Source organism: Ornithodoros turicata, chromosome 1, assembly GCF_037126465.1.
Source record: "Ornithodoros turicata isolate Travis chromosome 1, ASM3712646v1, whole genome shotgun sequence".
Classification (NCBI taxonomy): Eukaryota; Metazoa; Arthropoda; class Arachnida; order Ixodida; family Argasidae; genus Ornithodoros; species Ornithodoros turicata.
The window spans coordinates 178,207,732-178,351,169 of NC_088201.1; the positions used below are offsets into that span (position 1 = coordinate 178,207,732).

The 143,438-nt window shown below is 47.2% G+C and overlaps 7 protein-coding genes and 1 long non-coding RNA gene across 10 annotated transcripts; 5 read left to right on the forward strand and 3 right to left on the reverse strand.

Moving 5' to 3' along the window:
• Positions 1–1,593: 1,593 nt before the first annotated feature.
• On the forward strand, positions 1,594–3,084 carry LOC135390989 (zinc finger protein 883-like). Its single transcript, XM_064621033.1, has one exon. The coding sequence runs from the start codon at positions 1,594–1,596 to the stop codon at positions 3,082–3,084; it is 1,491 nt and encodes a 496-aa protein (XP_064477103.1).
• A 6,157-nt stretch (positions 3,085–9,241) lies between these two features.
• Positions 9,242–23,525, reverse strand: LOC135378820 (zinc finger protein 883-like). The gene is made up of 3 exons (XM_064611925.1): positions 21,512–23,525; positions 16,037–16,189; positions 9,242–13,476 (listed from the first exon to the last, which is right to left on the reverse strand). Exons 1-3 carry the CDS (start codon positions 21,636–21,638, stop codon positions 11,930–11,932), a joined length of 1,827 nt encoding a protein of 608 aa, XP_064467995.1. The 5' UTR covers positions 21,639–23,525; the 3' UTR covers positions 9,242–11,929.
• A 336-nt stretch (positions 23,526–23,861) lies between these two features.
• Positions 23,862–36,616, forward strand: LOC135378821 (zinc finger protein 436-like). The gene is made up of 5 exons (XM_064611926.1): positions 23,862–24,027; positions 25,902–26,122; positions 27,082–27,135; positions 29,815–29,967; positions 34,393–36,616. Exons 1-5 carry the CDS (start codon positions 24,008–24,010, stop codon positions 35,967–35,969), a joined length of 2,025 nt encoding a protein of 674 aa, XP_064467996.1. The 5' UTR covers positions 23,862–24,007; the 3' UTR covers positions 35,970–36,616.
• A 9,089-nt stretch (positions 36,617–45,705) lies between these two features.
• On the forward strand, positions 45,706–54,102 carry LOC135378822 (zinc finger protein ZFP2-like). 2 transcript variants are annotated; one of them, XM_064611927.1, is made up of 3 exons: positions 45,706–45,913; positions 48,410–48,562; positions 51,921–54,102. In XM_064611927.1, the coding sequence occupies exons 2-3, from the start codon at positions 48,415–48,417 to the stop codon at positions 53,591–53,593; spliced, it is 1,821 nt and encodes a 606-aa protein (XP_064467997.1). In that variant the 5' UTR covers positions 45,706–45,913; positions 48,410–48,414; the 3' UTR covers positions 53,594–54,102. The 2 variants fall into 2 exon arrangements, with proteins under 2 accessions (XP_064467997.1, XP_064467998.1); XM_064611928.1 differs by having other exon boundaries at positions 45,706–45,825.
• Positions 54,103–56,379: 2,277 nt separating this feature from the next.
• Positions 56,380–59,354, reverse strand: LOC135378823 (uncharacterized). Its single transcript, XR_010418584.1, has 2 exons — positions 57,479–59,354; positions 56,380–57,206 (listed from the first exon to the last, which is right to left on the reverse strand). It is a non-coding gene; the product is annotated as an uncharacterized LOC135378823 (long non-coding RNA).
• Positions 59,355–61,618: 2,264 nt separating this feature from the next.
• On the reverse strand, positions 61,619–73,588 carry LOC135378824 (zinc finger protein 271-like). Of its 2 annotated transcripts, none has more exons than XM_064611929.1 (4): positions 73,226–73,588; positions 71,995–72,226; positions 70,013–70,165; positions 61,619–64,216 (listed from the first exon to the last, which is right to left on the reverse strand). In XM_064611929.1, the coding sequence occupies exons 2-4, from the start codon at positions 72,176–72,178 to the stop codon at positions 61,713–61,715; spliced, it is 2,841 nt and encodes a 946-aa protein (XP_064467999.1). In that variant the 5' UTR covers positions 72,179–72,226; positions 73,226–73,588; the 3' UTR covers positions 61,619–61,712. The 2 variants fall into 2 exon arrangements, with proteins under 2 accessions (XP_064467999.1, XP_064468000.1); XM_064611930.1 differs by having other exon boundaries at positions 71,995–72,219; positions 73,225–73,588.
• Positions 73,589–73,993: 405 nt separating this feature from the next.
• On the forward strand, positions 73,994–91,082 carry LOC135378826 (DNA excision repair protein ERCC-6-like). The gene is made up of 4 exons (XM_064611931.1): positions 73,994–74,171; positions 79,731–82,564; positions 83,815–83,959; positions 90,376–91,082. Exons 1-4 carry the CDS (start codon positions 74,010–74,012, stop codon positions 90,706–90,708), a joined length of 3,474 nt encoding a protein of 1,157 aa, XP_064468001.1. The 5' UTR covers positions 73,994–74,009; the 3' UTR covers positions 90,709–91,082.
• Positions 91,083–103,645: 12,563 nt separating this feature from the next.
• On the forward strand, positions 103,646–105,446 carry LOC135390994 (uncharacterized). Its single transcript, XM_064621043.1, has 2 exons — positions 103,646–103,865; positions 104,557–105,446. Exons 1-2 carry the CDS (start codon positions 103,646–103,648, stop codon positions 105,444–105,446), a joined length of 1,110 nt encoding a protein of 369 aa, XP_064477113.1.
• Positions 105,447–143,438: the final 37,992 nt, after the last annotated feature.

Consider the following 143,438-nt stretch of genomic DNA (forward strand, 5'->3'; position numbering starts at 1 on the left):
ACTAGCTTGGAACTAGTCGCTTTTTCCAACTCAGCTAATGAGAATTCTGCATCCGCTGTAGGTGCAACATTTGCAAGGTTGCTGTAAAAAAGTATAAAAGAAAACATACGCAAGTGCGGTGCTCACGAAGAAAAGCTAAAAGAATTGTAATAACGCTCACATGCCTGCTTCTGCATATAGTCTTATGCCTTATAGTCTTATGACCGCTGAGGACCGAAAGTAGTCGTTTGGAGTTCAAAGCGATTGAAATCCACAAAGTTACACAACCGATACACACAATTTCGATGTTCATGATGCCCGCCACATACACTTTTAACTGGTTCCGATATCGGACGACTCACACAAAAAGTTCGCTTTCCCACCGCTACGTGGCCGCGCAAAGCGCCACCTTTAGTCTGTGCACGAGGCGTATAGTACTCGCGATATAAAGCGGTCTCCACAGTTTTAGTCAAGCTGTAATCCTATAACACCCACCCGCCGACCGCTGGCGCTCATTGTACTGTCGCACTGTCGTAACTTGAAGACAAATCCTTTAGATTATAAAACCAACGCCTATGTCACACATCACGCTAAGAACATAACGGGCGAAAATTGCTGTATACAAGCACGCTGCTAAAAGCAAGCGTCCGTTGCACATTAAACGCATCATTCATCGCGGGAGCAGGAACGCACAAAATACAAATATAAGAGTTCCAAAATAACTTTCGTTAACAGGAACTTTATCAAAAATTGAAATATGATTATTTCTATTAATAAAGTTACTTTCTGATCGTTTTTATAACTTCGTCTTGCAATCTTCATATTAACCTGTCCTGGCACTGAAACCGAAACTTCCCCCCAAATATGTAAACTGGTCCAGTTCGAACTGGCACCACCTCACGTCCAGTTGCTACCAGTCCAGCTTGAACTGGTACCAGTTCACTTTTCAGTTGCCCCCAGCCCAGCTTGAACTGGTTGCACACAGTGCCCACTTGCCACCATACCAGCTTGAACTGGTACCAGTTCACTTTCCAGTTACTGCCAGCCCAGCTTGAACTGGTACCTGTTCCCTTCCCAGTTGCTACCAGTTCAGCTTGAACTGGTACCACAAAGTGCCCAGTTGCCACCAGCCCAGCTTGAACTGGTACCAGTTTACTTTCCAGTTGCCACCAGTTTGGTACCAGTTGGTTTCAGTTGACCACCAGTTGGTGCAAACTGGGAACGAGCTGGTACCAGTTGACTTCCCAGCTCAAATTTTCGCCTGGGATAGATGGTGACTACTTTACTGCCATCACTCACCGCCTCCAGTCAGCGGATTGGAGAAATTGTGTAGCAAGCAACGAAATTCAAAAAAGCATCAGTAAAAGTCAAGTGAACTGGTGAACTATATCTTTTGACCGTCGATGAACGAGTTCATTCAGTTCATTTGAGTGACTCATTCAGTCTGAACAGCACATCACTCAATGCAGTGCAGCTGACTGCATGGCACCAGTGAGTAAACACCTCAGTACCAGATATGTCAGAACAAAATTTCATATGATATTGAGTTTTAAACTTCAGAAAATAATGCACTGCATTTTCGTGTAAGAGTGCGTGTTAATTATGGGAGCAAATATGGCACTTTTGTTAATGTACTACGAACCTGTCTGTACTCTCACTGTTCCATGTTTTACCATAGCAGAAGCAGCAGCAAGTACTGGTCTACATATTAAGGATGAGCCCAAAGACATTTATGATACAGCATCATCAGGTTGCAACTCTTCAAATGCAGAGTTCAACGTCAACAGAGCAACTGTTGAGCCTCCACTTGACAACATGGTCCCAGTCACTGTGGATGTTCGATCCACAGATACCAAGCCCGGAGACTATGCTCCAGACGAGAGAGGGGCTCAAGAGCCAGGTGAACCATCAGTCTCTGACCAGGAGGAGGACAGGACATACAAGTGCAGTGTTTGTTTGGCTACATGCATTGACGTAGACCACATGGAAGTTCACTGCAGAGCTGACAAAGTGAGCACATTCACCTGTGACACATGCCAACACAAACGGGCACACACAGGCATGAAGCCGTACAGGTGTGATATGTGTTCTGTAGAGTTCAGCTACAGTGCGAACCTGCGACGTCACAGGAAGACACACACGGGAACGAAGCCGTACAAGTGTGACCTCTGTCCTGAAGAGTTCAGCTGCAGCACAGACCTGCGGCGACACGAGCTCACACATACGGGCGAGAAGTCATACAAGTGCGATCACTGCCCTGCAGAGTTCAGCCGTAGCATGGACCTTCAGCGTCACATGCACACTGGCAAAAGGTCATACAGATGTGATGTCTGTTCTGCAGAGTTCAGACACAGCTCAAACATGCGACGTCACATGCTCATACACACGGGTGGGAAGCCACACAAGTGCAATCTCTGTCCTGCAGAGTTCAGTCGCAGCACAAACCTGCAGAGCCACAAGCAGACACACACGGGTGAGAAGCCACACGAGTGTGACACCTGTCATGCAAAATTTAGCCGCAGCACGAACCTGCGCCGCCACATGCTGACACACACAGGCGAGAAGCGACACAAGTGCAATCTCTGTCCTGCAGAGTTCAGCTATAGCACAAACCTGCAGAGCCACAAGCAGACACACGCGGGTGAGAAGCCACAGTGTGACACCTGTCATGCAAAATTTAGCCGCAGCACGGACCTGCGCCGCCACATGCTGACACACACAGGCGAGAAGCCACACAAGTGCAATCTCTGTCCTGCAGAGTTCACCTATAGCACAAACCTGCAGAGCCACAAGCAGACACGCACGGGTGAGAAGCCACACGAGTGTGACACCTGTCATGCAAAATTTAGCCGCAGCACGGACCTGCGCCGCCACATGCTGACACACACAGGCGAGAAGCCACACAAGTGCAATCTCTGTCCTGCAGTGTTCAGCTATGGCACAAACCTGCGGTGCCACAAGCAGACACATACAGGTGAGAAGCCATTCAAGTGCAGTCTCTGTTCTTCAGAGTTCAGCAAGAGGGTGCACCTGCAGCACCACAATCTGATGCACACTGGTGAGAAGCCATGCAAGTGCAATCTCTGTCCTTTAGAGTTCAGCTAAAGCATATACCTGTGGCATCACAGGCTAACACATGGACAAGCAGTCATACAAGTGTGGTCTCCGTTCTTCAGAGTTCAGCAGGTGGTTGCAGCTGCGACTCCACAGTCTCCTGCACGTGGGAAGCCATCAAGTGCAATCTCTGTCCTTTGGAGTTCAGCTAGAGCATACACCTGTAACGTCACAGACTGACACATAGGCAAGAAGCCATACAAGTGCAGTTTCTATTCTTCAGAGTTCAGCAGGTGGTGGCAGCTGCGACTCCACAGTCTCCTGCACGTGAGAAGCCATCAAGTGCAATTTCTGTCCTTTGGAGTTCAGCTAGAGCATACACCTGTAACGTCACAGACTGACACATAGGCAAGAAGCCATACAAGTGCAGTTTCTATTCTTCAGAGTTCAGCAAGAGGGTGTACCTGCGGCGTCACAATCTGGTGCACAGAGGTGAGAGACAGTCTCTGTCCTTTGGAGGTCAGCCAACATTGTGACGTCGATACAGGATATCGCGCTCCGGATATTTGGGTATCCCATAGGAGCAGCTTGCAGATCCCAGTGATATTCACGGGGTTCCGTGAAACCAGGACTTGTACAGTGATTGAACGTCACCGGCAAGGGACATACGGGTAAATGTGGGATGTTTATGAAATCCTGTTTCGACTGCCGCATTAATATAGACATTGGGGAACAAGCAAAAGCACAGGGTACTGTTCGCATGCTCGTTGTCTGTACAAAGTGTTTACGAACACGCTTCAAGCAACAGCAGTCTGTCTGGTTTCCACCTCCAGTTGGCAGGTACAGTAGAATCTCGATGATACGAATTTCACGGGGTCGCGGAAAAAATCGTATAATCAGAAATTCGTATCAAACGAATTAAACGAATTAAAAATAGACAGTGACTGTTCATTTTCCGTTACTGTCAATGAAGGAGATCTGTGGTGGTGGTGGTGGTGAAAGGGCTTGCCGTTGTCGGCCTCACGTATATGGGCAACGTCACGACTGACGCCCTGGGGAAATGCGCGTCCTGGGCCGACTTCTAGGGGAACTGTGCCGACATATGTCTGAAAGCGTCTGAGGAAAACCCAGGAAAAACCCCAGACAGCACAGCCGGCATCGGGATTCGAACCCGGGTACCTCCCAGTCTCGACGTGACATATGGCCAGCACGCTAACCACTGAGCCACGGGAGCTGGTGAAGGAGGTCGGTCGTAACGCGTTTGTGTCTCCGTTTTTGGCCAATGCTGCCCAAATACGCGAGATGATTCAAAAGACGTAGCACGTGCTTTTCACCCGCGAGTCGCGCGACAGTGGTCTAAAGCGAGCTGCTCCTAAAGCACGCAGGCGTTAGGTGAAGCCGACTTGCGGAATGGTGACGCGGAATGTTGCCACAAGTTGTCCCGATATGTTCCTTCCACGTGTTCTGGTCGCTGTTTTCCGTCACAGCGATGTCACACAGCTTCGCGGTTTATTGTTGCGAGGGGGGGGGGGGGTAAAAATCTCAAAACAGAGATAAGGTGATAAGGTTCTGGGCCGTGCAATCCCTTTGATCTTTATCTCCTCCACCACCACCAAAAGGAAAGTCATTGCTTGCATTGCGCTACATGATGTAAGGGAGTTTGTGGTGACGATCGCCCTCCCTTTTCGAAAGAAGGAGCAGCATGACTCGCGTCACGGGGGAACGACCTCTGTCGCATCCTCGGCTCATTCGTATCACCCGTAAAGGCAAGATAACGCGTTCGTATCATTCGAATTCGAATACATGGGAAGAAAGGCATTCCGGCCGGGACCGGAAAAGAATTCGTATCATCCCGAAATTCGTATCATCCGTGATCGTATCATCGAGATTCTACTGTATTCACACATAAGAGACAATAGCCTGGATTAAAAACAAAGTATTTCACAAGAAGGGATGTCAGGGATGTTGAGTATACTTTGACAGAATGGCGTAAATGCAGGCTAGCTGGTGGATAAATTCCATGATAAGGCAAGCCTGAGCGATGGGCAAGACACGTAAACAAACACGAAGGCTCAAACCAGCAAAACGTTTAATCGATAAACACGAACTTCATGAACATGTAGACGGTGCGAGGGAAGAGAGGGGGGAATAGGGAAATGAGGACAAAATGAGTTGAGGGAAGTCAAAGGAGGCGCTTGAAGGCCGGGTGGATACATACAGACGGCACACTAATACAATTGCCCACACTCTGTATGGCCAACGCTTCTCTTAAGACGTTTTCGCCTGTCTGGTTCCCACGCCAGCACCGCCGTCTGGGACCATAGAGGTTGACAATTATTACAGATTCTTAGGTGATCCGACAAATTTGAATCAGGATTGTTTTTATGCTGGCCCAACCTTTGGTTTACGCATTCAGAAGTTTGACCTATGCAAAGCCACAAGCTAACGGGATTCTATATACAACATTTCTTTTCCACAAGGAACAAACTTAATGGTTCTGTGTTCAACATTACATGCAGACTCTGGTTTTGAAAAAGGCATTAGACGATCTAACCTGAAGTTGTTCCTAAAGAGGAGACGGACACCCATCTCATTCGACATAGCCTTCAAATTGTGTGAAATCGCCCATCGCTCATATGGCTTGCGCTCATGGCTTGCCCATCGCTCAGGCTTGCCTTATCATGGAATTGAGTATACTTCGAGTCGTTGCAGACACAGGGGTTTTTGGGGCGAGAGCACCTTGGTGGTCCGTGTCCTGGATACGGCCGAATGGTCGCGGGGTAGTATTGGCTGCCACAAGCCAGACTCCTATCCAAGAGACCAAGACCCTCGCCAACGTTTAGTTCCTCCTCGTCCGTCATCCGCCTGTCCCTTGTGTTCTTCTCCGGACCATCCACACTCATCGTGTCCGGTTTCCAGGTTGCCTGCCGACAAGAAGGTCTGCGCCGGGAGATGTTTCCGTTGCGGCAATCCTGGACATTTTTCAAGGCTCTGTCGATCAGCTGCACATTTATCTTGTGCTTACTGTCACGGGCATCACCTTTCAGTCCTTTGCGACATTCAGCGACGAGACTTCAAACCCAGTTTGTCTTCATCTTCGTCTCTGGGTCAGGCATCGCCAGTCTACCTCTCCTGGAGGGACGGGTACCGCAGCAACGCTCGCATCCAGCCTCTTATAGGCACGGAAACTAGGCCCTGGCTTCAGACCGCGGAAGATTTGGCCTCAGGCCTGGCGGGGAGGAGACAGTTTGCATACTATCAGATACTGGGAGCCAGCAGACGTTCATCTGGCAGGACCTCTTACAAGAGCTACAGTGGGACACCAAAGGCCACGAAGCCCTCTCAGTATTCTCCTTCGCATCAACGCACCCCACACGGTTTCATTGCCAGCGTGCCATGTTCATCTTGAAGATCTTCTCTAGTGTGTCGTTGATGTGGAAGCGTTGGGATTACCCAATCTTTGTCTTGCTGTCACCCCTCCGCTGATCACCACAATGCTTGATCTTTTGGAACACGGGTTTAGCATCAGCGGATTCCTGACGGACTGCGGAGGTTGGGCTCTTGATCGGCGCTGACTACTATTGGAAGATAGTTACCGGACAAGTCAAACACCTTCCCGGCGAAGTCATCGCAGTTGTCAGTTGAAAATATTTTCGGATGGGTCATCCAGAACTCGACCCTCGCCTTCACGAAACGCTGTCTGCGGCTGTCTCTTTTCTTTCTCTCTTCAGAAGAACAGGACCAATGTGGCGTTTGGATGCATTGAGCATACTCGAGAAAGTCCCCGACGAGGCAGAGAGCTTAGCCGCCACTCTGTTTTCTACTCAAGTTCGAAAATTTCGAATCGAAAAAGTTCGAAAAAACAGCTGCTATGTCGTGCCACTCATGGTGAAAAAGCTGGGTCTTCCCCCAGTAGCCAACAATCAAGCAACAGCTCAATGGTGGCTCTTGCAGCAGCTGGTCGTCTCCATAATTGCTACATGACTACGACACCCTTATTAGAGAATATTTCAGTGAGGGGCATGCAGAGAGGGTGGTGGACCAAGTCGTTGAACATGAGAATGTCTACTATATGCAGAGTTCGAGGTAACTCGTTACTGTAACTAAGTTCCTTTTTTTTGGTAACTTGTAACGTAACTCGGTACTTTTGCGCCGTGGTAACTTTCAGAGGAACTCGTTCCTTTTTTTGGTAACTTTGTCAAAGTAACTTAAGTTCCAAGTTACTTTTAACTCGCTTTTCACTCACGTCCACACATTTTCTTGCTTTCTCTCCGGTTCCTTCATGGCATATTTTGCCATAAAACGTGATATTCAATGAGTGACAGTATTTTATTCAGGAAATAAGAACTGCTGCCATTGAAATAAAGCTGAACCATTGTGCGCCCACAGGGGGCAAGATGCAAAGCGTTCGAATACACCTCTACCAGAGAAACGTCATCATGACATATTGGTAGACAGACTGAAACCGAAACAAAGCGGAAGGACGGCTGGGTTCCACGAACTGGCACTTGTTCGCTGTCTCCCATTGAAAGAAAAGTACGACCGAGGGTCTCGTCCATTCAAGGGGTCATGTCGTAATCCCCTCAAGACTGTGGCTTTCGGGCGCGACCTTGTTCACCTCTAGCTTCGAGCGTAGTTCAATTCTACCAAATTTTGGCGCTGCCAAACACTATGACGTCATTTATTTACAAACAGGGAGAGGTCTATTGTTGGGCATAAAGGAAAACGATCTAAGCGTGTTGCACTCTTCCGCAGGCAACTCAAGGTCTAACTCAACTGCTCGCGCGCTGCACCTGCGTAATGCTATTTTGTGTCCGGAGTAACTTGGAAGTAACTAGTTCTTTTTTTAAGTAACTCAGTAACTACGAGTTAGATTTCATGCTGAAGAACTTAGTTATTAACTTACCCACATTTAGCACGCGGTACCTTAACTTGTAACGAGTTCTTTTTGACGGGTAACTTCTCAATCTATGACTATATGCCCCTCCACGCTGTTATTCATAAAGAAGCCGTTACAACCAAGCTCCGCGAGGTTTTCGACGTGTCGTCCCATCTCCTGGAGCAGCCGTCTCTGAATTCCTGCCCAATGAAAGGGCCAAAGTTAAACGCCAATCTTCTGCATCTGCTGCTGTTACTTCGTTGTAGCACCTTTGTTGTCACGGCTGACATCCGAAAGGCCTACCTGCAAGTGGCTATCCGCCATGAAGACAGAAACCTTCTCTGCTTTCTTTGGGTCCGGGATATTGCAACATCTGAAAACCCACTTTTAGTGGAGTGACGAATGACTGGAGTCCCTTTTGGCACCACGTCCAGTCTTTTCCTCTTGGCTGCAACGTTGCAGCATCATTTTGACTCCGTTACTCCCAGATACGCGAATACGGTGACAGTGATTTTCCCAGGATTTTCTTCTAGGGGGGTGTGTGACATAATACCCGACGGTCTCGCATGACGTCACAGCCACGTGACCATATCCTGTGACTTCACGTATGATGTGAACAAGGTGGCTTTTCCCAGGATTTGCGATTTCAGGGAATCGGGATTTGAAGGAGTGAAATGGGGGGTACAAATGCGCGTTAGAAGACTTGCCCATTAACTGTGTTTCTGGCTAAATGTAGCGACATTCAATTTTCAAACAGTAACGCTTTATTGCGGTGAACATTGTTTTGCTGCTCTCAAAATACCACCTAGGTAGCTCGGGGTTTTGAGCATCTTCATTTCTGGTAAAAACGTTGTGTGACATTAAAAACAGGAAACGAAGACAAATAACGAGAAACGCAAAAAAAAAAAAAGCACGCACACATGACGCAGAGCAGTTCTCTTCATGTGAAGCGGCAAGTTTCCCCTTCATAGCCTCCTGGGTTTCCGGACCCATTTTTCAGAAGCTTTATCAATTAACTCGTGGTACTTGTCGGTGCTGCCATCAGGCGTCACCTGCTGTCGCGGAATCTGTGGTTCTTCGATGGATATCTTCATCAGAGCGTCAACATGCGCAGGAAGCAATCGCGAACGTTCTGAGCAGAGTATTCGATTCATAGAACCATTCTACCCATCTACATTCATGAAACCAATATTTTAGTGAGAGAGCACAACACTCTGTCTTGTTCCTGTATATCTCGTTCACAAGTACACTTACCACACCTTTAGCAACATGATCCACCGAGTGCACCGTACTCTCGCACGATGATCTGGTGTAACCACGTTAAACCACTGCGTTACTCACAGCGTTCAAAACCAGTAGGCATCGTAAATATCAAGGTTTGATTTGAATAATCGACAGGACCAGATGACACTCCCCTGGGGGGGGTGTCATGAGCAATTCCTGGGTGGGTGTTAGGGGGTGTGGAATACGGCCAAACGGTCGCGGGACGGTATTGCTCGCAGTACTGCTCCACAGAAATATTTTCCTTATCCCCCTTCATATCCGCGTATGCGGAGGAGGGGCAAAAGGGGAGCCTGATGTTCTTGGGGCAGCGCTAGAATACGTCCGAACGGTCGCAGGGCAGTATTGCTCGCAGCACTGCTCCACGGAAATATTTTGCTTATCCCCCTTCATATCCGCGTATGCGGTCGAGGGGCAAAAGGGGAGCCTGATGTTCTTGGGGTGACAGCGCTGGAATACGTCCGAACGGTCGCGGGGCAGTATTGCTCGCAGTACTGCTCCACGGAAATATTTTCCTTATCCCCCTTCATATCCGCGTATGCGGTGGAGGGGCAAAAGGGGAGCCTGATGTTCTTGGGGTGACAGCGCTGGAATACGTCCGAACGGTCGCGGGGCAGTATTGCTCGCAGTACTGCTCCACGGAAATATTTTTCCTAATCTCCCTTCATATCCGCGTATGCGGTGGAGGGGCAAAAGGGGAGCCTGATGTTCTTGGGGTGACAGCGCTAGAATACGTCAGAACGGTCGCAGGGCAGTATTGCTCGCAGTACTGCTCCACGGAAATATTTTCCTTATCCCCCTTCATATCTGCGTATGCGGTGGAGGGGCAAAAGGGGAGCCTGACATTCTTGGGGTGACAGCGCTGGAATACGTCCGAACGGTCGCGGGGCAGTATTGCTCGCAGTACTGCTCCACGGAAATATTTTCCTTATCCCCCTTCATATCCGCGTATGCGGTGGAGGGGCAAAAGGGGAGCCTGATGTTCTTGGGGTGACAGCGCTGGAATACGTCCGAACGGTCGCGGGGCAGTATTGCTCGCAGTACTGCTCCACGGAAATATTTTCCTTATCCCCCTTCATATCCGCGTATGCGGTGGAGGGGCAAAAGGGGAGCCTGATGTTCTTGGGGTGACAGCGCTGGAATACGTCCGAACGGTCGCGGGGCAGTATTGCTCGCAGTACTGCTCCACGGAAATATTTTTCCTAATCTCCCTTCATATCCGCGTATGCGGTGGAGGGGCAAAAGGGGAGCCTGATGTTCTTGGGGTGACAGCGCTGGAATACGTCAGAACGGTCACGGGGCAGTATTGCTCGCAGTACTGCTCCACGGAAATATTTTCCTTATCCCCCTTCATATCTGCGTATGCGGTGGAGGGGCAAAAGGGGAGCCTGACATTCTTGGGGTGACAGCGCTGGAATACGTCCGAACGGTCGCGGGGCAGTATTGCTCGCAGTACTGCTCCACGGAAATATTTTCCTTATCCCCCTTCATATCCGCGTATGCGGTGGAGGGGCAAAAGGGGAGCCTGATGTTCTTGGGGTGACAGCGCTGGAATACGTCCGAACGGTCGCGGGGCAGTATTGCTCGCAGTACTGCTCCACGGAAATATTTTCCTTATCCCCCTTCATATCTGCGTATGCGGTGGAGGGGCAAAAGGGGAGCCTGATGTTCTTGGGGTGACAGCGCTGGAATACGTCCGAACGGTCGCGGGGCAGTATTGCTCGCAGTACTGCTCCACGGAAATATTTTCCTTATCCCCCTTCATATCCGCGTATGCGGTGGAGGGGCAAAAGGGGAGCCTGATGTTCTTGGGGTGACAGCGCTGGAATACGTCCGAACGGTCACGGGGCAGTATTGCTCGCAGTACTGCTCCACGGAAATATTTTCCTTATCCCCCTTCATATCTGCGTAGGCGGTGGAGGGGCAAAAGGGGAGCCTGATGTTCTTGGGGTGACAGCGCTGGAATACGTCCGAACGGTCGCGGGGCAGTATTGCTCGCAGTACTGCTCCACGGAAATATTTTACTTATCCCCCTTCATATCCGCGGATGCGGTGGAGGGGCAAAAGGGGAGCCTGATGTTCTTGGGGTGACAGCGCTGGAATACGTCCGAACGGTCGCGGGGCAGTATTGCTCGCAGTACTGCTCCACGGAAATATTTTCCTTATCCCCCTTCATATCCGCGTATGCGGTGGAGGGGCAAAAGGGGAGCCTGATGTTCTTGGGGTGACAGCGCTGGAATACGTCCGAACGGTCGCGGGGCAGTATTGCTCGCAGTACTGCTCCACGGAAATATTTTTCCTAATCTCCCTTCTTAACCGCGTATGTGGTAGAGGGGGCAAAAGGGTAGCATGCTGTTCTTCTTTGGGTGAGAGCACTGGAACAAGGCTGAACGGTCGCGAGGCAGTATTGCTCCATGGAGGGATTTTCCCTAATCTCCCTTCAAACCCGGGATGCGGTAGAGGGAGTAAAAGCGGAGCCTGCTCTTCTTCTTGGGTTGAGATCCTTGGAATACGTCCAAACGGTCGCGGGGCGGTATTGTTCGCAGTACTGCTCCGCGGCTGCTCCACACTGTGGTGTGTGTCTGCCTCTGATACTGCAGGTGTGTACTGCAGTTAAACTCCACAGGACAGATATCACACTGGTATGGCATCTCTCCCATGAGAGTCAACTTGTGACTCCGCTAGCTCACTCCTTGACTGAACTTCGTGAGACAAAGATCACACTTGTACGGCTTTTCATCTGTGTCCGTGTATATGTCTCCGAAGGTCTGTGCTGCGGCTAAACTGTGCAGGACAGAGATTGCACTTGTGCGGCTTCTCCCCCGGGTGTGTCAGCATGTGATTGTGCAGGTCTGTGCTGCGGCTGAACTTTGCAAGACAGAGATTGCACTTGTGCGGCTTCTCACCCGTGTGTGTCAGCATGTGACGCCGCAGGTCCGAGTTGCGGCTGAATTTTGCACAACAGGTGTCACACTTGTGTGGCTTCTCTCCCGTGTGGGACTGATTGTGATACCGCAGGTCTGTGCTGCAGCTGAACTTCGCAGGGCAGAGATTGCACTTGTGCTGCTTTTCACCTGTGTGTGTAGCTGTATGCCTGCGAAGGTCTGTGCTGCGGCTGAACTCTGCAGGACAGAGATTGCACTTGTGCAGCTTCTCCCCTGTATGTGTCAGCTTATGGCGTCGCAGATCCGCGCTGCGGCTGAACTGTGTACTACAGGTGTCGCACTTGTATGGCTTCTCGCCCGTGTGTGTCACCATGTGGCGTTGCAGGTCTGTGATGCAGCTGAACTTTGCAGGACAGAGATTGCACTTGTGTGGCTTCTCGCCCGTGTGTGTCATCATGTGACGCCGCAGGCCCGTGCTGAGGCTGAATTTTGCACTACAGGTGTCACACTTGTATGGCTTCTCTCCCGTGTGGGTCTGCCTGTGATACTGCAGGTTTGCACTGCGGCTAAACTCTGCAGGACAGATATCGCACTTGTACGGCTTCTCTCCCGTATGTGTCTGCTTGTGTCGCTGAAGGTCTGTGCAGCGACTGAACTTTGCAGGACAGAGATCACACTTGTATGGCTTTTCGCCTGTGTGTATATGTGTGTGTCGCTGAAGAACTGTGCTGTCACTGAATGCTGCAGGACAGAGATGGCACTTGTGCGGCTTCTCGCCCGTGTGTATCCGCATGTGACGCCGCAGTGTCGTGCTGCGGATGAATTTTGCACTACACGTGTCACACTTGTATGGCTTCTCTCCCGTGTGTGTCTTCCTGTGACACTGCATGTTTGCTTTGCGACTAAAAACTGCAGGACAGATATCACACTTGTACGGCTTCTCTCCCGTGTGCATCTGCTTGTAATGCCCCATGTTGACGCTGCAGCTGGACACTGCAGAACAGAGATTGCACTCGTATGGCTTCACACCTGTGTGGGTCTGTTTGAGTTGACATGTGTTGCAGGTGAATGTGCTCGCGTTGCTCGCCAACTGGTTTGTGTCAATGCACGCATCCGAACAAACATTGCACTTGTACATCCTGTCCTTCTCGAGGTCAGAGATTGACGATTCACCAGGCTTTGAAGTCTGGCTCAGGTCTGAAGCGTAGCCTCCAGCCTTTGAATCCGTGGGTCGAACATCCACAGTGACCGAGATAGTGTTGTCGAATGGAGGCTGAAGTGTTGTTGTTTTAAAGTTGAACTCTGTGTTTGAAGAGTCGCAACCTGAAGATACTGAATCACAAATGTCTTTGGGCTCATCCTTGATATGAAGTAGTATACCAGTGGTTGCTGCTTCTTCTGAAATTGTAAAAAGCAGGACAGTAAGAGCACACACGAGTTGGTAGTACAGGTACCAACAGAAGTTTACGGAACATCGGGGTGGTGTATATCGTCATCGGAGCGATCCCGTTGCAGCAAATGGGAGCAGATGAACTTACGGACAGGTGATTGGGTAATTCAACGCACCTCTCAGTAAGTGTGCCCACTCCTGTTGCTACAACATCACTCTGATCAAGAAATGCGCAGCACTGGTGTTGAGTAAACTTTTGCCGATATTGGTACATTAACAGAAGCGTCATATTTGTGTATAATAATCGAACAGTCCGAAAAAACGAATTTTGCTTTAAAATAAACTTAATGAAGTACTAGCAGGCTGGAAAAATTTGTTAGGAATGCCGTCCTGATTGGGCAAACAGAGCTGATTCGCTGATTGGGCAAACAGAGTCCGAAATATTGAGCAACGGGTATGCATGACACCTGAAATTCTGGACTTTCTCATACATCAACCCTATGGGACCCGCGGTCGGTCCGAGGACGAGTCCAAATAATCAGGCATGTCCGAAAAATTGGTCGGCGACTCAGTTTCTTTAAGTCATTTCAGAAGGCCAGAATCGTAGAGAAGGAACGTGAAGAGGGCAAGGAGACTGAACTCCTCTATGCACCAAATATATCAGATCGGACTTTGATATCTTTCATAAATACTTTATCAGCCAAAGATTTAAGAAAAATTACTCCCTCTCGATGCACAAGTTTCCGATTACTGTGGACAGTAACCGGATGTACCGTTTCCAATCTGTGTGCATTACTAGCACCGGTATTTTCACCACCACCCCTGGCAGACGTTATGCACTGATACGCATTATACAGTAAAACCTCCCTACCTCGGACAACTCCCCATGTCGGACAAGCTTTCATTGCACTGGCAGGCTCCCATTGAATCTACATGGAGACGAAATTCTCTATGTCGGACACCTCCCTATCCCAGAAGTAGGACAGGGTTTTCCCTGCTAAGTCGGACAAAACCCTGGCCAAATTACCTCAACCTCGGCTCATCTTTGCACCAAAAAGACCCAGAATGCGCCAGTGCCCTTGACTTTCGCCCTTTTTTCCCTCTATACTGGTCTCAGCATTTTGTTGCTTTAGTTTTTTGAGTCCGAAAACGGGTGTTGTCAGTCTACGTTGTAACTATTCTTTGTGTGAGCACTTGTCTTCGATTTGTCTAGAGCCATTGAACGCGAGCTGCACCAAGGCAATGAAAAGTGGGCTTCAGAGACAAGTCCTTGAGCTTAATTCCAAGTGGGTTTAAATTATCAGGCAAGCAGTACGCTGCTCAAAAAGCTCCAAAGGTAATGCCATTGAGTGGAATCTGCATGGAACTGAATCTACCTAAATCAGTAATAATTATCAGTGAAGAGTGGGTAGAGGGGTTCCAGATACCACAAATGACAATGAATTGAAGAAGGGGGACATTTCTCGCAACGCGGCTGTGATCTTTTCCATTTTTTGTTTCCCTCGTATTCTGTAACTCAGACACCTCCCTAAGAAGGACACACTTCGGCTGCACCGCGGGTGTCCAAGATAGGGATGTTTCGCTGTACATGAGATATTTTCTACACTTCAATTCCAAATGTCCCTATTTGATATTCGAAGGACAATTTTGCAGACATTTGGAATTGAAGTGTAGAAAATATCTCATGTATAATGCGTATCAATGCAAGGAGAATCAAGGACAATTATGCAGACATTTGTATTTGGAAATTTCAGCGTTTACACACTCGTAATGTATATTCGTTTACTTTCTTAACTGCTCTGCAGAAAGTATTCCTTGTGCATAACACACACACGAGCAGTTTTATCACTATTCAATGTCATGCATTGCACCTTTTCTCGACTCTATCCGAACCACATTGTGAGGAGATAGTCATGCTCTGAATAATTTATTGGATAGATTATACATAGGGCCTTGTGTTTTTCAATGCTATGACTTTGTTTTGCTTTTAAGTTGAGGGGTAAAAATTGCAGTGTTACTATAAAAGCAGGGGAAAAGCTGACTTTTGGCCGGAAAATAAAAAAAGAGCCCCCCCCCCCCCCCAAACTTAGATGGACACGAGATGTGGAACGGCCATATTGAATGTACAGTGTATGGCGTTCCAGTGCTAAGGGCTGAACTGGGACTCTGCAAAGTTAGCTATCGGGACTTTTTGCGAGCCTTTCCCAAACTGACCACGATACAAATCAGATGGTAAAAAATGGGTCTCACCGGGTTTACCCATCATGACATACATTACCTGCTTTGCCTATTTTGAGATTAATAAGAAAAATTAAGCACGTAGAGTGCTGGACAAAAGCTTACAGAACACAGTCCAGCGCATTCCTCCCTCAGAACAACAAGCAAGCACAGATCTGGAATGTTCGGGCTTACGCACATGTGCCTAGATAACCCAGTCACCTGTTTGTAAGGGTACTATTCGCCGCCGTAAACTTTTGTCTGCCACTGTACATGCCTATTAAAAAACTAAAGCAATTCCCGTTACATAGTTTTCTTTCTTCGTGAAATAAATAATGTCTTTTGTATCACCTTCTGACGATGGGTCATGGCTGTGTTCAACATGGTCCCACCCTTCCGAAACTGTAGCATGGTATGGCTCCGTCTTTACTACTACAAGCAGATGTTCACTTGAAGAGCATTCTTGGGGTTCTTCTTTAATGTGGCCCATTGCAGCCATCACACCTGAAGCAAAATAAAATGGCACAAGTAAGCCATACTGCAAAAGCATCAAGTGGAGTGAAAGTCAGCTCTATCCCCTTTCCAACACTTATCTCTTATCTCTACACATGTCATCATGTCAGATCAGCTCATCTCTACATATTGCATACGAAAGCTCCACGAAACTTTGCTTGGTGTCTCGCATTGTTACACGATACGCAGTCTGACCACACAGTTCACTGAAATCTTGCCAGACCTTTCTATAGGCTGTTCACCATCTCACTATGTAATTTACAAAGTTCTTACTATGACAAGTTCCTCAGGATTATTCCACAAAGCATCACCCATCTGACCACAGTCAACCCCCATTTATCAGGAAGCTGCTGTTCCTGAGGAAAATGTCCACATAGCTGGGGGATCCAGACAGATGTATCTCCAGAGGAGATCAGCAATTCAACAGAAGGATCATCAGAAGGATACCATTCTGTATCATGACCAGTTTTGACTTGTGAGTCTGTCATGCTGTGAATTTCAGTTTTTACAGAGTCTGCATGGAAGTAACGGCAAGCACAATCTGACAGCCCAGTGTGAGATGAACTCCTGTGTTGGTGGATAGGGTCGAGCTGAAAGGAAAGAGCAATTTCTACCAGTGTGTGCTGTTTTGCTTAATGTTCGATGGCAAATTTTTTTTTTTTATTCCGTGTTAGCACCGCGAAGCAACTGTGGCTGTGAGCGGTGTACAGCATTGGTCGGCGAATTCATTCATGATGGCCTTCACCGACTTCACTCACCATCACCTCATAGAGAATGATGTGATGTTGAATGAAGGGCATGATGTGAAGTTGAAGTTGAATGAAGGGCTATGATGTGACGTGAAGTTGAATTTGAATGAAGGGCTGTGATGGGATTTGAAGTTGAAGTCCGCGTGATGGGATTTGAAGTTGAAGTTCACGTGATGGGATTTGAAGTTGAAGTGCGCGTGATGGGATTTGAAGTTGAAGTCCGCGTGATGGGATTTGAAGTTGAAGTCCGCGTGATGGGATTTGAAGTTGAAGTCCGCGTGATGGGATTTGAAGTTGAAGTCCGCGTGATGGGATTTGAAGTTGAAGTCTGCGTGATGGGATTTGAAGTTGAAGTCCGCGTGATGGGTTTTGAAGTTGAAGTCAGCGTGATTGGTTTTGAAGTTTGAAGTCAGCGTGTGTGGGTTTGGAAGTCGAAGTCCGTGTGTTGGGTTTTGAAGTCAGCGCAATGTTTTTTAAGGGGAAGTCAGCGAGATGGGTTTTGAAGATGACGGATGGGTTTCGAAGTCCTCATAATAGGTTTTGAAGCCGACAATGTTTAGTCGATGTCTGACGTTCACGTGTCGTGACTGTTACTTGTGCGAACGCGTGCGGAGTGAAGGGCAAATGTGTATTGGAGTGCACCGAGCGAACATAAACGCTTCGCGTTTCGTGCATGGTGTGGGCGTAGGGGCCTGACACTGCAGATGCCTGGCGGACTTCCTCCCCCCCCCCTTGTTGTGTATCGGCGGTCGCAGGGAGGGAAAGTGTTTGGAACGCGTTACTCTCTCGCGTACTGGGGCGCGGAGGGCAATGTCATGTAGCCTGAGGCAACTGTATGTTGCGAATGTGAGCGGTAGATTAGATCGAGATGCGATTTGGCGTTCTGCGGTCGCGCGGTCTGCACGTTGCGGTTGTTCTGTTTGACTCATTTGTTCGCCTACAGCTATGATGTGCGTATATATGTATATTGGATGGGTTTGGATTTGATTCTCCGCCTTCGGTCGCATACGCGCGTTTTACTAGACGACAGTAGATTGCTGTCGTGCTGACAAAGTGTGTTTTATTATGCTTATTTTGTGTCTTCTTAGATTGCTTATTTTTTCCTTTGTGAGATTGGGATCCAAATAGGACAAGATCGGGTTGGCATTGTTTTTGTGGACGTCTTTTATTTTAAATGTAATACACAGAGGTCACTATAGGTCTCTTATTTATCTGAGGTGCATAGGTCATGTTTTGGGGAATTAGGTATGTTTTCCGCATGAGTGTAGCATCCATCAGACACGAGTGTTCCATCAGAGCACGCAGCTGCTATTTCTTAGATATTCATCCCCAATAAAGTACATTTCAGCAGAGGTAGGAAAGTTAATTACCACCCAAAAATTGCTAGTTACGAGTTACGTCATTAAGCTAAATATGTAATGAAGTTACAACCCTCAAGTTCTCAAAATGAAATTAAGTGAGAAATGACAGTTCTTGCTACCATGCCGAAATTAAGTTGGGAGCGGAGTTCCGAATATACCTTGTCAATTGGGCACAAAGTGAGAATTGGAATTCCAAGTTCTGCGAGTTCCCATTTTCCGCGCACATTTCATAGAACCTTGCCAGTGGCCTTATCACCTTCCCCGTTAAAAAATGCACTCCACGCACTCCAAACGAATGCTCTTCTGCGACCTAACTCAGAAGCACGTCGGAATTGCGTTTGCGTACATCCACTACATCGCGCTGCAACAAGGCGGAGCAGACAGGCTGCTGGCGCCGCACACGTGCAAGAGGCGGGGTCACTGTCGTCGGATTTTTCAGCAGCAAAATAAAAAGAAAGGAGCCTGCGTTTGTGCGTTCTGCCTACTTGGACGTGAAGCGAAATAGAAATTTTTAACTTTGCACATGATACTTTTGCGAAGTTACCTCAAAAAGTGACTAACACTACAGTCAGGTGATTATGATGAGAGGTTGTTTCAAACATCAAATAAAAGCAGGTAAGAGTGGGAATTGTTATAAACTGTGTCGACACATATTTATTTAGAGATTGTGAGAGAGGAAAAGAAACTGTTTCACGGACTGTAAGTTGGTGGTCTTCCGGGCTCCTTGCAGTCTTCACTTCAATTTGCGCCTCACATTCTGTATGTACTACATGTGTCCAAATGCCTCGGTCGTTAAGAATTCACTTAGTGTTCGTCCGTATATACCCTCCTCGGAGGAAAACGAATACAATGGGTTACACTTTTCCGAGGACAGATTCTCAGTTTTTGATGTCAGTGATTTATCCAGACCATGATACATCCCTATGACACCCTCCACCCCAAAGAAAAAAGTTTGGCGACACCCCCTGCAAAAAAGGCGGCTTGCCGTTTCAGCTGTAATGACATGTCGGTAATTATACGTGTAAAGCTGTTATCACGTAGCTGTAATAATGACCACGCCCCCTGCTTGGGATTCCGGATAAACCACTGCAGTGGTGTATTGCATGAAAGAATTAGAGTAAAAACATATGTCCAGCGAAGGTGATTACAGGTCGCTGAATTCGTTCATGACGGCTATTTCCAGTGTCAGTAAGCATCATGTCACAAGAACTCATGTAATACTGAGGGGCAGGCCACGATGTATTCCGATGCCGAAGCTAATACCCCTGCGTCACGAGTGAAAAATGGCACGGCGGAAAAGCCAGATGTACGAAGCCACATGGTCGTGCAAGGATGTCGTACGCAGCCACATGAACCTGCAATGTGCTATGCGCTTAGCTGTCAACAACGGGCGCAACATTGTTCAACAACCCTACTGCGTAAGCAACATACCTCCCGCCGCTGTTCACATGCGACAGCGGAGGTCAAACGTTGCATCCCTCCCTTTCCTCCTTTCTTAGTGCACCCTGCTTCAAGCCCAACCCAGAGCAAGGCGACTGCACCCTCCAAACAGCATACCCCTCCTCCGCTTACGCTTTCGCCGCCACTACCAGGAAATCCACGCTAACAGGGGCGAGGAAGATGCCAACGTCGTAATCCTCCACCAGCGAGCAGCCGGGCACACCAACGTTGGCCTTCGTTGGTATTCAACTTCAAAGCCCCATCAGCGGTCACTCGAAGCAACATGAACGCGCAATGTGCTATGCGCTCACTTATCTGTCAACAACGGGCGCCATATTGTGCAACAACCCTACCGCGCAAGCAACACACCTTCCGCCGGTCACATGCGACAGCGGAGGTGAAACGTGGCATCCCTCCCTTTCCTCCTTCATTGGTAAACCCTGCTTCCAAGTCGAACCGAGTGCAGGCTGACCGCACCCTCCAAACAGCATACCCCTCCTTCGCTTACGCTTTTGCTGCCACTACCAGGAAACCCACGCAAACACAGGCGAGCAGGACGCTAGCGTCGTAACCCTGCAGCCGGGGACACCCCACGTAGGCCTTTGTTGGAGTTCAACTTCAAAAACCCCATCACCGACTTCAGCACCCATCATAGGAATTCAACTTCAAAACCCCATCACAAACTTCAACTTCAAAATCCATCACCGACTTCAGAACCCATCATAGGAATTCAACTTCAAAGCCCCATCACAAACATCAAATTCAAAATCCATCACCGACTTCAGAACCCATCATAGGAATTCAACTTCAAAACCCCATCAAAAACTTCAAAATCCATCACTGACTTCAGAACCCATCATAGGAATTCAACTTCAAAGCCCCATCACACACTTCAAAATCCATCACCGACTTCAGAACCCATCATAGGAATTCAACTTCAAAACTGCGATGGGATCTGAAGTTGAATTCTGATGATGGGTTCTGAAGTTGAATGATGGGTTATGATGTGATGAATTCTGAAGTTGAAGTTGAGTTATGGGCTCGTGATGTGATGGTTTATGACGGTGATGTGATGTGATGGGCTTTGCAGAAAACTGACCATGATGTGATGTTGAATGAATTCTCAGGAAAATGCCGACCTATGGCGTACAGATGTGGACAGATGGAGAGAGGACAGCAGGAAGGAGTGAGGGACAGGGGGATTAGTATGCATCCTGGGCCGACTTCAGTGGGAACTGTGCCGACATTCGTCTAGAAAGTCTTCGAAAAACCCAGGGAAAACCTCAGACAGCACAGACGGCGGTAGGACTCGAACCCACCACCTCCCAGTCTACAGCACGACCTTGGTTACCACCAACGAGCGGATGCCTTAGCCCACTCGGCCATGCCGCTGGTCGATGGCAAATTGGTCAGCTATTTAAGCTAAGGCCAAAGCTAAGCTAAAGGTCAAATGACTGTGAAAGACGCGAGAAAAAGTTGATCTCTGGCTATTTTTAGGGATGAAAACTGGGGAAAATGTCTCAGTTAATGAGTGGGGGTCGCAAAAAGTCAGTTTAGCGGGTGCAGGTGGTGCATGTTTACCTGCACTGCAGGACACATTGCAGGCACACCAGCATTTTACCAGCAACCCGCAGTGACACTGCATTCCTACCCACAAACCATCACAAAACCTGCGGGGTAACTGTTGGTATGTCTGCACCTGTGCTCACCTTTATCCATTCACCATCAGAGTACCTAGTTTTAAAAAGTTTTACCGCACATACCTCCTCCTGATGCAGACATGCTACAGTCCTGTTGCTGCATCTGGCCCAGTCTCGGAAGACATGCAGCATCACAAGGTGTCAGTTCTATTGTTGTGAGCTGACCATTCGACATCTGGGGCAGCTGCATTCCTTTGGGCTGTGAATCCAATGGGCTGGGGCTTTGCAGAAGAATCTCTTGCCTCTACACTAATGCCTTGTCCCTAAAATGGCAAAGATGAGACAAGCAGGCAGTGACACACAAGCGCTATTACATAAACAATTATCATTTGCCCACCAAACGTGAAAATGTTGCCCACAGTATTGACTATTTATTGACTCGTCTTTATTTATTTATTTAAACTGGATAAAATTTCTGGATTAATTTTTTTAGATTAAATTTTGATTAGATTTAGAAGTTGTTTAGATTTATCTAGATCTTTAATCTTTATTTATTGACTAACGCGCATTGACTATCACTGTATTGACTAAAATGCCAACTCAGTGTTGCTGGAAGTGCATTCAGTCTTTATTTCCTCCGTGTTCCCATTGGCCCCCAGTAGGAGAGAAGTGTTGAGGAGAGGATCATGACAGCATCACTTGTAGTCATTGCTTCTGTTGTAGCCAGAAGAAATATACTTTATGAGGGATGTGATTCCATCACTGTGTGCTATGTTTGTGTGTAGTGGTGTAACAGTCAGTGTGTCGATTATGGTGTCTATGCTGAGCGCGTGTAGATTTGCAACTTCCTGGTTAAAAATGCCACGTACGACCTCAGCTATGTTATTTTCTGTAGTCCCCTTAATGCTACTGAGGTGTCTTAACTCATCTGACTCGTTTGGCACTCACAGGATGTACGGCAGCATGTGTTTGCATTTGTCTCTCGCAAATTTATTAGTTTTGAGGAAAGCAACAATGTGCGCTAGTAACATCACGATCTACTAGATTATAACGACCGTGTCATAATCGGCAACCCCTATGAGAAGCCCGTCCGCATGATCTGCTAGGGGTGCTACTCGTTGGCACGTGAGATCTACGTCATGATTGGACAATGGAAATTCGAATTTTGAACGAGTAGAAGACTACCGTAGCAGACGACAGCAACAGCTCCCATGAAAACGCGGAGAAGGATGATAATAATCAACTTTGGAAAGAAGCATCTCTCGTGGGACATCCACCGCTTGTACAAAAATACTGTGGTTAGCTGAAGTACCAAGTATTGCAGAAACTGAGGAAGCAATAACCGGGCCGGTGAGCAACGCCACCGCTCGCTTCCAAATCCGGCGCTGGGAAGGGGTGCCTATGACATGGTCGTTATAATCTAGTAGGTCGCGAGTAACATACAATCAATACTGGTGTCGCCCATCGACAAAGCGAGACACGATATAGCAGTTCAAAAAAAAACAAAACGACAAAGACAGATGGAGAGAGGACAGAAGGAAGCAGTGGGGGACAAGGGGGGGGGGGGTTAGTGTGGGCCTTGGGCCGACTTCGAGGGAACTGGGCCGACATACGTCTGGAAAGCCTCCTGGGAAACGCAGGGAAACCTCAAAACAGCACAGCCGGTAGTAAGATTCGAATCCACCACCTCCCAGTCTCTTTAGACCCAACCAACCAGCCGATGCTTTCTCACACTCGGAACATGCCGCTGATCAGTTGAAACATGGCAGTCATCGAAAAAGACAGACAGCGGTGGGATTTGAACCACTCATCTCTCGATTACAATGTGCAAACAAGAAAAAAGAAAAAAAAGGTGAGCACTTGTGATGTATGTTACAGCATGTAATCACACCGAAGGCGAAATCTCCGTAGCCGATGTTTAGTGTCCAGTCAACTATCAAAATAGTGGATCCCAACATAGTTGTACAATGTCTCCATTGGTGGAGCACACCTTTGAAAATGCTTCAAAGTGAATAGCAAAGACGCTGTACTTTTGTAAGAGTACTTTTAAGTAAAGCAGTAAGCATTACTGAAGGTCTGAAAGCTTCATGGTTTTCCCAAGTGATTGTGAATGTGAAGTTCGTGCCGAACTTTGCGAACTTTGTTTACTTACCAAAATGGGGCCACAAGCCAAGCGAAGCCAAATGGGGGGGCGATGTCTTGATGTCTTGGATAGTGTGACGATCGTGACGATCATATGACGATATGTCTAAAAGTCATAAAATTGCCATTTATGACACGCATTTATCCACTATCAAAATAGTGGATTCCAACATACTTGCACACTTGTACAGTGTCTCCATTGGCGGAGCACACATTTTCTAACGCTTTAAATGTAATAATAAAGGCTGCGACAGTAAGCAAGGCAACGAGACATCGCCACCAACCGGCTGGGCTTGGCTTGTGGCCCAATTTTGGTATGTAAACGAAAAGTTCGCAAAGTTTGGCACGAACTTCACGATCACTTGGGAGAAGCATGAAGCTTCTAGTAACGCTTACGGCTTTGCTTAGAAATACTTTTCCCAAACTACAGCGTCTTTACTATTCACTTTCAAGCATTTCAAAAGGGGTGCTCCGCCCATGGAGACGTTGTACACGAAGTATGTCGGGATCTACTATTTTGATAGTTGACTGAACACTAAGCTTCGGCTGCAGAAATAAGTTCTGTCTATGACGCAGTGTTACAGAATTCGCCTTGAGTGTGATTCCATGCTGCCATCTATCCAGTGAGCGCCAAACGCGACAGCCAAGTTACTCCTGAGGCGCTTGATATAAGCGCCTAGCCTGTCTTAAAAGGGTTTAGGTACTGGAACTAACTGACTAACGAGTCAGAAGAGGTACAAACCCCAGTATAGCATAGGGGGTTACAGATACAGAAAATACTCGTGACAAGCAGAGGTCATACCTAGCATTTTTAACCAGGGAGCTGCCAATGTACGCATACATTCAGCATAGTCGCCATAATCGACACACTGGCTGTTGCACCACTACACACTCACATAGCACACTGTGATGGAATTGCATTCTTCATAAGTATACCCTGTGCAGCTGAAGAACCTAAAAACAGTATCTTGTTGTCATTTAAAGCTTTATTAACGATGAAACATTTTCTGTAGCACACCCTGGTGTAATCTAGAAAGTATTAAAATAGAAGTATATTTCTTCTGGGTACAACAGAAACAATTACTACAAGTGATTCTGTCACAATCCTTTCCCCAACACATCTCTTCTCTCTTGCTGGGAACCAATGTGAACGCAGAGGAACTAAACATGGATGGCACTTCCAAGAACAATCAGTTGGCGCTTTATTCGATACAGTGTGCAGTGTTTTCATGTTCTATGGGCAAATGATAATTGTTTACATAATAACCAAGGGCGGATTTAAGGGTCTGTCATGCGGAGGGGAGGTCTTTCGGAAGGAAATTTCGTGCTTTGCGGCGCAGCATCGTCCAGGAGATAGGGTTTTTACATAGGGAACACAACCGTATAGTGTGTGTGTGTGTGGGGGGGGGGTCGCCCCCCTTAAATTTGCCCCTGGTAATAACTAGGGTTTGTGGTTTTCGGCATTTACATTGAAGCTAATTTGGGGGGTGTTTATCGGCACATATGTGTGGTACAGTGAAAATCTGGTTCTTTCGGCAGCTATATTCTGCCCCGAAAACAAGTGCCTGAATGTGGGCATCTATCCAATTCCGCATGGAGGAATGCCTATTCTGTCAGCAAGGTAAACAGCAAATTGCTGCATGATTTCATGAACAATGTCATTTATTGTCTGTACAAAACCAGCAGGGCAAAGAAGCTTGCAAAGAAGCTTTTGCTAAAATATATGGAAGCGTACATCATCATCGTCCTCACATATGACATAGCGGCTCACTCCTTTCGGTTAACAACACGCAGCTTAGTGAATCCGCGCTCAACATTAGCGCTAGAGACAGGAATTGCCGGAATGCTTAAAGCACACTGCAATAACAAAGACCACGTTCTTGAATGGGTTGTCCAGAACTGAACGACAGATACATCCGTCTGAGGGGCAGGATATGCAGCATATTTGAAAAACTCCTTTCTTACATCATTCATACAAGGGTTATCTGATAGAACTAACAAAAATCAGTCCTCATACAAGACAAAGCGTGTGGACATCTCTGATTTGAGATGTGAGTCCAACAACTGCACGCAGATCCAGTATGCCACAAGTGGGGCATTCCAAGGGAGATTTCCTTTTCCCATTCAAAGGATGTCAGCTGACATTGTACTGAATATTCAGAATTTGAAAAAAATCATTCGGAAGGTTTTCTTTTTTTTTTTTTTAATATTTCGGCAGATGCCGAAAACTACAAGCCCTAGTAATCACCCACTCATTTGTCGCTACCTACTCGTTTCTTCTTTGTCATTTTCCCTCTTCCTCCCACCGAGTGATTAGTGAAATAGTAAATATTTTTTTATTTTCTTTCTTTTTTTTCTTTCGCCATTTCAGGGGAACTGCAGCCAATGGTTCTCTCCGCATCAATGTAGAGACAAGAGAAGATGCTTGTGCAAAGTACCAGCCTTTGGATTCACAGCCCAGAGAAATGCAGCCGCACCAAGAGCCCATTGATCAGCTCACAAGAGTAGAACCAGCATCTTGTGATTCTGCATGCCTTCCAGAACTGGGCCAGATACAGCAACAGCACTGTAGCCAGTCTGCATCAGGAGGAGGTACGTGCGGTAAAACTTGTTTAAAGTGCCAGTCCGGACTCGGAAGATGGCAGCTACCTTATTTAGTCCAGGAAAATAAGGTACCTGACACGGATTCTATATGTGAAATTTCAATCCTGTTTTGCGAACGCTGTGCATTTCTATCAAATTTTGAAGATCTGCTGACCTCCACGAGTTCGATGATGCCAGGGGCAGGTGACGTCATGTCTTGCCCACAAATTGCAGTAATGTCATGTTCTGGAGAGTGAGAGCGCAACAATGTTGCCAGGTGAGAGCCGGATGCACCATCGGAGCATGACATGACGTCACAGTTCTCGGAAATGAAACTTAATTTTGTCCAACTTTCGCCTCGCATAGAGACAAAATATTTTGTAGGAATGTAAAGTGAGACAAGAAGGCTTCGGTGAACGTAGCTTTGGTAGGGTTCTGAAGACACGAGATTTAGTTCATAGCAGCGCTTTAAACTAGGCACTCAGATGGCGGTGGTTTTATGGATAAACGTGAGCGCAGGTGCGGATACACCCGCAGGTACCCTGCAGGTTTTGTGATGGTTTGTGGGTAGGAATGCGGTGTCGCTGCGGGTTGCTGGTAAAATGCTGGTGTGCCCGCAATGCGTCCCGCGGTGCAGGTAAACCTACATTACCTGCACCCACTAATCTGACTTTTTGAGACTCTTACTCCTTAACTTTGGCATCTTCCCCAGTTTTCATACCAAAAAATAAATGAGAAAACGTTTTCTTACATGTTCCACCATGTCATTTGACCTCTCACAGGAGCACCTCTGGTTTTAGCTTAAATAGCCGACAAATTCGACATAAAACGTTAAGCAAAACAGCATGCTCTCATAGAAATTGCTCTCTTTCCTTTCAGCTCAACCATATCTAGCAACACCAGAACTGGTCATCTCTGTTAGATTGTGCTAGCCATTAACATGCCATTTTCTTTTTTTTTTCATGCAGGCTCTATAAAAACAGAAATTCACAGCCTGACAGACTCACAAGTCAAGAGTAACAGTAAGTCAGAATGATATCCTTCCGATTTGCTTCACAGTGTGATGTTATTGCATCGGGTGATCGATCGAAATGACCAGTACAGGGTACAGTGCCAGACAGAAGTTTACGGAACACACTCCCATACATTTTTTCCCCAGAGTAACAAGCTTGCAGGAAATGGTACAGTACGAACTTACAAACGGGTGACTGAGTTACCTAGGCACATGTCTGTACGTCCGTAATGTCTCATTCACTGCTAGGGTGTCACTCTGAGGAAGGAATACGTCAGAATGTGCTTCGTAAACTTTTGTCCAGCACCGTACTAGGGTGACACAATCAAGAACTGCGACGCAGAAACAATCAAAAATCTGTTTTATTACCAGTGAGTGGTGAAAGAGTTTAATGGAGATGAACCTGGGCCGAGTGGACTTCAAACAGTGGGGCTCAGCGGTTGAAACAATGCCTGAAACGCATGTTGAAGCAGTCAGGAAAGGTCCGCACAGCGTGATGTTCAGGATGTCCGTCGTTAGCAGCCTGTCCGGTCCGAGATCGCTCTCGTTTGACCCACTATCTCTCTTTGCAAGGATCGATTCACGTATCAATGCCGCTGACCCACGTACCCTCACCGTCTCTTAGCACTCACAGCGTGACACACAGTCTCTATATTATCGAGCAGAAATATGGTAACGCTGCAGGTAAAAGTGCATGTGTTCCCACACTGCACCTGCGGGTAGTGCAGCCTGCTGGTGCAGACGGCACATCTGTGGGTGCACTGTGGGTGTGGGTACATACTTACCTGCACTCGCCTCTATTTATGGAATCTTCCAGGGTCAACATGTTTGTCATAAAATTTCAGTACGGTACATACTCCGATATTGAATGCTTTGTGGAATATTCTCAGGAACTGCGAGAATCTAATGTGATGTCCCTGTGGAAAGTGTCATGGTAACACCTCACTAAACTATGTACTAAAACAATGAACATTCTATGGAATGTTCAGGCGGAGCCTCTCATTATAAGATCTCGGGAAACTACGTACAGACGGGCTCAATTTGAGAAGTTGTGGGGAGCCAGGATCAAGCAATTATTGGCGGAACCTTAAATTCGCGGTGGATTAACCCTGCATGAGGCTTCTCAGGGTGGATTCGCATGAGGAACGCGTCCCCGGGATAAGTCCGCGGGTAGTGTAAGCGTCACAGCCTATGTCATCAAAATGTGCATCTTCTCCGGTCCGTGGACCCACCGCGGACCATTCGTCTTCGACCCACAAACGGTCCCTGTGTTGGCGGGGGACTTGTGGACGGAGCAGCGTCTTTTGACTGTTTTTGCTTCTTTCGACAGGCTGTTTTACAGCCCTGACCGCTGAAGCAGAGGAGATTCGAAGAACCGCGTAATAAAAAAGAGAAATTGTGTACGGGTCTTCACGAAGCAAGAAAAAAAATGGGGAAAACGAGGGTTTTGCTACGAGCAAGCGTATTTCCAAATACGACACCCACTATAGCACGGCGTGGAAATGTGACCTTACTGCACGTACAACAACAACAACAGATAAATTATGATTATGACAGATTTTGCATATGGATATATCGCTTTGTACAGTAAATAGCTTTTACTACGTGTACAGACTCACGAGCTGACAGTTGTCTGTTTCCTTTGCTGAAAACTTTTTTTTTTTTTCTTTTCGACGAAGTGGAGATTTTAAGATTCCATGGTATGGCAACACAGCTCTTACGCAAAGGCGTCGACCGCTAAATATGTGTTGTCATCGACGATAGCAGTTTCTTTTTTATTTCGCTAGTGCAGTGGTTTCCTGCATTGTGGAACGCTGGAGATCCAGTGTGCCCCAACGTACAAAATTTCATTTTTTTCTGTTCAACCACAGTGCAGAAAAGTGCAAAAACTCGTTCACGCAAACTGATAAGTGTTGTTGGAGACGGGCTTCTCCGCGCCCGTCCCTCGTCCCGTGTGAATGCTCGGCAGGTACGGGGGCTCCTCCGTCCATGTGACGTCGCCGACCGCCGTGGACTTATCCTGGGGATGCGTCCCTTGCGTGAACCCACCTTTAGGGGTTGACCTTAAAGGAGAAAGTTAACAAAGGGTATCACAACTGGGTTAATAACATGTTGCATTTGTCTTCCTTTTGAGCCCGTCTGACTTAGAGGACTGTCTCCACTTGCAGCGGAGAAGAACTGAACATATTGTGAGGCAATGCACTCTAATAGCTTAAGGAACCGTTACATTAAGTTGCCTCAGCATCCTAAGTCAAATTTTTGACATGTTTCGTTTGCATTTTTTTTTCTTTTTTTTTTAGCGCTGGTCAATTTTGGGAAAATTAGGTCCTCGTGAAAATTGCTACCTATCCAGTAATCCTGAGGAACGTGTCAAGAACTCTGTAAACTACGTACGGAGATTATGAGCATCGTACGGAATGTTTCGGCAAGGTTTCAGTAAACTGTGTGGTCAGACCGTGAACTTTTCCACGCAACACGTCGTACATCTGACTTTCATGTTGTGTAACAACGCGAGGCACCAAGCAAAGTCTTGTGGAGCTTTTCTATGCAATATGTAGAGATGTGTTGATGTAGTATGATAAGATTTGTAGAGATAAAAGATAAGACTCATAAACAGGTAGAGCTGTACTTTCACTCAACTTGGAGCTTTGCAGTATGGCTTACTGGTCCCATTTTTACTTTACTTCAGTGGTGATGGCAGCAATGGGCCATATTAAACAAGAACCCCAGGACTGCCCTTCAAGTGAACGTCTTCATGTAGTAGTGAAGACAGAGCCATACGATGCTACAGTTTCAGCAGAGTGGGACCAAGTTGAACACAGCCATGACTCGTCCTCAAAAGGTGATACACGATTGATTTCATGAAAAAAGAAAACCACGCAAGAGATACTATACTTTTTGGCTTTCTGATAGGCACGTAGAGCGTCGGACAAAAGGAATACGTTCCGGTGCATTTCTTCCTGAGAGTGACACGCTGGCGGTGAATTATCCCGTACGGACTTACAAACAGGTGACCGGGTTACCTAGGCACATGTTTGTACGTTTGTATGGTCCCATTCTGTGCTAGCTTGTCATTCTGAGGAAGGAATGCACCAGGGCGTGCTCCATAAACTTTTGTCCAGCACTGTACATGCCCAATTCTTCTTAAAGGGGCACTAAAATGCAAAAACAAGTTCACTTCAAGTTACGTTACGTGTCATGTTAATTTCGTACTTGTTATCATAATTGAATCTCGGTGAAACAGGGGAAGTCAAGTCCGATAACAAATATAGCACAATACAAAAAGCAACACTGAAGCCTCCTTAGTTTAATATATACAAGCTTTCGCGTGGGGGACCACACTTCATCAGGTACAAGGTGTGAAGTTCGCGTATACAAGTATATATATATATATATAAATAATGCAGGAAAAAAAGCCATTAAAGAAACAAATAAACGGTACTAGGCGTGTTTTCCTGTATTTACGCCTATATTTCCTAATCCACCACGTGTCGCTTACAGACGTACACGTAACTTACACGATAGCTTGGTCCGCTCTAAAGTAGGCGAACCCACTAGCCCTCCGGCGGGCTGTCATCCATGTAATGGCAGGAGATGCCAGATTTGCAAGTTAATGCAGACCGCACAAACGGTCAGAAGTACAAATTCCAACTTTACCGTCAAGATCAACGCAGACGTAGACTGTAACTCATGCAACGTTATCTATGTAATCCAATGCAACACATGCCGGGCCCAATACGTGGGTCAGACAAAAACTTCTTTCCGAATTAGATTCAACAATCGCCGATCGGATGTTACCAAGAAACCTAATCTTCCAGTCTCACGCCATTTCAAACAACCAGAACATTCAATCAACGAAGCCTCAGCTTTTATTCTCCAGTCAAACTTTATCTCCGACTGCTCCCGGGAACAACGGGAATCTTACCTAATTTACAAATTCCGATCGGCCATTAACGAGGACCCTAGCATGCTGTCAACAATAAGAAGTTTAACAACCTAGATAAGACCCTGTTGCCTTTTCTCGTTTCAGCCAGATCAAAATCCCCACTGACCCACAGGGACGATGACCCCACTCCTGGACCTGACACAAAAGCGCTCTGGAATTTCCCCAATTGACAACCGCCAGGTGGCGGGAATTTCCCCCAATTGACAACCGCCAGGTGGCGGGAATTTCCCCCAACCGACCACGTCATTCTCAAGCCCCTTATCAGCCTCATGGCCACATTTAGCTCTTTTGTCCCGAAGAAGGCGGAGCTTCCGCCGTAACGTAGACATCCTCCCTAACTTTTATAATTTTAAAGTTTTAATAAACCCCTTTTTTGTTACTTCCCCTACTTTCGTCTTCTGTCTCCCATTTATTTCAACTATAATTACGTAGCCGATCCAACTCCAACTTTTCAAGATATATATGTATATATATATATACCGGGTGTCTCAGTTAAATCCCCGGGCTAAATAATTCACGAACCAGTGCACCAATCGAAGAACTTTCTTTTTTACAAGTATGTGTCCGATACTGCCTACAACCTGCGCACCGTGTGAATGAGTTGGAGCCGCTTATTATTTAAATAAAAATTCAAATGCGTTTTGTGAAAAAACATAACTTCTAAAGCAGGGCGCCGTCGGCATTAAAATTGGTACTACCCCTTTTGGGACCTTCAGTGGACACCTTTTAGAGAAAAATCTGCCACCGAAGCCGGTCATTTGTTGCAGTAATTAATTGGTTTCGGTTTACATATTTTTGTCTCGGCTGGTCGCGGTGAAGTGCTAAAGGACGTAATTCATTGGTGTATGGACGTAATTCACTGGTGGACATGGGAGTGGAAGAGCGTACTTTTGCGCTTCACCGTGACCAGCCGTGACAAAAATATGTAAACCGAAACCAATTAATTACTGCAACAAGTGACCTGCTTTGGTGGCATATAATAATATATACTTGTATACGCGAACTTCACACCTTGTACCTGATGAAGCGTGGTCCCCCACGCGAAAGCTTGTATATATTAAACTAAGGAAGTTTCAGTGTTGTTTTTTCTATTGTTATCATAATTCAAAACTTCAATTCAGTTACGGAGCTACAATCGAAATTATACCTCTTTCTTGCTTCGGTGCTGAGCAATGAAAGTCTTTTCAGCTCGTGCATCGGTGTTTTTCGTTCATGCTGCACGTGCCACGCTATGGAGCAGTCCTGGTGAAAAACAGGTCTGGCATCCCTGTCCGCAGGACGTGAAGATAAATGTTGTCAGTGGAACATTCGTGAGAACTGTTGTGGGCTACAATTCAGTGAATCGGTATTGAAAAATGCATCATGCCGCGCATATACGGAACACTATCCGGATATATAATGGATCGTATCCGTTCCAAATCCACATGCCCTCCCGCTTCTCCTGCTGTCTCATTGGATGCCGCCAATCTTTGCCTCCTGGGGATACCATTCGTTGCCGCCAAAGATGGCTGTGTTTTCATTGCGTTTTCTTCTAAACGGTAGTGCTGTGTGAAGTAATTTCGCTTGCATTATACTAATTGAAACAAGGACTTTCATTTGAGGGCAAGTTGTTTTTTTGCCTTATAGTGCCCCTTTAAGAATGTCAAAACAGGCAAAGTCAACAATGGCAAACTGGGTCAAACCCATTTTTGCCGTCTGATTCGTATCGTGGTTAATTTCGGGTAAAGCCTACAAAGTCCTGAAAACTAACTTGGCATAGTCCCAATTCAGCCATGAGCACTGGAGAAAACGCTATACACCGTACATGCAGCGTGTTCGTTCCACATGTCGTGTTCATCTAAAATGTGGGGGGGGGTGCCCGTTTTTATTTTCCGGTCAAAAATCAACTTTCCCCAGCTTTTACGGCCTCTGAAGTAACCTCTCAGTATTCAAAAGAACATAAAATCCAAAAGCACAAGGTCCTACGCATAATCTGTCCGGTCACTTATTCAGGGCATGAACATCTCACAAAGTGGTTTGGATAAAGTCGAGGAAAACTGAGACACGTGACATTGAACAGCGATACAACTTCACGCATGTCTATTATACTTATAAGGAATACCTTCTGCAGGGCAGTTAAGAAGGTAAACGAATATGCATCTCAAGTGTGCTTGAACACTGAAATTTCCAAACACGGATGTCCGGAAAATTGTCCTTCGAATCCTGAAGGCTCGGATCCTGAACAATGTGTTCAACCTGTCATCCCAGCAATTATCCGACACACACGCAAATCTCTTTTCAAAGGATTTGGGCTTCGTGCTCGCCCCATGCCCAAAAGAGAGATCATTGAGGTTGAAGTCAAACTCCACCACGTTAAGGACACACAACGCATTTAGTGTTGATGCCTTTTGATGCGACTCCCAAATCTGAACACTCCTTGGCAGGCCATCTTTGTGGTCTGAAAAAGAAACAACACCTAGATGACGCAACATATTGTCGCCTGTTCTCTTCTCGCGTGGCACGCCATGGAGCAGTTCCGACGAATAACATAGCGCGACTACAAAGCGAACTGGTCTCACTGTTCGAAGGACATGAATTTAATATTGTTGTCACTAGAACATTTGATTACTGTTGTGGGCTACAATTCAATAAATTTTGTGCATATATATGACCAAAACATGATATATATAACCAAAAATGGCATAACGAAAATGATATAACAAAGAGAAATCAGGGGAGCCATAAACGGTAAGCAAGGTGGATGTGGTGGTGGATTATTTGTGGCCGACTACGGCAAGCTGTTCCACCACCACTGCCGTCGCCACTACCAGAGTCTGCCTCTTCCTTTCTTCTTCACCAAAGCTACGTTCTGCCAGAAAGTCATCTTTTCCACTGGACGAGCAAAATTCTGTTTCTTCAGAACCGCTAGAACTCACTTGAGCCGCAGCCGCGCTGGACGACGCCATTTTTAAATGTATGCTGCACAACCGAAATGCTTGGAGCAAATGCAGACAGGTGCTGCCATCAATCCTGAAAGAGCAGAAGCATTCGGATGAGCTATACCTCGTTTGTGGAAGTATAGAAAATCACAAAAACTTGTGGGGATGGAGAGAGAAATAGTCGTCCACAGCGGTTTTCACCAGGAACCTGCCGACGAGCTGAGTTCGTTTATGACACTTGAGGGGTTTATTCTTCATTAATTAGTTAATTCTTCATTATTTGTCATATTTCCCTAACATGGCACTTAAATTAACAATTTTCCTCTTTGTCACATGTGAACTATCCCACATGTTCCCGTTATTCCGAGAATTGTTCTTACTGTTCCGTTTTTTACAATTTCAGAAGCGGCAGCAACCGCTGGTATACCTCATATCAAAGATGAGCCAAAAGACACTTGTGATTCAGTGTCTTCAGGTTGCAACTCTTCAAGAGCAGAGTTCAACTTTAAAACGACAACACTTCAGCCTTTATTCGACAACACTGTCCCAGTCACTGTGGATGTTCGACCCACGGATTCAAAGGCTGGAGGCTACGCTTCAGACCTGAGCCAGACTCAAGAGTCCAGTGAATCATCAATCTCTGACCTCAAGAAGGACAGGACGTACAAGTGCAATATTTGTTTGGTTCCATGCATTGACACAGACCACTTAGCTGGCAAAGTGAACACATTCACCTGCGACACATGTCAACACAAACAGACACACACAGGTGTGAAGCCATACAAGTGCAGTCTCTGTTCTGCAGAGTTCACCAGCAGTGCTAACCTGCGGCACCACAAGCAGACACACACGGGAGAGAAGCCGTATAAGTGTGATATCTGCCCTGCAGTGCTTAGCCGCAGTGCAAACCTGCGGTACCACCGGCAGACCCACACAGGAGAGAAGCCATACATGTGTGACACCTGTAGTGCAAAATTCAGCCGCAGCACGGACCTGCGGCGTCACATGCTGATACACACAGGCGAGAAGCTGCATAAGTGCAATCTCTGTCCTGCAGAGTTCAGCCGCAGCACAGACCTTCAGCGACACATGCGCACACACGCAGGTGAAAGGCCGTACAAGTGTGATCTATGTCCTGCAGTGTTTAGCCGCAGTGCAAACCTGCAGCATCACAGGCAGACACACATGGGAGGGAAGACATACAAATGTGATACCTGTAGTGCAAAACTGAGCTGCAGGACGGCCCTGCGGCGTCACATGCTGACACACACAGGCGAGAAGCCGCACAAGTGCGATCTCTGTCCTGCAGCGTTCAGCCGCAGCACAGACCTTCAGCGACACACTCTCACACACACAGGAGAAAAGCCTTACAAGTGCGATCTCTGTCCCGCAAAGTTCAGTCAAGGCATAAACTTGCGGCGCCACAAGCAGACACACACGAGAGAGAGGCCATACAAGTGTGATCTGTGTCCTGCAGAGTTTAGCTGCCGCACAGACCTTCAGCGACACACGCACACACACACCACAGGAGAGAAGCCATACAAGTGCAACCTCTGTCCTGCAGATTTCACACGCAGCACAAACCTTCGGCGGCACATGCGCACGCACACACACGAAAGGCCATACAAGTGCAATCTCTGTCCTGCAAAGTTCAGTGAAGGCATGAACCTGCAGCGTCACAAGCAGACTCACACGGGAGAAAAGCCATACAAGTGCGATCTCTGTTCTTCAGAGTTCAGCCAGAGGGCGCACCTGTCGCGTCACAAGTCGACACACACGGTCAAGAAGCCATACAAGTGCGACCTCTGTACTGGTGACGTTTGTGGCTGTGAGGGCAGAGGACGTTGCCGCACTGTGGTTTCGCCAGCTGAAAGGGCCGGGTCGGCCGCTGCTACGGTGCAGGGGTCTATCAAGCTCTCATCCTGTGGGGACAGCCCCACTCTATTCGTGACAGAAGGGATCGAGTGCTCGACGGGATGACTCCACATTGTAAGGATTACAGTGGTTGTCATCCAATCCCGTTGCAGGTAGGCGCTCAGTCGAGGGTCCCCCAGCTGACCAGGCACAGCATGGTTCTAGTGGAGGCCAGGGTGAATACAGGAGTACCACCAGGAGGTCGCCTTGTACGCGCCTCCTGGGTCCCAAGGGATGGGACCCAAAAATAGGGCAAGAAGCGTGGTTGACGTTGTCGGATAGCCCGTGCCAAGCGCTGCTTTGCTGAAGTGGCAGGATCAGCTCTGTGTCGGATTGTTGCAACGCCCGAACAAATTCCAATAAGCTCTCGCTAGGATGTTCAGTTTGCTTATGCGATTCTTCCACGGTACGGTTCTCATCATCCGAAAGGAGGAATTTGCTTGTGAACTGTTTATTTATTTACTCCTCAAGGCCCGAAGGCATTACAGAGGGGAGTGGGTTATTACACACAAACACAATATACAAAGGTAATAAATACAGGTCAGAATAAGTGCAACAGTACAGAAAATACAAAAGCAATTAAATAAATAACACTAAAATAAGTCACATAAGTCACAATGAACCACATAAATAACAAAAAGCAACATTGTTAAGCAGTACATCATAAATATCACAATCAATTAGAAAACTCCAGTAAAGTAATTAGTGCAGCATTGAACTTTGAATGGTCATATATGTGAGTGATGTTACCTGGAAGGCGGTTCCACTATTCCGATGTACCTGTTGCTGGAAGTCCGGAGGGGACGTAAACTCTGGTTGCAGCCAAAGACTGCAAGCAGCGTCTCCAAGTAAAGCAACATGCAAGATGCGTTGGGCTAATGTGCTACCGAGATTGCTACAGAAGTTATTGCGCTGCTCTTGTTTGATTTGCGCACACTTTCGGGTGATGGTCCACTCGAGCAATGAACGATACTGTCACTCGAACTACAAGACGCGTAAAAAAATGCTGGGCAAGCACGCAATGACAAACCTCACAGCACAACGCGATGAAGTTGGCGAACACAGCACCATACAAGTGTTTATTTTATTTAGTCCATGAAAAGAAGGTGCCTCAAGGATTCTATATGCGAAATTTCAATCCCGTTTATGAACGCTGTGTATTTCTCCGAATTTTTGGAGATCTGTTGAGCCTCCACAAGTTTCGGTGATGCAACGAGCGAGTGATGTAATCATAGGCACAAAAATCGTGATGACGTCATGTTCTGGAGAGGGCATCCGTTGAGTGTCACATGATGCTGATTGAAGGAAGGGAAAATGGGAGAGATGTCTTCGCCCTCCTTTGTGTTTTCTACAAGGTTGGATGATATGTCACGTGGGTCTCTGCTAACGGAGTGCAAAGAGTAGAGCCCTCCCCCAGAATTCATGATGATCATGATGATGCAGGCTCTGCCCTTTGTATCGGGCGGACAGCGAGTTCTCGGACGACTCTTAGAGGACTGTAGTGCTTTCGCTCGTAGTATTCCGATTGCTTTTGTGGCTTTCTTCCGTAATTGAGCTTCGTGTTCCCCTAGGTATTGAATTGATGATCTGTCGTAATAGTAGTTACTCCCAGGTACTTTGTTTTGTCCGTGAGTTCAACAGGTTTCCCTTTTACCTTCATATTGACGGTTTCCTGGTTCTCATTTATTTCTCTGTTTTTCCAGTGCATAATTTTGCTCTTCCTTACAGTGAAATTCAGACCCATCCCTTGTCCATGTTCCTCACATATATTTACGAGCTCTTGAAGCTGTTGCCTGTCATTAGTCATTAGGAGCACATTGTCAGCATACAAGGTTCCTGGGATCACTTGTTTCACTAGTTCTCCTGCACTTATGAATGAAACGTCAAACCCCAGCTGTGATTCTTCCAGTGCTCTCTCAATCTGTACGATGTATAACATGAACAGGATTGGTGACAGGGGGCATCCCTGCCTCAGCCCTTTGGTGACTTTAATCTCTTTTGTTCTTATGCCTTCCGAGCACCCTATTATTTCATTTGATAAGTAAATTCTCTTTAGGAGGTCAACTCTGTTGATTTGCAGATAATAGAGTTGTTTCCAGAGTTTGCTGCGTATAACATTATCGTATTCTTTCTCGATGTCCAGGAACCGCGTCCATAGGTCTCTTTTCTCCATCCTGGCCTGTTCGATATAATGGGTTAGGACAAACAGATTATCCTCAATTCGTCTACCATTACGGGAGCGAAACTGCAGATTCCAGATTATGTCCTTTTCCTCCATTATCCTTTCAAATCGTTCCTTGATCATTCGCATAAAGATTCTGTATATGACAGATGTCGCAGTAATGGGCCTGCTTCCATTGTAAGGGGTCTGTTCTCTGTTGGGTGCTGTACCTATCGTTTACCTGTGACTTGTTTTTGAGTGTTCTTGATATACTTCCAGAATTTCTTGGGTCCATCTCTGCCACTGGATCGGACTTGTTGTAATAGCCATCTGTGTGTTGACAGCCTTTTGCCTTTTCCGTATCAACTCGTTTGCTCTTTGTTTCTTATCTTTATAGTGTGTCCATGCTTCCATGATCTTTTCTTTAGAGTCTGCCTGTTTGATGCTCTTACAGTGTTCCCTTCAGGCTACCTTCTTTCCGTTATGGCCTCCTTGGCCTCATTGTCCCACCAAGCTCTGTGGTGTGGTTGTCGTGGATCCCTGGAGCTTTTTCTTACCGCACTTAGCTGGGCAGCTTTATCTGTCCAGGAAACATAATCTTGTAGTGGTGTACCATCCTCTTCCCAGGCCTGCATTAGCTGCATCATTTCTGTGTCTGTCAAGTATTTTCTTTGTTGGTTTGGTGTGGCCTTATCCTTTTGTTGTTGATGTCCAAAGCTGAATACTATTGTTCTGTAGTTGCTTCCAAGGCTGATTTCCCCTTCTTCGTCGATGTCCATTGTTCCCCTATTGGAGCATCTTCTGGATAAAAGGCAGTGATCAATATTTGACTCTTTCTCTCCTTGGCGCCATGTGTATGTTTCTGTGCTGGGTAGGAATAGGTTTGCTATCGTAAGGCCTTGCTTTTCAGCGATTTGTAGGAGTCTTCACCAGTTGTTGTCCGTTCTCCCACCTAACTCTTTGATATGGGCGTTGAAGTCTCCAAATATAGCAATGTCATGTGTCACCTTCAGGTCTTCAATGTCTTTCTCAAGGCACGTTGCCATTTTTATGTTTTTTTCCTCCTGATTTCCTATCCACCAGTAAACTCCACCGACTGCTAGTTTTCTTCCATTTAGAGTTGTTTCCACCCATATGTGCTCTTCACATTCACGTTTGAGTCTTCTCAAGATTCTTGTATTTTCTCCAAGGAAGCCTACACCGCCTCCTCTTCTTTCCCCCTCCCCTCTGTTGAGTCCTTCCCAGAGGAAGTCTGCGGGGCTTTCTACACCCCGCAGATGGGTCTCTGTCACCAAAAAATGCTGTGAACTTTTCATCACGAATTACCTCATTTAGCTCTTGCCACTTTCTTTCGTGTCGGCCTCCTTGCATGTTTAGAAAACCAATCTTCATGTGATCATATTTTCTATTTTTTGGTCTGCCTCTCTCTCTGTCCTCCGTTTTTTCTGTTGGTATCATCTCCTCCGGTCGCGTTGTTCCTGCCAAAAAAAAAAAAATTCCGGGCCCTTCTACCATGTCCTGTGGTGTTGCCTTCTGCTGTCCTGTCTCTGGAGATCTGTTAGCACCTGACTTATCACATACAGGATATCTCCATGATTGCTGCGATATCCCTCCCGCTTTCTGTTGTTCGTGGGAAAGTGCCGCGGTGTCCCTAAAAAAATGCCGTCTTTGCATGCCACCCAGTTCCCCAGCACGTTGCTACCTTGTTTTGTAAGGCGGATACCGTCGAAACCTCCATTCCAGCAATCTCTCATGTGCCATCCAGGGTCCACGTAGCTGACTCCATTCCCTAACCCCTCATCATGGGTATTGCTCCTCTATTTTGTTCCGTTTCCACCATAGGCACTGCACATGTCTCACATACTAGGTTGGGGTACTTTGCCACCCAGCTTTCCAGTGTATTTGTCATTGTCTCGATTACCAGAACCTTGTGTGCCTCTGGCATGATCCTCCATTCTATCTCCTGTAGCAGGTCCATGGTGGGTATTCCTGGGATCCCAACCACCTCTACTCTGTTGTCGTATTCCACTGCTGTAAGGATCGGGTCCTTTACCCTGCATATGCTTGAGTCCCCAGCCAATATGAACTGTCTTACTTCTCTTTGTCGTGGTGACATGGGTTGATTCTGATTCTAATTAGGATTTGTAGATTGTGCTGTTCCCTCTGCGTTCTCTGTGCTTGTTCTTTTCTTTTTCCATTGTACCGGTGTCCATGTTCCAGACTCAGTGTTTCCATCTCCAAGGTACTCTCCATAGTCTGGTTCTGCTGGGTGCTCCTGAGTGAGTTCCTCCCTGGTTTCTCCCCCAATGCCGTGGGTGCTGGCCAGGTTATTGTCGAAGACGCTGTCAGCAACAGTGCCCCCTGGGGTGGTTGTTTTGTCTCTTTACGGCTATCTCCTCATTTATCCGATTCGGACTCCTCATGTCCATATTGGCTGTCGGTTAGCTTGTGATGGCCCGGATTTTCGCTGCTCTTACCTCCGTTTACTCACAGGTTGTTCATTTCTTTCTCTAGGTCGACGCGTTTCTATTTTTCTGCGGTCAAAGTGAGCACCCATTTCTCTTCTACCTGGTTGAGCTGTTCCACCATTATGCATCCCCGTTCGTATTTGCTTAGTTGCTGTTTCACTTCTCTTATTTCCGATTCCAAACGCTGTCGCTGTTCTCGTTCGTCTTGGATGATTCGCCTGAACTCCTCTGTCATTGTTTCTCTCAAATCACGTCTCCTCCTTTGTTTCCTTGTTCCATCATCCTTGATGGGAATCTCCTCTGTGTAGGTCCACCTTTTGCGTGTGTCGCACTCCACTTTATGGAGTTCTTTAGCCATATTTGTTCCAGGTGTGTCCCGGTGTCACTTTCTGCAGAATCACTTTCAGAACCCAAATCGGTCAGACGTGTCCTCGTCCGGCCCGGCACAAAAGGGTCTAAGGGCAACAATGTTGCAAGATGGGAGCCAGGCGCTCCGTCGGAGCCTGACATGACGTCACAGCTCTGAAAAATAAAAATTAATTTCCTCTAGCTTTCGCGTCACGTAGAGCCAAAATATTTTGCAGGAATGTAAGGCGAGACAAGAAGATTTCAGTAACATGACTTTGGTAGGATTCTGAAGACACGAGGTGTTGTCCGTAGTGGCGTAGTAGTACGGAAGTCATTTTTAACACCCTGTTTTCTTCCTATAAAACTGTTAAGTAGTCCAGTAAGATGCACCATGCGAAGTAATTCACACAACAGAGCCATAATTGTCACAAAAATTGAATTTAAAGTACGCCAAAAAAAAGCGACCATGCACAACGGTGGTGGAGAGCAGTTACCAGCCTGTGATCTGCCTGGAACCTCGCGCTGACGCTACAAGGAGAACACTCACTGATCGGTCCATACAAATGTCGTCTGCTACTCGGCTGTTCGGGGTTCTGAAAAACGCCTTGCTCCTGGCTCGTTCATGATTTGGCCGCTCCTTCTATCCCCAATTCTAAGGGAGAACTGGCAAAACAGGTTTACGGCGGCAAAGGGACAAGGCGCTTACTCCCACTGAACGGCAAAAAAGAACGAGTTCTCCGTGTAACGTCACCGGTGACGTGGCATCATACCTTCCCCTCCTCGTTATGCTCGGAGTGGCGAGTTAAGGGTGGACGCGAGGAGCCATGTTTATGTGAGTTTTTTTTCTGGGAAACGAATTGCACACATCAAAACCTTTCACGGTATTCGGTAAAATGACACACACGCTTTCATCAGACGTCTTAATGTGAACATTTTTTGGATGGCCCTCTGTACTCTTTTAAGTGCAACTAGTTTTTGTTTGGATTGAAACATCCTAGTTGGAGTGGACAGCAAGAGGCAGCGATTGATGGTATGATTACAGACCAGAGTACTAGACCAAAAGACTCTAACAGTTTCCGGTTCAGACATAATGGTACGTATCGGTTCAAACCAGTTCGCGATAAGTTTTTTCTAAAAGTTTTCTAAAATAACGAAAAACGTGAAGTACGGACAGGACAACTCGAACCACGAACCAAAAGTAGAAAAAGGCACCTCTACAGGAGTTCACCAGACACTGTCATGTTTCACCTCTCCAGACAATTTGGGGAGACAGGGTCATTGAACTCGTAAATTTATGTAGCAGCTCCTGGACTCTGATGTGATTTTTTTTGTTTGTTTCTTTAGTGTCAGGTAAACGCTATTCAGAGTGACTCAGTCTTTGTGTCTGTCGAGAGCTCCGCTGTACGGTGGAGTAATCTGGTGCAATCCAGAATGTTACACGTGAGGTATCGAAAGATACGCCGCATCATTTTCTGGTGCCGCAACCTGGGAATGCACCTGTGGAGTTCTGACCCCATAGATCGACTCAAGGCTTAGCTATCTGTTTGACAGACGAAGACTACCAAACTAATCAACTAAGTGCATTCCTTGCCTCATGTGTCCGATATCTTCATCACCCCCACCCTCAACAATGTGCGCGTCACCATTCCATCGCAAACATTGATGAACTCAAGCAACTTGACACCCAAATCAAACTCCTCCGCACGCACAACGAGCTAGTGGTCGTGTACTCTGCCAGAGAGGTCAGCACTTGCGACCCCTGCTCACTCGTCATGCTCGCTCATCTCAAGCTCAGCTCCTTGTTTGCTCACTGATATGCTCGCTCACTCACTTCACGGCTCTCCCTTTGTTTGGTCATGCTCACCAACTCAGCTCAGCATGTGCTCACTCCTGCTCAACTCGGTGGTCACATTGAGCATGAGGGTGAGCATGCTCATGTATGTGAATTTTGTCAAGTATATCACGTTCCTCTGTGTAGCAGAGGTGAGCATGTAATTATAATATGTTGTAATAGTTTATGCTGTAATACATTGGTATTATATATTATAATACACATCTTCAAAAGCTGTTTGTATTGTTATCATAGTACACCACATTACTGTATTTCTTGTTGAGACAGTAATATATACTTTCCCACCTTCCCGGGTGGGCACCGGTGACAACGGCCCATGCTCTAGAAAAATGGGCTCATGTCCAGTGCACCTTTGTACTGTACCATTTCGCCTTCAGTCTTTTCGCAAATTGCCTCATAGTTGGCAAGCAAGTATCCCGTTAGGAGTCGTGCACGTATCATTTGTGAGCGTCTCAAACGAAACAATGGCCAAGGATCAAGTAAGCCGGTGAAGTAGTTGCCATGCTTCCTTGCCTCGAACTTGCCATGGGTGACCTGCTTATGGAGTAGTACCTCATTTTTGCTGTCATGTCCACCATGAGATCACCAGCTCCTGTGGCATAGTTAGGATGATAGCTTTCCACACTGAGTCCTGGAGGTGGCACGGATTCGAATCCTACCAATGGCTGTAGTGTCTGAGGTTTTCCCTGGGTTTTCCGAAGACTTTCCAGACGAGTGTCAGGGCGACCACCCAGCTCATGCCAAGACAACTCATACCACACTCTTTTTCTTTTTTGCGGGAGGGGGGTTGTTTTTGGGTTAGCTTTCCAAACTCAAAACTCATGCCAAAAATGCACGTCAGGAAAATAGAAAAGAACAAGAGAGAAACTGATGTTCTGAGGCTGGAACAACATAGAAGGGACAGATACAAACAAAGCCTCAAAATGCCTATGAAATCAACGATGAAGTCACAGAACTTCACTTATACTGAAGGAAATAAGAATTCCACGAATGACATTTACTGAAGCACACTGAAGGATAGTTAAACCGCACTACAATGGTTATTGAAGATCGTGAATTTTGAAATGAATTTGAATCAAAATTGTGCCACATTTTCGTCGTCATATGTGTTTTTTTTTGTGTGTGTTTTTTTTTGTCAGAGAACATCTGGCTGGTTGCAAGAAAAAGGGAGCCAACCAGCTAATCGGTGATGTTAATAAATTTTCTCATGATAGGAGGCTTATCCCTCGATGACCTTAATTGTGGCCAGGCCGAGAAGTCGTTCCTGGAGAATGAGACCAATTTACTCGATGTGGAGGCTGTTGTTTAGTTCCTCCCACTGTTCTAGTAAAGTCCTACATATCTGCCTATCCATCACGAAGAATGGGTTGGCAGTCCCTGGCTGGCACCTGCTGCCCCAACGCCTGGAAAAACGTGTCAATGGACACCTCGAGTATTGCATTGTAATGGGCTGCAATACGGATTAAGCCAATTGACCATGTTTTCAAAGGATTAGTGTTCTGTGCGACAATGGAAATGGAATGGATTAGTGTTCTGGGCCCATTTCTCATTACAATTTCAGTGTACTCTTATCTATTTTTCTGCATTGACAACTGTCATCTGTAGGACTGGTACATTTCCTTCAGTATAAGTCACATTCTGTGACTTTTTTTCCTGATAGGGCCTTTCCCTGCGCAACTTGAATTTGGATGGTACAAAAAAGCTTCTCCCATAATCAACACCCCTTCCTGCAGGACAAAAGAATAAAAATAAAACATTCCCCCCCCCCCCCAAAAAAAAAAGAAAAGTGTGTGGTTAGAGTTGTCCTGGTACGAGTTGTTCTCCCTGGTATGACTCGAGTGTGATGACTTGTCTCGGTATATGTGCTGGGGTAAAGCCAATGTCGGCCCATACCCCCCCGTGCCCTCACTCTCTCCTGCTGTCCTCTCTCCATCTGTTCACATCTGTATACGCCGCCAATAGCAACATTTGTTTCACGACGCTACATTTAAAAAAAATGAAATATGTTGGTTTTGGCGAGCATGTGTTTTTCATTATGACGACTACTTTTTGCTTCCGCTTGGAACAAATACACTGATGATGATGATGATGATGATGAATGGGGAAATTGGAACTATATAGCTCAGTCAGCATGTAAAGCAGCCACGGTGCGCGCCTTTTCTTGTGCGACGTCTCTGTGGCCACCTTTTCTTTTTTTTTCTTTTCCATTTGCCGCCGAGGGTTGCGATCTCCAAATTTGGAGTATCGAAATATGACAGTCACCGATATTGTATTATATTGTATATTATATATGGCAACACGGCCTAGCACTCGGAGGTTGCTATATCGGCGGCCGCGCTGGATCACGTGACCAGAGGGGGATCCAGGATTTTTCTGAGGGGGGTTCACATACGTGCCTCGCGTGCGACACTGACGAGGAGGAGGAACTGCTGCACGTCCTACTATCATACCCAGCACGCCACTCTATTTTACCAGCAAAACCAATTAATAGCTTCCATCCTTGGATTCAGCTAGTGCGACAATTAGGAATGAGGCCATGATGGAAACGAAGCAAGCGTGGGAAAATCCGACAACGAAGTAAGGACAACAGCCAAGAAACGTAACCACCACCAGTACATCCGCCCCGCGCCCCGCAACAAGAACGAAAAAGAAAAGGAAACCGAAACCAGAATTACCGGAGAAAATGACAGATTACAATAGCGGCTACTGGTGGCTATGATAGTGACTAAGTCAACAGTTGAGCCAAGTCACGAAGTGAGCAGACGAGCCAGACGACGTAAACCGGACACTTCTTCTCTTGAAAATTCAGACAGGTTTAGTATTAAATTGACTTGAAGTCTTTAAAATGCGTGTCATAACTGGCCATTTTATTCGGTTTAGACATATCGTCAAATTTTAGCGCGACCTAAGGGTAAGGCATCGCCATCATCCGTCTCGGCTTGGCTTGTGGCCCCATTTTGGCATGTAAACTAAACAATGCCCGCCTTATGTAAACAACATGGTGAACAAAGTCATACAAAGTGAAGTGGTAAAATTCGGCACGAACTTCACGTTCACTTGGGAGAACGATGAAGATTTGCAGCGAACCATGAAGTAATCTCACTGCATTGCTTACAAGCGCATTCTTTATTATTCCCCTTGAATCATTAGAAAAGGGGAGGTCCGCCAGTGGACTGTACAAGTACGTCGAGATCCACTTTTTCGATAGTTGGCTCTACACAAAGCTTCTGTTGATGATGAAATGTGCTTCTTTCTACGGCGTAGTCCAGAGAATTCACCTTGGGTGTGATTACATACATCTGTAACATACATCAGTATATGTTGGTGGTGCTGTTGATGCTGCAACATACATCAAAGGAGGCGGGCTCAGCTTTCTCTCTTTCCTTTTTGGTTTGTTTGCAACATCGTAGTCGATATGCGTGGTTTAAAAACACACAGTGATGGAATTGCATCCTGTCACCATCCTCTCCTCAACACCTCTTCTCTCTTACTGGGGACCAATGTGAATACAGAGGAACTAAAGACTGAATGCATTTCCAAGAACACTGAGTTGGCATTTTAGTCAATACAGTGATAATCAGTACATATCAGTCAATAAATACAGATTAAAGATCAAACTATCTAATTAAATCTAAACTAAATCTAGATTTAACCTAAAAATCTGGAAAATCAAAGCAAAGTCATAAAGGGAATTGTCACATTAACGTACAACACGTGTTGCACAGTGCCCTTTACATCAGCTCTGAAAAGTGGAAAATTATGTAAGCTGGTTACAGGAAGGAATGATGAGGCGTTTGAAAAAGATGTATAACACTGTATTGTTTAAAAAAAAAAAGTCTGATAGATATGATGAAAGAAGAAAGTCACTGGAAAAGGTTAGCCAGCTGTAGGGCATCTCCCCCCCCCCCCCCCCCCCAACACAGCACCAGAACATTTTCAACACAGCACCAGTCATTTTACCTAATAGCGTGAAAGGTTTTGATGTTTGCAATTAGTTTCCCAGAAAAAGCTCACATAAACGTGGCTCCGCACGCACACCCTTAACTCGCCACTCCGGGTATAACGAGGATGAGGAGGTATGATGCCACGTCACCGATGACGTTATAAGGAGAAAGCGTTCTGGTTCGCCGGTCAGTGGGGGTCAGGACCTCATCCCTTTGCTGCTGTAAACCAGTTTTGACAATTCTCCCGGAGAATTGGGGATAGAATGAGCGGCCAAATCGTTACTGAGCCAGAAGAAAGGCTTTTTCAGAACCCCGCACAGCCGAGTAGCAGACGACATTTCTCTAGACCAATCAGCGAGCGTTCTTCTTATAGCGTCAGCGCGAGGTTCCAGGCAAATCACAGGCTGGTACTGCCACCCTTGCGCACGGTCGCTTTTTGCAGAGTACTTTAAATTCAACTTCTGCGATAATTATGACTCTGTGGTGTGAATTACTTCGCGTGGTGCATCTTACTGGCCTACTTAACAGTTTTATAGGAAGAAAACAGGGCGTTAAAAATGACTTCTGTGTTACTTTAAGCTAACACTTTAACCTAACACACTTCCACAGTGACTTCGAAGGGTGCGTCACTTGAAGGGACAGTCCAACCACTCTCTCACTCAACCAGCCCTGGACCGGTAAACCAGACGTGGGTTCGAGTCCTATAGCTGGCTAACCTTTTCAGTGACTTCCTTCTTTCATCATTAAAATTTCTTAGGCACTTGAGGCGTTGTATGTATTTGTCCTTTCTATATGTGTTCCAGCCTCAGAACATCAATCGCCTTCTTGGCTTCTGATAACTATATTTGCTTAGTGCAATTCTCAGTCTGACATATATCTGCTTCCCCATTCTGGGAGTCAGGCTCTGTTCGTTTGTGCTTCTCAGACATGGTTGATGAATGCCGTATGACTGCAGCAGGTCACTGTAACCATATGACCGAGGGCACTATGCGAGTTTGAGCACATCGGACAGGGGTATCGTGTGTCACACCCCCAAAAGCAGGCAAACCTCTTGGCCATTATAGGTCAGGAGGACAGCCGGTTCAGTAGCCTGACGTCATAGTAACGAGGGTAAAGTACACATGTTCGCTCCTGGTTGTACTGAAAATCCCCGTCGTTGTTGTATAAACAAAATGTCACACGTACTAACAAAAGAGAGTTACAAGCAGAGGCCAGTAGGAGGCAACGGTTCCAGAGAAGAATGGTCATAAAGCGAAGGCGTCGTATTAACGAGCGTCATATTAACGAGGTTTTGACTGTATCTGTCTGGATTCCCCAGCTACAGCATATGGACATTTTCCTTGCTCATAAACAGGGGTCGACAGTGGCCAGATGGTTCATGTTTTGTGGAGTAATCCTGAGGAACACGGTATAGTAGGAACTCGGTAAACTATGTACCAAGATGGTGAACATTCTATAGAACGTTCCGACAAGGTTTCAGTACACTGTGTACTCAGGCAGTGAATGTTCTACAGAATCCGTCGTACATCCGACTATTTCGTGTCGTGTAACAATGCGAGACATCAAGCAAGGTTTTGTGGAGCTCTTGTATGCAATATGTAGAGATGAGTTGATGTAGTAGGATAAGATATGTATAGATCAGATATAATACTTGGAAAGGGGATAGAGCTGTACTTTCTCTCAACTTGAAGCTTTGCAGTACGGCTTACTTGTCTCATTTTATTTTGCTGCAGGGCTGATGGCTGCAATGGGCCGCATTAAAGAAGAACCCCGAGACTTCTCTTCAAGTGAACATCTGCTCGTAGTAGTGAAGACGGAGCCATACGATGCTACAATTTCAGCAGGGCTTGACCATATTGGATACAGCCATGACATGTCCTCAGAAGGTGATACAATATACACGATTGATTTCACACACACACACAAAAAAAACGCAACAGAAATGTTTAGAGCTGTGCGAATACCAATATTTCCATTTTAAATAGTTTACCAGATTTCACTTGCACTGCGAGTCGAACCCGAATAATTTCTTCAGGCACCGAATCCAATTCAAATAATCAGAAAAGGCCAAATTCGAATAATTCTGAATACCTCATGGTGAAATATTTTGTGGTGTTGTGCTCATTCGATGATGTTCTGCTCCAAACTTGTGAGCCTTTTCACCCAGCATAACATATCGTCAGTGCCGTGTATGCCAAAGGGAGTCTGGCCATTAGGAGGAGCCTAAAAAAGAGGCTCGACCTGTCAATCAAACTTAGGCGCATTTCATTGGTTACCGTTTTCCATGGGAGCTGCCATGACACCAAATTTTCTCCAAGATGGAGGATGGTGCTTGGAACGGTGAAGCAGAGATTTCGTGACAAAAAATTTTCACGGACTACTTTAATTTCATACTGTGAGTATATATCCTCATGTACGCATCTGCAAAATCAGCTTCAACTTTCGCTCCGCCATCATTATTTACGTGAAAATGGGATGTTTCGTCGCTAACGTTAGGCCTAGTTAAGATCGTGATACCAGGAAAATAGCAAGCAGGACGACCTTTGTACGTAGGATTTTGCATTATATAATTGCATTTTATTTATACATACATCTTTGCTCCTTTTTGATTCAATGTACTTAAATTACGTGATATAAAACTTCATACCGGCTGTCGTCTGCTACGAAGAAGCGGTTGTACCGCCATCTTGGCCAATCACTTCTGCCAGCAACCATTTCTGCATTGCTGAGCCTTCCCAACATGCCTCTCTCCGTGCAGATGGCGTTGATAAAAGTGGGCGCAAAATCCGTCGTTTTGGTCTGTCACCAGTGATATCCGTTTCAATCCAAATCCATCAATTTTCTCCAAAATGGTAGCGGCCAGTAAATAAGGGTGAGGTATAAGTACTGGATGGATGTAACAATAGACAACTGTATTTCGACCTGTGATTGGCTAGATACTTCAAAAAGTGGGTGGAGCCTCAGGTATAGGCAGGTCCCATTAATGGCCAGACTCCCTTTGGCATACACGGCACTGCATATATCGTGAGAGAAGGGTCCCTCTGTGTTGTGTATGGTAGACTGCATTAGTGGGGTGAACTGCAATACAACATGTTCCATGCAGCCTGCTTTGTGTGCATCTCATGTTTACATTGTGAATTTCCTGTACTTTTTTTAGAAACTGCACATATTTCCGTATGTTACTATGCAAGTTGGGAGTGAATTTACTGGAACGTGCAGTGCCCAGAGTACAGTGTTGCCAATGAGCTCACAGAAGTTGCAGGCTTTAGCGTCAGAATATTGTAAACAGTGTAAAGCGGGCTTCACCTGACACTTGTAACACCTAACACCCTAATGAGTAGAAGCCCACTTGCAGAATGGCGATAGCAATACCTCGCTTTAGTACTGTTAGAAAAATATTCGAAAAGTTCAAATATGAAAGGTTGCAAATAGCATTCGAATAGCATCACATATTCGTTTTATATTCCAACTTCCGAATATTCGCTTTTCGTTGGGTGATGTATGATGCTGGACAAAAGTTTACGGAACACACTCCAGCACATTCCTTCCTCAGAGTGACACCCAAGCAGCAAATGGTACTGTACAGATTTGCAAACAGGTGACTGGGTTACCTAGGTACATGTCTGTAACTCCGTATGGTCACATTCTGTACTAGCTTGTCCTCCTGAGGAAGGAATGCACCAGAGCGTGTTCCGTAACCTTCTGTCTAACGCTGTACCAGCTCTCCAGTACATGCTGAGTACTTATTAAGGATCTCAAAATAGGCAAGATCGACATGGTTAAACCCTGTCAAACCCATCTTCACTATCTGATTTATGTTATGGTCGCTTTGGGTAAGGCCCACAAAGTCCTGAAAACTAACTTTGCAAAGTGCCAGTTCAGCCATGAGCACTGGAGATTGCTATACACTGTACATGCAGTGTGTTTGTTCCACATCTCGTGTTCACCTACAATGCGGGGGGCCCTCTTTGTTTATTTATTATCCATCCAAAAAATTTGCTTTTCCCCCGCTTTTACGGCACCTGACATAGCACTGGAATTTTTACCCCTCAACATAAAAAAAAAGAGAAGAAAACACAAGGCCCTATGTATAATATATCCGGCCACTTATTCAGAGCGTGAATATCTCACGAAGTGGTTCGGATAAGGTCCGGAAAAGGTGCAATGCGTGACATTGAATTGCGATAAAACTGCACACACGTCTGTTATGCACAAGGAATCTTTCTGCAGGGCAGTTAATAATTAAGTTAATAATTAATTAAATAAAATAAAATAATTTAATTATTATTATAATTATATTATTATATATATTATTATATATTAATTATATTATTATTATAATTTAATTATTAATAAATTAAATAATTAATAATAATTAATAAGTTAAGTTAAGTTAATTAATAAACGAATATACATCACAAGTGTGCAAACACTGAAATTTCCAAATACAAATGTCTGCAAAATTGTCCTTCGAATATCAGATCGGGAGGTTTGGAATCAAAATTTAGAAACGTCTCGTGTATAATGCGCATCGATGCATAACGTCCGCCAGGGGGGGTGAAAATACTGGCGCTAGTTGCACACACAGATTGTAAACCGTAGATCCCCAGTAGTGTCCACAGTAATCGAAACCTGTGGGTCGAGTGTAAGTAACTTTTATTAGATCTATTGCGGGTACAATATTTATCAAACGTATTAGAGTCCGATCCAGTAGATTTGGTGCGTAGAAGAATTCAGTATCCTTGCTCCTCTCACATTCTGGCCTTCTGAAATGACTTGAAGGGACTATCGCAAGGGACTACGGTAGTGTTAATGACTCCTTCAGAGTCCCTAAGGAGTTCTAAAGACTCACACTCCCTGCACAGCTAAGGAAGCCCCAGCAAGAGTGACATCATGATGATGTCAGCCAGGCACACGAATGGGAGCGCAAGTGATTGTCTCCAAGGCTGTCTGCTTCTCATTCACACAGTAATATACCAAGTGAAAAGACCTTGGTAAAAACACCAACTTTTGCTTAACAGTGGGAGTTCTAACAGGACCATGCCCAGTCGCATTTGTCTGATTCTAGCCGCTTGTGACATCAAATACCTGGTGTTTCAGAGGAAAATGTCAGATGTGTTGAGTTTCAAACTTCAGTAATTAGTGCAGAGCACCTTTATGTAAAAAGGTGTGCAATTATGGTACGTTTGTAAATGTACTACTAACCCACCTGTGCTCTCACTGTTCGATTCTTTACAATTTCAGAAGCTGCACAAAGTTCTGGTATACATGATATCAAGGATGAGCCCAAAGACATTTGTGATTCAGTGTCTTCAGGTTGCAACCCTTCAGATGCACAGCTCAACTTCAAAACACCAACAATTCAGCCTCCATTCGACAACACTGTCTCAGTCACTGTGGATGTTTGGCCCACGGATTCAAAGCCACCTGGAGGCTGTGCTCCAAACCAGAGCCAGACTCAAGAGCCCGGTGAATCTTCAATCTCCGATTTCGAGAAGGACAAGACGTACAAGAGCAATGTTTGTTCGGCTGCGTGCATTGACATAAATCACTTGGAAGTTCACTGCACAGCTGACAAAGTGAGCACATTCATCTGTGACACATGTCAACACAAACACACACACACAGATGTAAAGCCATACAACTGCAATCTCTGTTCTGCAGAGTTCACCAACAGTGCGAACCTGCGGCACCACAAGCAGACACACACGGAAGAGAAGCCATATAAGTGTGACACCTGTAGTGCAAAATTCAGCCGCAGCACAGACCTTCAGCGACACACACTCATACACACAGGCGAAAAGCCATACAAGTGTGATCTCTGTCCTGCAACGTTCAATCAAGGCATCAACATGCGGCGTCACAAGCAGACACACACGAGGGATAAGCTGTACAAGTGTGATCTCTGCCCTGCAGTGTTTAGCCGCAGTGCAAACCTGCGGTACCACAGGCAAACCCACACGGGAGAGAAGCCGTACAAGTGTGACACCTGTAGCGCAAAATTCAGCCGCAGCACGGACTTGCGGCGTCACATGCTGACGCACACGGGTGAGAAGCCACACAAGTGCAATCTCTGTCCTGCAGAGTTCAGCCGCAGCGCAGACCTTCTGCGACACATGCACACACACACGGGTGAAAAGCCGTACAAGTGTGATCTCTGTCTCGCAAAGTTCAGTCGAAGTATGTACCTGCAAAGTCATCAGCTGACTCACACGGGAGAGAAGCCATACAAGTGTGATCTCTGTCCTGCAGAGTTTACCCGCGGCCCGAACCTGCAGCGCCACAGGCAGACACACACCACAGGAGAGAAGCCATACAAGTGCAACCTCTGTCCTGCAGATTTCAGACGCAGCACACACCTTCGGCGGCACATGCTCACACACACGCGCGAGAGGCCATACAAGTGTGATCTCTGTCTTGCCAGGTTCAATCAGAAGATGCACCTGCAGCATCACCAGCGGGCGCATACGGGCGAGAAACCATACAAGTGTGACCTCTGTCCTGCAGAGTTTAGCCGCAGCACAAGCCTGCGGTACCACAAGCAGACACATACTGGAGAGAAGCCATACAAGTGTGACACCTGCCATGCAGAATTCAGTCGCAACAAGGACCTGCGGCGTCACATGCTGACACACACGGGTGAGAAGCCGCACAAGTGCAGTCTCTGCCCTGCACAGTTCAGCCGCAGGACAGACCTTCAGCGACACATGCGCACACACACAGGTGAAAAGCCATACAAGTGCGATCTCTGTCCTGCAAAATTCAGCCAAGGCGTAAACCTGCGGCATCACAAGCAGACTCACACGGGAGAAAAGCCATACAAGTGTAACCTCTGTACTGGTGACGTTTGCGGCTGTGGGGGCAGAGGATGTTCCCGCACTGAAGTGCCCGGGTCACCTGCTGAAGTCCCGGGTTGACTGCTACTACGTTCCCATCCTGTGGGGACAGCCCCACATCTGGTCATGACAGAAGGGATCGAGTGGTCAACAGGATGACCTGCATTGTAAGGATTACGGTGGTTGTCATTCAGTCCCATTGCAGGCCTCTGGCTTCTAGCTTGTTTTCAATATTTGGGTGAGAAGCTACACTAGTGCGATATCTGTCCTGCAACGTGACGCATAGGTGAGAGAGGCAGGCCGTACGAGTGTCGACCCTGTTCTGTCGCACGTCCCCGGTCTGGAAACTGGAAGGAGCTCATGATTATGCATGGAGAGAAGGCTTCACAGATCCCAGAGCTGAGGAATCATGCTGTGGCAAAACACCAGTCTCAAGAACGTTTCATTAGAATGTGAACAAAACAATAGTTGGATCGCCTACTGTGTGTGCAGCCTTCCAAAGTGGTTGTTGAAGTATTGGAGGGAAGCAGGAATGCCTCAAAGTATCTTTTGTAAAGGTTCAGAAAATATATGAAAGAAAGACTCACTCATTCCTGTTTATTGTTGTATATCGACCACTGGCATCAAATATTTCTGCTTGTTTTAATTTACAAATGATTATGTGAATATATATGGGCGATTCCACGCGAAATGACCCAGCGGACCTGCTCGGCCCCCACAAAACGATCCCAAATTTTTACGAAGATATTTTTAGCAGTCCCTAATAGTGCAAAACGACACATGTTGACACACACGGGTGAGAAGCCGCACAAGTGCAGTCTCTGCCCTGCACAGTTCAGCCGCAGGACAGACCTTCAGCGATACATGCGCACACACACAGATGAAAAGCCGTACAAGTGCAATCTCTGTCCTGCAAAATTCAGTCAAGGCGTGAACCTGCGGCATCACAAGCAGACTCACACGGGAGAAAAGCCATACAAGTGCGATCTCTGCTCTTCTGAGTTTAGCAAGAGGGCACACCTGTCGTGTCACAAGTTGACACACACAGTCGAGAAGCCAAACAAGTGTAACCTCTGTAATGGTGACGTTTGCGGCTGTGGGGGCAGAGGACGTTCCCGCACTGAAGTGCCCGGGTCACCTGCTGAAGTCCCGGGTTGACTGCTACTACGGTGCAGGGTACATCTATCAAGTTCCCATTCTGTGGGGACAGCCCTCTGGTCATGACAGAAGGGATCGAGTGGTCAACAGGATGATCCGCAATGTAAGAATTACGGTGGTTGTCATTCAGTCCCATTGCAGGCAGGCGCTGAATGGAGTTTCTCCCCGCACACCAGACGCAGTGTGGTTCCAATGCCAATGGAGGCCGGGGCGAATATTGGAGTACCACCAGGAGGTCGTCCTGCGTAGTACGAGCTTCCTGCGCCAACGCCTCAGGGCTATTAAAGGGATTAACCTGAAGATAGGGCTGGAAGCGGGGGTGGCATTGTGAGGTAGCCAGCGCCATGCGCTGCTTTTCTGGAGTGGTGGGATCTGCTCTGCTGTAGAATTCATGTAATGCACGTACGAATTCCGATAAGCTCTCGTTAGGATTGGTGAGTTCGCTTATGCAATTCTTCCAAGATACGGTATTTGTAATCCGGAAGAAGGAATTCATTTGCGAACTGTTGCTGAAAGTCCTGAAGGGACCCAAAATTCCGGTTGCAGCCGAAGCCAGCAAGCGGCGTCTCCAACCAAAGTGACTTGCAAAATGCGTTGGACTAAGACTGCTGGATCTCTTTGTCCTGGAGCGTTGAGATGCGGCACGGATGTTCCGTGTCACAAGCACACACATACGGGCAAGAAGCCGTACAAGTGTGATCTCTTTCCTCCAGAGTACAGCCAGGGCGTGCACCTGCTGTGTCACAAGCAAACACATACGGGTGACTTTATAGAAGGCAGACAACACACTGGATTGCATAACAATCGCAAAACAAAGGTGTGAACGTTATGCAAGCCAGTGTGTTTTCTCCGTTTTATAAAGTAACATGTCCCCTGGCTTCTGATCTATTTTCAACATGTCCACTGGCTTGTGATCTATTTTCAACATGTCCCCTGGCTGTGATCTATTTTCAACATGTCCCCTGGCTTGTGATCTATTTTCAACATGTCCCCTGGCTTCTGGTCTATCTTCAACATGTCCCCTGGCTTCTGGTCTATTTTCAACATATCCCCTGGCTTCTGGTCTATTTTCAACATATCCCCTGGCTTCTGATCTATTTTCAACATGTCCCCTGGCTTCTGATCTATTTTCAACATGTCCCCTGGCTTGTGATCTATTTTCAACATGTCCCCTGGCTTCTTGTCTATTTTCAACATGTCCCCTGGCTTCTGGTCTATTTTCAACATGTCCCCTGGCTTCTGGTCTATTTTCAACATGTCCCCTGGCTTGTGATCTATTTTCAACATGTCCCCTGGCTTCTGGTCTATTTTCAACATGTCCTCTGGCTTCTGGTCTGTTTTCAACATTTGGGTGAGAAGCTACACCAGTGCGATATCTGTCCCGCAACGTGACACATACGTGAGAGAGGGAGGCCGTACAAGTGTCGACCCTGTTCCGTCATACTTCCCCGGCCTGGAAACTGGAAGGAGCTCATGGTAATGCATGGAGGGAGAAGGCTTCACAGATCCCAGAGCTGAGGAGTCATGCTGTGGCGAAACACCAGTCTCAAGAACGTTTCATTAGAATGTGAACAAAATAATAGTTGGAGCCCTTACTGTGTGTGCAGCCTTCTGAAGTGGTTGTTGAAGTATTGGGCGGGGAAGCAGGAACGCCTCAAAGTATTTCCTTTGTAAAGGTTCAGAAAATATATGAAAGAAAGACTCACTCATTCCCGTTTACTGTTGTATATCGACCACTGGCATCAAATATTTCTGCTTGTTTTAATTTACAAATGATTCTGTGACATATACGTCACAGCATCATGTATCGTTAATTTTTAGGTGGGGAGAGTAATATTGACATGGTCACTGGATCATAATTCTTGATTGGATCATGATTGGATCATAATACTCGTATTACCGCCCATTCGTGACGTGGTTCAAACGCACACACGCTATTCACACACACACACACACAAAAAAAAGACCCGTAATCGAAGCCCGAAACACTAATCACAAACAAAGATAAACGCACGTAGTCTGGACACGCAGAAACACACGTGGTTTCACTGACTGGCTACTCTTGTCGCGGCAGTGCGCGGTTTGCCACATTTGCGCATTGGGCCGGGTTGAAGCATGACGTCACGCATCGTACCCACCCAAACAGCACAATGTACTGAAAGTTGAGTGCAATAGAGCTGGATGGCATGTGTCTTATCAGTGTTCTTCAGTTTCACGAGTCTGTTCAAGGCCTTCCATCTACCCGTCCGCCCATATTGCACTCGACTTTCAGTACATTGTGCTGCTTGGGCAGTCGGGAGGAGGTGCATTCCTTGTTGCAAATGCTTGTCTTTAGACGTACGTCGCCATGATCATTCTCTGTCTGATGTCATAATATGAGCCTCTGAACACTCGAACTGTCCGCAGCGCTCATTTCCAGTAAAAAGGGGGCGCACACTTTGCCCTGCCCTGGAAAAAATCCTTCGAATGCCCATGCTGTGGACTGAGTCGAAAATCCATTCCATGTCTGAGCACTCCCAAACGTCGTGCAACATGCCTATAGAAAAGAGAGAGAGAGAGGATAGGTATTTGGAGCAAATGAAAATATTCAAAAATATGCACTATGCACCCATTTTCATGTGGAATATGCCATGACGAACATACAAAAGTGTCCTTATCATCCACATACGACACTCTATCGAGAGACAAAAGCTCAGCATTTGCATGAAAATTCGCAGTCTAATTTTTACATATTTGCAACACACAAATTTCGAAGCGGTCATTCAAAACTCAACACGCTGAAACTACAAAAAGTGGCTCTATGAATACCTGATTCAGAAAAACAGGGGCGAAGTCACAATTCCTCACCCTCTACTGGCACATGCCAACATGCCTCCGTCTACCATGGGTTCCCCGGTCATTGCCTCAACCCTGTGCCAGCCGTCTGCGCAGCCAAAAATACGGGGGCGTTGTTGCGGTTGCGGATAACTGATGGGGTATCACAGCCGATCGAGTTTTATCATTCGCTCTCCCGATATTTTGAAATTGGAAGACATAGTCTTTTCTTTTTCATATGTTAATCGAGAATGAAATCTACACATCATTCAATGAGTAACATAAAAGCAACATCATTTCCTGCACTGGTTCGCTAGCGATATCGTTCGATGGATGTCAGAATTTTTTCTACTGTTGGTCATACACCTGATTACAGTTATCCTCTGCCTCCTTTCCGTGTCGATGTTTATGGGCAATAAAAGCTGTATACCCACTCATGCATTGTTTCATTGCCCTTACAAATTGGAAGAGGAGGGCTGGTTTACACGAATGGGCACAGACCGTTTTCTCCATATTGAGGTCACATGACTTTCCGCCATTGCCGGCCTTCAGCAAGCTCGCTGTCCCAGCCTCGCCTCGCGATCGCAGGCGCGTGATAGCATTCCGCGTGCGTGTTATCGCAAGCTTCTTTTATTTGCTTTATTACATTTTGTTTGCAAATCCTCGTCTTCCTTCATCACCACGAAAAGAAAAGTAGGGCCGAAAGTCACATTCCTTTCAGGAACCATCGTTATCCCCTCAAGACCGTGGCTTTCGGGCGCGACTTGTTCGCCCCTAGCTTCGGGCGTAGTTCAAGTCTACCAAATTGGTGGCGCTGTCGAACGCAATGACGTCATTTGTTTATAAACAGGGAGAGGTCTCTTTTTCGCGATTTCTTTTAGCGGTCGCGATATTCGCGAAAAGAATGCATCGCGAATAAAAATATGTTTACCGTTATGAATTGTTTTCGAATATCATAGGAGCTTATTACTACGAAGTTGCTACGCACTTTGTGTACAATTTGCGACGCGCGGAGCTTTCGAGGTTGTCGTGTTCTTAAATGCGTCCGTACACGTTCGATAACCGAAACTAGTTTAAAACGCGAAAACCGCTGTGCGCTTCATCCATCGTCAGCACAGTCGCGGCTTTAGTGGATTGCCAACGAACCCTGAACATTCGTAGTGAGGTACAGTTCGGTTAAATTCTGGTTAAATATCAAAGTCTTGTTGGTGTTTAGCTGAACCATCTGCTCGACACCGCTGTTCACCATGCCACGGCGTGCGCAGCCAAAACCTGCGTTTCGAACGCAGACCCTTTTTTTTTTTTTCAGTTTCAATTTGTGGTAGTGACCTTTTGCATTATTGGTGTACTTCGAAGCTCTAACCGGGCATCAGCGATATACAAGGTGTTTTTTATCCATTACACAATGTTTAGTAAAAGGGGTGGGTACAGATAAAGTAGCCCAACAACGCCATATGTGCATGAATATGGGCTACTTTATCTGCACCCACCATCGGTATATATATATAGTTATATGGCCAGGTGAACATTCTATCGAAGAAAGTATGTAACTATACTAATTCGGAGATTTCGCGCAAAAGCGGGATACCAGAACGGGAGATATTCCTCTTGGAAAGACACTACACTTTTTAAAAAACCTTAAGCGCGTGCGTGTGTTGAAATATGCATCGCTGAATTTCGCTATGCAAATGAGCCAAAGCAAGAACTACGCACTTTTCGAGCGCAGAAATGACCTCATCTGCGTCGGAGCGCGGTCTATCTGGCTAACAAATTAGCCCCTACACCAATCGGCTCCACCGCTCCAAAGCACGTGGCCCTCTCACGCTCTCACGTGAACTATTTGTCACTCTTTTTGCGCTCGAAAAGTGCGTAGTTCTTGTTTCGGCTCATTTGCATAGCGAAATTCAGGGATGGATATTTCAACGCACGTGCACGCTTTAGGGTTCTTCAAACATGGAATATCTCCAGCTCTGTTATCTGGCTGTTACGAGAAATCCCCTAAGAGTTAATGAAGTTTAGGTAATTAGTGACCTTGTAGTTACATACTTTCTTCTCGAGAATGTTAATTTGGGCGTATAACTTCACTGCAAAAACCTATTTTGTTCTGCTAATTTTTAAATAAAAATCGAACGAATAAAAATAAACATCTTGTATAATCGAATCATGGAAACGCTGGACACGAACCTTGCGGGAAGGATAGCGCGTGATAAGCGCAGCTCGTACAGCATCGCTGAGGAGCGCGGTTTTACAGCACTAGTGAATGAAGATCTGTTACAAACTATGTATTACTAGGGCCTGACTTTTTAGGGTTAAACTTGTATCCGCCCGATATTTACCCCCCGAACAAAATCTGTAAAATTTGGGTTTAACCCGAATCTACCCGAAAACATCCGGGTCGCGTGGCACACTCATAAGCGTGCATTAAAATAAAGTTTGATAACATTGCTAAACATTAGTTCCATGTTAAGACAAATTTTTATTAAACAAGAAAAAATCACCCGAATACACCCGAATTCCTGACGACAGAATATGCCGTAACGGGATTTAACCCGAATACATCCAAATTTTCAAATGAAAAATATCACCCGATATTTACCCCCCGAATTTGGCCAAAAATAAAACCCGAAAAAGTCAGGCCCTATGTATTACCATTAGGAACGATGGTCTCATGCTTGACGGTCACGCATGACAGCACAGTGAAACCGAGTTTCCCTCCAAAAAGATGAACGCAGAAGGCACAGACCTCTACAAGAGAAACGTCATCATGACGTTGGTAAACAGACTGAAACTGCAACAAATCGGAAGGGGAGGGCTGGGTTCCACGAATGGGCACTTGTTCGCTGCCCCCCACTGAAAGAAAAGTAGGACCGAAGCACGCGTCTCTTTCAGGGACCATCGTGATCCCCTCAAGACCGTGGCTTCCGGGCGCGACCTTGTTCACCTCTAGCTTCGAGCGTAGTTCAACTCTAACAAATTTGTGGCGCTGTCGAACACTATGATGTCGTTTGTTTACAAACAGGGAGATGTCTACTGCTAGTGCAAGTAAACAGCACTTGCTTACAGTGTTGGACAAAAGTTTCCTGAAAGTGTGGGAGCGGTGTACTTTCTCCTCGGTGCGACACACCAGCGACGGAGGGAAGTGGGCTCACCCGCTCTGGTTCACTTGTTCAGAGGACGGGAGGGGAGTGCTCTGGTAGCGACACCTATCCAAGCCACTTCGTGACCACAATGAAGCGATGCCGAAATTACTGCGGCATGTCGCAACGAGCGCGCTCGCCCATCCCTCTGAACGAGTGAACTCGCCCGATTCCAGGTGAACTCGCCAGCCAGGGTGTCGCACTGAGGCGAAAATACACCGTTCGCGGATTTCGTTAACTTTTGTCCAGCATTGTACACTCGTTTTCCTTCTTCATAACCCATGAGCTCAGATGTGGTCATCAGTAAACCATCCTACATTCTGGACATGTCATCACTTCCATTGCTCTTTACTCCCATTCTGTCTGTCTGTTTCACCAGCACTTACAGCACCAACGCAGGTTTTCAGTGTCGAGGATTTTCGAAAAAGTAAATTGCTTTTACGGTTTTTAGTTTACCTAATGGGAACAACACATTGTTTCATTGTAAAAATAATATGGCTGTAATGTGCACAGATAAGCATGCATGCTTTGTGAAGTGCCAATACATTAATACATACTATATCCCTCATTGGTCCTTTTCAGATGAGGTGCTGGTGCATTTTTGTAGCGACCAGCACACACACGTATGACAATGTTAGTTTACCGGGGCTTCATTTTTTACTCTTAGAAGTCCATATCCTATGACGCGATATTTGAAAATTAGATTCGACATTCAAAGGCCAATCTTGCAGATATTTGTATTTGAAAATTTCAATATTTGCACGCCTCCAGTTATTTTAAAACACTTTTCGTCAGCCAGTTTGAACCGATACATACCCTTATGTCCGAACCCCAACCAATAAAGTTTCCACTCTGACAATCTGGCCTGTAATCACACCACTAATCACTGTGTCTCGCAAATATAACTAACGAGTTAAACATTAGGTCACAACCACAATCACTGCAGTCTGTCCATGCGTGCAAGTTGGAATAAACGGACACACGGACATCAGTAAAGCCGTTCTTTTCCGTGCGTTGCCACAAGCTTCTTCCTGTTCCCAGGTCGAGGACATGGAATAGAACAAAGTCTACACTTGTACGGTCTCCCTCTCTCACGTATGTGTCTGCTTGTGGCGCTGCAGGTGCGCTCTCCGATTGAACGCTGCAGGACAGGTATCGCACTTGTGCAGCTTCTCACCCGTATGTGTCTGCTTGTGACGCCGCAGGTGCACGCTCTGACTGAACTTTGCAGGGCAGAGATCACACTCGTATGGCTTCTCGCCAGTGTGCGTGTGCTTGTGGCGTGGAAGGTCCGCGCTGCGGCTGATCTCTGCGGGACAGAGATCGCACTTGAATGGCTTCTCTCCCGTGTGTGTCAGCTTGTGGCGCCACAGGTGCGCCCTCTGGCTGAACTTCGAAGGACAGAGATTGCACTTGTATGGCTTCTCCCCCGTGTGTGTCAGCTTGTGACGCCGCAGGTGCACCATCTGGCTGAACCCCGAAGCACAGGTATCGCACTTGTATGGCTTTTCGCCCGTGTGTGTGAGCACATGACGCCGCAGGTTTGTACTGTGGCCAAACTCAGCTGGACAGAGGCTACACTTGTATGGCTTCTCGCCCGTGTGTGTATGCTTGTGGCACCGCAAGTTCGTGATGTGACTAAACTTTGCAGGACAAAAATCACACTTGCAAGGCTTCTCACCCGTGTGTGTCTGCTTGTGACGCCGCAGGTCTGTGCCGCGGCTGAATTCTGCAGGGCACCTGTCGCATTTGTAGGGCTTCTCGCCTGCATGCATCTGCAAATGGCACCGCAGGTCTGTGCTGCGGCTGAACTCTGCAGGACAGAGATTGCACTTGTGCGGCTTCTCACCTGTGTGTGTCAACATGTGACGCCGCAGGTCCGTGCCACGGCTAAATTTTGCATGACAGGTGTCACACTCGTGTGGTTTCTCTCCAGTGTGTGTCTGCTTGTGGCACCGCAGGTTTGAGCTGCGGTTGAACTCTGCAGGACAGAGATCACACTTGTATGGCTTCTCTCCCGCGTGTGTCTCCTTGTGATGCAGCAGGTCTGTGCTGCGGGGGAATTCCGCAGGGCAGATGTCGCATTTGTAGGGCTTCTCACCTGCGTGCATCTGCAGGTGGCACCGCAGGTCCGTGCTGCGGCTGAACTCTGCAGGACAGACATTGCACTTGTGCGGCTTCTCGCCCGTGTGTGTCAGCATGTGACGCCTCAGGTCTGTGCTGCGGCTAAATCTTGCATGACAGGTGTCACACTCATGGGGCTTCTCTCCAGTGTGTGTCTGCTTGTGGTACCGCAGGTTTGAGCTGCGGCTGAACTCGGCAGGGCAGAGATCACACTTGTACGGCTTCTTTCCTATGTGTGTCTCCTTGTGATGCAGCAGGTCTGTGCTGTGGCTGAATTCTGCAGGGCACATGTCGCATTTGTAGGGCTTCTTGCCTGCATGTATCTGCAAGTGGCACCGTAGGTCTGTGCTGCGTGTGAACGCTGCAGGACAGAGACTGCACTTGTGCGGCTTCTCACCCGTGTGTGTCAGCATGTGACGCCTCAGGTCCGTGCTGCGGCTAAATTTTGCATGACAGGTGTCACACTCGTATGGCTTTTCTCCAGTGTGTGTCCGCTTGTGACACCGCAGGTTTGAGTTGCGGTTGAACTCGGCAGGACAGAGATCACACTTGTACGGCTTGTCTCCTGTGTGTGTCTGCTTGTGATGCTGCAAGTTTGCACTGCGGCTGAACTCTGCAGAACAGATATCACATTTGTATGGCTTCTCGCCCGTATGAGTCCGCTTGTGACGCTGCAGGTGCATGCCCTGAGCGAACTTTGCAGGACAGAGATCACACTTGTGTGGCTTTTCGCCCGTATGTGTGTGTGTGTGTCGCTGAAGGTCTGTGCTGCGGCTGAACTCTGCAGGACAGAGATTGCACTTGTATGGCTTCTCACCAGTATGTGTCAGTTTGTGACGCCGCAGGTTTGTGCTATGGCTGAACTCTGCAGGACAGAGATTGCACTTGTATGGCTTCTCGCCTGTGTGTGTCTGCTTGTGGTTCCGCAGGTTCGCGCTGTGGCCGAACTCCGCAGGACAGATATCGCACTTGTATGGCTTCTCGCCCGTGTGTGTCTGCTTGTGATACCGCAGGTTTGAGCTGCGGCTGAACTGTGCAAAACAGAGGTCGCATCTGTATGGCTTCACACCTGTGTGTGTTTTTTTGTCTGTGAGTTTTTGTCTACTACTTTTTCTACATGTTTCGCAGGTGAATGTGCTCACTTTGTTAGCTCTGAGGGCAACTTCCACGTGGTCTACGTTAGAGCACGTAGCTGAACAAACATTGCACTTGTACGTCTTGTCCTTCTCGAAATCGGAGATTGATGATTCACCGGGCTCTTGAGTCTCGTTCTGGTTTGGAGCACAGCCTCCAGGTGGCTTTGAATCCGTGGGCCAAACATCCACAGTGAGCGAGACAGTGTTGTCGAATAGAGGCTGAACAGCTGCTGTGTTGAAGTTTGCATCTGAAGTGTTGCAACCTGAAGATGCTGAATCACAAACGTCTTTGGGTTCATCCTTGATATGAAGTATACCAGAACTTGGTGCTGTTTCTGAAATAGTAAAAAATGAAAAACAGTGAGGGCACTGATGAGTTAGTACAGTACATTAAAAAACATACTATAATTGACACACATTTTTACATAGAGGTGCCATGAACTAAATACTGAAGTTTGAAACTGAACATCATCTGCCATTTCGTTCTGAAACATCTGGTACTTGATGTCAGAAGTGGCTGGAGACAGAGAAATGTGCCAAGTGTTTGCAAGCAAGCTAGGACTTTGAGGAGGCAGCAATTAACCATCCTCTCGACGTATCACTTAGAGGTGTTTTGACACAGACAGATGCCAGTGCCTCTATCTCCTCGCACACTGTCAGATACATCAGAAATATTGTGGTTGCTCCTGTGCAGTTTATCTCCCTTCTCTTCGTTTGTGCCCACGAAAGGTTCCACATTAGCCCTTCCGCACGCCCGAGCAAAGAGTTCTGAGTTGCGTCCATTCCTATTGGCAGCCGTAAGCACATGACTTCTCGTGCCTCGCTGCCTCATTGGCAGCGGAGTGCACTGTGATGACAGAGCTGCACTGGTTTTGGTATTCGCTGCGCCTGTTTTCTCCGCTTCTATTACCCTCCTCGCTCTGAAACTTTCAATGCAGGTTCACACTGTTGCAAAGAACTTGTAGAGGACGTGGTGTCCCTCTACACGAGTCCTGACCGGCGATGATGGAATGTCCCAGCGGGCAGATGGTCGTGGCCTCACGCTAGGACGGTGCCGGTAGAACTGCCGTGCCAGCGCCGTAGCGCCTGGCAGCAGAGGCACGTCTTCGTCATCACACACGGGCCGCCACATCACTCCCCCCCTCAGACGCGGAGCGGTGTAGAGCTAGCGGTTGGGGTCCGCGTCGATACATGAAGAGGAGGAAGACGGGCGACACGTGGAACAGGGACGACTTGTTCAGAAATCGCAGTAGCAGCAGAATGGTTGGTGCGGGCAAGCGCTGACCGGGCGGGTTCCAGGGGCGGTGTGAGGGCAGGTATGCCGAAGTAACTCAGAGAGGGGCGACAGAACCGCGACCGATTCGTGAGCGCTGGGCTCGTAGTGTTGTCGCCAAGGAGACTGCGGGGAGGACCATCGTGAAGCACGGGGAGACCGGGAGTAAAACTCACTGTGGCCTCCGTGCGTGTCCCCGGTGGAATGTTGGTCCCGGAGCCTCTTGACCGCATCTGGATGAGCTGCCAGTGTCTTGTATGGAAGCCTGGTGGGAAGGCGAGGCGGGCAGGGTTCTTGGACCGCAAGCGTAGCAGATGCGGGTGGGGCGGTCGACAGCGGCGTACCGCGACCGGTACAGGAGCGTGATGCTCGGGAAGGTGCCGCTGGTGGAAGCCCGAGGAGTACCATCACGAAGCGTGTGGCGACGTGACGTGGAGTGTGGGACCATTACGACGTGAGCTGGGTAGATGGGTACAACCACGGTGTTTCGCGGCCGGGCGTTGCGATGAGTGGAGCCGCGTTGAGTTGACGTCGTCGCCTAGCGGTTCCTCGGTAGAACGTTGCACCGTACCTTCGGAGGTGGGCTTGCAGTAATTTGGGATGGTGCTTGGCCGAATTATGCCGAACATGGTGTTCGTTGTTCGGGTCACCAAATGTAGAGGACGTGGTGTCCCTCTACATGAGTCCTGACCGGCGATGATGGAATGTCCCAGCGGGCAGATGGTCGTGGCCTCACGCTAGGACGGTGCCGGTAGAACTGCCGTGCCAGCGCCGTAGCGCGTGGCAGCAGAGGCACGTCTTCGTCATCACACACGGGCCGCCACAAACTGTCTTTTACGTTTATCCGGGATAATGTAGGATGACCTGACCCAACTCCCCTTAATTTCTTTCCTAACCGCTGCAAAAATGGCCATTTTAGGGTGGTCTGACAAATATGTCTTGTGTAGCTAACAGTATCACTTCAAAATATGTTGCCATATAGGAAAATGTGGTCAAATGAATGCCCTATCGAATGATATAAGTTTCAGAAAAAAAAAAAGCTATCCATGTATTTCAAAAATTGATTTTGTGACGCAAAAAAATTGGTGCCAGCAGCAGGAGCCTCATGAAGATATGCCTGTATCTTGAACAAAAATATCGATCTACATTAGGTTCCAGAATAGACAGAAAAAGTATATGCAAATACTGTAACAACACTCTGGACAAAGAAGTTCATGATTTGTGGAAAATAATTAAAAAATGTGTTCTAATAAAAGAAATCAAACCCAAATATGCTTCAAATGCAAGTATTGCGCATTTGCGAAAGTGGTACTCTGCGGGAATGTGAAGCCGCAACCAAGATAGAATCTCCACAATGCCTCCTTGGCGCGGAGTCAGCTTCATAGATAACTACCACAAGGAAAAGCTAAAAGCGTACACAAAACTCGTTCTGTAGTGTTTATGGTATCCTCCAAATGTCACCACTTGTCCATATCTGCTTTGGAGGTCGAGTAGCGCTGCTCGAAATCCGTTGATCACCGGTGATCGATGCTCTACAGGTGCAGTATGTAAAGAGTTAAGGAGCAATTTGCTGTGAGGTTTCTTGGAGAGATCTAAAAACAGCACCTTTGTCTAGTTCTGGTTAACTGCTAAGGAGAAATCATGGATTATGCAGAAGGGCTTGTTAAGAATCAGTTGCAGAGTCCATGTTGTCACGACTGGAACAGTTGATTACACGTGCAGGATGAAGTCAGATGCTTGGAAATACTATGCTCTCACAACCTACAACAGCTCAATGTTAAGGACACTGAATAATAATTTGTTACCAAAGATGAGGTTGTCGTCTTGTGTATAGCAATTACACATGAACATTTCCATTCCAAGTGAAATTTTCAAGATAGAATAAAGAAATCCAATAAGTGTACTGCACCAAAAACTCATTGAAAATTTTATCGGGCAATTTTCTTGTGTTTATTTGTCTATAATTAATTACCTTCCATTTCCCGTAGAATGGTCACTTCAAACACAGGCTCGAAGCCATTGTCAAGGACGAAAAATGATCGGAAAATTGAAATGGCTTGCCACGTTCATTGTTATTTTCTAGAGCTGCGCAAATAGCAAAATTTCCATTGCGAACCGAATCTGAATAATTTCTTTAGACGAATCGAGTTCGAACAGTCAGAAAAGGACCAATTCAAATAATTTCGAATACCTCACGGTGAAATATTTTGTGGTGTTGTGCTCATTTGATGATGTTCCTGCTCCAAACTTGGGAGCCTTTTGAACCAACGTGAGAGAAGGGTCCCTCTGTGTTGTGTATGGTAGACTGCATTAGCAGGATGAACTGCATTGAGAGTTAGTCAGCATGTTCCATGGAGCCTGATTTGTGTGCACCTCCTCAGTTCTATGTTGACATTGTGAACTTCGTGCAGTTTTTTTAGAAACTGCACATACGTAGTTCCATCTGTTACTGAGCATAACTCTGAAAGTTGGGAGTACATTTATTGGAACATGCAGTGCCCAGAGTACAGTGTTGACCATAAGATCACAGAAGTTGCAGGCTTTAGTGACAGAATATTGTGAACAGTGTAAAGCGGGCTTCACCTAACACTCGAGTATGATGAGGTGAAGTAGACTTGCAGAATGGAGACCCACACCAAAAGAACAATGGTGGTAACGCAAAGTGGGCTTTGCCTAACCCTCGGATGTAGCTAGGTGAAGCTGATGTGATACCTTGCATCAGTACTATTCGAAAAATATTCGAAAATTTTGAATACTGAAAATAGGTTGCAAACAGCATTCGAACAGCACCAGATATTCACCAGCACCAGATATTCAAGTTCGAAATTTCGAATATTTGCACAGCTCTACGTATAATACATGACATGATTTACTCATGGGTTACATGTAGTCAGCCTACAGGCTCTGCCAGTTTCTAGTGAAAATTATTTGGCGTGGTCACAGCTGTAAGAAGCATGGGAACTAGAGCCCTGCACGAGCCGACTTTTCTGGGCCCGATCCGGCCCGGCCGCATCGACAAATGACCCGTCCCTGCCCAGGCCTTCATGTTTTTATGCGGCCCGATTCGGCCCGGCCCGGTGGTCCAGTGAGTAGATCCTGGCCCAGCCTGGTCCGGTGACTCGGCAAGTAGATCCTGCCCTTTTCCAGCCGTGACGTACACGCTTCTACCGCTTATAAATTAAATTTATAAGTATTTATCACAACAAAAGACAATGCCAAAAACATATAAGTGAAGGCAGTTTAACACTGCAACAGCACGAGCCCAAATGAAATCCAGAACGCACATGGTCATGGTCAAAATTTGTGAAGTAACACAGTGTTTTTCTTTATTTTGTTCATTGCGCATCTTTGGAGACAAGTCTTTCCTTCACCCCCAATGTGAGATGGTGAAAGAGCACACTATCGCCTCTTGCGTCCTGGAAAAAGATTAATAGAAAATGCAATGCAAGATAAGGGCAGTTCCGATAGCGTCACCCGATACATGTGTTTTTGTTTTGTTTCCGCAAGTTAAAGCTCATCTTCGACGCCCATGAGGCTCTTTCCCCCTCTCACATTGGGGGTGAAAGAAAGACGCGTCTCACAAGATGTGCAATGAACAAAAAAAAGAAAAAGGTGTTCCTTCACAAATTTTTTGTGGACGATCTACCGAACGGATTTTTGTTCTGAAAACGGCTACGATATCAGGTCACCGAAAGAAACAGATGTTCTCATTGGGACAACTTTGTCGCTTTTATAATTAAAAAGTTAATTAACGATTTTTAGGTAATTAGTCATTTGATGGTCGAGCAACATACGGACAAGAACGTCCGCCAGCCCAGAGATGATAGAAGTGAAAACAGCATGTCTATAGCCCTTATAGTTTTTTTTAATGAAAAGTCTGTATTGCCTAAAAAAAAAGACACCCTGTATATCTTTGGCAAAAAAAGGTGCTACGGATAATGTCTTTCACTTTCTGAATGCTTTCTCAGCTCTGTGTATCAAAGATATTTTGACATTTGTTTGATACAAGTGCCTTATTCTCCTGTATAAAGTCTTGCATAGTACGATTCATTCTTCGTTGCTATCTGTGAATTCTTTCGCTGGCATGTACACTCTAAGGAATAATGACCTTTGTGTTAAACTACCTCAGCCGCACGCTAATTACGACCTTTATTCCTTTCTATATTTTGCAGCAAAGAACTGGAACAGACTGACAATATAAGAAAGGGGGGCAGGCAGCCGTAACATATTTCAACGTATGCTTCCAGCTGTAATGTGACTTACTTCCTTTATCATGTTTTTGTTGTCATGGTGTTGGTAGGGAGCCATCTATGTTCATGCAGCTTTACGTCAGTTTTCTTTTGTATATTATGAATGCGAAAGAAGACTGCAACACAGGGTTGCCTAGCTGCCCCATCTCAGTATCATGTAAGAAAATGGTAAGACAATAAAAAGAAACCAATCAATCAATCGATGTCCCCCCATCGATGTCCACACTGGCAGTATCAGTTCTAGTCAAGAACAGGAAGTGAACTGCAGACACGATTGTCACAATTTCTTGCAAAATACAGTTGTGCTACAAAGCAAGCTTCAACAACCAGCTTTTTTGATCCCATATGATGACTTTGTCTGTATGACAGTTACCGTTCTGACCCAATAAACATTTAGTTCATTTTCACTGCCTCCTTGTACACTTTATGCGGATTTAAAGGATTTTTAAGGTTCTCCTGATGTATACAAAATCTATGGCTTAGTCCTGGCCAGTTTGCTGTAAAGGGGATCTGCTGTACATGCCTAACAGAAAACTAAAAAGCATTTCTGTTGCATGTTTTCTTTTTTTGAGTGCGTGTGTAAAATAAATGGAGTATTTTTGTATCACCTTCTGATGGTGAGCCACAGCTCTGTCCCATGCTGTCCTCCACTGCCAAGACTGTAGAGTCATAAGGCTCTGTCTTTACTACTACGGCCAGATGTTCACTTGAAGAGCAGTCTTGGGGTTCTTCTTTGATGTGGCCCATTGCTGCCATCACCTCTGAAAGAAAAATAATAAGAGAGAGGAGTAAGCCATACAGCAAAGCTTAAAGTAAAGTGCAGGTCAACTCTGTCCTGTTTCCGAGTCTAGTTACATTCAACTGCAACTTATCTCTACGTACTGTATTTTCTCAACCCTTTCCTTTTTCTTTTCTTTCTTCCAAAATCTGACGCTACTGATGCCACATCTTGTGGTTGTGAGTGCAAAGCAAATCCGAGCAATGTCATACAGCAATACAGGCATACGGGGATGGTGTTTATTCAGTGTCACGGCATTTTCATGTGTACACTACTCTGCTGCGTTTAAATGCGTTTATCACTTTCGCCACTAAATGTGGCAACAATTTAGCGATGGCAAGCAGTGATGAGCATTACTCGAAGAACTCGGTACTTAAGTCATACTTAAAGTACCTTTGGTGCTACTTTTACTTTACTTCAAGTAGCTGAGCAGTACTTTCTACTTTACTTGAGGTACATTTTGCTGCACTTTACATTGAAATATACTTCAAATATCCTTCTGTGATCCTTACTGCACAACACCGTATTCGGCCTTCCACCGCTGTGTTCATGGACCATTTTCCTGAGATGTGGCGCCCTCTCGAATGTCGTCTGCTACTGGCTGAAAACAAATGCTCGTGAGGAGCGCTGCGGTTTCTGTATCTTTCGTTCCAGCATACTTCGTGCATTCACTTTTTGAGTATCCATCTTAGGCTTCGAGGCCTATTCCTGCTGCTTCTCCCTATACAAAGTGTAAGTGTCCGTTTGATGTATGCAACATGACCCTGGAGCAAACCGTGTCCGTGTCATTCCATGCCAGACCAATAAACCGTGCACAACTGTTTTGAAGAAGTGGAAGAAGATTCTTGAGTGCAGTGCAGTCATCCAGCACTAAAGCTATCCCTTATCGTTCCTGGGTCCTTTCATACATTTCTGGTGCCGAGAAGCGTAGCCTCGCTCATTGACGGAAGCAATCCAGGAACGGGAAAATGGTGTATAGCAGCGTTGACGTATTGGCTACGGCTGTTTTCAGCAATGGTTTCAGCTATGGTCCCATTGTTTTCAACCAGAGGAGCAGACGACACGGGATGCGCATGCGCACAGCGATCGCGTGAAAATGGCGGATTGTGGTGTTCACAGCACCATGCTTCGGCCTATCTCAGCCAGTTCGGAATCCCATCGGAGCCCATACTTTGGCATGTCTCAACATGCTCTTGCGCATCATTCACCTGTGCATATAGCATCCGTGTGTGGTTTGTGTGAGAGGCTGCATTTCAACGTATGTATGTGAGTATTTGTTTCCGTAAAAAGGCGTGACATGGAAACCGCATGTTGTATTTAAGAGTGCTTAGTAAGTACTCCTAGTACATTACTCAATATTTTATACTTTACTCAAAGTATCTAGCACTAGTATTTAGTTAGTCTCATTTGCGTACCAAAGTTTGGGGATGGCTATTTTGGCACACGTACGTGTTTCAGATTTTTTTTAATCGCGGAATGGCGTTCAACGAGCATAGTCTCTCAGACTGCTACTATCTCACTTTTGCCAAAAATTCCCGAATTAAACATTTAATTAACGAATTTCAGGTCATTAGCCACCTGGTGGTTACACACTCTCTTCCAGAGGATGTCCGCCTGGCCGTCAGAACTCCACTGCAAAAACAACATCTACGCTGCTCTCGTAGCTTTTTTATTAAAAAATCCTGCGCAGTCTTACGTGCATCGGTCTTTGCACCTTGTATAGTCGACGAAAAAGGTTACTTCAACATGTTTTGCGAGGAACATTACGTAAAACATTCACAACCCGAGTTCCTAGTTTAAAGAGCTTCTTACCACAAGTGTTGACTCTTGGTGCAGACTTGCTAGAGTGCTGTTGCTGTATCTGGCCCAGTCCTGGAAGACACGTAATACCACAAGATGCTGGTTCCACCCTTGTGGGCTGACCAATGGGCTTCTGGGGCAGCTGCGTTTCTCCTGGCTGCGAATCCCAATGGCTGGGACTTTGCACAAGCATCATCTCATGGCTCTACGTTGATGCGGAGTGAACCTTTGGTTGCGCTTGCCCCTTAAACGGCAAAAGAAAAAAAAAAGAGGAAAAGAAATAAAAAAATATTCACTTCACTAATCACTTGGTGGGAAGAACAGGAAAAAGGCTACAAGCAAGCAGCCTAGGGGAACCTAGTCATGGCCGTTCACAGGATTTTTTTCAGGGAGGGGCAAAGTGCTTCTGGGGGGGGGGGGGGGGGGGGGGGGCAAGTGTGCAACTCCCATATCACTTCTATTTCTGGAGGCGGATGTTGCGGACTGTGCTTAGAGATTCCTATGATCACATCTCAGAATAATCATGACAACCTATGGCTAAAGAGCACACTTTTTCACAAGCGACCTTAGAACTCGGGGGGGGGGGGGGGGGCACTGCCCTCCTCGCTCCCCTCTCGGTACACCCATGGACCTAGTGTGTCCATTATGGTGTCCGTCCTGACCATATACAGAGTGTTTAGCCCCTCATGTGCCATGGATGAGGTAAATTCATTGGCACTACATGGTTAAACATGCTGCATCTCTATTTTATGAGTATTTTATGTATTCCTCAACACCACGGACATGTAGCTCGTCTGACTCATTTGGCACTCCAAGGATAGATGGCAGCGTGCGTTTGTCGCTCGTGATTTCATAGGTTTTGGAAACAGTAACAATGCACGCAAGCAACGTACATTTAAAAATGGTGTCACCAATCGACTGTGATTCGTCAAGACAGTTCAAAGCTCGACATCCTTTGGTAGGCATCACTGGATGGAGGACGTTGGGCGTCCTGGACCGACTTCATGGGGAACTGTGCCGGGATTCGTCTAAAAAGTGTGCCGGAAAACAGACTGAAAACCTCGCCAGCACAGCCAGTGGCAGGATTTGAACCCACCCTCTCCCCAGTCTTCAGCACGACGCTGGCTACCATCGGCGGAAGTTTTTTTGAAAATGAGCAAAAAGGCTAAACCTGCCTTCTGTGATGCTTGCTACAGCACGTAATCATACCCAAGGTGAGCTCTCCGGTGTAGCCAATACTTACTCCCTTGCCGAAGCTTTGTTGTTCTTAATATCCTTGAGCTTGAGGTCTCCCACTACGTGTTGCTCAATGAAGCGACGCTCGAGGTGCTCCTCCAATTGTTTTTCTTGCTCGACAATCCCGTAGTACAGGGATACCGTTCGACATACTCTACCATCAAAACAGGGGGGATCCAAACATATTTGTACACGTCTCCATTGATGGAGGCCGCTTCAAATCGTATTGTGGCTGCATTTTAAAACATGTTGCTACAAAAACTAGTGCTGCATGCGTTATGACAGGCCTGTAAGTTTCATGATTCACCGAGTGCAAAGTTGTGCGGAACTTTGTTTACATTTACCATAAGTCTTGTTTTGTTTACCATAATGGAAATCTCATGATGATGATAGTGGTAACGCTGAAAGGCGCTAAGTGTGAAAGGTGTGAAATGTGAGAATATATCTAAAATTAACAAAATTGCAATTTTTGAAGCGTATTTTAAAGAATACAATCCAGCTATTATTGAACTTACGTGAATATTCATACGCGCAACAGAAACCGTGCGCGGCTTGTGTCGTCTGCTACGGCATCATTTGGAGACACAGCGTCACACTGCCTTCACTTTATGTGAATGTGAAGTGTTATCAACAGAAGTAAAGCACATCGTTTTTTACAAACACGAACTGTATTTACGACCTCATTGTCACTGGTCAGTTTCAAAAGCTCAAAAGTGACCCCCAAGAGCACAAATTCGAAAGGCGGCAAAACCTCGGCCGTGCGGTGCGCCACTTGGCGTCGCCGGAGCGCAATGCAATGGCGCAAGAACAAGTCAGAACTGGTCGGAGGATGCAATCCGGGCTCTCCGTGTATCCGCTTTGATGTCGGGAACTTTCAGGCGGGCAATCTTGAACGATCAATCGCCATTCTGTTAAAGACCATTGCGAAGTTTCTTACATCTACCTCAGCCACGGTGAGTACGGCTACGCTGCATAATTATGGGCAACCCTCGAAGCTACTGTAGCAAACTTGCCCATGATGACGGCGTTCATGAACGAAACTCGATTAAAAGCCAGTGGCCACATTACTGCGGCTGTTTTAGCACCAAGTTATGAAATTTGCACACATTTTAGCACCTCTTCGTAGCAGGAGTTCATAAAAATTACACCTGCGAATTATACGGGTAATAAAAGGAGCTGTAATTCACCGTTAAGTATCAGTTTTGACTAAGGAAACCGCTGTGTCATTCTTGTAAGTGCACAGATACTAAGCAGGACGCTAATCTTCAGCAGATTCTGTTGCTGATATCTGAACTAAAACATGAACCAGGAAGTTCGCTTTCGAAAAAACAAACAAAACAAGAAATCACAAAGTAGTGGATACCGTACGTATCGGAGTCGTACCATCCGAAAACCCAGTTAGAAAGACGCCGGCAAGCAGACGTATATATGAGATCCATCAAGAAAACAATCAGAACTTAAACAGCACACACAAGATAGCTGTCCGTATTTTGTGTGTGTGTGGTGTTTGCTGCCCAACTGTTTTCTTCAGGCAGTTCCCTTCATGCAAAGCGATCACCTGTTTTGCAAAGGGTAATTTTGATGCTATTAACGCGGCCCTCACTGTCTTCTCAGAAGGCTTCTATGCAGGATTCTCATCGCGATCTGTAAATGAGAATTGGCTTCTTTTTAAAAATGAGATCAATCGACTCACTGAGCTCTACATTCCGCGTATTACTTTCCCTGTCTCGTGTCGCTCTCCTTGGTTTAGCCGTGACCTGAGACGTCTAAGAAATAGGAAAAAACGTTCGTTTCAAAGAGCACGAAGGACTAACGCTACTGAGCATTGGGCTAACTATCACTCTGCCTCTAATGATTATAAACTATCCTTGGCTTCCGCAAAAACAACATATTTCCACTCGACCCTACCATCTCTTCTTCGCACTAATCCAAAGCTATTTTGGAACGCCATCTTACCCAAAGATCATTCCACATTACAACTCGAGGTTGAGGGCTCCGCGATACCGCCGGCCCTTTGCGCCTCTGCTCTTAGCGAAGCTTTCTCAAAATCGTTCACAAAATCTCATCCTGCTTGCACTTCATATGATTTCAGGAATAATAACGTGATGTTTCCAATGGACCCTATTGTTCTTGCTCCTAGTGGAATTTTTTCCCTTATTGATAAACTAAAAATGTCTTCTAGTTGTGGAACCGATAATATATGCTCTAAAATTCTAAAAAGCACAAAGGAGTCAACAGGTCTCTTGCTGTACAATATATTTTTGCAAAGTTTACAAACAGGCAGCATCCCGGACGACTGGAGGGTGGCAAAGATTATCCCTGTTTACAAGTCAGGCAGTAAGCATGATCCAGGTAACTACAGGCCCATTTCACTAACCTCTGTACCTTCCAAACTTCTTGAGCATATAATCTATTCCAACCTCATTAACTTTCTTGAATCTACGTCTTTCTTCAGTGATGCACAACACGGATTCCGCCGTGGTCTTTCTTGTGAAACACAGCTTGTGTATTTCACCCATGACTTATTCACGTCTATACATGCCAAGTCCCACATCGACACCATATTCATCGACTTTCGTAAAGCATTCGATACTGTCCCGCACGACCTCCTCCTTTACAAATTGTCCTACCTAAAAATCGACCCTAATGTTCTAGCTTGGATCAAAGACTTCCTTTATAATAGATCACAATTCGTGTATGTTAACAATGCGTATTCGCCCTCCGTCCCTGTTCTGTCCGGAGTACCCCAAGGGTCAGTCCTTGGTCCTCTCTTATTTCTGATATATATTAACGACTTACCGCTCTCAATTACCTCGCATATTAGATTGTTTGCTGACGACTGTGTTATCTATCGCTCAATCACTTCTCCGTCCGACGTTGTTGCCCTACAAGATGACCTCAACGCTCTCTCTAGCTGGTGTAATACTTGGCTTATGAGTCTAAATATTGACAAATGCAAACACATGCCTGTTAATCGCAGTAACCTTCCATTTAACACCTATTTTCTTGGAGGCCATAAACTAGACTCTGTACGTTCTTATAAGTACCTTGGTGTTCACCTCACTAGCAACCTAACATATATTAATAGTCCATAGTCCATAGTAGTCCATAGTCCATAGTCCATAGTCAATAGTCCATAACAGTCCATATTAATAACGTACTCACAAGTGCTAATAGAACGCTAGGGTTCATTAAACGAAACTATTCCAGGGCACCTTCTGAACTAAAGAGACAACTTTATGTTACGTTGGTCAGACCTAAGTTGGAATATGCGTCGTCTGTTTGGGACCCCCACCAGGCTAACCTCGACTACAAGCTAGAAGCTCTACAAAACCGGGCTGCTCGTTTCATCTTTTCTGATTACTCTCGTTTCACCAGCGTCACCTCACTTAAACTAAACGGATCTCTCCCGCCTTTATCTCTACGTCGTAAATTCTCTCGTCTCTCATTATTTCATAAGCTCTATTATAATAACGTCCTTCCTAGGTACTCACTGCTATCCCCTCCTCATCATATGTCCAATTACTTGGATCATTCTGAAAAAGTTCTCGTACCGTTCAGCCGCACAAACCATTTTTACAACTCATTCCTTCCTAAGACAGCACTCGAATGGAACAGCCTTCCTGCCTCGCTGGTCGTCGTCCAGGATGCTACACGTTTCCGAAAGCTCCTTGAAGACATGTTCACTGCCCCCACTCCCCTCTGTAATTCCTCTGAGACCTGAGGGTAAATAAAGAAAGAAAGAAAGAAAGAAAGAAAGTGAGAGTATGACAGGCACAGTGCAGAACTCCTTTCGAAGTAATCTTTCAGTAATCTTTCGAAGTGGAGCGATCACTCGTCATGTCAACTATCAGTAAACAAATGGACGATGTAAAAACGTGATAAGATTTGGGTCTTACGGAGCTGCGTGTGACCACCTATGCCAGTGTTTTTTGGGCACTTGAGTACATTTTCATGCTGAGACTGGGAGGTGACGTTGGTTTGAATCCCCACACCGGCTGTGCTGTCTGGGGTTTTCCGACAGGCTTCCCATACGAATGGCTGCTAAGTTCCCCCTGAAGTCGGCCCAGGATGCATATTATCATCCCCTGCCCCCACTCCTTCCTGCTGTCCTCTCTCCATCTGTCCACATCTGTACACCTCTCATAGCCACAGTTGCTTCGCTTCACTAACACAGAAAAAAAAAGAAAAAAAGAAGAACGGGTACATGACCAGAAAGGTAGCTAGGCACAGTAAAAAGTATGCTAATTTTGATGATCAGGGCCTTTTGCCTGCATATCAGAGAGTCGAACCGAAACGTTTAACGGTCCGGTTCGGGTTTAGGTTCGGCGATAAGCGGTCGGATCCGGTTCAGGTCCAGAAGGCAATTATAATGGTTCAAACCGGTTCTTTCCAAACGGTTCGGTTCCCGAACCGGTTCAAGGACGATGGGTGCGAATGAAGCACAACAGGCAGGTTAAAAGAAGCTCCCGTGTGTGTATGTTAGTGTTTGAAGTGGGCAGGAAGGCGTCAGTGGCCGTTCAGGATTTTGAAAGAGTTTGTGCGACATGAAAGACAAGATTAGTAGCAGTTACAAGAAGAGCATACCCATGAATTATTTTTTTGGGTTGACTTTCCCTGCACGTAGCTCAGGTCGCGGGGTTGTTAGCGGAATCTCACCAGGAATATCTGTCAACCAAGGCCGCTACTTTAGCCTAAGTCATTTAAGTAATTGAAATTATTCGTTACCAGTCAGGATCGCGAATACACGTTAATCAAATAACGACGCTTCATGGTATGTAGTTGGATTGCGATGGTGCGATCGTGAGCTCGAGGATTTTATGTGTAAAGGGCACGTTATTGTGTCAGCACTGACCGCCGCCGTGCTCGGCGTTAGCGTGAAGTGTCTGTGGAACAAAGACAAAGCAAGTGCAAACAGAGAGTTCGACTCATTTTAGACCCACTGGCGAGTTTTAGTTACTGTGTCAGTATGGTCGTTTTTGCTTCTTTTATTTTAAATCCACAAAGAAAGCCGACTTGGCATGTTCTTTTCATTCTGACCAGCATGAGTGTGGCCGGTGCTTTACTTTCTAGTACCCTAGGCACGCGGCAAACTTAATGCTTTAAATGGAATGACAGTAACTTCACCTCCTGAGCAACCATCGTCCGAATGACTCCGTTTTTTCAACACGCCCCTGCTTTCAACAAGCCAGGAGAGAACGACGCCACACAAGATTATAGTTGGTGAGGAGGTGAACTTACCGCCATTCCGTTTCATTAAGTGTGGCTAGCGTATAAGGGGCTTATGTAAGTTCACACGAGCACACGTTGGGAATTATGCTGCAGCGTTGTATACACGAATACGTGCTAGAGCTGAGCTCAGGTAGTTTGCTTTCGCAATGCATTACGTGCAAGAGAACAGAAGAAGAAAAAGAAAAAAATGAAGGGGAGAATATTTGAAAGACCGAAGGTCGCACAGCCGACGACATATACGTCGGTTGGTCCGCGTATTGAAATATATATACAGGATGCCTGCGATAACGGTAGAGATGATCTCGAAGACAGCGCTGTCAAAGAAAAACTGACAGGTTTTTGTTGCAAACGGACTGATCTTGAAATGCAGCGCTAGGACACCCTGTGTATAGCTGACTCTGACTAGTATATTATTATAATATGTCACTTAATGACTACTACCCAAAACTGTCCCTAACGTCTTGCTGACCTTTAATTCGTATATATATTTATGTGTATGTCTTAGACGTTAGTAGTCCTGGCAGTTTTCAGTTACTATCTGTTGCTATTTCGTGACTCGAGAAGATCCAAATCATTGTTGCAGGGCACGGCTTTTTCGGCAAAAAAGACGATGTCTACGAAGCTAATAAATGAAAAAAAAAATACGAAAAATAGTTTTTGTGTTCATGCACAACATCCAAAGTTTCGCACTTAATTCCGTGTGAACCGTTATTTGAACCGGAAACCGGTATTTTTTTACCGGTTTAGTTCCGGTTCAGCTCCAAGATGGCGTCGACTCTTTCGGTTCGGTTCAGTTCCGGTTCGGCCAAAAATAACGGTTAATAACGGTTTTCGGTTCGGGTTCGGGTTCGGTTCGACTCTCTGCTGCATATTGTGCATTTAATATCGCATTTAAAGGGATGTTCACCTTTGTAACTGTTGATTCCTAAGCTCCGTAGACATTTTATTCCTCGCTGATCACTGTTGCTGACAGAAAATCCTTCATGAACTAAAGGTTCAAACTAACAGTGAGGTAACACAGGCTCCAGCCCGATCTAGACCATTAATTGCCCATAATTGTCAAATCACAGCCCAGCCCTGCAAAAAGAAGGTCTTGGGCCACGCACTTGTTTTTGGGTAAGCCTGAACCTGTGCAGTGCTCTAGGTATTACCCACGCAGCACAACACACTTTCCCTCGTGGTATAGGAAGAGATTCATGCTGGGCAGTAAACAAACACACAGACATACATACAAGCATACATACTTGCACTTGTAATAACATTCTTCTACAACTTTTTAGGACAATAAGCCTATATTCGTCTCCAAGATGTCGTCCTCATCTGGGGGCACAACGGACAGCGAGCGGGACGTCCTGTTCAAGAAGTTCAAGAAGGAAGGAAGAGAGCACCTCATGCATGGTCAGCTTAAAGAAGCCCTGGAATGCTACAAGAGGGCACATGGACTCAAGGCAGACAGCAAGCTCAGAGACAAGATCAACAAAATGGAGCAGTTCCTGCAATCTGGAGCAGACGACGAAGAAGAAGCCGGTGACATGGTCGAAGTTGGCAACGGATTCTACCTCTATGTGGGCATCGAGAAGAGGTTGTACGCCTATCAAAAGGAAAGCCTGCTGTGGATGTGGAAGCTCTTCCTCAGAAAGCGGGGCGGTGTGCTCGGTGACGACATGGGCTTGGGAAAGACCATCCAGGTGATCGCCTTCTTGTCCGGGATGTACGACGCCGAGCTGATCAGGTGTGTCCTCCTGATCATGCCCGTGTCCTTGATGCCCAACTGGAAGAAGGAATTCCAGTCCTGGGCACCCGGCATCAAGGTGTACGACTATCACACGGGGAGCAGGCAGGAGAGGGAGCGCAACCTGGCCCGCGCCCAGAAGAAAGGGGGCGTGCTCATCACCAGCTACGGGATGCTCCAGCACAATTCCGAACTGCTGGGCATTCACAACGGCCGGCAGTTCACGTGGTGCTACCTGGTGCTGGACGAGGGTCACAAGATCAAGAACCCCACAAAGACAACGAAGGCCGTCTACGAGATCCCCGCCAAGAACAGGCTGGTGCTGACGGGAACGGCGATCCAGAACAACCTCCGCGAGCTCTGGGCGCTGTTCAACTTCACGCACCAGGGGACGCTGTTGGGGTCCCTGTCCACTTTCAAGGTCCAGTACGAGACCCCGGTCAACCGTGCCCGCGAGAAGGATGCCACCGCTGGGGAGAGGAGGCTTGGCATCGAGATAGCGCAGGCCCTGAGGAAGAAGATCGCGCCGTTCTTCCTCCGGAGGACGAAAGCGGACGTCCTCGAGAACAAGGAGAACGGCGACACCAAGTCGCTGGTACCCAAGCTGGTCTTCACGGCCAAGAAGAACGACCTCGTAGTGTGGACTTTCCTGTCGCACCTGCAGAAGAAAATCTACACCGAGTTTCTGGAGTCCGACGAGGTCGAGCGGATCCTCATGACCAGGAAGTCGCCCCTGGTGCAGCTGACCGTCCTCAAGAAGATCTGCGATCACCCGAGGCTGCTCTCGAAGCGGGCGTGCGTCCAGCTGGGCATGCACGAGGACATGACGCAGGAAGAGATCGAGGAGTTCATCGACAACGACGAGGGGGCGGCCATGGACATTGCCAGCGTCTCGGACGAGACCCTCCTCGAGGAGTCCGGAAAGATGATGTTTGTCCTGCACCTCCTGCTGGAACTGAAGCGCACCGGCCACCGAACGCTCTTCTTTTCCCAGTCGAGAAAGATCCTGGACATCATGCAGAGGATATTGGTTAACAGGGCTTTCAGGGTGACGCGCCTCGACGGCACCGTCACGAAGATGATTGAGCGTGACCGTCTGGTGAGCCAGTTCCAAGAAAGGGCGTTCCACGAAGTCTTCCTCCTCACCACGCAGGTCGGCGGCGTGGGCCTGACCCTCACGGCTGCCGACAGGGTCGTCATCTACGATCCGAGCTGGAACCCCGCCACGGACGCGCAGGCCGTCGACAGGGCCTACCGGATTGGCCAGACGAGGAACGTCGTCGTCTACCGCCTGGTCACCTGCAGCACCGTGGAAGAGAAAATTTACCGGCGCCAGATTTTCAAGGACTCCATCATCAAGCAGACGACGGGCAAGCAGCGGGACCCCACCCGCTACTTCACGAGGCAGGAGCTGCGAGAGCTGTTCACCCTCGAGGACCCCACGTACAGCAACACCCAGGTGCAGCTCGAGGATATGCACACGCACAACAGGAGGACCGACGAGGGGCTCGAGAGCCACATAAAGTTCCTGCAGCGGAACAACATCTTCGGCGTCAGCCACCACGACCTGATGTTCTCGGAGGAAGAGCAGGAGCCCGAAGAGTTTGTTCCTGGTGAGCTGGAGGGCGTGCAGAGGAGGTTGCAAGAGGCAGAACGACTCATGGCCGTCGAGACCGAGATGCTCCTTTCAGAAATACAGAAGGCCGAAGACTACACTGTTCCCATGAACATCACTGTCAGGAACAGGGAGCCCGGACAGAGTGTGCCCAAATCGCCAAACCTGTTCCCAATAATCGTACCTGATGACGATGACGACATTGCTGACGTTCCCGAACGTAAAGACGTTAAACCCGTCCTGATTCCAGTGCCGTGCACTACTATAGAAGAATCCATCGATTTGGACGGCGTGGATCCGGTGAAGAAGACTCTTGGGAATCTAACAGTGAAGGGAGCGAACAGGAACGACAGCATAGTCCTGTACGGCTCCGATGATGAGCTCTTCCCCGACGACGACGCTCCCCCCACTTACGTCATTGATGATTCATCCGACGGGGAGGACACCAGGGACATCAAGCCCGTTATTAAACGGGAGACCGCGACACAAGGTGTCCCAATGACCCTCGAACTTGCGGACGACGACAAACGCGGAGTTATAAAGCAAGAGCCCATGGTGCCTGTTGCTGTGAAATCTGAACCACTTTCACAGCATCCCGATGTGCCTTTGCAAGAAGCAGTTCCCGTAGCCATAAAGGAAGAAGTCGTTTCGAGCGTGAAAGAAGAACCTGGAGTGGGTGGTGCCGACCTCGTGCCGACGAAAGTGGAAGGTCTTGAAAATGCCTCTCCTTTCTGTACTCCCGACACAAAGCCGTCGGAGAAACTGGGGTGAGTACAGCTTGTGGGTTGTGCAAATTATCGCCAGAGGTCTGAAGCAGTTAAAGTGTGTGTGAAACAATTTCCTTACTTTGGAGGAAATGACGTCAATGTTGATCTGCGTATTCCAAACATACGCGTCAAAACGATATGTTTAAGGCCCTTCTTTTTCTGCTGCGGCAAATCCTGAATTCCGCAGTAGGGAACTATGAAGTCTGCATTTTTCCGCGGTAAAAGGCAAATTGCCCTAATTCAGACAGAAAATGCTCTCTGTTAGCTCTTAGTGTAGTGACTTAGCGTAATAAGATACAGTGTACTTTCTGCTGAGTGGGAGTGACGTTTGTCACTGACTATCAAGTTGTACTTGCTTTTATTTTAGTTTATTTAGTTTATTTATTTATACATGTACGGAGGTACTTGACAGCTATCGACACCAAAGCAGGGGTCAGCGTTTGCATTCCACTCCAGAGCCCCATAGAGTTGAGGGTTAGAGAGAGGAGTTTGAGAGTTATTCCAGCACACAGGTGGGGCCTTATCCGGTGAGAGCAAAGGCAGTTAATCTCGGCCATAAACTGAGCTAAGCATGCGGTTTCTGCAAAATTCTGTGCAAAACCTCATATTCTGCGACAGACCCACAATTCTGCGAATTTTTGCAGAATCGCGGAATCGCAGAAAAGGAAGGGCTTTAGATATGTTTCTGAAATCCTGTGTTGCAAAGCTATGGCATTCTGAAGTCTGAACATCTCAAGCCTTGTGACTTCCTTCTTTGTGTCACTCACTCTCTCTGAAAACAAAGTGCACATTAAGCACAGCCACTCAGGATCTAGAAATCTTGTCTCACGGCAAGCACAAGCAGTGCTGTCGTTCTTTATTTTTCACCCAAAAATTTCATCTCATTTTGCCAAATTTTTACGGCTCCTGAAATGAAGGAATATTTTTGCCTCTCCAGTTTGCAAGATTTGAAGGAAACATGTAATTAGTGCAACTATGTTAGGTTCTTGATTGAAAGCGATAAAAACTTCCAGTGCAGTCCCTTTTAAAAAAATGTGGGTGTTCTCTTCGTGAATACGCCTGCGTACAACACCCTCTTGTCGTAGCTTTTTGAAAGACTGCATTGAAAGGTTCTATAGCCTTTAATCATGTATTACATCAACCAACAAGCCTGAATTGTACGCTTTTGTTAGATAATTTTTATGGATGAACACTAGTGGGACATTGTTGTCATACATATTTTAAGCTGACCTGTTCTTCAATTGCTGCAGTGGATCTCCAGTCTGCAGCCAAGACAGTAGTACCTACTGTACTCCTTTGACAACTTCACCACAGAGAACCACACCATTGAAAGAGACTCTCACAGATGTAAAAAGGCCCTTTTCATTCTGTGGTGCTGAGACGAGCCCATTTCAGGTAACTAAACTTTGACTTAGATAGACTAGAGTAGGTAGATGTTAGACTAGATAGACTAAACTGCTATACTAGGCTGGATAGACATTCTGTGGTGCCGAGAAGAACCCATTTCAGGTAACCCGACTTTGACTTAGATAGGTTAGAGTAGATAGCAGGGCTGTGCAAATACCAAAATTTAGAATGCAAATAATTTTCGAATAATTTAAACTCACTGCGAACATTTTCCGAATAGTTGAAATTCACTGCGAATCGAATACGAATAGTGAGGCTAGGAATTTGAATAATTCCGAGAGAATAATTGAATGAATAATTACAAGAGTTCTTCTATACAGCTGTGCTTTATTCATCAAATATTACAGCTTGCAATAAATGTATTAAAGTAACAGATATCAAGTACACCTTTGTAAACATCAGTGTAACGCTATGACCTGTAGTGGCTAGAGGTTGTCATGGAGGAACGTTAGCTGCCTCACATGTTCAGGAAGCAACGAAGCTCGATGTGGTGTGGCCACACTTCCAGCTACTGAAAAGGCCCTTTCACTTGAGGCTGATGTGGCAGGGATGGCAATGTACTTTCGTGCCCATTTTGCTACAGAAGGAAATCTGTGCTGACCAACTTCTTCCCACCACTTGCATGGATCAGTGCTGCTCCTGCTTAGTGTCCCTTCAGCAATATATGAGCCACTTTTTGCACTGTCAGTTGCCAACTGCAGAGAGTGGGCAAAGCATGCTCTTTCAGACCACGGTAACCCACGAGCAGCCGCTCTGAAGTTTCTAGCATTGTCGGTCACAATAAAAATGGGGAACTCATCCAGCGGTTTCTTCTAGCCATCTACAGTGCCTTGCAGGGTGGACGCTATTTGAGCTGCCGTGTGCCTTTCGGAAAAACTAACTGTATCCAGGTTGTATCTCTTAACTTTGAAGTCCTCGTCAACAAAGTGACACGTGAGGCTGATGTAAGAGTCGTTGCTGCATGACGTCCACATAGCGGAAGTGAACGACATCGCCTCCAGCCCACGTTGCAAAGCAACTTCCAGTTCCCTTTGTAACATACTTCTTGTGACATGGTACAATCTGGGCACAAGGGACCTCGAAAGCATTGTCCTCGAAGGAGGGCTGTAGTCAGGCAATGCTTCGGCTAACAGCTCTTTAAAGCCGCGGTCTTTGATGACGCTGTACGGTTGAAAGCCTAAAGCAACCATTCGCGCGATTTTCATGTCTAGAGCTTCTTTCCGTGAACTCCTTTTCTCACGAATGGTCAAGTTTCCCCTGTCCTTTCTTCGATTCATTCAACTTTCGAAACTCCCCGTAGAGAGCCACGTGCTGCTTCAGGTGGTTGACGAGGGTGGTCGTGGTTCCAGTAGGGGTCTTGATGCGTGAAGAACACTTGTTGCATATTGCAGCGGTGACAGACTCTCGCCTAAAGTACTCCCACACGGTGCTCTATAGTGTACCTCATTGTCGTCGCCAACTTGTGCTGCGTCGACATCCATCATCCGCCTCGTTCCACGCGCACGCACTCTCGGGTCCAGCTGGAGAGAAGAGGAAACTCCCTCGCACGTGACTACTCGCCGGCAGGCGCCCAAGTCCGACTTGGGTTGGATTAGCTCGGCTCGGCACTTGACCCCAATGGCCGCGTGTTATGTTTCTTGCACATTTCTCGGATTCTTGATTTTTGCCTAGTTTCTTTTTATTTTTTTGCATGCTGGTATTTGAAAAACATTTGAAAACTTTCAAGTAATGCATTTTATATGTGAATAACAACCGAATAGCACCAACTATTCGGTTTATATTCGAAAATTCGAATATCTGCACAGCCCTGGTAGATAGACATTCTGTGATGCGGAGAAGAATCCATTTCAGGAAACTACACTTGGATAGACAAGGCTAGATAGACTAGGTAGACTACATCGACATCCTGTGGTGTTTAAACAACCCATTTCGGGAAACTAAACAGACTTAGATGGACTGCATACTTAGGGTCGGACTTTTTCTGGTTTAATGTCTTTCCAGGACTCGTGGGGAAATCTGGTGGTATTTTGAAACCGGATGCTATTCATACTATCTGGTGCTATGTGGTTACTTTTTTTCTTTCTGTCCAGCAAGCGGATCATAGTTAGAGGTGCACATGTGAGTCGCAAACACCACATGATTTAATATGAAATGTGATTCGCATAGTTTACTGTTGCATATATAGATACACAGGGTGTTTGCTCTAACGTGTTCAGAAATTTTATTCAAAGTGAGCAATAAAAGAGAAACGAGCACTACTTTTCAGCTACTTGACTAAGTAACAGGTGCTACTAGTGAAACAGTACCTGTTTCTTACTCAAGTAGCAGAAAAGTACCGCTTGCTTTTTCTTTTATTGCTCGCTTTAAATATAATTTCTGGACACGTTAGAGCAAACACCCTGTATATAATAATAATATGTAATATATAAATTATATAATATAGAAATAAAATAAATTCAAATTATTAAACTAGTCGCACACAAAACCAAATAGATGGTATTGACACGGTAATAGCATAATCATCTTGTTTTGTAAACCAGTTAGGGCAGTACACGGGCCGCATTCTTAGGCCCGGGCTCCCGACTTAGCCTGACCTTTTTTTTACTTACCCGCCGTGGCCTGGACTGAGTGCAGCATACCTGGCCTTGACCAAGCCTTAAAGGAGTACAGAGGGCCGCCCGAAAAAATTTCAGATTAAGACATGTGATGAAAGTGTGTGTGTCATTATACCGAATAGCGCGAAAGGTTTTGATGTGCGCAATTTGTTTCCCAGAAAAAAAACTCACATAAACATAGCTCCGCGCGTTCACCCTTAACTCGCCACTCCAGCTATAACGAGGATGAGGAGGTATGATGCCACGTCACTGATGACTGTATAAGGAGAACTCGTTCTGGTTCGCCGGTCAGTGGGGGTCAGCGCCTTGTCCCTTTGCCGCCGTAACCCTGTTTTGCCAGTCCTCCCAGAGAATTGGGGATAGAAGGAGCGGCCGAAGCATTACTGAGCAAGGAGAAAGGCTTTATCGGAACCCCGAACAGCCGAGTAGCAGACAACATTTCTCTGGGCCAATCAGCGAGCGTTCTCCTTATAGCATCAGCGCGAAGTTCCAGGCAGATCACAGGCTGGTACTGCTCTTCAACCCCAATGCGCACGGTCGCATTTTGCGGCGTATTTTCAATTCAATTTCTGCGATAATTATGACTCTGTGGTGTAAATTACTTCGCATGGTGCATCTTACTGGCCTACTCAACAGTTTTATAGGAAGAAAACTGGGTGTTAAAAATGACTTCTGTGCTACTTTAAGCATTTCTAGGCTGCCCAGTGTAGCTGCTTACAGAAGTTGACCGTGGTTGAGTAACAGCAACACATTAACGACATAGGCTCGAGCCCAATCTAGGACTGGCAATGTACGAGCCCGACCCATGATATCAAACTTGAGCCCATGCGGAGCTCTAGGACCCCCGATGCCTTCAAGTTTATTTTTTCTTTCCCCTTGTAAATGACCAGGATGCCCTAACCACAAAGCTCTGGTAGAACCTAAAGTAATCTGACATAGCTTGATGCTTCTACATGCTTCTTTATGCAGCTTTTTGTCACAATAGTTATAGATAGTGCCAGACTTTTCCAGTTCAAATTGAATTCTTTCCCGAATTCCCATCACATATCACTTTGTATCACACGCACTGTTTAGTAGCAATCTGCACACGTCTGAAGTAAATATTAGTGAAGTAAATAGTAATTAACTACGCGAAGCACATGTGATGTTCCAATACATAATGTTTACGAGTACATTTAGCAGGGAGTAACTGCTTGAGGGGTAGAAAGAAGATATAACAATGACTCCCAAATGTGTGAATAGTGCTTAATTTCACCCTGAATTAAATGTTTAAAAATTGTGCAGTGATTTCCAACATTGCTGCCGGACATGGGAGCGGCATTTAGCCCCCCAAAAGTCTGGCCACTTATGGAGTGTCCTGTGTTTTTTTTTCCCTCTCTGTCTTTTAAATGATCTTGCTCAGCAGCATGTTCTTGTTATGCAACCCCATTGCATTTTGCACTGCTATGGTAAGATTACAACTGTTCACGGATGTAGCACGTGTGGCATATGCACACAAATTTAGAACATCACTGACAAGACTGCTGATAAGTGATAAGTAATAGTTAGAGCAGCACTAAAACAAAATAATAACTTGTTCTCAGATGAAATCTCGTTTCAGCAATGTCTATGCAAATGAAGTTACTTGTAGAGCAGTGCGAATGTTCGAAATTTCGAATATGAAACGAATATCTGATGCTTTTCGAATGCTATTTACAACTTATTTTCAGTATTCAAAATGTTTGAATATTTTTCTAATAGTGCTGAAGCGAGGTAGTGTCGTTATCGCCATTCTGCAAGTGGGCTTCGCCTTGTTACCCTCAAGAGTTAGGTGAAGCCCGCTTCACATTACTGCCATCGTTTCAGTCAGCTACACCTCATTACTCTGTAGCGTTAGGTGAAGCCCGCTTTACACTGTTCACAACATTCTGTCACTAAAGCCTGCAAATTTTGTGAGCTCATGGTCAGCACTATAATCTGGGCATTTTGCAGGTTCCAGTAAATGTACTCCCAACTTTTTTGAGTTATGTTCAGTAACAGTTCGAAATATGTGCAGTTGCTAAAAAAAAGTACAGGAAATCCACAATATATACATAGAAATGAGGAGGTGCTCTGCCCTCAAAGCACTTCTCTTTGGACCAAGTCTGCCCGCCCTCCTGTTGAATGAAAGTGTATGTGATGTTGCCTTCCGCCATGCGTCATAGCAATGCATGGCCACTCTACAGAAAAAAATACTTGAACGGGAATGAATCATCATAACATAGTCATTTGACTTTATATGGAGTGGCACCATTTATTTTCTCTCGACTTACTACGCGTTCAGTTGGGTATGGGTCGTTAGCTCCATTTGCTACACGTTGCATCGTCTTAAACCGACAAAGCTACTCAGCAATGTTCCACTGAAAAGGAGAAAAGTAAAGACAGCTGCGGTTGTCGCGTTTCTCACTGTTTCCGACTGGAAAACCACACGATGCACACAAAGTAGGCTGCATGGAATATGTTGACTAACCCTCGGCTGCTCGCTCCCGGCTGAATTCAGGCAACAATGCAGGCTGACGTCACTGGAGTCCGTTGACTATGGGATTCTGGATTCCTTGCGGATACCACTTTTAAAGGGGCACTAAAATGGGAAAACAACCTGCTCTAAAAATGAAAGTCCGTGTTTCAATTAGTATAATTCAAACAAAATTAGTTTACACGACACTACAGTTTGGAAGAAAAACACGATGAAAACAGAGCTGTCTTTGGCGGCAACGAATGGGATACGCAGGATACATCTGTTGCGTCGTTCATGATTTACAAGCGAAAGCAAATGCAATTTTATGCTTTCCCTCTCATACCTCCTCAAGAAGGTCAGCATTAGAGAAGGGGTTGTAATTGGTCCTCTCAGATGATTTGTCCAGTCATTGTGGGTGATAAGTTTTAAGCGACCAGTCCCAGACCCACTCTTCATTGTTGGGCTCCTGGAGAGGGGAAGGGAAAGCATAAATCGTGATTTCTTCTACTCATAAATCACGAATGGCTCCGTGGATAAAATCTCATTCCTTTCATATTACTGTCAGGGTAATCACGTCATTTGTTCCACAAGGATAAATTTTTGCATTGATTGCCCCTTTCATTCTCGGTCAGAAACTCATCACTCATTTATTAACTCTTGATTTTTTCACGATATAGCTATTGCTTCCTTGCCTGGGGCACCACAACTGTTGGCAGTTATAAATGTATTTGCTTTGCATATATTTACATCACTTACATTCGGTATGTTTAATTATTACTAAGTTTTAATATTAAAGATTATTTCCCTATCTATGTATTATAACTCCAAATTGACGCTCACATATACACATAGTATTCGTATCAGCGACACAGCCTTTTTAGAATTATGAGCCTTAAAAAAAAAGTACGTACATACCCACTACGAAATGAGATATGGATCAATGCTTGCTGCAGAACAAACCATGGTAGACAATCATTACGATATGTGGCTGCTTCACTTTTCAATCAATATATTCAAAACAACATACACCCTACATTAATGACCACAAAGATACTTATTATGCCCTAATCATGTTTAAAGGGAAACTATGCTACCATGTTAGTCGTGAATGTATAATAACTCGCTACGTTCCTGTTGTTCATTTCTTATATCCATCCTTTGTTGTTGCTGCTGTACTGAGCGACTTGGGAGTGTGGCCCAGTCAAAACCATCCGTCTTTTAGCTACCCTGCCAACCGAAAGGAAAATAAAGGATTGAATTGACTTTGAGTAAAAGAAAGAAGAAATTTACATATTTTCCTTGTAACCCAATAGGAACCAGAAGAACGGAAACCACCTGAACCAGCCGTAATCTTGGAGGACGAAGACGACGACGAAGAAGAAGAAGAAGAAGAAAACAGCCCATTAGTCCACGCCGGCCGTAGAAGATGGCATAAGAGGGTTTACAGTTCTGAAGACGAAGGCTCTGGCACCGAACTCGCTTCTGATGACGGAAGCGAAGGCTGCATGTCAGCAACTCCAAGAAACGGAACATGGCACAGTGTTTCCTCATCCGATAATGAATCTAACTCAGAGGATGAGATGATATCACAAGACGAAGATGATGCATGGGAGAGTATCTCCCAGTCTCTGCCGTCAACACAGTGACGTTGGCGGGATCCCAAAGCCTGTAGATAAAGGTAGATTATGTCACAAAAGTCATACATATCACTCAAGTAAATAACGTCATAAATATCATACATGGAACATACATAGTGGCACGTTTTCTAATTGTAGGATAATGCACCAGGGAAGTGTGTTCTCCCGTTGTTCTAATGCAAGTATGACATTTGTCAACACTTCAGTCGACAGACCAGATTGTATATTGTCAACACTTCAGTCGACAGACCAGATTGTATATTTTATTGTCGCAGCTTCGTTTTCCTTCAGCTCTAGGAGTAACACATTCTACGCTGTTCTGTAATATACGTAGTACCGTATCGTAATCTTACGCTTTTAAATAAATTAGTTGGACACTCATAGTTTGTCTTCATCATTTCAAAGCAGATTTTCTTCTGTCGTTATACCGTATTTTCTCGATTATAAGACAAACTTTTTTTTCTAAAGTCCTGCGTTCCAAAGTCGGGGGGTCGTCTTAGATTCGAATATGCGCGCCGCAATGAGGTCAAGGGAGAGGCGGGTGACAGGATCGGCCAATAGCGCGCAGCGCGAATGATATCACGTGCTGCAGTGACAGCGCAATCAATGAAATACGGCAATACGGGCACAATTGAGACTGCCTTCATGCACTTCACTGTCACGGCGTCGGTCTCGGGAGTGTGGATGAAAACACTTTCGTAAATACGTACTGGAACAATTTAGCGGTGGCAAGGTGGTTTCAAGTGTCGGAAATAAATGTTACAAGGGGGTTTAGAACAGGGAGAGATCAAGAATTGAGCCAGCGCAGTGAACTTAAGACACTTGGTACAATGTGCCTGAGAACGTTGTCATGCACGCTGTTGAGAAATATGGTTTGTCTAACTCTTTGGACGGAATAGGGGACAATGAGCTGTGTGCAGCCAGCGACAAGAACACAGTAGCGACGAAAGTGATGATGAATAAAGCGCAGACCCCATAACAACCGTCGAAATGGATCGCGGCGCCTCCACGCGAGCGATAAAAAAGCTCTGTCGCGGCTACAAAATCTTGCATCTACTCCTCGTAGATATTTGTCGCTTGTCGCCAGAGACCGTTGCCCGTCGCGTGCCAAAATCCGCTAGATTTGGCCGTATTTAACTGAAAATGATGAAGTATAGTGGATGTGGGGGCCACGGCGTAACGTGGGTGGCAAGTCAACTTTATTAAAACAAACTTTCGAGCTTGTAGGTGGGAAGCAAGCGAGCTTTCAAAAGTAAAAGTGGCGGAACGAGGAAAAGAAACAAACAAACAAGAAGACGAAAGCGCGGGAACCGCAGCGCCACCACGAGATGGCCCCGTAACATACACGTACACATAATTTGGCGCTATTAATTGATGACTCCATTTGGTTGTGTGGTGTTAATAAGCTAAATGACTTCACGTCGTTAAGTGTTACGTAGGGAAATGCAGTTATTTCTCCTGAAACAATGTTTCGCAGTTCGCTTTTGTCGCCGCTCAAATGGGTCGGGAAACAGCGGCACTAGCACCCGCGACAGCGACAAAATCTGTAGCATATCGCTTGTTAAGGTGTCCGCGTTTAAATAGTATTGTGCATTGATTCCAACTGCTACATACTGCCTCCCAATCCCCGTTCACTTTTTTTTCCAAATTCGTATACCCAGAAATCGGGGGTCGTCTTATATTCGAGAAAATACGGTACGTATAGGGCTGACAGGAGTTGAAGGGTGCTCACTAATTGGTACATACCAGACCAAGATGACGAAACCCAAAGATAGGGAAGAGAGACATTTTGTGTGTGTTTGTTGTCTTCCTTCCCTGTCTCAGGTTTCGTCCTCTTCGAAGCTATACAGGGTGTTCCTTTTAGCCCTTCTTTCAAAAAGAAAAACAACACTGTGCGAGCAGCACCCAATGCCACTTTCGAGGGTGCGTTGCACGGCCAGGCTGACATCCTGTGCGAAAGAGAATGTAGCTATAGGATGACTAACTACCTACAACTCCTCAACATTCTAATTAGGGTCTTTGCAAAAATGCAAGACAGCAGAATCTGAGGTGAGCATTATTTGAATCCACCTTCTTTCTGAAAAAAAAAAAAAAAAAACAAAGGAGAAAAAACAGAGTTTGATGTAATTTAGTTCCTTTTTTTGGTAACTTGTAATTTAACTCGGTACTTCTGCGCCGTGGTAACTTAGCCTAAGTTCCAAGTTACTTTTAATACGCTTTTCACTCACCTCCACATATTTTCTTGCTTTCTTTCCGGTTCTTTCACGGCAATTTATGCCATAAAATGTGACATTCAATCAGTGATTTATCCAGACCCCCCTACACCCCCCTAACACTTCTCAAATGTTCAGTGACACCTCCTAACTTTTTCACCTGTGTACCCCCTACAGGGGGTGCCATTGCGATTTCAGCTTTAGACACATGTCGGTAATCATATGTTAAGCCGTAATGATGTAATTATTATGCCCCCCCCCCCCAATTTTTTCCTACACCCCTCCATGCTTGGGATTCTGGATAAACCACTGCATTCAATGAGTGACAGTATTTTATTCCGGAAGTAAGAACCGCTGCCATTGAAATGAAGCTGAACCATTGTGCGCCTACAGGGAGTAAGATGCAAAGTGTTCGAATTGTTGGACATAAAACGAAAACGATCTGGGCATGTTGCACTCCTCCGCAGGCAATTCAAGGTGTAACTCAACCGCTTACGCGTGTTGCACCTGTGTAGTGCTACTTTGTGTCCAAAGTAACTAAGTAAGTCAGTAAGTAAGTAACTCTGTAACTGCGAGTTACATTTCAGCAGAAGAACTTCATTATTAACCTAGTTATATTTTTCACACCGTAACTTAACTGCTAACGAGTTCTCCTGGACGGGTAACTTCTCGATCTATGCAAAAAACCCTGAAATGAGCACATACTTGGAGATATGGATGTCCAATCTTTGGTACGTGCGTGATTTAAATCCAGAAACTTCTCCAGTGCAGCAACAACATCCCTTTGACTCCTCTCGACCGGAAAGTGGTCTATCTGGCCACAGGGACGGGCATAAATAAGTTTGAGTATTTAAATATAAATACAAAATACTTTGTTCAAATAGGTATTTAAATACTCTGCAACAATACTTTTCAATACGAGTATTTAGATACAAAATATAAATACAGTATTTAAATACCATAAATACTGTGAGGAAGATGTCATCTGGAATTAGAGAAATAATGATGATCATAACTAAACAGCAAGGAACAACAGCATTTATTATGAGAAATTGATGTTCTAAGGCTGGAGCACATGCATAGAAAGAACAAATACATACAAAGCCTCAAGTGCCTAAGCAATTAATGATGAAAGATGGAAGTCACTGAAAAGGTTAGCCAGCTGTAGGACTTGGACCCACATCTTCTGGGTTACCGGTCCAGGGCTCTACCAATTGGGCTAAGCTAACACATCTCCCCAGCGAGTTCCAAGGGCGCGTCATCTGAATGGACAAACCAGCCACTCTCTCTCACTCATCCCCCTTTCACTCTTACATTTTTCTCACTCATACACACATTCATACGACGGGATCGACGCAAGCGTCATCTGTTGAACATGAGACAATTGCCAATACAAACAAGAACCAGTACTATATGCAGCCTACAAGGGGGACAGGGGAGCGCATACTCTTCCAGGCACGAACGGTCTCCCTCCTAACAAACCACCGAAAAAGCCTACTTTTTGAGGGTATCGACCCAAGATGCCCATTGTGCACATCAGCTCTCGAGACGAATTCAAACTTCGCACGGAAACTGAATCATGACCAGAATTCAAGGACACGACCAGTGGACACGACGCACAGAAAGCCAGTTTCGTATAGGATGGCAGATAACCGTGCAACAAAGCCAACTTGACAGATTTGTACGAAGATATCTGAGGAAGAAAAAAAAATGAGGAAGGGCGAGGAGGAGAGATAAGAAAGAAAATTTTAACGACATCTGCACGGTAAAAACACCCTGGGCACGCGGAGCACGCCCAAGGGATCGTGCTGAGGGTAGTAAAAAAATGCAGTGCGTGGTTCAGAAATGGAAACATGCATCAAGCCTTTTGTGTTGATTGACTGAGCACGATCCCTTGTGCGTGCTCCGCGTGCACTCGCTGTTATTACCGCGCATATGACGTTAAAAGTTCTCTCTCTTTTCGGGTGTAGTTCCGTGTACGGGCTTATGGCTTTTTCTGATTAGCCGCCCAAGGGAAAAAGCGTGCTTGGCCCGTGGTCGGCTGAGAGGGGCTGGCCAACTAAACCAACCTTGGCCCAAGCTAAGACAACATGGTTGGGCCGAGCTTGGGGATTGACAATGGCCTGAGACTGGCCATCCATTGGCCACCAGTATAGGGCCAACCTTCCTGGCCAACCTGGCCAACGCTGACCCATATATGGCCCTATCACGGCTCAGTGAGAAATTTTGCATGACAACGCTGCTTTCCAGCGGGAAAAGCAATATTGGCGAAACGCTGGGCCGACGTCTGCTTCCAACCTAAAAGTTGTCGGGTCCAGCTTGCAAAAAAAGCTTGTGCCAAAGTTGGGGATTGACAATGGCCTCACTCGGGCCGACTTAGCCGGCACAAGCTCGGGCCAATGTAGGGCCGATGTCTGGCCAATAAGGAACCAAGCTTGGGTACTGATTGATTGACCAAGTTGGGTACTGAAACATGGGCCCTTGAATGGCCCATGAAACACACCTGTGCATGGGCCAACCACAGCCCGTTGGAAAAAAATGCATGACCGAACTCACTCAATTCTCTCCTGGGGTAGGGTAACAGCGTAGGGGGAGAATCGTAAGAGCTCGCAATATGCCCGAGATCACTAGAATCAAACAGGTCAGTATAAAGAAAAGAAATTGTATTTCTTTCCTGAGGAAGAACAGCAGATACTATACATAGGTTTGTCTTGCGAGCTTCCACAGTCAAAATGAAGGGTGAAGTGTCTAAGTTTAATATGATGCGTGCACAAACAACACTGAAATGAGGAATTGCTTGTCGTATTAGCTCACCATGAAGATAATGTCTCTGTTTCTTACTGCTTTTGGTTTGAGACAATCACTGGGCCAGTCGAAAGTTGAACTTATGCAGTGCTACACCATTCGGCGTTTCCTGTCCCCGAGGCAACATATACCGAGATTGAACCAAGCTTGGCAAGAGCTTGGCTGGCCAACCGAGCCGTGCTTGGTTATAGTGCTTGGCCAACGAGCTCGTTTCTTGCTACATATCTGCCCTGGCCGACGGCTTGCCAAACCTCGCTCTGCCTATCACAATGCAACATATAGAGGACGTTAGAGGACCCTTTCTCTTTTTTCATATGGCGTATACGTATACCCATGTGGAAATTGTCGACTGCCAACCATCGGCCAGTGGTCGGTTTTTGGTAGGCTAGTGACTTAGTCGGCCACTGCACATTGGACCAACGTATTGGCCTGATGTCGCTCACAGTGGTGGTTGGCGAACGACGTTGGGCCGCGAACTTTGTGCGACGTGTTGTGGGCGTGGTATTGAGAGGTTGGTATAATAGAGCGACCAATGTCGGCTCTGCACTGTAAACAAACTCGAAAACAATGCAGCTGAAGAAAAGACGCTTGGACGGTTGGCAAAACGTCGGATGACAGGTGGCCAACGACTCTTTCGGCCAGCCAACGTTGGCGCAATGTTGCATACTGATAGGCAGAGAGAGGTATGGCAAGCAGTTGGCCAGGGGGCAGACCTGTACAAGGAAACGAGCTCGTTGGCCAAGCACTTGCCAAGCAGGGCTAGGTTGGCCAGCCAAGCTCTTGCCAAGGCTGGTTCAATCTCGGTATGTTGCCTTGGGGAGGAGGAAACGCGGAATGGTGAAGCACTGCGTAAGTTCGACTTTCGATCGGCTTAGTGATTGTCTCAAACCAAAAGCAGTAAGAAACGGAGACATTATCTTCAGGGTGAGCTAATACGACAATCAATTCCTCACTACAGCGTTGTTTGTCTACGCGTAGAATTAAACTTAGACACCTCACCGTCTCACACGCGAACAGGACTCTCGACTTTGTGGAAGCTCGCGAGACAACCTGTCTATAGTATCTGTTCTTCCTCAGGAAAGAAATGTAATTTATTTTCTTTGTGAGTTGTTGGAGTAGTCTCGGGCATATTGCGAGCTTTTATGATTCTCATCTACGCCGTTACTCTAACGCCGCGAGACAATTGAGTATGAATACGAGCGACGCCATAGGACTGCTTTGGCCTAAGTTGGCACAATACAGGCTGGTCGATGCTTGGCAACGTATTGACCGGGATACAGGTATGTATCGAGAAGGAAGCTTTGTTGGCCGATAATGCACCAACCAAGGCCTGGTAAGCCAGCCTAGCTATTGCCAAGATTGGCCTAACCTTTGTTGCTTGGGAATATAGTTTGCCCATCGTTTCTGTTAATCGGTGGGCCGCCATCTAGCCGAGAAAGGGCCGGCTATTGCCCAGACTTGGTTCTACACTGGCCCTGTGTTGGCATGTCTTATAGGTCGGCCTGCTACATCGGCCCAAGGTTAGCAGTATTAAGTCGGGCCGAGTAGCTAATGTCAATCCCCAAGCTTGGCCCAACCCGAGTTCAATGATCAAATTCGGCCCGGCATTTTTCCGACGTTGTTTTCCCCTTTGGGTAATCGTATACCGCTGGTATTTGACGGCCTGTGTGCTCACTATAGAACCACATATTTCGTTCAAATCCACCTAGTAGAATTTTGACACAAAATTCAGATTTAATATTACGGACAAGCCTGTGTCTATGGCCCCATATATCACTAGCTGCGCAGCTCCCGCCATGTTGGGCCAAACAGCTCAATAACAACGGGACCGTACAGCGACATCTGTGGACAGCTACCATCACCACGCCGTTTCGCCGGACGTGGTGCGTTTCGCGCAGGCGACTCTCATGGTGGCTCTGTTGACAGTTCTGTTACCCATTTCCATGGTGTATTAGTGTTCGTCCATTGTTTGAGAGGACATATATCTCACGAAGTATCCCGATTGAATAAAGTTTTCAAAGAAAGTAAAAAAAAAAAAGAGAAACCGGCTACTCCCCGTGACATAACCAATAGAGGGTTGGGATGGGGACATGTAACACTGCTGCGCGACAAATGGGCGATTGCTTCGCACCAGGCATCCCCCTTGTGTTTTCACCGAAGGGTGATTTAGCATCCTTGCAGGCGAGATAGCATTCAGGCACCCTATTTCACAATAACCTCATTTGTGACCATAAACCGTTTAGAGTTTTCTGTGGCGCACAAAATTTGCAGCGTGGGCTTCTTTCGGAATAAGCTCTCAAATGCCGCTGACCATATTAATAGCTTGCCTGCTGCTTTACAGTGCCTGCAAGTAGAGGCTCCGTATCGCAGGGAGAGCGCCCCTTGTTTACAAAAACGTACCTCACCTTTTTCCGGAGCGTGGCGCTCCTGACGCATTCTCACGCTCTCACTTGTAGGCAGGGATCGGAACCGGTATTTTTTGTAGGTCCGCTTCGGGTTGGGGTTTGGGCATATTGGTTCAGTTCGGGTTTAGCTCCGCTGAACCGAAATTATCAGCTTGAACCGGTTCAGGTATATCGGTTCGGTTCGGGTTCGGCTCAGGGAGAACACCCCCTGCACATACACAGACTAAAAAAAAAAAAAAAAAGAGAAGAAGAAGAATTGGTCAGCGGTCGGGACATTTACAGGGATTGGAACCGTTACTTTTTTCGGTCCCGGTTTAACCGGTTCATGGGCAGTAATTTTGCTACATGAAAGCGAGCTTACGCTCCCCGTACACGGTTGAGAAAGGTGTTAGATAACCTTTTCAGGTGAGTCAAAAACAGGTCGGTCAGTGTACAATTACTTCACCTCTGAACCGATTCCCGAACCGATAATCGTATGCATTTTTTTCGGTTCAGTTCCGGTTCGATTCAGGACAAGCAAAAAATTGTTCCGGTTCGGTTCGGGTTCGTCAGAAAATAATTTTTTTCCGGTTTTCGGTTCGGGTTCAGTTCCGGTTCCGATCCCTGCTTGTATAGGTCGGAGCGCGTAAGTGCTGCTCTGAATCTGCTACGCGCGGACGAAGGGGACTCCGGAAAACCAAGGAGACGCATTGGAAACTTCGCTGGGGCCTTCCTATTCTGCACAGGATATCAACAACATCAAAATACCTTTCGGTCCCTGTTTGCTCGAAGCCTTCGTCGCTGCCTTGGAGTCCCAAGAATGGCTGAAATACGGCAAGTACTTTCTGAACCTGGTGAACAACCCGGTTGAGGTTCTACGTGAACGTGAAACGGCTCAGCACTTCCTACGTTTGCGTGCTCACATTCCCGTCACCCGCTCCTCAGGAAAATTCGATACCGCCCTGAAAGCGACTTCTATCGAGTAGCGCAGAGGACACGCCAGACTCTCACTGGGTCCATAGCTAAGGACATTATAGAGCCGGAAGCCCTCTGGTCTCTCCCGGTACCGCCGACTTTCCTAAGCCTTCCGAACCTTCTGGAAAGAAGCGATCAGGTCCCCCCTCAAGTCCTCCGAGCCCATTTTCATGCTCTGGTAGACGAGAAGTTTTCTACGTTTACGGCAGCATATACAGATGGCGCAGATGTCATAACGTCAAGCAACAAGTCCGCCTCAGCATTCGTCATACCATCCGAAGGCGTAGTGCAAGGACGACGCCTTTCACATCCAACCTCCTCAACAGCTGCGGAACTCTATGCCATCCTTTTCTTTCTACAACACATCGCTGCTTTTACCCCGCGGGAATGGGCAGTCTTCACAGACTCAAAATCTGCACTTCAAGCTATTGAAAATTCCGGCATACGAGGTCCATCCGCAACCCTAGTCACAGATGTCTTAGTGGCTTACCACACTGTCTACGCAGCAGGCCACTGGCTAGTTTTCTAGTGGGTTCCAGCCCATTGTGGTGTCGTGGGGTACGAGCAAGCCGACAGCGCCGCAGAAGCAGCACTCTCGTATCGGACACGGACCAGTATTGCTCTGCTGAGAGGAGACCGCCGTTCCATTCTGCGGCGCCTCGTGACACCCCTGGCTTCCCGCCAATGGACAACCGACATTCCCCCCCAACTATGTTGAGCAGAGTTGATCCAACGCTCGCTCTCCGCATGCCACGAAACACCTCTCGTCAAGATGCTGCATTAATCCAATGAAAGCGACCCGATGTGGCCTTTACAGCTCAGTGGTGTTACCTCTTGCGACACGTTGACTCTCCCACCTGCTGCCACTGTGGTGCTCTTGAGGAGCTGGAGCATATTCTTCTTCATTGCCCTCACTACCAACCTTCCCGAACCGCACTCTCCGAGTCTCTTAGTCAGCTGGACTCTCGCCCTTCTCCCTATCGAAATTGCTTGGTCCCTGGCCCAATACAGCCCAGCAACGATCTGCGCTCAAAGCTCTTTTGACAATTCTGGACACCATCGGACTTGGATCGTTATTGTGAAGGGGCTCATTATTTTATTCCCCACATCCCCAGCAGCAATGGGGTAGAGTATCGCCTCTGGCGATGAACCTCCCCACTCTCCATCTCAAAATAAAGTAGTTGTTGTTGTTCGCTGGGGGCACGTATCACGTTCGTGGTCCCGAAAAGCCATTTAGAAGAGGAGGCACCGGATTACGACGACCAGACTACGCCGAGCGCGTTGGATAGAGCTGCTACTTAACAATCCCATCGGCATTCTGCTACTTCTTCCTGGAGCTTGGGCACAACACTCAAACAGCAACAGCGAACACACGAACTCACAAGCTTGTTGAGTTTTGTTGTGGCCGTGCTCAGGCTTTCTTCGTCATGGATCAAGTCCAGCAGCTTGCCCACGTATGTAACGTTCCCTTTCTTCTTGTGCGCAATTTTTTCCTTATATCGCGTGGTTACGGGTATTCGTTGGTGAAGTTCTGATTCATTAATGTACATCACCTCCTGCTTGGGAGAATGGTTTTGCCTGCGTTATACGTAAATAAACAAACAAACAAACAAGCAGATAATATAAATGGAAGGGACGAAAAGAACGGTTTTATCAAATAATCCGTTCAGGAAGGCTTAAAAAATGACCAATGATTCTTCGTTTCATTTGAAAGACAACTAAAATTGTTATTTCACCTTCACAAGGTTGATATTGTTCAATGCGTTATTGACCATGCAAATGAAAGGTGGAATATTTGTTTGGTATACCTCAAAGAGGTATGCTATGTTGATATTTTGCCCTCGTTGCATGCATTATATCTCGCCAGATTATTTGTTTCTATTTTTAGCGTCGGCGTGTTATTACCGAGAGATCTGCCTGCCAGCACGTTGCTCAGGAGAACTCTGCATCCTGGGCCGTCATAGGGGCAAACACAAAGACGGCACAATAGGCGCCCGGATTGTGTTGGAAATTACCAGCGTTTTTTTCTGGCGGCACTTTTTAGAATAAAGTGGTTTTAAAACTATTTTTAAGCGAAAATACTGAAAGAAACCCATAAAGAACCAACGTTCGGATGTAGTTCCGTATCGGGACCACTGGCTTTTTTTAAAGAAAAACGAATAAAAACAAAAATCTAACGCTTTTACGTGAAAGAGGAAGCAATTAGTAACGAAATTCAACAGGAATGTCCCTCGTATATTGCGTAAAACGTATAAAAATTAAATTTTGTCGCCGGTTTCTTGATGGCGATCCGCCATTTTGGCTGAGGACCTTACTGACCTAACCCGAGGCACAGTCTCGACGCCCGCACCGCCTAGTGCCAGCCTGGGGGGGGGGCGGCACCCCCCAGACCCTCCCCAATCTGTAGAACCTAACTTAACCTAACCTCACTAAAGTGAGGTGATTTAGCCCATTTCAACGACCCTACCTTTCGCAAGACGGCAAGTTTCGAATCCGTTAGGCTTAGCATTCCCGTGTTTCTCCCGCGCTAAAAGTGAATCAGATGGGGTTGTTTAAATGCACATAAAAAAACTTCTAGTCCACAGAATTTTATAATTCTTACATTTTTAGATTCAGTTTATGATCTTCTTCCACTTCTATGCAATATTTACTTTCCCAACCGTTTCAGTAACTTTTAAAAACGAGTGGCCCGATACGGAACTACAGGTTCAAGCTTCGTTCTTCGTGCATGTCGTCCACCATCTTGCCTGCGTCTACGCCAACATCTTCTTCTTCTTCTTCTTCTTCCAAGGAGGCGATGGCCGTGAGTCACTAAGGGAGATTGGCCAGGGCAAAAGGGACAAACGATGTTTGTCTATGTCTATGTCTGTGCAGTAATGGTAAGGACTAAGGCCAGGGCGGACCCAAGTAACTTATGGCATATATATGATGTACGATGACTAATACATGAACAGATGGGTGTGCACGTATGTAGGAATATGCGTATGACGACTATACATGGCCAAAAGTATGGCTGTATGAATGTGTGTGTACGTGAAAGTGTATGAGAAGTAGGAAGGAAGTGCCTAGAAGCGGTTGGAGAGCACGATGTACGATACAAGACCCGCTACCACAGCCCTATGACAGAGCACAGTGTGTGATGCTCCGAGAGACAGCACTGACGCCAATGAGAGTGGGGCTCCTAACAAGCGCAAAGGGGTCCAGATATACCTGTGGCGTAATTGGCCAAACTGAGAACAGGTTAGAAAAAAGTGTTCAGTTGTTTTATCCTGGCCACAATGGGAGCAAGCAGGGGACAAAGACCGTCCAGCACGGTGGAGGTAATAAAATTAGCGGTAGCGCCAGGCATCGAGCTCTCGTCACCAAGACTTCTGCCTGCCTGGAGCTGCAGAGGTTAGGGTTCCACGGAAAGACGAGATGTTCATAGGGCTTGCGTGGGGGGGAGGGGGGCAGCTCGAGACAGACTTGTGAGCCGTCTATACCTGGCAACAGAAGTGCGAGCAAGTACTTGGAGGAGAGGAAGTATCTCTCCGGAGAGGACCATTTTAGCGAGGGTGTCAGCAGTTTCGTTAAGGGTGAATCCCCGGTTGCCAGGAATCCACGTGATGATGACGTTGCGAATATGAGGCAGAGCAAGACGCACCAAAATGGACACCAATGACTCTGAGTACGGCAGGAAACCTGATGGCGACGCCAAAGCTGAAATTACGGATAGGGAGTTCGACAGCAAGCGAGCTCGTTCGAAAGCAGGAGGAACCATCCTAAGGGCAAGGGCCATAGCTAAGAACTAGCTGTCAAAGGGTGGGGTAAAGTCAGGGAGGCGAACCGGAAACTGGAAACCAAGTTGGGGGAAAACAAGCCAGCTCCAGCGCGCTCCTCAGAAACCGACGCGTCTGTTGCAACGATCAAGTACTGCGCGTAGCGATTTAGGTGGTCCGTTAATGTCCTCTGTAGAGTGATCAGTGGAAGACGCTTGGCATCCGCATGAAATATCTTGGAGACCTGAACCAAGGGGGCACCCCGGCGAGGACCAAGTACGCACACATCCGCCAAAGAGATCCTCAGTGGCGCGAGGAGCTGTTCGGCGAAAAGCGGCTGCGGTGTGTTCCTACGGTGCCAACGATGTGTTAGCCAAAGCCGACAGTCTCTCATAGTCTCATTATTCCCGAACGCAAACGGGTGTTGGCTTTGCGGGAGGTAGCATAGTAAGAATCCGAAAGCGTTCTTTCAGTGAAGGCAGACGGGCTTCAGAGAGGAGTGCGTCGTTTGCCGTATATTTAGGGAGACCTAAGCAGAGCCGTAAGGCCCGCCTCTCATGCGCCAGTCAGGAAGAGAAGAAAACAGAACACAGCCGAACTCTACACTCTACGCAGCCCTCTCTACACAGCCCTGCGCATACCAGTGCGAGGGCTGCAGCATCGATGAAGTATGCTGAGAGCTTTCGACGCCTTGACGCTTAAGTAGTCGATGTGTTGGGACCAGCACAGAGCCTCATCATATCACACACCCAGGTATTTTAGCTGGCTCACCTGACGGACAGACTGGAGCCCCACCTTGAGATCAATAGAGATGGCCGCATCCAGCGGGAAGACGAGGATAGCAGACTTAGCCACGTTGAGCGACAGATGGACAGAATCTAACCACGTGGACAAGGTGTTCATATGCGTTTGCAGCTTCGCATACAGCTCTGGCAAAGATGGTGCCGAAGCGAAGAACGCGATGTCGTCGGCATACGTCATGGTGAGGACGTCAGGGTCAGAAGGGAGAGAGCTCATGAGAATGTTAAACAGTATGAGGGACAGGACCGAGCCATCGGGGACGCCTATACTCTGGGGGTGTAGTGGTGACGCATCGACAAAGAGCACGCGCCATGCGCATCAGCTGTGCCCCAGCTGATAGAACAGCTGACCGTGCAGTCGTGGCCTAGCCATGACAGAATAAACATGTTCCTACCCGAACTTGGGTACACTCTTACAATTTGGCGACGAGCGAGCAACCATCTTCTGTCGACGACCTTGGAGCATGGCTACCGGTGGAGCTACAGGAGACCAGGTGGAGGGCCGTTTCACTGGTGCTTCTGCTCTTCGTTTTGAGAGGCCGGGAGTCTTCGATTCCGAGAAGGATGAGTGAAAATTTTACTGCATCCGATTCAGAGCAGCCCTGCAAGTAGCTCGCGTCACATCGGAAACCGACAAACGGAGTCTTTTGATTTTTTCTTTGGATGCTGCTGTTTTCAAGCGCCTGTATCACTTTCTTCAACTGAGGAACATTACAGACGTCCCATTTGAGGATTTGGTGACGGCGCTGGATGAGCATTTTGCTCCGAAGAGATTCAAGGAGTTTGAAAGGGCCAAGCTTTTTTTCGTGTCGACAGGAAGAGAACGAACCCGTAAAGGATTTCCTCAATCGCCTTCGTGCAATTGTAGCAGCTTGTGAATACGAGACTTAGACTGACATCCGTTCGTGTTCCCTGCTGACAGCTTTCATAGCCGGTCTTCGAGATCAGCGCATTCGGGCGAAGCTGGTACTGGAGAAAAACCTTACCGTTGACATAGCACTACGACTTGCCGAAAGCAGCCTAGCAGCTGAAGCTGGATCTCGTGACCTGGACATCTCATTCGCTGGAAACGTTGGAAAGGTTTTTCTACCACCAAAACAGAATACAGTTAAGTGCTTTCGTTGTGGGAACCACAACCATGACGCTGGTAACTGTCGGTTCCGCAATGAGTCGTGTCACGAATGTGGCAAGCGAGGGCACATCGCCAGTATGTGCCATCAAAGAGGGCGTACATCGCAGAAGCCAAGGAACAAATCTGCTTCAGCGAGAAAAGTCCAATCTGTCACGATCTCCAATGTCTTCTCCGTGGACGAGAATGACGGAAGATTCATTACATGCCGGATATCGGGCTACAAGGTTTCTCTTCAGGTCGATACAGGGTCCAAAGCAACGCTGTTGAACAAAGCGACTTGGGAAATGCTAGGTATGCCAGAACTTCTGCCAGTGCAGCACCGCCTGCAGTGCTTCGATGAAAAACCGATCAACGTCTTTGGAAGAGCACAACTGGATGTCTGCTGGAAGGAACACAGTTTTAAGTTGGAAGCAATTTTCACGGAAGCTAATGCGATCAACATCATGGGCAGAACTTGGATATCCGCTCTTCTGCTCGACTTGAACAAGCTGTTCGTTTGCGTCACGGAAAGTTCCCCGGTCTTGGGAAGTAGCCTCCAAGAACTGGTGACGAAGTACCCAGCTGTATTCCGAGACGGTCTTGGAAGATGTACAAAAACGAAAGTTCAGAGCTCAAACCTGACAGCCAGCCCAAGTTCTTCAAAGCACGACCAATACCATTCTCTATCCGTACGGCTGTAGAACGCGATCTAGAGCGACAGGTGATTGAAACGTCCTCTTGGGCTACGCCCATCGTCGTTGTCTCCAAGCCAAACGGCGCAGTTTGCGTATGCTCTGATTTCAGCGTGACGGTGAATCTGTAGCTAGACATTGCACAGTACCCTCTTCCGCGTCCAGAAGAGTTGTTTGCTAAGCTGAATGGAGAGGTGATCTTCTCGAAGCTCGATCAGAAGCATACCTTCAGATGGAGCTAGACGGCGATGCAAAGAAGGTAGTAGTCGTCAACCACCCACAAAGGACTTTTTCAATTTCACTGAATGCCTTTTGGCATAGCCTCCGCACCTGCCATATTCCAGAGAACGATGGAGCAAGTTACTGCTGGACTGGACTATGTAGCATGTTACTTGGATGACATCATCGTCACTGGAACTACGTTAGAGCACCATCTTTCCAACCTAGCGAAGGTTATCCAGCGTCTCAGTGATTTTGGTTTCACTTTAAAGAAAGAAAAATGCGCCTTCTTCAAGCAAGAAGTCGAGTACCTGGGCCAAATCGTTTCAAAGGAAGGCTTTCGCCCATCGCCCAAGAAGATTTCAGCTATACTGAATATGCCCGAACCACGTAACGTTTCGGAACTACGAACGCTATTGGGCATGATTCAGCACTATAACCGGTATATACCTGGATTGGCAGACATCTGCTCACCATTTCACGAGTTGCTCCGTAAAGAGTTGTTTCTTGCTACGGACGCAGCATCCGAAGGACTGGGGCAGTCATTTTTCATGGGATCGATGGCAAGGAGCGTCCCATCGCCCGTGCTTCCAGAACGCTCACCTCTGCCGAGAAAAAGTACGCTCAAATTGAGCGAGAAGCGCTTGCCATCATCTTCGGCGTCAAGAAGTTCCATGAGTACTTGTGGGGACGAAGGTTCACTCTGTACACGGACCACAAGCCTTTGACAACCATCTTTGGTCCGTACAAGGGGATACCGGTAACGGCCGCCAATCGTTTACAGAGGTGGGCCCTCATCCTAATGAGTTACTCATACGACATTATCTACAAGCCAACGACAGACATTGGAAATGCTGACGGCTTGTCACGCCTAGCAGTAGGGCCGGATCCGCAATTCGACAGGTTGATCCAGGAGGAAGTCAACGACGTTGATGTTCCGCCGTCTCATCTTGCCGATATCAGTTTCCCTATCTCTTCTGATCAGTGATTTCCCCAGAAATTCACTACTGGGGGGTGCCGAGCTTTCAAGGGGGGGGGGAGGGGTCATGCTTGGTGAAGCTTCCACTTGCGGAATTTTTCTTAGACACGGAAAGAATCGTGGCACAGTGGTGACATATCTTCCCAGCTTTCCCGGTTTATTTGTACATGCTATTACTTTAGAACACAGTACATTTACAGATTCACTGTGAACGGCATTTCAACATTAAGATGCATAATCACACGCCCGACAAAGAAAAGAGATTAGCATCTTGTCAATGAACACCTAGCAACCAACGGTGAAAACCTTATAGAATACCTCGCTTGAGTGAGTTGGGGCAAATGGCTCTTGAGGATCCACATTGAGTTTGCGTACCCGCACGCATTTTTGCTCATATATGCGCGCAATATATGCATTGCACAGTCACTTTCAAATGATTTTGGACAAATGCATGTTACGATCATCTGCGTGACTGTGGTACTACAGCCCAAGTTTGACAGCACAGATGTAATTCGCTGCGCCGGACTCACTACCAGGACGTGTTAGTGGCCGAAGTCGGTGGGGTCACCTGAGAAATTTAAGGGGGGGGGGGTGTAGGGAAATCCCTGCTTCTGATGACATTGCCAAGGAAACAGCTAGGGATCCTCTCTTTTCACGCCTATACCGGTATATTGTGGAAGGATGGCCTTCTCGTGTATCTCCGGATGCTGAACCGTTTGCTGCCCGACAAGCTGAACTCACAGTGCTTACGACTGTATTGTCTGGGGGATGCGAACGGTGATGCCGAAGAAGTTCAGGTCTAAGGTCCTAGATGTCTTGCATTCCGGTCACACCGGCCAGACGAAGATGAAGATGCTTGCCCGGTCTTACGTGTGGTGGCCGAAGATAGACAAGGACATTGAGACCTTATGCCGTAGTTGTGAAGAATGTGCAGAGTTCAGTGAACAAAAGCGGTCTGTTCCTCTCCACCAATGGGAGCCTCCAGCTGGACCATGGGTTCACGTTCATTGTGACTTCGCTGAATTCAAACATCAGCATTTCCTCATCACTATCGACGTCTACAGCAAATGAGGTGGCGTACATGCCGACAACTTCTGCCTCCGCCACCACGTCATCGCTGCAAGACATCTCGTCCGCCAAGGGTTTCCTGAGCAGCTGGTTACAGACAATGGACCCCAATTCACCAACCAGACTTTCAAGGACTTTGTAACAAAGCATGGCATTCAACACGTTCTTATACCGCCTTACCACCCAAAGTCAAACGGACAAGCAGAAAACTTCGTCCGCACGTCTAAGTCCGCCTTGCGGAGGGGAGGAACAACCAAGGACGGAATTCAAAAGTTCCTGACGCAATACCGCGTCACCGCACATGCGACGACAGGCAAATCTCCATCTATGCTCCTCATGGGAAGACAAATCAGAACGGCTATTGACCTCTTGCGACCCGCCTTGGACACACACCGCCTACATGCTGCGACCAGGCAGAAACGGAATGACGACCGGAGTGCGCAGGACAGACTTTTTGAGGTTGGCCAACCAATTTGGGCTGCTGATCCGATGGACAGGCGACACTGGGTTAAGGGATCCATAACCAGTAAAGTGCGCATGGTCATCTACGAGGTCCAATTCGCTGGTGGCCGGCGACGCAGAGTTCATGCCGACCACTTGAAGACTCGCCTGACAGCCGATAGCTCTGAACCGTCTCAGACCCTTCCCTGGCCGGAGCCAGAGACGCCATTGGCACCAGTCCCACCTACACAAGTGCACGGCGACTCTCCCAGACCACCACTGGCACGCTATCCCAAAAGAGACCTGAGACAGCCGTCCCGCTACGTTCCGTCTTGACGGGAGGAATGTAGTGGATGACGCAGCGACAAAGAGCACGCGCCATGCGCATCAGCTGTGCCCCAGCTGATAGAACAGCTGACCGTGCAGTCGTGGCCTAGCCATGACAGAATAAACATGTTCCTGCCCGAACTTGGGTACACTCTTACAGGGGGTACGCTGAGGAGACAAACCGGCCGTCTGAACGGAAAAAAGTACGACCCGAGAGAAAGTTCGCAATCCAAATGAACAGACACGGAGGGGTGGCGGTGTCTGGAAGCCTCTGGAGGAGCACAGCATGTATGACACTGTTGTAGGCTTTGGCGATCTCCAGGGCAAGAAGTGCTGAAAGGTGTCTCCTCTCTCTTGCAAGGAGAATCTGGCTCTCAATGTTCGTATGGGCGAGCCATATCGAGCAATGAGGGCGAAAGCCTGTCGGGTGGGCACCGAGAATGCCACGGGATTCCACATGGGAGAGAAGTCGCCGATTTCTAATACGCTCAACGGTCTTGCAGGGCACAGATGTTAAAGAGATAGGCCTAATATATTGTCTAACTTAAGGCCATTGGAAGGGACTTTCTTAACGATGAGAATGCGCGCCACCTTCCAGGTAGCGGGAATTCATGCATATTGAAGAGACGTATTCACAAGATTCAGTAAAGCCGGCCGATGTTTGGCCCACAGAGATTTCACGGTGGCAGCAGAAATTCCATGGGGTCCAGGGGCTGTTCCGGGCAAGGTCTGCACCACAAATTCCAACTCATCGGCAGACACATCGTGATAGCCCACACAGGAAGAAGGAAGGGCTGATCCGAGCGGCACAGCGTTGAAAAAACGCAATTAGAGACCCTTGGCAATTTCTTCAAGGCGCGCCTTAGAATCCGTGTTCAAGAGGACAGTGAGGTCTGAGGAGATGGCAGACGAAGAGGAGCGAAGCAAGGCAGTATGCCTATGAAGCGCTTTCCTACGATTCGGTGCAGAAAAGAAGGTGTTTCGCACCGACGGCAACGCACCCCAGACTTGCAGTGTTTCGTAACATGCCTGAAGCGGAAACAGCGTCTAGACTGAAGTGGCCTACGCATGGCCAGCGAAGCAAGGCAGTATGCCTATGAAGCGCTTTCCTACGATTCGGTGCAGAAAGGAAGGTGTTGCGTCCAGAGTAAAAGTCACGCTTTGCTGTAGCAACAGATCGCTTGAAGAGAGCTTTACAAAACTGGTAGTTCTTCCAATTCACAAAGCAGGTGTTGGCAAGCACTTGTTTCCATGCAACCTTGCGGCGCTTATACGCTCTTGCACAGTCGTCATTCCACCAAGGCGCACAAGGGGATGCAGTCCGCTTCGTAATGCAGAAAGAGGACTGTTGCAGGGTCTGGGCGACGGAGGACAGTGTGTGAGATGCCCAGTCTACCGAAGAAAGGCTATCACATTGGGCCAAAAGAGCATCCAGCTTCTGACCCTGCAGCCGGCGGTTATTGAGGATCCAAGAGGAGGAGTTACGCGCGGCAGAGCAGGGAACCACGAATAGTATGGGAAGATGGTCCAGTTGGTAGATGAATCAACGGTCTTCCATGACGATACCCTGGATTGAGAGGAACACAAAGAGAGATCAATAGCAGATCTCGCCAGCCCATGGAGGAAGGTAGAAGAGCCATCATTACCCACGCACAAATTGCGCTAACAAACCTAATTCCACAAGTCACGACCACGCGCATCAGACTTAGAGCCCCACATAACATGGTGAAAGTTGAAGTCACCACCGACAATAACCTTCCCAGATGCCTGAGTGACGGCAGAGTCAATAGAGCAGTCTGATAAGAACCCCCGAGGGTAATAAGCGTTAATAACAGAAAGTGCGTCATTCGGCAAGGACAAGTGGACTCCGAGAACTTCGCAGTCCGGCGACGTAGGTGTGAAAAAAAAACAGAAGACGAATGAAACAAAGCAGTAGAAACAAGAGTCAAGAGTCCATCACCCTTACCAGCTGGCCTGTCTAAGCAGTAAGAATGAAAGCAACGAAAAGAGAAAGCACGGTCAGGGGTTAGCCACGTTTCCTGGAGAATAATCACGTCGGGAGAATAAGAAGAGACTACGGCGGTAAGATCAGGAAGGGATGCAAAAACAGAGTAACAATTCCATCACAGAGTATGGAGCTTGCTACAGCATCTGCAAGGACATCGTTGTTCACATTCGGCTGACCACTCTTTCAACAACAACAACTTTATTTTGACTTTGGAGAGTGGGGTGGTTCATCGCCAGAGGCGATACTCTACCCCATTGCTGGTGGGGATGTGGGGAATAAAATTGTAGACGCCACCCTTTCTGTTCCGCTTTCCTAGGGGGCTTTCAGACTCAGACCCAGTCTTAGAGGGAGAGGCACCGCGTTTAGAGAAAGTAGAAATTGGAGTCATTTCAGTGTCTATGTCAGGGGAAGGACAAATAGCGATAGGCGTACAGGCTACCGGGGAGGCGCGATGTGGAGGAGACGGGGGCACCGTTGAAGGCGGTAGAACCTGCTCGCCCTCAGTGGTCAACGGCATAACAGTGGGAGCAGCACGCGTCACGGACGAGACCACAGTCGAGACTACATCCTGCAAAGCAGAAGACGAGGAGGCCAGGAGAGTGTTGATCGAGGAAATTTCATCTGTCAGTTTGGCAACAGCATTATCCACGGCAGAGTTAATCATTTTTTCAAGTCTATCGGAAGTAGGTCATGTAGTCTGAGCCATGGTAACGTAGCAGGTGCCACGACCCTTCAAGATAGCAGCAGCGTCGCTGCGACAGCAGTGGCGAGAATCCATGACCTCCAACACGGAAGCCTCGTGGCTACATGCAGGGCAGCCTTGATAATCAGAAAGGTGCGCACCACCGCACAAACAGAACTTCAAGAGCGAGCCTGGAGGACACTCGAACTCGTCATGGGAGTCAGCGCACCGACGGCAACGCACCCCAGACTTGCAGTGTTTTGTAACATGCCCGAAGCGGAAACAGCGTCTACACTGAAGTGGCCTACGCATAAAGGAATCCACGCCAAAAATCAGTGGCCAAGACTTGATTTCAGAAGGTCGGTTATCACCAGCAAAGGTGACGATGACCGACTCTGAAGGAACACAGTCCCTGCTTACAGACCTGCTGCACCGGTAGACTTCTACTCGCCGATATGCGAGAAAAGATCGAGGCCCTCCAGTGAAGAATGTGCCACATCCACTTCCTTCACAATGCCTTTGACACAAGTCAAATGAAGGGGTGGGTGGGTGGGGGGGGGGGGGGTAAGAGCCCTCGCTGGGCATCCACCGAACGACGATATCCCGAGTAATGAGCGGACAACAGACATTTGAGGATCGACAGACAAGCCCGTCGCCTCCATACTGGCGCACTTCAGAGATGTCCGTATAGTCATCTGTAATATCTTCAAGGCATTGTGTTAGGAATTTAGGGTTCTTCGCGCAAATGGAAGAGCCACTCAAGGGTCGTAGGACAACAGGGATGGATACCAGCCCATTGTCGAGAAAGTGTTCTAAAGGGAATGGGGGGGGGGGATAAAATGTCCTGTGTTGTGGCCCAATACGGGTCAGGCCCCATGCCTGGCGGCAATGTGTAAGTCGCGCAAGCACCGGCCAGTCTCCCTTACCTCAGGCCGGAGGAGTGTTCCACCAAGGTATCTTCCACCCACTTATCAATGTAATTCGGTTCTCCAAGCAAAGCAAGCAAGGCAGCAACTGCAGGAAAGCCTCATTCGTCTTCTTTTGTGTGCCTTCTTCGCGCTGTAGGCGCACTTATGCACACAATACGTCATCTGCTTATACTTCTTGTTCCACCACTAGGTACAGTGGCCACTAGCCACACAGGGCGATTGGCCAGGGCTTCGTGCAGAGTAACCTCTAAAGACTCGTGAGATCCACGGCTTCACACGCGGGACAAGGAGGATGGATGGACTTGCATGATAGTAGAAGGAAGCCATAGCAGGGGGAAGGAAGGAGGCAGAAGGTGCATGATGTTTCAGAAGCGGCCGCAGATGGTAAGAAAGGCGGCGGCTCTCGACGCTATTTCAAACCGCTATTTCTCGGTGTGGGAGGCTCCAAATGACAGGATGGCGTCCAGGGAGAAGGGAACCCCTTGTCTAGCCAGCGGCTGGGCAAGGTAGCTAAGGCGGGAGCGGTCGTAGAGGGGGCAGTGCAGGAGAAAGCGCTCCACAGTTTCCTCTTGACCGCAGTGGACGCACGCAGGAGAGCGGCTGACACCCGCGCGGTGCAGATAAAAGTTCAGTGGAAGGGCTAGACAGCGCAGTCGAGTCAACAAAACTTCAACATGACGGGAGACGCAGCGGTCAGCCTGCCAGGCGTGGGAAAGGTGAGCGTACCGGGCTGGCAGTGAGCGGAGAGCGGTCAGCTCCAGCAGCCTTCTATACCTGGCCGGCGTGATAGAGGGCAGGGGCGGAAGGACGTCAATGATAGGGTCAGAGAGGGAAATTTTTGCAAGGCTGTCCGCCAACTCGTTGGGAGATAGGCCACAGTGACCAGGAATCCATGTCAGGACCACTTCCGTGATGTGGCTAGGACTCAGGGCCTGCAGGAGCTCGAGCCACTCGCTGGAGGGGCTGGCTAGGGCGGTGATGACCGATAGGGAGTCGGACGAAAGCGGGATCCTGGGAAATGCAAGAGGCGCCATTCTGAGAGCCAGTATCATGGCGGGGAGTTCGCTCTCGAACACGGGAGTGTAGTCAGGGAGGCGGATGGGGCAATGACAGTCGAGCTGAGGGAAGGCGACGCCGGCACCCGCTAGCTGGGCCGAGACAGAGGCATCTGTCGCGACAACAACGTGAGACGGGAACTAGATGACGTGCGCCGAGAAGAGGGCTTCAAGCCGGGGAGACGGAGCGTAGGCAAGGCCGGACTGGAACGCGTCGGCAACTCGCAGGGCCATGGACGAGACCGGACAGATGGGCACAGGAAGGGCAGTCAGAGAGGTATTCAGCGAGGCCAGAAGGGATTCGACAAAGACGAGCAGCGGGGTGTTGGATTTTCGCCATCTCCGGGCGATCCACTGGGTTTCGATCCCTGAGAGACTACTGTATGTCTCTCTGGTGGCTAACGGGCTCTGGGAAAGCGAAAGGAAGGTGTTCACAGTGAGTAGGCGGAACCGAGTCTTCAAAGGGGGATTGCGGGCTTCGGCATACAGCGCTTGGTTGGCCGTATACTTGGGGAGGCCCATGCACAGGCGGAGGGCTCTTCTTTCTACGGCGAATAGCCTGCTCAGACGATAGTCGGGGAAGTGCGAGAAAACGACACACCCAAACACAAGAATTGGCCGTACGTAGCACTTGTATAGGAAGAGCAGGGTGCTCCTGCGCATACCACAGCGGGCGCTGGCGCTGCGGAGGATGGTGTCAATTGCTTTCGAAGCCTTATGACTTCCACATGATGGTCCCAGTGAAGCATGTAATCATACCAGACGCCTAAGTAGCGCAGCAGGTTGGTCTGGCGGATGGTCTCGCCGGCAACATCCAGAACGATGGTCACCAGTTGGTATGGGGGAACATCAGGACTGCAGATTTCACATTTCTTCTTCGGTCCCTCATTGCATTAAAATGAAATAGCTTCGGAGCTACAGCGTTCATAACGTCCCATTTACCCCCAAAGAATTGACATCGGACGTGTTGAAGCCTTATCACCAACGCCCGCGTAAAATGGCGGAACTAAGACTTAAACTCAAGATCACCAAAGACAATGAGAAGGAGTGGCTTTTTAAAGTCTCACCTGCATTTCCGTTGACAGTCCCCGACGCAGGCTAACTTCGTCTGTGCTATTCGAAGAAACGCATGGAAGGTACGTTTTTCACTACTAAGCAATACTTTCCTTCGTGCCGTTATCCCGTACGCAACTCTCCGCAGTCTTGGTCTGTTGCATGGCGACAACAAGCACGAACAGCAATCCTTAAAGTGACGTGATGTCACAAGCAGGAGTTGGCATTGCACTAGTTCTAGTTTTAGTCCTAGCTTGTTGAGATAGTTATATGGGAGCCAGTTCCTTGTGACTGGTCTTCCGCCTCGATACCAATACACACACTGAGCCTTTCATGGAACAGGTAAGTTCGAATGTCATTTCAATCTTATTCTTGCTTGATGTTTTCTTCTATTTCTCCAATCTTTCTGTAAGGTAATTTTCACAGATGTTTGCGGTATATAACGCTAGTTTGATGCTGCAGACAACGCTTTTGGAGTAGATTATTGCAGCTTCAGACGCTTTTTCGAAACGCGTATGGTATACTATAACGGTGGTTGTATGCTGCACATAGATCTACTCAATTTTTTTAACGATCCCGACGTACTGGCAATGAAGTCGCGCAACAAAGTGCTTCAATGCCAACTGGGACCGTCTAAGGCACACTGGTGTCGTCGGTACTCGGTAGCCCTACGGGCGAGTCGGCGGCGGTGTCGTATTTTGGAGTAGATCGTTGCAGCCTCAGACGCTTTTTCCTAACGCGTAAGGTATATAACGGTAGTTGGATGCTGCACATAAATCTACTCCAATTTTTTTAACGATCACGACGTGTTGGCAATGAAGTCGCGCAACAAAGTGCTTCAATGCCAACACGTTGGGACCGTCTAAGGCACACTGGTGTCGTCGGTACTCGGTAGCCCTACGGGCGAGTCGGCGGCGGTGTCGTATTTTGGAGTAGATCGTTGCAGCCTCAGACGCTTTTTCCTAACGCGTAAGGTATATAACGGTAGTTGGATGCTGCACATAAATCTACTCCAATTTTTTTAACGATCACGACGTGTTGGCAATGAAGTCGCGCAACAAAGTGCTTCAATGCCAACTGGGACCGTCTAAGGCACACTGGTGTCGTCGGTACTCGGTAGCCCTACGGGCGAGTCGGCGGCGGTGTCGTATTTTGGAGTAGATCGTTGCAGCCTCAGACGCTTTTTCCTAACGCGTAAGGTATATAACGGTAGTTGGATGCTGCACATAAATCTACTCTAATTTTTTTAACGATCGCGACGTGTTGGCAATGAAGTCGCGCAACAAAGTGCTTCAATGCCAACTGGGACCGTCTAAGGCACACTGGTGTCGTCGGTACTCGGTAGCCCTACGGGCGAGTCGGCGGCGGTGTCGTATTTTGGAGTAGATCGTTGCAACCTCAGACGCTTTTTCCTAACGCGTAAGGTATATAACGGTAGTTGGATGCTGCACATAAATCTACTCTAATTTTTTTAACGATCGCGACGTGTTGGCAATGAAGTCGCGCAACAAAGTGCTTCAATGCCAACTGGGACCGTCTAAGGCACACTGGTGTCGTCGGTACTCGGTAGCCCTACGGGCGAGTCGGCGGCGGTGTCGTATTTTGGAGTAGATCGTTGCAACCTCAGACGCTTTTTCCTAACGCGTAAGGTATATAACGGTAGTTGGATGCTGCACATAAATCTACTCCAATTTTTTTAACGATCGCGACGTGTTGGCAATGAAGTCGCGCAACAAAGTGCTTCAATGCCAACTGGGACCGTCTAAGGCACACTGGTGTCGTCGGTACTCGGTAGCCCTACGGGCGAGTCGGCGGCGGTGTCGTATTTTGGAGTAGATCGTTGCAACCTCAGACGCTTTTTCCTAACGCGTAAGGTATATAACGGTAGTTGGATGCTGCACATAAATCTACTCCAATTTTTTTAACGATCGCGACGTGTTGGCAATGAAGTCGCGCAACAAAGTGCTTCAATGCCAACTGGGACCGTCTAAGGCACACTGGTGTCGTCGGTACTCGGTAGCCCTACGGGCGAGTCGGCGGCGGTGGCGTATTTTGGAGTAGATCGTTGCAGCCTCAGACGCTTTTTCCTAACGCGTAAGGTATATAACGGTAGTTGGATGCTGCACATAAATCTACTCCAATTTTTTTAACGATCACGACGTGTTGGCAATGAAGTCGCGCAACAAAGTGCTTCAATGCCAACACGTTGGGACCGTCTAAGGCACACTGGTGTCGTCGGTACTCGGTAGCCCTACGGGCGAGTCGGCGGCGGTGTCGTATTTTGGAGTAGATCGTTGCAGCCTCAGACGCTTTTTCCTAACGCGTAAGGTATATAACGGTAGTTGGATGCTGCACATAAATCTACTCCAATTTTTTTAACGATCACGACGTGTTGGCAATGAAGTCGCGCAACAAAGTGCTTCAATGCCAACACGTTGGGACCGTCTAAGGCACACTGGTGTCGTCGGTACTCGGTAGCCCTACGGGCGAGTCGGCGGCGGTGTCGTATTTTGGAGTAGATCGTTGCAGCCTCAGACGCTTTTTCCTAACGCGTAAGGTATATAACGGTAGTTGGATGCTGCACATAAATCTACTCCAATTTTTTTAACGATCACGACGTGTTGGCAATGAAGTCGAGCAACAAAGTGCTTCAATGCCAACTGGGACCGTCTAAGGCACACTGGTGTCGTCGGTACTCGGTAGCCCTACGGGCGAGTCGGCGGCGGTGTCGTATTTTGGAGTAGATCGTTGCAGCCTCAGACGCTTTTTCCTAACGCGTAAGGTATATAACGGTAGTTGGATGCTGCACATAAATCTACTCTAATTTTTTTAACGATCGCGACGTGTTGGCAATGAAGTCGCGCAACAAAGTGCTTCAATGCCAACTGGGACCGTCTAAGGCACACTGGTGTCGTCGGTACTCGGTAGCCCTACGGGCGAGTCGGCGGCGGTGGCGTATTTTGGAGTAGATCGTTGCAACCTCAGACGCTTTTTCCTAACGCGTAAGGTATATAACGGTAGTTGGATGCTGCACATAAATCTACTCCAATTTTTTTAACGATCGCGACGTGTTGGCAATGAAGTCGCGCAACAAAGTGCTTCAATGCCAACTGGGACCGTCTAAGGCACACTGGTGTCGTCGGTACTCGGTAGCCCTACGGGCGAGTCGGCGGCGGTGGCGTATTTTGGAGTAGATCGTTGCAGCCTCAGACGCTTTTTCCTAACGCGTAAGGTATATAACGGTAGTTGGATGCTGCACATAAATCTACTCCAATTTTTTTAACGATCACGACGTGTTGGCAATGAAGTCGCGCAACAAAGTGCTTCAATGCCAACACGTTGGGACCGTCTAAGGCACACTGGTGTCGTCGGTACTCGGTAGCCCTACGGGCGAGTCGGCGGCGGTGTCGTATTTTGGAGTAGATCGTTGCAGCCTCAGACGCTTTTTCCTAACGCGTAAGGTATATAACGGTAGTTGGATGCTGCACATAAATCTACTCCAATTTTTTTAACGATCACGACGTGTTGGCAATGAAGTCGCGCAACAAAGTGCTTCAATGCCAACACGTTGGGACCGTCTAAGGCACACTGGTGTCGTCGGTACTCGGTAGCCCTACGGGCGAGTCGGCGGCGGTGTCGTATTTTGGAGTAGATCGTTGCAGCCTCAGACGCTTTTTCCTAACGCGTAAGGTATATAACGGTAGTTGGATGTTGCACATAAATCTACTCCAATTTTTTTAACGATCACGACGTGTTGGCAATGAAGTCGCGCAACAAAGTGCTTCAATGCCAACTGGGACCGTCTAAGGCACACTGGTGTCGTCGGTACTCGGTAGCCCTACGGGCGAGTCGGCGGCGGTGTCGTATTTTGGAGTAGATCGTTGCAGCCTCAGACGCTTTTTCCTAACGCGTAAGGTATATAACGGTAGTTGGATGCTGCACATAAATCTACTCTAATTTTTTTAACGATCGCGACGTGTTGGCAATGAAGTCGCGCAACAAAGTGCTTCAATGCCAACTGGGACCGTCTAAGGCACACTGGTGTCGTCGGTACTCGGTAGCCCTACGGGCGAGTCGGCGGCGGTGTCGTATTTTGGAGTAGATCGTTGCAACCTCAGACGCTTTTTCCTAACGCGTAAGGTATATAACGGTAGTTGGATGCTGCACATAAATCTACTCCAATTTTTTTAACGATCGCGACGTGTTGGCAATGAAGTCGCGCAACAAAGTGCTTCAATGCCAACTGGGACCGTCTAAGGCACACTGGTGTCGTCGGTACTCGGTAGCCCTACGGGCGAGTCGGCGGCGGTGGCGTATTTTGGAGTAGATCGTTGCAGCCTCAGACGCTTTTTCCTAACGCGTAAGGTATATAACGGTAGTTGGATGCTGCACATAAATCTACTCCAATTTTTTTAACGATCACGACGTGTTGGCAATGAAGTCGCGCAACAAAGTGCTTCAATGCCAACACGTTGGGACCGTCTAAGGCACACTGGTGTCGTCGGTACTCGGTAGCCCTACGGGCGAGTCGGCGGCGGTGTCGTATTTTGGAGTAGATCGTTGCAGCCTCAGACGCTTTTTCCTAACGCGTAAGGTATATAACGGTAGTTGGATGCTGCACATAAATCTACTCCAATTTTTTTAACGATCACGACGTGTTGGCAATGAAGTCGCGCAACAAAGTGCTTCAATGCCAACACGTTGGGACCGTCTAAGGCACACTGGTGTCGTCGGTACTCGGTAGCCCTACGGGCGAGTCGGCGGCGGTGTCGTATTTTGGAGTAGATCGTTGCAGCCTCAGACGCTTTTTCCTAACGCGTAAGGTATATAACGGTAGTTGGATGCTGCACATAAATCTACTCAAATTTTTTTAACGATCGCGACGTGTTGGCAATGAAGTCGCGCAACAAAGTGCTTCAATGTCAACTGGGACCGTCTAAGGCACACTGGTGTCGTCGGTACTCTGTAGCCCTACGGGCGAGTCGGCGGCTGTGTCGTATTTTGGAGTAGATCGTTGCAGCCTCAGACGCTTTTTCCTAACGCGTAAGGTATATAACGGTAGTTGGATGCTGCACATAAATCTACTCCAATTTTTTTAACGATCACGACGTGTTGACAATGAAGTCGCGCAACAAAGTGCTTCAATGCCAACACGTCGGGTCCGTCTAAGGCACACTGGTGTCGTCGGTACTCGGTAGCCCTACGGGCGAGTTGGCGGCGGTGTCGTATTTTGGAGTAGATCATTGGAGCCTCAGACGCTTTTTCCTAACGCGTAAGGTATATAACGGTAGTTGGATGCTGCACATAAATCTACTCCAATTTTTTTAACGATCACGACGTGTTGGCAATGAAGTCGCGCAACAAAGTGCTTCAATGCCAACACGTTGGGACCGTCTAAGGCACACTGGTGTCGTCGGTACTCGGTAGCCCTACGGGCGAGTCGGCGGCGGTGTCGTATTTTGGAGTAGATCGTTGCAGCCTCAGACGCTTTTTCCTAACGCGTAAGGTATATAACGGTAGTTGGATGCTGCACATAAATCTACTCAAATTTTTTTAACGATCGCGACGTGTTGGCAATGAAGTCGCGCAACAAAGTGCTTCAATGCCAACAGGTTGGGACCGTCTAAGGCACACTCGTGTCGTCGGTAGTCGGTACCACTCCGGGCGAGTCGGCGGCGGTGTCGTATTTTGGAGTATATTGTTGCAGCCTCAGACGCTTTTTCCTAACGCGGAAGGTATATAACGGTAGTTGGATGCTGCACATAAATCTACTCAAATTTTTTTAACGATCGCGACGTGTTGGCAATGAAGTCGCGCAACAAAGTGCTTCAATGTCAACTGGGACCGTCTAAGGCACACTGGTGTCGTCGGTACTCTGTAGCCCTACGGGCGAGTCGGCGGCTGTGTCGTATTTTGGAGTAGATCGTTGCAGCCTCAGACGCTTTTTCCTAACGCGTAAGGTATATAACGGTAGTTGGATGCTGCACATAAATCTACTCCAATTTTTTTAACGATCGCGACGTGTTGGCAATGAAGTCGCGCAACAAAGTGCTTCAATGCCAACTGGGACCGTCTAAGGCACACTGGTGTCGTCGGTACTCGGTAGCCCTACGGGCGAGTCGGCGGCGGTGGCGTATTTTGGAGTAGATCGTTGCAGCCTCAGACGCTTTTTCCTAACGCGTAAGGTATATAACGGTAGTTGGATGCTGCACATAAATCTACTCCAATTTTTTTAACGATCACGACGTGTTGGCAATGAAGTCGCGCAACAAAGTGCTTCAATGCCAACACGTTGGGACCGTCTAAGGCACACTGGTGTCGTCGGTACTCGGTAGCCCTACGGGCGAGTCGGCGGCGGTGTCGTATTTTGGAGTAGATCGTTGCAGCCTCAGACGCTTTTTCCTAACGCGTAAGGTATATAACGGTAGTTGGATGCTGCACATAAATCTACTCCAATTTTTTTAACGATCACGACGTGTTGGCAATGAAGTCGCGCAACAAAGTGGTTCAATGCCAACACGTTGGGACCGTCTAAGGCACACTGGTGTCGTCGGTACTCGGTAGCCCTACGGGCGAGTCGGCGGCGGTGTCGTATTTTGGAGTAGATCGTTGCAGCCTCAGACGCTTTTTCCTAACGCGTAAGGTATATAACGGTAGTTGGATGCTGCACATAAATCTACTCCAATTTTTTTAACGATCACGACGTGTTGGCAATGAAGTCGCGCAACAAAGTGCTTCAATGCCAACTGGGACCGTCTAAGGCACACTGGTGTCGTCGGTACTCGGTAGCCCTACGGGCGAGTCGGCGGCGGTGTCGTATTTTGGAGTAGATCGTTGCAGCCTCAGACGCTTTTTCCTAACGCGTAAGGTATATAACGGTAGTTGGATGCTGCACATAAATCTACTCTAATTTTTTTAACGATCGCGACGTGTTGGCAATGAAGTCGCGCAACAAAGTGCTTCAATGCCAACTGGGACCGTCTAAGGCACACTGGTGTCGTCGGTACTCGGTAGCCCTACGGGCGAGTCGGCGGCGGTGTCGTATTTTGGAGTAGATCGTTGCAACCTCAGACGCTTTTTCCTAACGCGTAAGGTATATAACGGTAGTTGGATGCTGCACATAAATCTACTCCAATTTTTTTAACGATCGCGACGTGTTGGCAATGAAGTCGCGCAACAAAGTGCTTCAATGCCAACTGGGACCGTCTAAGGCACACTGGTGTCGTCGGTACTCGGTAGCCCTACGGGCGAGTCGGCGGCGGTGGCGTATTTTGGAGTAGATCGTTGCAGCCTCAGACGCTTTTTCCTAACGCGTAAGGTATATAACGGTAGTTGGATGCTGCACATAAATCTACTCCAATTTTTTTAACGATCACGACGTGTTGGCAATGAAGTCGCGCAACAAAGTGCTTCAATGCCAACACGTTGGGACCGTCTAAGGCACACTGGTGTCGTCGGTACTCGGTAGCCCTACGGGCGAGTCGGCGGCGGTGTCGTATTTTGGAGTAGATCGTTGCAGCCTCAGACGCTTTTTCCTAACGCGTAAGGTATATAACGGTAGTTGGATGCTGCACATAAATCTACTCCAATTTTTTTAACGATCACGACGTGTTGGCAATGAAGTCGCGCAACAAAGTGCTTCAATGCCAACACGTTGGGACCGTCTAAGGCACACTGGTGTCGTCGGTACTCGGTAGCCCTACGGGCGAGTCGGCGGCGGTGTCGTATTTTGGAGTAGATCGTTGCAGCCTCAGACGCTTTTTCCTAACGCGTAAGGTATATAACGGTAGTTGGATGCTGCACATAAATCTACTCAAATTTTTTTAACGATCGCGACGTGTTGGCAATGAAGTCGCGCAACAAAGTGCTTCAATGTCAACTGGGACCGTCTAAGGCACACTGGTGTCGTCGGTACTCTGTAGCCCTACGGGCGAGTCGGCGGCTGTGTCGTATTTTGGAGTAGATCGTTGCAGCCTCAGACGCTTTTTCCTAACGCGTAAGGTATATAACGGTAGTTGGATGCTGCACATAAATCTACTCCAATTTTTTTAACGATCACGACGTGTTGACAATGAAGTCGCGCAACAAAGTGCTTCAATGCCAACACGTCGGGTCCGTCTAAGGCACACTGGTGTCGTCGGTACTCGGTAGCCCTACGGGCGAGTTGGCGGCGGTGTCGTATTTTGGAGTAGATCATTGCAGCCTCAGACGCTTTTTCCTAACGCGTAAGGTATATAACGGTAGTTGGATGCTGCACATAAATCTACTCCAATTTTTTTAACGATCACGACGTGTTGGCAATGAAGTCGCGCAACAAAGTGCTTCAATGCCAACACGTTGGGACCGTCTAAGGCACACTGGTGTCGTCGGTACTCGGTAGCCCTACGGGCGAGTCGGCGGCGGTGTCGTATTTTGGAGTAGATCGTTGCAGCCTCAGACGCTTTTTCCTAACGCGTAAGGTATATAACGGTAGTTGGATGCTGCACATAAATCTACTCAAATTTTTTTAACGATCGCGACGTGTTGGCAATGAAGTCGCGCAACAAAGTGCTTCAATGCCAACAGGTTGGGACCGTCTAAGGCACACTCGTGTCGTCGGTAGTCGGTACCACTCCGGGCGAGTCGGCGGCGGTGTCGTATTTTGGAGTATATTGTTGCAGCCTCAGACGCTTTTTCCTAACGCGGAAGGTATATAACGGTAGTTGGATGCTGCACATAAATCTACTCAAATTTTTTTAACGATCGCGACGTGTTGGCAATGAAGTCGCGCAACAAAGTGCTTCAATGTCAACTGGGACCGTCTAAGGCACACTGGTGTCGTCGGTACTCTGTAGCCCTACGGGCGAGTCGGCGGCTGTGTCGTATTTTGGAGTAGATCGTTGCAGCCTCAGACGCTTTTTCCTAACGCGTAAGGTATATAACGGTAGTTGGATGCTGCACATAAATCTAATCCAATTTTTTTAACGATCACGACGTGTTGACAATGAAGTCGCGCAACAAAGTGCTTCAATGCCAGCACGTCGGGTCCGTCTAAGGCACACTGGTGTCGTCGGTACTCGGTAGCCCTACGGGCGAGTCGGCGGCGGTGTCGTATTTTGGAGTAGATCGTTGCAACCTCAGACGCTTTTTCCTAACGCGTAAGGTATATAACGGTAGTTGGATGCTGCACATAAATCTACTCCAATTTTTTTAACGATCGCGACGTGTTGGCAATGAAGTCGCGCAACAAAGTGCTTCAATGCCAACTGGGACCGTCTAAGGCGCACTGGTGTCGTCGGTACTCGGTAGCCCTACGGGCGAGTCGGCGGCGGTGTCGTATTTTGGAGTAGATCGTTGCAGCCTCAGACGCTTTTTCCTAACGCGTAAGGTATATAACGGTAGTTGGATGCTGCACATAAATCTACTCCAATTTTTTTAACGATCACGACGTGTTGGCAATGAAGTCGCGCAACAAAGTGCTTCAATGCCAACACGTTGGGACCGTCTAAGGCACACTGGTGTCGTCGGTACTCGGTAGCCCTACGGGCGAGTCGGCGGCGGTGTCGTATTTTGGAGTAGATCGTTGCAGCCTCAGACGCTTTTTCCTAACGCGTAAGGTATATAACGGTAGTTGGATGCTGCACATAAATCTACTCCAATTTTTTTAACGATCACGACGTGTTGGCAATGAAGTCGCGCAACAAAGTGCTTCAATGCCAACACGTTGGGACCGTCTAAGGCACACTCGTGTCGTCGGTACTCTGTAGCCCTACGGGCGAGTCGGCGGCTGTGTCGTATTTTGGAGTAGATCGTTGCAGCCTCAGACGCTTTTTCCTAACGCGTAAGGTATATAACGGTAGTTGGATGCTGCACATAAATCTACTCCAATTTTTTTAACGATCACGACGTGTTGACAATGAAGTCGCGCAACAAAGTGCTTCAATGCCAACACGTTGGGTCCGTCTAAGGCACACTGGTGTCGTCGGTACTCGGTAGCCCTACGGGCGAGTCGGCGGCGGTGTCGTATTTTGGAGTAGATCGTTGCAGCCTCAGACGCTTTTTCCTAACGCGTAAGGTATATAACGGTAGTTGGATGCTGCACATAAATCTACTCCAATTTTTTTAACGATCACGACGTGTTGGCAATGAAGTCGCGCAACAAAGTGCTTCAATGCCAACACGTTGGGACCGTCTAAGGCACACTGGTGTCGTCGGTACTCGGTAGCCCTACGGGCGAGTCGGCGGCGGTGTCGTATTTTGGAGTAGATCGTTGCAGCCTCAGACGCTTTTTCCTAACGCGTAAGGTATATAACGGTAGTTGGATGCTGCACATAAATCTACTCAAATTTTTTTAACGATCGCGACGTGTTGGCAATGAAGTCGCGCAACAAAGTGCTTCAATGCCAACACGTTGGGACCGTCTAAGGCACACTCGTGTCGTCGGTAGTCGGTACCACTCCGGGCGAGTCGGCGGCGGTGTCGTATTTTGGAGTATATTGTTGCAGCCTCAGACGCTTTTTCCTAACGCGGAAGGTATATAACGGTAGTTGGATGCTGCACATAAATCTACTCCAATTTTTTTAACGATCGCGACGTGTTGGCAATGAAGTCGCGCAACAAAGTGCTTCAATGTCAACTGGGACCGTCTAAGGCACACTGGTGTCGTCGGTACTCTGTAGCCCTACGGGCGAGTCGGCGGCTGTGTCGTATTTTGGAGTAGATCGTTGCAGTCTCAGACGCTTTTTCCTAACGCGTAAGGTATATAACGGTAGTTGGATGCTGCACATCAATCTACTCCAATTTTTTTAACGATCACGACGTGTTGACAATGAAGTCGCGCAACAAAGTGCTTCAATGCCAACACGTCGGGTCCGTCTAAGGCACACTGGTGTCGTCGGTACTCGGTAGCCCTGCGGGCGAGTCGGCGGCGGTGTCGTATTTTGGAGTAGATCGTTGCAGCCTCAGACGCTTTTTCCTAACGCGTAAGGTATATAACGGTAGTTGGATGCTGCACATAAATCTACTGCAATTTTTTTTAACGATCACGTCGTGTTGGCAATGAAGTCGCGCAACAAAGTGCTTCAATGCCAGCACGTTGGGACCGTCTAAGGCAAACTAGTGTCGTCGGTACTCGGTAGCCCTACGGACGAGTCGGCGGCGGTGTCGTATTTTGGAGTAGATCGTTGCAGCCTCAGACGCTTTTTCCTAACGCGTAAGGTATATAACGGTAGTTGGATGCTGCACATAAATGTACTCAAATTTTTTTAACGATCGCGACGTGTTGGCAATGAAGTCGCGCAACAAAGTGCTTCAATGCCAACACGTTGGGACCGTCTAAGGCACACTCGTGTCGTCGGTAGTCGGTACCACTCCGGGCGGGTCGGCGGCGGTGTGGTATTTTGGAGTATATTGTTGCAGCCTCAGACGCTTTTTCCTAACGCGGAAGGTATATAACGGTAGTTGGATGCTGCACATAAATCTACTCCAATTTTTTTTAACGATCGCGACGTGTTGGCAATGAAGTCGCGCAACAATGTGCTTCAATGCCAACTGGGACCGTCTAAGGCACACTGGTGTCGTCGGTACTCGGTAGCCCTACGGACGAGTCGGCGGCGGTGTCGTATTTTGGAGTAGATCGTTGCAGCCTCAGACGCTTTTTCCTAACGCGTAAGGTATATAACGGTAGTTGGATGCTGCACATAAATCTACTCCAATTTTTTTAACGATCACGACGTGTTGGCAATGAAGTCGCGCAACAAAGTGCTTCAATGCCAACACGTTGGGACCGTCTAAGGCACACTGGTGTCGTCGGTACTCGGTAGCCCTACGGGCGAGTCGGCGGCGGTGTCGTATTTTGGAGTAGATCGTTGCAGCCTCAGACGCTTTTTCGCAACGCGTACGGTATATAACGGTAGTTGTATGCTGCACATAAATCTACTCCAATTCTTATCACGATCCCGACGTGTTGGCAACGAAGTCACGCAACAAAGTGCTTCAATGCCAACACTTTGGGACCGTCTACGGCACACTGGTGTCGTCGGTACTCGGTAGCCCTACGGGCAAGTCGGCGGCGGTGTCGTATTTTGGAGTAGATCGTTGCAGCCTCAGACGCTTTTTCCTAACGCGTAAGGTATATAACGGTAGTTGGATGCTGCACATAAATCTACTCCAATTTTTTTAACGATCGCGACGTGTTGACAATGAAGTCGCGCAACAAAGTGCTTCAATGCCAACACGTTGGGACCGTCTAAGGCACACTCGTGTCGTCGGTAGTCGGTACCACTCCGGGCGAGCCGGCGACGGTGTCATATTTTGGAGTATATTGTTGCAGCCTCAGACGCTTTTTCGCAACGCGTACGGTATATAACGGTAGTTGTATGCTGCACATAAATATACTCCAATTCTTATCACGATCCCGACGTGTTGGCAACGAAGTCACGCAACAAGGTGCTTTAATGCCAACACTTTGGGACCGTCTACGGCACACTGGTGTCGTCGGTACTCGGTAGCCCTACGGGCAAGTTGGCGGCTGTGTCGTATTTTGGAGTAGATCGTTGCAGCCTCAGACGCTTTTTCCTAACGCGTAAGGTATATAACGGTAGGTGGATGCTGCACATAAATCTACTCCAATTTTTTTAACGATCACGACGTGTTGGCAATGAAGTCTCGCAACAAAGTGCTTCAATGCCAACACGTTGGGACCGTCTAAGGCACACTGGTGTCGTCGGTACTCGCATGCCCAACAATTTGGGACAAAACGTAAAGCAGGCTTCACCTGATACTGCTACCATAGAAGCCATGTATTAGGAATAGAAAATCGCGTGCAGCACGCTCCGTTGTTGCCGCTTTGCATTCGTTCTCTAGTGGGGCGTTGCCTGTGTCACAGCGAAACATTTAGTGCAACTTTCATTGACGAATATTGGGTTCTTCGAGGTTCCATTTTGGTTCCAAATTTCCGACCTGTAAAGGAGGCTTCACGAGATACACTGAAGCTTTGGTTGAGGCCCTCAACCAGGTGAGTTAACGCAAATACACCACACATTTTGCAAGAAACGCGTGAGTTGAATGCTCTGTACGGCAACTCAAACACCCTACAAGACAGATAAGTTCGCAGAATTCGTTGCGCACGCAAAAATAAAACAAATCCCTTTCTGTCACAAGACTCTTGCTTCGATGCACGGAGCTTGGGATGAGGTCTGAGGTCAGTGGCGCGCATGCAAGGAATATCGTGATATGAGCGATGGTAAACTGTCACAGAGGACGATATTATAGCACTAAGTTGATTCCTTTCGCCTCGTAAAGTAGGCATCATCTACCTATGCGCGCATTGAAAATCGAAGAGCGCGTGTAGTTTGTTGTTTTTCTTATCGCGATGTTGTTAAACGAAGATTTATGCGTGAATATTGTCAGGTTCCTTTGAGGTTCCAAACTTTTCAGCAGGGCTGGTTGAGGGAGCTCCACTTGGGAGTCCATAACGTGGGTGGTTCCTGTGCACACTTACGCATCAACTTCGCGTGCTCCAAATACCGCTAATAATGCTAATGCACAAATAATGCACAAATAATGCTCGATATTCAAACGGTAATGGTAACATCCCAGTTACGAACATCTGTTTCCAAAGTCCCCAAACTACAGAGCCGGCCTCGCCACCTTTGTCCTTTATGATTCGTCCTTGAAACAACTGATTTACACAGCCATATTTGCGTATGGATGACTTTTTGTTTGCGCTACTTGGCTATACGCGCGTTTCGGGTCGTTTTTCCTCTCTTTGGTTGGTAACGGGTATGAACCAATATTTATTTATGTGCCAACCACCGTGACATTGTGGCTGGGATTTCCGCGGGTTCGAATCCCGTTACCGACTGTAATGTCTGAGGTTCTCCCTGGGTTTTCCGACAGACTTTCCATACGAATGTCGGCACAGTTCCCTCTGAAGCTGACCCAGGACGAATTACAAATCCCCGTTACTTCCTGCTGTCCTCTCTCCATCTGCCTTGTCTGTACTCCGATCATAGCCACAGTTGCTTCGCGACGCTAACACGGAATTAACACACACACAAAAATCAAACAATTGTTTATGTGTCCTTCGTCATCCAATGTCCATCATCACGTCTCACTTTGTCAAGCCGGACACCCTGCTGCTCTGCACGCAAAAGAAAAGAAAGAAAAAAGCATTTCAGACATAGTACATGAGCAATTGGTGCAGCTTTTGGTAACCGTTTACGGAACACGGCGCTGACGTATTTCTTCGTCGAAGCGGCCCTCTGTTAACTATCAGGAAGAGATCGAATAAGAAACGAGTGACCGACTATATCCTATCCATGGCAGTGTGTGTGTCCGCTCCTGTTTGCTGCACAGCTGTCGCTCGAATTGAGAGTTACGACACCATGGTGTTGCGTAAACTTTTGTCCCAAGCAGTACTTCAAGCGGAGGACCAACTGTCCAGCAGCAGAGTTGAATCCGTAAAAGTCAAGTACAACTCCATTTGTTGGGTATATACGGTCACCGTAGTGCAGCGCACAGTTCCAACAATTTTCGTTTAAACATCTCCTCACATAAAGGTGACATCGAGACGCTTTCACTGTACCCTGCTGTATACGATGAAGAAGCTTCACGAGTCTATACCACGTGCTGTGATGAAACCGTGTCCGGTACAATATCGATAAGAAAACAAACAATGCCCTCGTACAGTTATCGCTTATCGGTACTTCAGAGACACGTAAGAGGGAAGCAACGATGCCTCTGATGCCCCCGAATCGCACAATATCGTTTTTTTTTATCTCTTCAGGTTGAAGCAACCACATTTCCGTGAACTCCATGACGCACGCTGATGTGCACACGGATGTACGTTGAGCAATAGCCCAAGGGCTGTTCCTCAACGTACATCGCAACATTATATCGTACATCCAACCACGCAGCCCCAGCTACATTTCTTGTTTAATCTTTTTGTGATTTTCTGTCTTAGCTTCCTTTGCGTACTGAAATTTCAGTGTTGTTGTTGGTGGTTGTTTAAATAACAAGGGGAGGTTGCAACCCCCCCCCCCCGAAAGAAAAGAAACGGTACGATCGCACCACAGAGCCCACCCGCAACAGTTCACCGCGGCGAGCGTCACGACCGCGACTACGCAGGACGGAGCGCGCCGTTCACCTCAAGGATCATAGTAATGTCCACGCACCGTCTAGTATAGGGTTTCTAGTCCAGATTTCACAATAAAATTGACAAGAGCATTGAAGGCCGCGTCCCTGTGCTTAGCGTCCCATACGCCTCAGACTTTCTCTATGCTAACGTCCCTGTTGTCGAGATGGCCAAGGGTCCGCCTCAAGATGCCTCTTTGTGCAGCATGTTTTGGAAAATACACGATGATATGTTCAGTGTTTTCCACTGCCCCGCACAGTAAACAGTTGGGCGAGTCCACGTTGCCGACTTTATGAAAAAACTGCGACCATAGGGCACATTCAGGCGAAGGCGATGCAGGAGAGTTTCTATGTGTCTGGGCGTTCTTGAAGGTATGGTAAAATTCAGCTCCGGGTCTAGCGTGTGCAGCAGTGACGGACCACTGTCGGCTTCGTGACATTTTGTCCTGCGGATGTCATCAGTCATAGATTTTAGGAGAGATTTGATGTTCTGCTTAGAAAACGTGACTAGACGCTCTGTCGATGACAGGTGTGCGATATTCGCCATTTCGTCCGCCTTCTTGTTACCACTTATGCCAATATGGCCAGGTATCCACTGAAGAATGAGGTCGTGACCGATGTCTGTGCACTTGCGATACACTAACAGGATCCCAAGCAGCAAAATGTACTGAAAGTCGAGTGCAATAGGGGTGGGCGGGTAGGTGGAAGGCCTTGAACAGACTGATGAAACTAAAGAACATTGATGAGACACATACCGTCCACCCCTATTGCACTCGACTTTCAGTACATTGTGCTGCTTGGGATGTCTCGTACTGTTGACGCCGTACGGTCTTTTTCCAAGAACGATGAGATATAGCTTCAAGGCCGGCTTTGGAGTCGCACTGAGATATCCATTGCCTGCGCAAGGGAAATTTCAGTGTTTTTCCTACCAAATCAACCCAAATTGTAGACTGAGGCGCCTCAATAGTGTGGTGCTCCAGATGACCCGCACGTAAAAAAGAAATAAAAACGAAAAGTCATAATTGTACTCTACATCACGCTTCGGCAGGTAAATTGCTGTTGGTGTTATGCGGAAGACATACAGGGTTTTCCAGAAAACGTGTAATTGAATTGTAATTTAAAAAATTACACCACCTAGAATCATGCGATCAACGGCATTTGTTCTAACTAGGTTTTTGTCACCTCCTGATGTGAATGTTGTGCAACGTAAGTTTCATTATGTAAGTTTTTGCGAAGTGAATTCGGAAATTTGCCGAATAAAGGTCACTTTTTTACACCACAAGTATGAGGTGCGTGTGTAATTTTCTCAGATTCATGATAATTGACAGGGATATTCAGGAGCTATCTCATCAGAAAAAATAGTCGTACATCATGCTCTACTGAGCTCAGAGAGGATAGCGCGCTACGAATTTTTCAGGGCAATCGTTCGCAGTCCGACGAAAGGAGGTTGGAAACCCAGCTCAAACGCACATCGCAGAAAGAGATAAAACAGGCATGCCTTATCGCGTCCGGCTTCCGCTGGGATCATACTTTCCCTCTCCCAATTTCAGGAACTATCACTTTTTCTACTATCACTCTGTGGGCTGGGTTTGGAACCTTCTTTCGTCGGACTGAGAGTGGGATTACGTTCTTTTTTTATTTCACTTTCGTGTTAGCACCGCGAAGCAACTGTGGCTATGAGCGGCGCATAGATGAAGACAGATGGAGAGAGGACAGCAGGAAGGAGTGAGGGACAGGGGGTTATTATGCGTCCCGGGCCGACTTCAGGGGGAACTGTGCCGACATTCGTCTGGAAAGTCTTCGGAAAACCCAGGGAAAACCTCAAACCTCAGACCTCAGAAAACCTGAGAAAGCACAGCCGGTGGGAGGATTCGAACCCACCACCTCCCAGTCAGTATGACACCCACAGAGCGAGACGCCGTGATTGCGTTCAAAAAGTCGTCGCGCGTCATGGTCCGGTGCTCCGGAAAGCATGATATTCGGCTATTTTTTCCGATGGGATAGCTCGTGAATATCAATGTAAATTATCATAAGTTTGAGTGAATTTGACACGCCCTTCATATTGGTGGGGTAAAAAAAGCGACCTTTACTTGGCAAATTTCAGAGTTCAATTCGCAAATATTTACATAATTAAACTTACGATACATGACATTCACATCAGGAGGTGGCAAAAACCTAGTAAGAACAAATGCCATTGACTACATGATTCTAGGTGTCGTAGTTTTTTTTTAATTATAATCCAATGACACGTTTTCTTGGACACCCTGTATACTTCTTGAGCTGTTTGTAATCGAATCAGCCAACACTCCGGCTGTAAAAAAACACCACTTTATGCTCTTTTTTTTTTCATTTTGCTGCTTCACTTTTCGCTATCATTCATTCAATCGCCAATGTTAAGAGTAACCTATTTACCGGAGTTTCAAAGAGCGAGCTTTAGTGCAAAGTACGCTATCGCCTTTGCGTACGTAAGTGATAGCATGATCGTTCTGCGCACTGTGCGAAGCTCTCTTTATGAACGCGTTCATGGAGTAGTTGGTATATATTCGATACATAAGATACGCAGCCAGAGACAAGGGTTGGCAGACTTCACGCAACAGTTGCTAGCCAACAACTGATAGAATTAAATGCAACAGAAAATAAGGAAAACACAAGGGGAAGTGACAGGAAAAACTGGCTTGTTAGTCATTGTCTTACTGTTCGGTGGTCAATTGACTTATCGCCACAAGAGATTAGCTACCTGTGCGACTCGCGCTGTTAGACCACCGAACAAGAATATATTGACTAACAAGTCAGTTTTTTTCCTGTCACTTCCCCTTGTGTTCCCCTTATTTTCTGTTGCATTAGATTAATTCAGTTATTAGTAAGCAGCGGTTGCGTGTCTGTCGTCCCCTGTCTCTGACTGCGTATGATTGATTGATTTTTAAAAGAAAAAAATGGAGATGACTGCGTATCTTCTGTAGCTCTCTTTATGTTTTATGCACTACTTGCACTCATGCAGTAAAACTCTCTAGTGGTGAGCTTTAGTGCATACATTGCGTACGTAAAAGACCTTTTACGAACGCAAAGGAGATAGCGTACGATGGACTAAAGCGTTGTTGGTTCTGCGCACTGCGCGCGCGCAAAAACATAAAGAGAGCTTCGCCCATTGCGCAGGACCACCACGCTATCCCTTACTTACGCAAAGGCGATAGCATACGGTGCACTGAAACTCTCCATTATCGTGTGTTTTAGTACATCGGAAGAATTCTACGAAAACGATACGATAAAGGAAGTTATCAAATCCAAGCTTAGTATTGTGATGTCACCCGTTTCAAAGAAGCAGTGCAATTGGCTTATCATGTAATATGTATCTCTGAAGTTCCGGCCGCTCTTCGTAGAGAGCTTAAAATAAACCTTTACACGTTATTATCACGATGCTGATGCACAGACCGCAGGTGTTGTACAGCAGGAAGCTCACATAGCTTACATTGCTTGAGATCCGTGTGCTTCAACTGTGGTTAGATAAATCTGAAGATAAAAAAGAAGATATTGTGTGATTTGGAAGTGTCAGAAGAAGCGTTGCTTCCCTCTTACGTGTCTCTGAAGTAGCGATAATGTGATAACTGTACGAGGGCGTTGTATGTTTTCTCATTGCTATTTTACTGGTGAACTAAAGATGACATCTTTCACATCTATTACAACACATTGTATACGCACTTGGAGCTTCTTGATCACACACAGCAGGGTGCTGTAAAAGCGCCTGATGCCACCTTTATGCAAATAAATGTTTCAACGAAAATTGCTTGAAATGTGCACTGCACTACAGTGACCGTATACTCAACAACAAATGGAGTTGTGCTTGACTTTTACGGAGTCTGGTCCGGTGCTGGACAGCTGGTCTTCCGCTTCTACCAATTGCGCACATACTATGTCTGCAAAGCTTTCCTTCTTTCTTTCTTTCTTTTTTGTGCAGCAGCATGATGTCAGGCTTGTAGGGATGAGACGGGAGGATGGACAATAGATGACAAAAATTATACATAAACAAATGTTGGGTAATACCTGTTACCAACCAAACAGAGAAAAAAAAAACGATCCGACATGCGCGTATCAGAGTAGCCCAACCAAAGTCATCCACACGCAATGATGGCTGTTTGAAGAGAGATGGCATAGAGAAGATTAAAGGACCTAGGCGAGGATGATCTGTACGTTCGGGACTTTGGAAACAGATGTTCGTTGCTGGGACGTTACCAACACCCTTTGAATATCAACATCCTCTCACCTGATTTTCGTTACCTACCACGTTCTTACAGCCTATTCAGTACTTCGGGTTATAGGAAGAGCTGAACCAGTTCCGTATTTCCAATTCATGCAAGCGGCATTTGGGCCACGCGAAGTTTATGCGGAAGTGTGCAGAGGACCCCCCCCCCATCAAATGGGGCTCCCAAACAAACCGAGCGGAAAAGTTTGGAACCTTAAAGGAACCTGACAATATTCACCCACAAATCAGCATTTAAAGGCATTGCCATAAGAACAACAACGCACAACACGCGCCCTTCGATTTTCAATGCGCGCATCCCTCGGCGATAGGTAGATGTTGCCAGCTTTACGAGGCGAAAGGAGTCAACTGAGTGCTCTGATATCGGCCTCTGTGCTAGTTTGCCATCGCTTATATAACGATATTCCTTGCCTGGCACGCCACTGGCCTCAGATCCCCTCACAAGCTTTGTGCGTCGAAGCAAGAGTCTCATAACAGCAAGGGATTTGTTTTATTTTTGCATGCGCAACAAATTCTGCGAACTTACCTGTCTTGTAGGGTGTTTGAGATGCCGTACAGAGCATTCAACTCACGCGTTTCTTGCAAAATGCGTGGTGTATTTGCGTCAACTCACCTGGTTGAGGACCTCAACCAAAGCGTCCCGAATTGCTGGGCATGCGGTAGCCCTACGGGCGAGTCGGCGGCGGTGTCGTATTTTGGAGTAGATCGTTGCAGCCTCAGACGCTTTTTCCTAACGCGTAAGGTATATAACGGTAGTTGGATGCTGCACATAAATCTACTCCAATTTTTTTAACGATCACGACGTGTTGGCAATGAAGTCGCGCAACAAAGTGCTTCAATGCCAACACGTTGGGACCGTCTAAGGCACACTGGTGTCGTCGGTACTCGGAAGCCCTACGGGCGAGTCGGCGGCGGTGTTGTATTTTGGAGTAGATCGTTGCAGCCTCAGACGCTTTTTCCTAACGCGTAAGGTATATAACGGTAGTTGGATGCTGCACATAAATCTACTCCAATTTTTTTAACGATCACGACGTGTTGGCAATGAAGTCGCGCAACAAAGTGCTTCAATGCCAACACGTTGGGACCGTCTAAGGCACACTGGTGTCGTCGGTACTCGGTAGCCCTACGGGTGAGTCGGCGGCGGTGTCGTATTTTGGAGTAGATCGTTGCAGCCTCAGACGCTTTTTCCTAACGCGTAAGGTATATAACGGTAGTTGGATGCTACACATAAATCTACTCCAATTTTTTTATCGATCGCGACGTGTTGGCAATGAAGTCGCGCAACAAAGTGCTTCAATGCCAACACGTTGGGACCGTCTAAGGCACACTGGTTTCGTCGGTACTCGGTAGCCCTACGGGCGAGTCGGCGGCGGTGTCGTATTTTGGAGTAGATCGTTGCAGCCTCAGACGCTTTTTCCTAACGCGTAGGGTATATAACGGTAGTTGGATGCTGCATATAATCTACTCCAATTTTTTTAACGATCCCGACGTGTTGGCAATGAAGTCGCGCAACAAAGTGCTTCAATGTCAACTGGGACCGTCTAAGGCACACTGGTGTCGTCGGTACTCGGTAGCCCCACGGGCGAGTCGGCGGCGGTGTCGTATTTTGGAGTAGATCGTTGCAGCCTCAGACGCTTTTTCCTAACGCGTAAGGTATATAACGGTAGTTGGATGCTACACATAAATCTACTCCAATTTTTTTATCGATCGCGACGTGTTGGCAATGAAGTCGCGCAACAAAGTGCTTCAATGCCAACACGTTGGGACCGTCTACGGCACACTCGTGTCGTCGGTAGTCGGTACCACTCCGGGCGAGTCGGCGACGGTGTCATATTTTGGAGTATATTGTTGCAGCCTCAGACGCTTTTTCGCAACGCGTACGGTATATAACGGTAGTTGTATGCTGCACATAAATATACTCCAATTCTTATCACGATCCCGACGTGTTGGCAACGAAGTCACGCAACAAGGTGCTTCAATGCCAACACTTTGGGACCGTCTACGGCACACTGGTGTCGTCGGTACTCGGTAGCCCTATGGGCAAGTCGGCGGCGGTGTCGTATTTTGGAGTAGATTGTTGCAGGCTCACGCACTTTTTTGTAACGCGTAATGTATTTAACGGTAGTTGGATGCTGCACATAAATCTACTCAAATTTTTTTAACGATCGCGACGTGTTGGCAATGAAGTCGCGCAACAAAGTGCTTCAATGCCAACAAGTTGGGACCGTCTAAGGCACACTGGTGTCGTCGGTACTCGGTAGCCCTACGGGCGAGTCGGCGGCGGAGTCGTATTTTGGAGTAGATCGTTGCAGCCTCAGACGCTTTTTCCTAACGCGTAATGTATATAACGGTAGTTGGATGCTGCACATAAATCTACTCCAATTTTTTTAACGATCACGACGTGTTGGCAATGAAGTCGCGCAACAAAGTGCTTCAATGCCAACACGTTGGGACCGTCTAAGGCACACTGGTGTCGTCGGTACTCGGTAGCCCTACGGGCGAGTCGGCGGCGGTGTCGTATTTTGGAGTAGATCGTTGCAGCCTCAGACGCTTTTTCCTAACGCGTAAGGTATATAACGGTAGTTGGATGCTGCACATAAATCTACTCCAATTTTTTTAACGATCACGTCGTGTTGGCAATGAAGTCGCGCAACAAAGTGCTTCAATGCCAACACGTTGGGACCGTATAAGGCACACTGGTGTCGTCGGTAGTCGGTAGCCCTACGGGCGAGTCGGCGGCGGTGTCGTATTTTGGAGTAGATCGTTGGAGCCTCAGACGCTTTTTCCTAACGCGTAAGGTATACAGGGTGTCCCAGAAAACGTGTCATTGAATTATAATAAAAAAACTACGCCACCTAGAATCATGCGGTCGACAGCATTTGTGCTTATTAGGTTTTTGCCACCTCCTAATGTGAATGTCATGTACTCCAAGTTTAATTATGTAAATATTTGCGAACTGAACTCGGAAATTTGCCAAGTAAAAGTCACTTTTTTACCCCACCAATATGAAGAGCGTGCCGAATTCACTCATATCCATGATAATTCACAGTGATATTCACGAGCTATCCCATCGGAAAAAATAGCCGAATATCATGCTTTTCGGAGCACCGGACCATAGCGCACGAGGACTTTTTGAGCGTAATCGCTCTCAGTGCGACGAAAGGAGGTTCCGAAGCCAGCCCACAGAGTGATAGTAGAAAAAGTAACGGTTCCTAAAATTGGGAGAGGGAAAGCATTATGCTAGCGAAAGTCGAACGTGATAAGCCGTGCCTGTTTTATCTCTTTCTGCGATGTCGGGGAGGGCTAGGTTTCCAACCTCCTTTCGTCGGACTGACAAAGATTGCGCTGAAAAATTCATCGTGCGCTATTCTGTGCGACCTCCGTAGAGCATGATGTTCGGAGATTTTTTCCGATGGGATAGCTCCTGAATATCCCAGTCAATTATCATTAATTTGACTAAATTAGACACGCTCTTCACATTGGTGGGGTAAAAAAGTGACCTTTACTAGGCAAATTTCCGACTTAAGCTCGCAAAAATTTACATAATTAAACTTACGTTACACGACATTCACATGAGGAGGTGGCAAAAACCCAGTAGGAACAAATGCCCTTGACCGCATGACCCTAGGTGGTGTAGTGTTTTTATTATAATTCAATGACACGTTTTCTGGGACACCCTGTATAACGGTAGTTGGATGCTGCACATAAATCTACTCCAATTTTTTTAACGATCACGTCGTGTTGGCAATGAAGTCGCGCAACAAAGTGCTTCAATGCCAACACGTTGGAACCGTCTAAGGCACACTGGTGTCGTCGGTACTCGGTAGCCCTACGGGCAAGTCGGCGGCGGTGTCGTATTTTGGAGTAGATCGTTGCAGCCTCAGACGCTTTTTCCTAACGCGTAAGGTATATAACGGTAGTTGGATGCTGCACATAAATGTACTCCAATTTTTTTAACGATCACGACGTGTTGGCAATGAAGTCGCGCAACAAAGTGCTTCAATGCCAACACGTTGGGACCGTCTAAGGCACACTCATGTCTTCGGTAGTCGGTACCACTCCGGGCGAGTCGGCGGCGGTGTCGTATTTTGGAGTAGATCGTTGCAGCCTCAGACGCTTTTTCCTAACGCGTAAGGTATATAACGGTAGTTGGATGCTGCACATAAATCTACTCAAATTTTTTTAACGATCACGACGTGTTGGCAATGAAGTAGCGCAACAAAGTGCTTCAATGCCAACACGTTGGGACCGTCTAAGGCACACTGGCGTCGTCGGTACTCGGTAGCCCTACGGGCGAGTCGGCGGCGGTGTCGTATTTTGGAGTAGATCGTTGCAGCCTCAGACGCTTTTTCCTAACGCGTAAGGTATACAGGGTGTCCCAGAAAACGTGTCATTGAATTATAATAAAAAAAACTACGCCACCTAGAATCATGCGGTCGACAGCATTTGTTGTTATTAGGTTTTTGCCACCTCCTAATGTGAATGTCATGTACTCCAAGTTTAATTATGTAAATATTTGCGAACTGAACTCGGAAATTTGCCAAGTAAAGGTCACTTTTTTACCCCACCAATATGAAGAGCGTGCCGAATTCACTCATATCCATGATAATTCAGAGTGATATTCACGAGCTATCCCATCGGAGAAAATAGCCGAATATCATGCTTTTCGGAGCACCGGACCATAGCGCACGAGGACTTTTTGAGCGTAATCGCTCTCAGTGCGACGAAAGGAGGTTCCGAAGCCAGCCCACAGAGTGATAGTAGAAAAAGTAACGGTTCCTAAAATTGGGAGAGGGAAAGCATTATGCTAGCGAAAGTCGAACGTGATAAGCCGTGCCTGTTTTATCTCTTTCTGCGATGTCGGGGAGGGCTAGGTTTCCAACCTCCTTTCGTCGGACTGACAAAGATTGCGCTGAAAAATTCATCGTGCGCTATTCTGTGCGACCTCCGTAGAGCATGATGTTCGGCGATTTTTTCCGATGGGATAGCTCCTGAATATCCCTGTCAATTATCATTAATTTGACTAAATTAGACACGCTCTTCACATTGTTGGGGTAAAAAAGTGACCTTTACTAGGCAAATTTCCGACTTAAGCTCGCAAAAATTTACATAATTAAACTTACGTTACACGACATTCACATGAGGAGGTGGCAAAAACCCAGTAGGAACAAATGCCCTTGATCGCATGACCCTAGGTGGTGTAGTGTTTTTATTATAATTCAATGACACGTTTTCTGGGACACCCTGTATAACGGTAGTTGGATGCTGCACATAAATCTACTCCAATTTTTTTAACGATCACGACGTGTTGGCAATGAAGTCGCGCAACAAAGTGCTTCAATGCCAACACGTTGGGACCGTCTAAGGCACACTGGTTTCGTCGGTACTCGGTAGCCCTACGGGCGAGTCGGCGGCGGTGTCGTATTTTGGAGTAGATCGTTGCAGCCTCAGACGCTTTTTCCTAACGCGTAAGGTATATAACGGTAGTTGGATGCTGCACATAATCTACTCAAATTTTTTTAACGATCACGACGTGTTGGCAATGAAGTCGCGCAACAAAGTGCTTCAATGTCAACTGGGACCGTCTAAGGCACACTGGTGTCGTCGGTACTCGGTAGCCCTACGGGCGAGTCGGCGGCGGTGTCGTATTTTGGAGTAGATCGTTGCAGCCTCAGAAGCTTTTTCCTAACGCGTAAGGTATATAACGGTAGTTGGATGCTGCACATAAATCTACTCCAATTTTTTTAACGATCGCGACGCGTTGACAATGAAGTCGCGCAACAAAGGGCTTCAATGCCAACACGTTGGGACCGTCTACGGCACACTCGTGTCGTCGGTAGTCGGTACCACTCCGGGCGAGTCGGCGACGGTGTCATATTTTGGAGTATATTGTTGCAGCCTCAGACGCTTTTTCGCAACGCGTGCGGTATATAACGGTAGTTGTATGCTGCACATAAATATACTCCAATTCTTATCACGATCCCGACGTGTTGGCAATGAAGTCGCGCAACAAAGTGCTTCAATGCCAACACGTTGGGACCGTCTAAGGCACACTGGTGTCGTCGGTACTCGGTAGCCCTACGGGCGAGTCGGCGGCGGTGTCGTATTTTGGAGTAGATCGTTGCAGCCTCAGACGCTTTTTCCTAACGCGTAAGGTATATAACGGTAGTTGGATGCTGCACATAAATCTACTCCAATTTTTTTAACGATCACGTCGTGTTGGCAATGAAGTCGCGCAACAAAGTGCTTCAATGCCAACACGTTGGGACCGCATAAGGCACACTGGTGTCGTCGGTAGTCGGTAGCCCTACGGGCCAGTCGGCGGCGGTGTCGTATTTTGGAGTAGATCGTTGGAGCCTCAGACGCTTTTTCCTAACGCGTAAGGTATACAGGGTGTCCCAGAAAACGTGTCATTGAATTATAATAAAAAAACTACGCCACCTAGAATCATGCGGTCGACAGCATTTGTGCTTATTAGGTTTTTGCCACCTCCTAATGTGAATGTCATGTACTCCAAGTTTAATTATGTAAATATTTTCGAACTGAACTCGGAAATTTGCCAAGTAAAAGTCACTTTTTTACCCCACCAATATGAAGAGCGTGCCCAATTCACTCATATCCATGATAATTCACAGTGATATTCACGAGCTATCCCATCGGAAAAAATAGCCGAATATCATGCTTTTCGGAGCACCGGACCATAGCGCACGAGGACTTTTTGAGCGTAATCGCTCTCAGTGCGACGAAAGGAGGTTCCGAAGCCAGCCCACAGAGTGATAGTAGAAAAAGTAACGGTTCCTAAAATTGGGAGAGGGAAAGCATTATGCTAGCGAAAGTCGAACGTGATAAGCCGTGCCTGTTTTATCTCTTTCTGCGATGTCGGGGAGGGCTAGGTTTCCAACCTCCTTTCGTCGGACTGACAAAGATTGCGCTGAAAAATTCATCGTGCGCTATTCTGTGCGACCTCCGTAGAGCATGATGTTCGGCGATTTTTTCCGATGGGATAGCTCCTGAATATCCCAGTCAATTATCATTAATTTGACTAAATTAGACACGCTCTTCACATTGGTGGGGTAAAAAAGTGACCTTTACTAGGCAAATTTCCGACTTAAGCTCGCAAAAATTTACATAATTAAACTTACGCTACACGACATTCACATGAGGAGGTGGCAAAAACCCAGTAGGAACAAATGCCCTTGACCGCATGACCCTAGGTGGTGTAGTGTTTTTATTATAATTCAATGACACGTTTTCTGGGACACCCTGTATAACGGTAGTTGGATGCTGCACATAAATCTACTCCAATTTTTTTAACGATCACGTCGTGTTGGCAATGAAGTCGCGCAACAAAGTGCTTCAATGCCAACACGTTGGGACCGTCTAAGGCACACTGGTGTCGTCGGTACTCGGTAGCCCTACGGGCAAGTCGGCGGCGGTGTCGTATTTTGGAGTAGATCGTTGCAGCCTCAGACGCTTTTTCCTAACGCGTAAGGTATATAACGGTAGTTGGATGCTGCACATAAATCTACTCCAATTTTTTTAACGATCACGTCGTGTTGGCAATGAAGTCGCGCAACAAAGTGCTTCAATGCCAACACGTTGGGACCGTCTAAGGCACACTGGTGTCGTCGGTACTCGGTAGCCCTACGGGCAAGTCGGCGGCGGTGTCGTATTTTGGAGTAGATCGTTGCAGCCTCAGACGCTTTTTCCTAACGCGTAAGGTATATAACGGTAGTTGGATGCTGCACATAAATGTACTCCAATTTTTTTAACGATCACGACGTGTTGGCAATGAAGTCGCGCAACAAAGTGCTTCAATGCCAACACGTTGGGACCGTCTAAGGCACACTGGTTTCGTCGGTACTCGGTAGCCCTACGGGCGAGTCGGCGGCGGTGTCGTATTTTGGAGTAGATCGTTGCAGCCTCAGACCCTTTTTCCTAACGCGTAAGGTATATAACGGTAGTTGGATGCTGCACATAAATCTACTCCAATTTTTTAACGATCACGACGTGTTGGCAATGAAGTCGTGCAACAAAGTGCTTCAATGCCAACACGTTGGGACCGTCTAAGGCACACTGGTTTCGTCGGTACTCGGTAGCCCTACGGGCGAGTCGGCGGCGGTGTCGTATTTTGGAGTAGATCGTTGCAGCCTCAGACGCTTTTTCCTAACGCGTAAGGTATATAACGGTAGTTGGATGCTGCACATAAATCTACTCCAATTTTTTTAACGATCACGACGTGTTGGCAATGAAGTCGCGCAACAAAGTGCTTCAATGCCAACACGTTGGGACCGTCTAAGGCACACTGGTGTCGTCGGTACTCGGTAGCCCTACGGGCGAGTCGGCGGCGGTGTCGTATTTTGGAGTAGATCGTTGCAGCCTCAGACGCTTTTTCCTAACGCGTAAGGTATATAACGGTAGTTGGATGCGGCACATAAATCTACTCCAATTTTTTTAACGATCGCGACGTGTTGACAATGAAGTCGCGCAACAAAGTGCTTCAATGCCAACACGTTGGGACCGTCTACGGCACACTCGTGTCGTCGGTAGTCGGTACCACTCCGGGCGAGTCGGCGACGGTGTCATATTTTGGAGTATATTGTTGCAGCCTCAGACGCTTTTTCGCAACGCGTACGGTATATAACGGTAGTTGTATGCTGCACATAAATATACTCCAATTCTTATCACGATCCCGACGTGTTGGCAACGAAGTCACGCAACAAGGTGCTTCAATGCCAACACTTTGGGACCGTCTACGGCACACTGGTGTCGTCGGTACTCGGTAGCCCTATGGGCAAGTCGGCGGCGGTGTCGTATTTTGGAGTAGATTGTTGCAGGCTCACGCACTTTTTTGTAACGCGTAATGTATTTAACGGTAGTTGGATGCTGCACATAAATCTACTCAAATTTTTTTAACGATCGCGACGTGTTGGCAATGAAGTCGCGCAACAAAGTGCTTCAATGCCAACAAGTTGGGACCGTCTAAGGCACACTGGTGTCGTCGGTACTCGGTAGCCCTACGGGCGAGTCGGCGGCGGTGTCGTATTTTGGAGTAGATCGTTGCAGCCTCAGACGCTTTTTCCTAACGCGTAATGTATATAACGGTAGTTGGATGCTGCACATAAATCTACTCCAATTTTTTAACGATCACGACGTGTTGGCAATGAAGTCGCGCAACAAAGTGCTTCAATGCCAACACGTTGGGACCGTCTAAGGCACACTGGTGTCGTCGGTACTCGGTAGCCCTACGGGCGAGTCGGCGGCGGTGTCGTATTTTGGAGTAGATCGTTGCAGCCTCAGACGCTTTTTCCTAACGCATAAGGTATATAACGGTAGTTGGATGCTGCACATAAATCTACTCCAATTTTTTTAACGATCACGTCGTGTTGGCAATGAAGTCGCGCAACAAAGTGCTTCAATGCCAACACGTTGGGACCGCATAAGGCACACTGGTGTCGTCGGTAGTCGGTAGCCCTACGGGCGAGTCGGCGGCGGTGTCGTATTTTGGAGTAGATCGTTGGAGCCTCAGACGCTTTTTCCTAACGCGTAAGGTATACAGGGTGTCCCAGAAAACGTGTCATTGAATTATAATAAAAAAACTACGCCACCTAGAATCATGCGGTCGACAGCATTTGTGCTTATTAGGTTTTTGCCACCTCCTAATGTGAATGTCATGTACTCCAAGTTTAATTATGTAAATATTTGCGAACTGAACTCGGAAATTTGCCAAGTAAAAGTCACTGTTTTACCCCACCAATATGAAGAGCGTGCCCAATTCACTCATATCCATGATAATTCACAGTGATATTCACGAGCTATCCCATCGGAAAAAATAGCCGAATATCATGCTTTTCGGAGCACCGGACCATAG

Coding starts and splice junctions, on each gene's coding strand:
- LOC135390994 (XM_064621043.1), top strand. CDS start 103,646: ATGGCCGCATCCAGCGGGAAGACGAGGATAGCAGACTTAGCCACGTTG. Junction 103,866..104,556: donor GCTCATGAGAATGTTAAACA/GTATGAGGGACA, acceptor CCCTGCTGACAG/CTTTCATAGCCGGTCTTCGA.
- LOC135378824 (XM_064611929.1), bottom strand. CDS start 72,178: ATGATGCTTGTGCAAAGTCCCAGCCATTGGGATTCGCAGCCAGGAGAA. Junction 70,166..71,994: donor ACCAAGAGTCAACACTTGTG/GTAAGAAGCTCT, acceptor TTTTTCTTTCAG/AGGTGATGGCAGCAATGGGC. Junction 64,217..70,012: donor CTGTGGCTCACCATCAGAAG/GTGATACAAAAA, acceptor TTACTATTTCAG/AAACAGCACCAAGTTCTGGT.
- LOC135378826 (XM_064611931.1), top strand. CDS start 74,010: ATGCAATGGCGCAAGAACAAGTCAGAACTGGTCGGAGGATGCAATCCG. Junction 74,172..79,730: donor TTACATCTACCTCAGCCACG/GTGAGTACGGCT, acceptor ACAACTTTTTAG/GACAATAAGCCTATATTCGT. Junction 82,565..83,814: donor AAGCCGTCGGAGAAACTGGG/GTGAGTACAGCT, acceptor CAATTGCTGCAG/TGGATCTCCAGTCTGCAGCC.
- LOC135378822 (XM_064611927.1), top strand. CDS start 48,415: ATGGCTGCAATGGGCCGCATTAAAGAAGAACCCCGAGACTTCTCTTCA. Junction 48,563..51,920: donor CCATGACATGTCCTCAGAAG/GTGATACAATAT, acceptor TTACAATTTCAG/AAGCTGCACAAAGTTCTGGT.
- LOC135390989 (XM_064621033.1), top strand. CDS start 1,594: ATGGCACTTTTGTTAATGTACTACGAACCTGTCTGTACTCTCACTGTT.
- LOC135378820 (XM_064611925.1), bottom strand. CDS start 21,638: ATGCAGCTGCCCCAGATGTCGAATGGTCAGCTCACAACAATAGAACTG. Junction 16,190..21,511: donor CATGTCTGCATCAGGAGGAG/GTATGTGCGGTA, acceptor ATTTTGCTTCAG/GTGTGATGGCTGCAATGGGC. Junction 13,477..16,036: donor CCATGACCCATCGTCAGAAG/GTGATACAAAAG, acceptor TTACAATTTCAG/AAGAAGCAGCAACCACTGGT.
- LOC135378821 (XM_064611926.1), top strand. CDS start 24,008: ATGGAGACGTTGTACACGAA. Junction 27,136..29,814: donor CTCACAAGTCAAGAGTAACA/GTAAGTCAGAAT, acceptor ACTTTACTTCAG/TGGTGATGGCAGCAATGGGC. Junction 29,968..34,392: donor CCATGACTCGTCCTCAAAAG/GTGATACACGAT, acceptor TTACAATTTCAG/AAGCGGCAGCAACCGCTGGT.